Source organism: Salvelinus fontinalis, chromosome 41 (genome assembly GCF_029448725.1).
Source record: "Salvelinus fontinalis isolate EN_2023a chromosome 41, ASM2944872v1, whole genome shotgun sequence".
NCBI classification, from domain to species: Eukaryota; Metazoa; Chordata; class Actinopteri; order Salmoniformes; family Salmonidae; genus Salvelinus; species Salvelinus fontinalis.
This window is the reverse complement of record NC_074705.1, coordinates 14,540,337-14,684,515: the sequence shown is the minus strand read 5'-3', so window position 1 is coordinate 14,684,515 and position 144,179 is coordinate 14,540,337. Positions and strand designations below refer to the sequence as shown.

General features: G+C 42.3%; 5 protein-coding genes and 1 long non-coding RNA gene across 12 annotated transcripts; 2 read left to right on the top strand and 4 right to left on the bottom strand.

Moving 5' to 3' along the window:
• Window positions 1-7,148: 7,148 nt before the first annotated feature.
• Window positions 7,149-28,495, bottom strand: LOC129840524 (anosmin-1-like). The gene is made up of 14 exons (XM_055908447.1): window positions 28,220-28,495; window positions 23,080-23,127; window positions 17,697-17,756; window positions 17,163-17,385; window positions 16,649-16,833; window positions 16,347-16,476; window positions 15,505-15,716; window positions 14,795-14,927; window positions 11,489-11,620; window positions 10,327-10,415; window positions 10,011-10,182; window positions 9,539-9,759; window positions 8,957-9,098; window positions 7,149-8,076 (listed from the first exon to the last, which is right to left on the bottom strand). Exons 1-14 carry the CDS (start codon window positions 28,415-28,417, stop codon window positions 7,985-7,987), a joined length of 2,037 nt encoding a protein of 678 aa, XP_055764422.1. The 5' UTR covers window positions 28,418-28,495; the 3' UTR covers window positions 7,149-7,984.
• A 9,059-nt stretch (window positions 28,496-37,554) lies between these two features.
• On the bottom strand, window positions 37,555-39,856 carry LOC129840284 (uncharacterized). The gene is made up of 3 exons (XR_008757186.1): window positions 39,783-39,856; window positions 39,456-39,540; window positions 37,555-37,815 (listed from the first exon to the last, which is right to left on the bottom strand). It is a non-coding gene; the product is annotated as an uncharacterized LOC129840284 (long non-coding RNA).
• A 12,914-nt stretch (window positions 39,857-52,770) lies between these two features.
• Window positions 52,771-59,928, bottom strand: LOC129840281 (ras-related protein M-Ras-like). Of its 3 annotated transcripts, XM_055908048.1 has the most exons (6): window positions 58,702-58,860; window positions 56,897-57,108; window positions 56,446-56,599; window positions 56,190-56,289; window positions 54,181-54,260; window positions 52,771-54,080 (listed from the first exon to the last, which is right to left on the bottom strand). In XM_055908048.1, exons 2-6 carry the CDS (start codon window positions 57,087-57,089, stop codon window positions 53,981-53,983), a joined length of 627 nt encoding a protein of 208 aa, XP_055764023.1. In that variant the 5' UTR covers window positions 57,090-57,108; window positions 58,702-58,860; the 3' UTR covers window positions 52,771-53,980. The 3 variants fall into 3 exon arrangements, with proteins under 3 accessions (XP_055764023.1, XP_055764022.1, XP_055764021.1); XM_055908047.1 differs by lacking the exon at window positions 58,702-58,860 and adding an exon at window positions 59,842-59,928 and having other exon boundaries at window positions 56,190-56,599; XM_055908046.1 differs by having other exon boundaries at window positions 56,190-56,599.
• Window positions 59,929-60,002: 74 nt separating this feature from the next.
• On the top strand, window positions 60,003-95,536 carry LOC129840279 (tyrosine-protein phosphatase non-receptor type 4-like). Of its 4 annotated transcripts, none has more exons than XM_055908042.1 (27): window positions 60,003-60,086; window positions 64,526-64,680; window positions 75,770-75,877; window positions 75,965-75,982; window positions 76,543-76,585; window positions 76,682-76,760; window positions 76,898-76,942; window positions 77,053-77,105; window positions 78,390-78,510; window positions 78,811-78,898; window positions 79,103-79,191; window positions 80,081-80,144; window positions 81,182-81,354; window positions 82,475-82,543; window positions 82,784-82,930; window positions 83,155-83,313; window positions 85,028-85,184; window positions 85,289-85,429; window positions 85,551-85,710; window positions 86,571-86,761; window positions 88,234-88,324; window positions 88,472-88,536; window positions 88,811-88,957; window positions 89,142-89,270; window positions 89,447-89,595; window positions 89,947-90,082; window positions 90,721-95,536. In XM_055908042.1, the coding sequence occupies exons 2-27, from the start codon at window positions 64,543-64,545 to the stop codon at window positions 92,611-92,613; spliced, it is 4,653 nt and encodes a 1,550-aa protein (XP_055764017.1). In that variant the 5' UTR covers window positions 60,003-60,086; window positions 64,526-64,542; the 3' UTR covers window positions 92,614-95,536. The 4 variants fall into 4 exon arrangements, with proteins under 4 accessions (XP_055764017.1, XP_055764016.1, XP_055764019.1 ...); XM_055908041.1 differs by having other exon boundaries at window positions 83,152-83,313; XM_055908044.1 differs by lacking the exon at window positions 75,965-75,982.
• A 1,277-nt stretch (window positions 95,537-96,813) lies between these two features.
• On the bottom strand, window positions 96,814-104,432 carry LOC129840283 (ras-related protein ralB-B-like). Of its 2 annotated transcripts, none has more exons than XM_055908049.1 (5): window positions 104,299-104,432; window positions 102,839-103,020; window positions 102,454-102,662; window positions 99,390-99,567; window positions 96,814-99,140 (listed from the first exon to the last, which is right to left on the bottom strand). In XM_055908049.1, exons 2-5 carry the CDS (start codon window positions 102,950-102,952, stop codon window positions 99,030-99,032), a joined length of 612 nt encoding a protein of 203 aa, XP_055764024.1. In that variant the 5' UTR covers window positions 102,953-103,020; window positions 104,299-104,432; the 3' UTR covers window positions 96,814-99,029. The 2 variants fall into 2 exon arrangements, with proteins under 2 accessions (XP_055764024.1, XP_055764025.1); XM_055908050.1 differs by having other exon boundaries at window positions 104,382-104,404.
• Window positions 104,433-111,030: 6,598 nt separating this feature from the next.
• LOC129840280 (inhibin beta B chain-like) lies at window positions 111,031-123,162 on the top strand. The gene is made up of 2 exons (XM_055908045.1): window positions 111,031-112,330; window positions 120,780-123,162. The coding sequence occupies exons 1-2, from the start codon at window positions 111,916-111,918 to the stop codon at window positions 121,553-121,555; spliced, it is 1,191 nt and encodes a 396-aa protein (XP_055764020.1). The 5' UTR covers window positions 111,031-111,915; the 3' UTR covers window positions 121,556-123,162.
• The last annotated feature ends 21,017 nt before the right edge of the window (window positions 123,163-144,179 follow it).

The window sequence follows — 144,179 nt, the reverse complement described above, 5'->3', positions numbered from 1 at the left end:
CTAACTTTTCTCTGGCTACACAATGGTGCTACCCTACAGAGTGCTGTTTAGGCTACTGTAGACCTTAATTGCAAAACAGTATGTTTTAATCAATTATTTGGCGACCTTAATATATTTAGTATAGTTTTATCGAAAAATTATAATTTTTTTCAATGTTTTTGTAGTTTTATATTTATGAAATTCACTGAGGATGGTCCTCCCCTTCCTCCTCTGAGGAGCCGCCACTGCCTGCCATAAACTAGGTTTCCATTCAATTGGAGACAGGTTTTCATGGGAATATTCTCACATCTGCATGAAGAAAATATAGTATTTTCCAACCAGTTGTTTCCATCAAACTGACTTGTTGCAGATAGAAAAAGCAGTGCGTGATGACATAGTGCACACAAAATGTACTCTAGTTTTAGTTTTCATGTACCAAATAGAAATATTGTGTTCAATGTGTTTCCATAGCAGTTAAACTCTACCGATTGTTTTGTCACTGACATTGTTGCGTTAAATAGCAAATGTGCCTACTCTGATCTTGGCACGTGCGATGTAGCCAACAGCTCGCAGATACAGTGCGGGTAGGCGCTGCAGGTAGGCTAGTCTACACGAAGAGATTATGGATAAGAGCGAGAATGTTTTTATTTGACAAAACGGTTATCAAGCGTCGATCGTCATGTCACCAGAATAAGACCCTCGACATTTATTGGAAAGGAACATCAAGCTTATACAATGCACTTTCACCACCCTGTGAAGTTCATTATTATTGTAACGACCTTGGTTTTATAAGCGCGGAAATCGACTCTGCCGCTAGAACATGCTTTTGCGGCACAGTCGATAACGCGCTGGTCCTCGGGCTAGAAGGTCGAGGGTGCTTCCTGCTTGTTTCATTATATTATTTATACCGAGGTAAAGACAGTATCAACTTGGATATTCGACGGATATTCGCTTTTTCAAACTTACTGTTATTTTTTAATTAACAATTGCGCTTTCAAACTACTTGAGCCAGATAATCCAAATAAGTGTCATGATGTTGGAAAAATTGCGCACAACATTGCACAGGTCTTATTTTCACGATTTGGACATTAATTCGCTTTCCAAAGCTAATAAACATGTGGAAATGTGAGCTGCATTTTGTATTCCTAGTTTAATTAGTTAGGGAGCGTAAACAAAGTACAAACTTTAGCTCTTTGGTCATGTGACCTACTTGACTCAAACAAGATTCAGAATGTCCACTGACTACCCTTCTATACTGCGCACTCTTTGGTTTGTCCATTTTCATCTCACACGTTTTTACATACATTTTTCAAAATGTAAAATTTCAAAAGCTCCTTGGTCATGTGATCTACTGACTTCAAACAAGGTTCAGAATGTCCACTCAGCGCACCTACACATTGTACACCCTTTAGTTTGTCCATTTTCATCTCACAAGATTTTACATACATTTTTCTAACTTAGCTCCTTGGTCATGTGACCTACTGGACTCAAACAAACTTTAGAATGTCCACGGACTAACCTAATATATTGCACACTCATGTTTGTGTACTGTAAAATCACGCAGTGTAACGTACATTTTTCATAGTTTTACATTTCAATAGCTCCTTGGTCATGTCAATTACACACCTAAGAAGCATGCAGTGGATATACACATATTGCATAACCTCTAGTCATGTGTCTTCTATATTGTTGCACATTAATATTAGTTTGACAATTAGGGGGTTCAGTCCAGTGTTGTGTTTGTGTAGGCCTCCCGGGTGGCGCAGTGGTCTAGGGCACTCCATCGCAGTGCTAGCTGCGCCACCAGAGTCTCTGGGTTCGCGCCCAGGCTCTGTCGCAGCCGGCCGCAACCGGGAGGTCCGTGGGGCGACGCACAATTGGCATAGCGTCGTCCGGGTTAGGGAGGGTTTGGCCGGTAGGGATATCCTTGTCTCAGTATGTAAAAATGTAATAAACTGTAAGTCGCTCTGGATAAGAGCGTCTGCTAAATGACTAAAATGTAAATGTAAAAATGTGTTTACCCTTTTCTTTAATATTTATCTATAATAATTGGTAGTTCTAAGTACTTATTTTCCCAATTTTTTATATTTCCACAGTATTTAACAGCGGTACACAATATGAGAGAGACAGATAATATTTCCTTTTGTCGTTAATATCAACCATAAAGGAAAAGGGCAAAGTACGAGAATCATGCTATTAATTGTCCAAAGCAGGGATGGAGAGTGAGCTGGTGAGGTAGGCTGCAGTGGGTTTGCTGGTCAATACATATACTGAACATGTAACCACAGTAATGGTGGCCAGTAAATCAATGAATAAAAATGGAATATTGACAAATTGTAGACCTTTAATCTTTTCCAACATGTCAACAGACATTTAACTTCAAATAAGTACAAAACATTCCACAGTGTTAACTTCCTCTTTATCCCTGGCTGATATACATTTCAGAGCCTCTTCAGTGTGGATGGGGTATAGCATACATTTTCAACAACAAAGAATACACTTCCAGTTTGTGTTCTTCACTCTGTTGAACTCGTTTGTCTTCGTTCCTAGGCACAGCACATGAAACCACCGTTGGCATGCAAAACATTCAATCTAAAACAAAACAAAGCATAACACGTTGTAAATAATATCAAATATTAATGCGGTATGATGAATTAGCCATCCATTGTGTTATATCATAAATTGTCTTACATGTCGTCACTGTTGTCAAAAGATTATAAACATGTTAAATAAAGTTACTAACCCAGTCAGTCTTTGGGCCACATCCAGGTTCTTTATCAGAGGCACACATGAAGCAGTTGTTGGTTTGTTGAACTCTGAAATCATAGGCATGAACTGAACATATGGCGGTTCCACACAACTAAATAAAAATAAAGAATTTACATTTACTTTGAATTAAATGTCATTACATACCAGACATTTTTTATATATCCTCAGCCATTTCTTTTCGCAGTTGTGTTTTTGAAGGTTCCATATCGATTTGAGATGGGATGTTGGGGAAGTTCTGTTCAACTTCCTTGACCATCTACACCAACAAATAAAATAGAGTTTTGACCTAATTGTCACATAACAGCTAACCATTCATTATTGAAAATATAACTATCAAACCTGCATTACAAAGACCCCGCAGCTGAAGGTGTCCTGCTGCATGGTGTGAGTTATTTCCCCTCATGTCCACTTTATTTCCACCCAGTCGTCTTTTCCATGGCAGGATCTTCTCATTTTGAAGTATTCTCTTTTTTTTGTAAACATAATGGGATTTTGATTAGTTATAGGCAAATGATTACACAGGCCAAAACCGGATGCTGATTTCCTTTTCACTATAATCTAGTAGAGGTCATTTCCTTTATGCCCCATTGTACACACAGCCTAAATTATAGGCACCATTATAGGCACCATTTACAGGAGAATAATACAAGTAGCATATAGGATCCAACCCTATCACAGAGTGAATAAATGTAGAGCGTTTCTAGACTTTAAGAAAAAAATATTAAGTGACAGTTTCATCAGTACGTGCTTAAAGAAAGTCATATCACAAAGATCACAGATGACAGTGCCCACCAAGTCTATGACAATAGAGAATTAATTGTAAGCACCAGTGTATTAAAGTGTGTCAAGAAAAGAGCCCCAATTAGGGGTTAGTGAACTCCGGTAAAAAAGGTCTGGTTTAGATTAGAAACTATTGCCCTGTGTTCCCGTTCATAGGGGCATGAGAGAATCGTCACTGGTAGAATTGAGTTGACACTTTATTGGCCCAAACACCCACAGACCCACAGGGTTTAGGTTACTCATGGACAGTAATTAGTATTTTTAATTTTTTTGCATTGACGCATTGTGTCTCGTAACTGTCCAAGAATATGATCCAAAGTGTTAGGAAATATTTGTTCCCATAAATACAAAGGAGGATGTCTCTCCTCATACCTCTGGCACTTTAGTCAGACTGCCAGACTGTGTAAAAACTTTATGATGGGGCCGGCAACGGAGTTCCCATTGACTAAGCACCACAGAGACCAATCAGGAGAGAATACATACAAGTCAAGGGTGCCAATTGAAAGTCAAGGGGTGTGTCTGTGCCTTTTGGATTACTCTCTCTTTACAGAGAACCCCTGTTGTTCAAGTCAAGAGCTACCCTTCCCCTTTCAGTCTGCTCTGCACATGTCTGAAAGTGACTGAGCCAAGAGAGTTTTTCACAGTATGTCATAAAAAATTATTACACTTATGAATGCATGTAAAATGCTAATATGTATTATATCCAGTACAATGGAATAACTATAGTCCACTGACTATTTAAGGGTAGTCAGTGGACATTCTGAACCTTGTTTGCGGTCAGTAGGTCACATGACCAAGGAGCTGTTGAAATTAGAAACATTGAACATTCATGTAAAATTGTGTGAGATTAAAATGCGCAAACTAAAGGGTGTGCAATATATAAGGGTAGTCAGTGGATATTCTGAAGTTTGTTTGAGTCCAGTAGGTCACATGACCAAGGAGCTATTGAAATTGTAAAGTTTGAAAAATTCATGTAAAATCATGTGAAATGAAAATGGACAAACTAAAGGGTGTGCAATGTGTAAGCCCGCTGAGTGTACATCCTGAACCTTGTTTGAAGTCGGTAGGTCACATGACCAAGGAACTATTGAAATTTGAACGTTTGAATTTTTTTTGTAAAAACGTGTGAGATGAAAATTGACAAACTAAAGGGTGTGCACTGTGTAGGGCCACTGAGTGTACATTCTGAACCTTGTTTGAAGTCAGGTTATATGACCAAAGAGCTATTGCAATTCAAAAATGTAAATAAATAATTTAAAATAGTGCGAGATGTAATTCAACAAAAAAGCGTGTGCAATGTGTGTCTATGCCATCGGGTTAACTACAACCAGTTTTGAAAGTTTTAGGAGTACTGGTTAAAGTGCTATTGAAATTTGATGTGGCACTATGTTGACGGTCCCTACCTGCTGTTTGGTGGACGTAAGGAAAACTACAGGTGAATATCCATCGAATATCCAACCTGAATCTGTCTTTACCTCGGTATTATTCATTTAATCTTTAGCCTAATTCAAGTTTACTTTCATATGATGGCTATTGTATCATTAATTGCGCATTAAAGGCGTTTCCACCACCATTTGTCGTATAATACATTTTACCCGAAACAAAAACATCTACCGAGTACCTAACCCGGATTCGGGAGCACCCCCCACCCCCCCCACACTGATTAGCATCGCTAGCATAGCGTCACAATTAAATAGTAGCATCTAAATATCATTAAATCACAAGTCCAAGACACCCAATGAAAGACACAGATCTTGTGAATTAAGCCACCATTTCAGATTTTTAAAATGTTTTACAGGGAAGACACAATATGTAAATCTATTAGCTAAACACGTTAGCAAAAGACACCATTTTTTTACTCCAACAGTTTTTTCCTGCGTCAGTAGCTATCACTAATTCGACTAAATGAAAATATATATAGCCACTAACCAAGAAACAAATTCATAAGATGACAGTCTGATAACATATTTATGGTATAGCATAGTTTTTTTTTTTTAAATGTGCATTTTTCAGGTATAAATCACAGTTCTACATTGCAGCTGCAATCTGATATAGTGCTGATGCAGCCAGAACAATTACAGAGACCAACGTCATATAACTAATTACTTGTCTTAAAACATTTCAGAAAAAATACACAGCGTACAGATATTGAAAGCCCAACATCTGGTGAATCCAAACAATATTTCAGATTTATTAAATGTTTTATAGCGAAAACAAAATGTAGCGCTAAATTAGCATAGCCACGCCAGCCAGAACCAGCTGGGCGCGCCCGACCAGTTCACATGCACGACAGATATATGAAATAACATCGTAAATTGGGTCTTACTATTGCTGATCTTTCATCAGAATGTTGATAAAGGTGTCCTTAGTCCTGATGAGTCGTTCAATCCATTCACAATGGCAACTTTCCCTCTTCATTTAGCATAGGTACTGGTCGACTAGCACGGTTCTGTCCAAAGTTAAAAAACTCACAGAACGGAACACGGCAAAACTCCCGAAAAAATTCAAATAATCTGATTAAACTATATTGAAAAAACATACATTAAGATGATATGGTCACATGTATCAAACAAACTTCGAGACGGAGATAGTTTTCATCCGTAACGGCAGCATAACAAAAGATAATTGCACCTCTAAAACGCGCGTTTCAGAGAACCGTAAGTTGTCGGTCACGCTAAAGAAATAGGTCTTATTTCACGTCAGTACAAGATAAACAAAAAATTTCTCCTCTGACGTCTTCTTGACACCCAGAGGAAGACGAATGAAGTGTGTTTCGGGTCATAGGTGGCGTGACCATATATAGGCAGAGCGTTGAAGCGAGCATACACATCTTGCAATCTTCTTCTTGCTCAGGGAAAGTGCTGTCAAATGACTTATGTTTCACTCAGAGACAAAATTGAAACGGTTTTAGAAACCATAGCTTGTAAATAAATAATTTAAAATAGTGCGAGATGTAATTCAACAAAAAAGTGTGTGCAATGTGTGTCTATGCCATCGGGTTAACTACAACCAGTTTTGAAAGTTTTAGGAGTACTGGTTAAAGTGCTATTGAAATTTGATGTGGCACTATGTTGACGGTCCCTACCTGCTGTTTGGTGGACGTAAGGAAAACTACAGGTGAATATCCATCGAATATCCAACCTGAATCTGTCTTTACCTCGGTATTATTCATTTAATCTTTAGCCTAATTCAAGTTTACTTTCATATGATGGCTATTGTATCATTAATTGCGCATTAAAGGCGTTTCCACCACCATTTGTCGTATAATACATTTTACCCGAAACAAAAACATCCCACCATGTCGAACGAACAAATTATCTGTCGGCATTTATACAATTTTACCGAAAATACCTGCATCCATCACAGCTGTCATAATTTTCTTTAAAAAGTTAGACTTTACTCGCATTAAATCTGTGGATGGAAAAGTGTTTCAGACAGCAAAATAAATCAGCATTAACATATCAGTAAGGATGGCTTCGACGCTTGAACCAACAACTCCCTCATAAGATAAAAATAAAAAGGTAAAGGACCCCAAAGATGTAAAATAGAGAGGGATAGAGAGAGAGAGACCACAGCAGAGTCATATTCAGATGCATGTGCACACATAGTTAGACAGGCAGAAACACTGAGACCCAGTTGGAAGGGTTGATTGGGAACAAGTGTGAAGCCATGCACCATGGGTATAGAACACTGACAGACTGTGTTGCCTGGTGGTGTGTGTGTTTGTGTTTCCACACGTCCCCAGCTAACCTTTTGTTTGCACACCAACAAATATATAATGTCAATAGAAACACAATGATCGTCCATTTTCTCTGGTTTATAACTATGGAGTTTTGAACCATACAATATAAAATATGCACAGACACAATGCTTTTTGACATGGAATGTACTTTTACTTAAAACATCTCTATACAGGGTATGTCAGTTTACAAAAGGGTGAACTAGAAAGAACATAAACAGTCAAAAGTAACACAAAGACAACTGTGTACAGTAATACATACAAATAAACCATTGTAGACATAAATAAATTATAGACAAACTGTATGTACACCATTTACAGTACAAGAGTTGGGGCACAAAAGGACATCTTCAGCCTATTCAAATGTCAAATAAAAAATGTATTAATTAACAGTGACAAGTCGTTGTCTATTTGTTGGAGAGAGGGAGGTTGTAATACAAACCATTTCATGCCAGAAACACTAGGATTTTACATGCAAAGCCAAGGTCTCTAAGGAATCTTAATCTACTGTATAACGACTCATATCCACATGCAACATTCAGAAGCATTTCCTTATTGAAGGGTTGGGTGAACTGTTTATTGGTGGGCTACTTGTTAGCAATTTCTTTCATTGGTAGGGTGTACATACAACAGTAGAGGCATGACTAAGTAGTGTCTGAAAGAGGACCCTTCTCCCTTCTGTTGGTGGCTGTTCTCCAGTGTCCTGAGTCTGGGAGGTTAGTTCTGTGCAGTCTGGTCAGCTCTGGTCAGCTGATCTCTCAGTGCCTCTATGTTGGGCTGGTGCTGGTGATGATTCCTGAGTCTAGGTCCTGAGATAGGCCAAACAAGTCAACGATATGGTCAGAGTTAGGGTTGCAAAGCTACCGGTCATTTACGAAAGTTACTAGATTCTTCAGTAATAATGGCAATTAACAGATAATCTATGGAAACTATAGTGATTTATACTTGAATAACCAAAACATATATTTATTCATATATAAAGTATACATTTATTATATCTGTGTCCATATTGTCCATGAGTTTCTAGTGGATAGACCATATGGTTCAAGAGAAAATAGCGTAATTAAGGAAAAAAGCATCTAATCAACAATGGCATTATTTTCAATGAATTCTGCAACTCCTCCAACTGTTGTATTTTTTCACAACTACAACCATTTTGTACCCAAAACATTTACAGCAAAAACATATTGATCTAGTCAAATAAATACCTGAGTAAAAAACATAAAGGATAGTTCATGCGGAAATCCTCATATTAAACACATTTACTAAGTTGGTTTATATTTAGAATAAAGTTTATAGCTTTGACATTCATTTATTTATTTTTAAATCATCTTATTGGATTTTTTGTAATATATTTTACATGAGACCACACAGAGGGGCCAGAGATAGTCGGCAGTACCCCAAAAGGCCACTAGATGTCATCTGGTAAAATTCCATACATTCCTTGAAAGTTACAAAATTATGGCAGTTTACTGGTAGACTTCGAAAGTTTCCAGTAATATACTCTCCCTTTGCAACCCTAGTCAGACTGCAACATCACCCATTTTTTACATTACATTTTCTAACACCTCTCAAACTGGCCATGTTTAACAGAACATCAGTTATCATTGGTTATGCATGTGCGTATTCTCATTGTAAATCTCTTTTAGCATTTGGAAAAGAGCAAGATAATACAATCAATGATCTTACTGTGCTGCAGGACTGGTGAGGTGGTGGGAGTGCAAAAAGTCTTGGTGGTGGCAGGACCCTCTCCTCCTGCTCCAATCACCTGGATCTCCAGCCTGTAGAGGGTGGCTAGCTGCAGACCTGACACTACCAGGACAGTACGCTCCTGAGAGAAGAGGGAAGACAGCAATACAGGGGCTCATTAACTGTGAAAAGGGGGAGCTGGTTGGCTTTTTCCTATATGGATGTTTTGGTCAGCAGTACAGGGGCTTTGGTCACCTTACTCTATTACACATCCCCCCCCTTTGCCGTGAAACTACTTATTTAAACCTCAACAAATCATGGGAACTTGTGAAAATGGATTACTTGGACATTTGTTGGTTATTTATGGGAATTTTGATTTCCTGAGACAAATGGTCAGATTTGTTGCATAAAGGTGGGCTAATTCATTTAGTTGATATGGGATTCCAGTTATAGTGGCACCCCACTGGGGAGACGCTGGTTGAATGGACGTTGTTTCCACGTCATTTCAACGTGGAAAAGAGGCTGAAATGACGTCTGTGCCCAGTGGGACAGCACTATTTGGGTTTATACTGATGGACTTACTGGTGGTAGTATCTGGGACTGTGAGATTAGGCTGTTGGGAAGGTTGTTATGGCGACTGGCTGAGGTCACTTCCGCCCATGTGACCTGGAACCCGTGGAGCTCTCGGGGTGGGAGTGGCGCAGACACCTCCCATGTAAACACAGCTGTGACGTTACCCTTGTGGGCCATGAAGGAGGCGGTCAGGTTCTCTGCCTTGTACAGCACCGTCGGAGGAGAAGTTCCTATGGGACAAACATACAGAGTGTTTGAGGGGACCAGTTTGAGCAAAGTAATGCTCAGAATTGCAAATCTTCATCACATAATGACTAGTTATTTAGGATGCAAGGTGATATGTAGATCAGTGATTCAGTCCGACTTCAATGTAGTTGATCTCAAACATAAAGGGGTACACCAATGGACATGTGAATTGAAGGGTCACTAGGTCAATGACAAAGTGACCAAAGTGGTCTTTGTGTGGTCAGTGGTGTCTCACCTTCCTGGCCGGGACAGGCTATGTGTTTGGGGCTCTTGGCCCTGATGCTGGCACAGGAGGGGGTAAAGAAGAAGGTGGTTTCTGCCTGGGCACGTCCCTTAGTACCCAGTGGCTGGAGGTTCACTCTGTACTTACAGGAGAAGAGCAGGCCGGGGAGGCTGGCAAAGCCCTCCTGTAAGAGGTTAAAGACAGCGGACACAAATATGATGAGAGCAGCCTATACTGTAACTCCAATAGAGATATATACCCTTTGTCGTAGTTTCACCATAACTTGTTTCACCATAAACCGGTTGTATGGCTGAATGAAACTGGTTACCTGTGTGATGATCTTGTCCGCTCCTTTGGTCTGGTTGTGTCCACAGTACTCTGGTACCCACTGGACACGATACCGAACTACAGTGGGATCTGAGAGAAATTGAAAGTAGTATCAATCAATAATCATTCATTATCAATCAACTGCCGATTTGTCGCATAACACAGGTGACAAAGCACACATTGTCCTTTCAAAATAAGAGTCAATAGTTCACTTATAAAGCTCAACTTGTTCAAACAGAACAGATTATTTGATGCAAAATGTAAGAGAAGCCATTCCTCAGTTGGCTCTTTGTGTAGCCCAGTGTGTGTGCTCTGGGTAGCCCAGTATGTGTGTTCTGGGTAGCCCAGTGTGTGTGTTCTGGGTAGCCCAGTGTGTGTGTTCTGGGTAGCCCAGTGTGTGTGCTCTGGGTAGCCCAGTGTGTGTGTTCTGGGTAGCCCAGTGTGTGTGTGTTCTGGGTAGCCCGGTGAGTGTGCTCTGGGTAGCCCGGTGAGTGTGCTCTGGGTAGCCCGGTGAGTGTGCTCTGGGTAGCCCAGTGAGTGTGCTCTGGGTAGCCCAGTGAGTGTGCTCTGGGTAGCCCAGTGTGTGTGCTCTGGGTAGCCCAGTGTGTGTGCTCTGGGTAGCCCAGTGTGTGTGCTCTGGTTAGCCCGGTGTGTGTGTTCTGGGTTGCCCGGTGTGTGTGCTCTGGGTAGCCCAGTGTGTGTGCGTTCTGGGTAGCCCAGTGAGTGTGTTCTGGGTAGCCCAGTGAGTGTGTTCTGGGTAGCCCAGTGAGTCAGCGATGCTAGCTTACTGTGCTCATGTTCCTGCATGAACAGGATTCAGGATGTACTTCTGTGCATCTTATCAGCTTGTAAGAAAGCAGCCTTTTGTTTCATCCTTTTGATTGTTTAATTACCCACAAGCAGCCTGTACATTTACGATAAACTCTCTGTTTACATCACGATAGGAAAGGTGGTGGTTAGAGGATTATTTGCTCAGCAGCACTGCTGTTCTTATCAAAGGCCAAATCATATGTGTGTGTGTGTGTGTGTGTGTGTGTGTGTGTGTGTGTGTGTGTGTGTGTGTGTGTGTGTGTGTGTGTGTGCGTGTGCGTGTGTGTGTGTGCGTGCCTATGCGTGCGTTCATTCATGCGTGTGTGGCTGTGTCTAGGTTTCTCCTTGCATACCTGTGCTCTTCTGCCAGTAGACCCGGACCTGCAGCTGGCCATCCTGGTAGAAGGGGGTGCCCACATCCAACACATCAGGGATAGGGCCCTCGGAGACGGGGACCAGGCGGGCGCCAGACCTCTGTTCCTCCCCTGATCGTGGAACAATGAAAATGGGAACAAAGTGATGTTAGATCAGATGCAAACATACACTACATGCCAAAACACTATAGCTTTCCCTTTTTACCCTCATTTTGACAGGGAGTCATGCTGAGACCAAGGTCTCTGTCAACGATCAGCCCTGTATACACATCAATATTCACATTCACATAGACACAAAATGCAAAACACATTCATAGGAAACACACACACTCTTCAGTAAAAAGATCCTCAATTAGCCTTTTCCGTCAATCCAGAAACCCAGAAAATTTTAAGCGGGGACATGATCAATGAGGGCACCATCCAATGTACATACACAATACAGTATATACAAAAGTATGTGGACACCCCATTCAAATGAGTGGATTCGGCTATTTCAGCCCCACCCGTTGCTGACAGATGTATAAAATCGAGCACACAGCCATGCAATTTCCATAGACAAACATTGGCAGTAGAATGGCATTACTGAAGAGCTCAGTGACTTTCAACGTGGCACCATCATAAGATGCCACCTTTTCAATAAGTCAGTTTGTCAAATTTCTGCCCAAACTGTAAGTGCTGTTATTGTGAAGTGGAAACGTCTAGGAGCAACAACGGCTCAGCCGCGAAGTGGTAGGTTCACACAAGCTGATAGAACGGAACCACCGAGTGCTGAAGCGTGTAAAAACCGCCTGTCCTTGGTTGCAACACTGACTACCGAGTTCCAAACTGCTTCTGGAAGCAACGTCAGCACAAGAACTGTTAGGCTGGAGCTCCATGAAATGGGTTTCCATGGCCGAGCAGCCACACACAAGACATTTTCTCAGGCAGAGGACCTGAAATCACATGACAGAATAGACAGGCTGTGTTCTGACTGATGTTTGACTGTTGTTTTATGTCACATTAAATCATATTGCTTATATGAAATCTTAATAAAAAATAGGCTTATTTTTGTTTGTTTTTTCCTCTGAAGACATGATCATGTCTAAAATCAGATTACAATTCAATTATTATATTTTTTTAAGATCAACATGCACAATGCCAAGCGTCGGCTGGAGTGGTGTAAAGTTCACCGCCATTGGACCCAGGAGCATTGGAAATGCGTTCTCTGGAGTGATAAATCACGCTTCACCATCTGGCAGACGAACTTGGGGTTTGGTGAATGCCAGGAGAATGCTACCTGCCCCAATGCATAGTGCCAACTGTAAAGTTTGGTGGACGAGGAATAATGGTCTGTGACTGTTTATCATGGTTCGGGCTAGGCCCCTCAGTTCCAGTGAATGGAAATCTTAATGCTACAGCATACAATGACATTCTAGATGATTATGTGTGTCCAACTTTATGGCAACGGTTTGGGGAAGACCCTTTCCTGTTTCAGCATGATAATGCCCCCGTGCACAAAGCGAGGTCCATACAGAAATGGTTTGTCAAGATTGGTGTGAAAGAACTTGACTGGCCTGCACAGAGCCTTGACCTCAACTCCATCGAACACCTTTGGGATGAATTGGAACGCCGACTGCGACATCCGTGCCCGACCTCACTAATGCTCTTGCGGTTGAATGGAAGCAAGTCCCTCCAGCAATGTTCCAACATCTAGTGGAAAGCCTTCCCAAAAGAGTGTTATATCAGCAAAAGTTGGACCAACAATTTATTTCTCAACTGTGGCAGTCATGAAGTTCTGTCAGCCGGTGATTGTCAAGCAAATAACTGCTGGTCTCACAGTAATTGACCGTTAATTAACATAAACACATTTAGCAAATTCTGGTTTCCACGCATAGTCTACAAGCCACTGATTCAGACCTTTGGAACATCTACATTTTAAAATGTCTAATAAATCTATTTAATATAGCCTACACCATCACAATAAATCCATTATTTATTTTAGACAGGTCTAAAGAAACATGATATTAAGGACAAGTAGTCTATTTCAGAAGAACAGAATAGCATACTCTGAGTTGTCCTGATGTTAGGCCCTGATCTGGCTATGTTATATGGCTGTGGGCTATACTAGTTCATTTAGCAGACAGGATTTGTTTAGAATTCAGTGGCATTATTTAATAGTATAAAGAATAATAGTATGAAGAATTCCCTGGCGGCATCCCCTTTGTGTGGCCGTAATGCCCCCTAAATAAATCCAGGCCTTTTGCTGCCATGACCCCAAATGTGATTATGCATGTAATGCTTTTACTATAAAGGTGCCATTTTATGGTGAAAATGATCTTCCCCAAACCTGAAACTCACGCCCTGCTTATGGATGCCAGTTAGGCTCGACACCCCTTGTAAAGCAGATTAAGGTGCTTCATTTTAAGAAGTTATTTGGCCACTTTAGTTGTAATACAAACCTTATCAAAACAGGCCTATGGGTTATGTGTGCGACTATGATTAGAAAAAGTCGCAAAAAAAGGCATTGTTTCTTATGCTGGGCATCATTCACAAGTGATAATATAGAATTCACAAGTGATAGGCTAATATTGTCACCCATCAGACTATTCTTAATTTAATCTTGTCTTTGCATATTCTAAATAATATATGTGTGAAATTTGTTTTTATTTAAAATGGACCATTATCATGCACCTGTCTCGAAACATGGGCAGTGGAACAAATACATGCCATCTATGCACTTAAACAGCAAATGGAGGACGCTTTTCCCGTGGTTCATTTTCACGCCAGCCAGGAAGGCTATACCCCTGTTGTAAAGATAAACAATGTGCTTAATATTAGGAAAGTTGAAAAATAAATATAGTAGGCCTAGCTTTAGAAAGCTGATGGGATCCTCCTCTTTTTAATAGAGGCCATCACTCTGTTTTCTCACGCAATTGCATAGCCTATAGAAATGTTGCGCAATATGAGCACATTGGCTCTCATGACGTATTTGATTAGATTCTCGATTACAATTGCATTGATGCTGAGTACCAGGCAGTTTGCAATTTTGGTAGGCTAATAATGACCATCAGCAGCATCAGAGCTTGGAGAAGCCTAATTACCGTAATAAACGGTATTTGACTGCAGTCATGACTCGTGACTGGTCATGTAGTATATCACTCTTCCAACCTCAATATACTGGGTAAATATTTAATAGAGTTGCAAAATTCTGTAAACCCTCCAACTGGGATTTCTGGAAAAACCAGGTAACTTTGAGAATGTTCCCAGAATTTGGGAGCTGATAAGCATCGACTGTTGTTGACGTACTGTGTCGTGTGTTGAAGTGCAGGGTGGCTTTGGGACTTTTCAGTGGGGTCTGTCCCCAGTAAGACACGGCCTGTAGCTCCACACTGTAACTCCTGTTAGCTCGCAGACTCTCCAGCTCCACATAGCTCTGCCCCTGGATACACACACACAGGACAGAAGGGTTATAGGGTCAGGAAGACCGTGCTGTGTCCTCTGCATCCACACAACAAAAAGGTACAAAGTAGGTCCAATAACCACAGCAATAAATTGCCGGGAAATTTTCATTTTCCAAAACAGACACGAGCTAATGCAGATTTAATAGCATCAATTTGCGATTCATTTGCCAAACGTGACAACTATACAATTGCTTGGTTTGGTGTGTAAGCACTAAGCACCATGCGATTGGAGGATTTATGCCATCACAGCCACACACACTGCCATTGTTTATCCTTCCATTACATTTGTTGTGGCTTGAGGAAAGAAAGAACAGGCTTCCACTCTACATTGTCCCAGGGAATGTCCCATGTTAATGAGTGTCTACATGTCAGGGTAGAAAAAGGGTTCCAAAATGGTTCTTCTATGGGGACAGCCGAAGAACCATTTAAGTTTCTAGAAATAGTATGACTAGACCGCCAAAGCCCCTCGGGCCACGTCATTCCATTTCTATTGGTATGACTGACCTACCACATGGGCCCAACATGTCAAGGTAGGGGCCTTACTCTACGACTTACCCCATTGACCATCTTCCTCCTCTTGGTCTTAGGTGGTGCTGTGGCCCCAGTGCTGCCTGTGGCCCAGCTCCAGGACACCTTGTAGTGGTGTACAGGGACATCCAGGTCTGAGGGGATGGACCAGCGCAGCCGGACCGACACCGCCCTGCCGCTGGGGCCAAAGGTCACGTTGGACACCCTCAGCTCAGATGGGGCAGGGGGGCCGGAGGGGTCTGGGGACGACATCAGGAGTCATTGGTCTGAAGTAGACATCAGTAGTGTTTCTGGTGTTTCTAGGTCAAACCGTTTTGTTATAGTTCAGTCTTCTGTGATGTATATAAAGTGTAATATTGGGATGCAAACTCAAAATGTAACACATTTCAACTCTATATCTGACATGGTACAGTTGTCTTCTTTTTTTAAAGCCCATAACCATGTGTGTGAGGTGTATACTTCTGTTTCAAAGTAGATTTGTACCAAAAATCAGTCTGTGTGACCCTGATTTAACCCACTGCAGTAAAAAGGTCAATCAATCATGGAGGCATTCTCGCTGACAAATGCAGCACAGCTAACCCACACCGCACATTACAGCTGCCAAATACATTACGCTTTAGTAACTGTCTATGAAAGCTATTTTGACTGGAAGGTATTACAGCTCTAGGGGGCTTAAGCACAATACAGCACTTCAGAAATGGCCAAAAGCCAATGTAATTAGTCTGTATTCATCTTCATTACAGTCAGTGCAATATCACCCCAGGTTGTTTAAGCCAGCCTCACACACACACACACACACACACACACACACACACACACACACACACACACATATACAAGCAGACACACAAACAAACACACACGCACACCTTTCTTGGTGTGGATGTGGCGACTGGGAGTGGTGAACCCTCTGGTCCCATGGACGTTCACTGCTGCCACTCTGAACTGGTACCACCGTCCTGCCCGGATATCAGCCAGCCGCGCTTTCTCCTCCGTGGTCTAGAGAGAGCGAGAGAGGGAGAGAGAGAGAGAGAGAGAGAGTTGTTTAACTTCATGAACAATCAATACATTGCCACACATTGAACTCTAAGTAGATTACATTCATTTGTCCCCTTATAATCAACTAAATCCAGTATTAATAACTAAGCATCCCCAAAAAAGGCTGACTAACCTGTGCTACCACCTCCCACTGTGTAGCAGCGTCCTCACTGGGTTGTATCCCGTAGTTCCACCTCCTCTGGACCACGTAGATGACCGGCTCGGCCGACACGTTGAATCGGGAGGACCAGCTCACCTCAATCTGGCCAGACCTCAGCTCCTCAAAACTCAGCTCCTTCCTGGGCTTCAGAGGGGCTCCTGGAAGGGTGAAGTGGGTCGGTTCAAGATCATGTGATCATTTGATTTTAGTCATTTAGCAGACGTTCTTATCCAGAGCAATTAGGGTTAAGTGCCTTGCTCAAGGGCACATCGGCAGATTTTTTACATAGTTAGCTCAGGGAATCGAACCTTCTACTGACATCAGTGAATTATCTAAGCGAAAGTTAGTTTTTTTATTTCATCTTTGAATTGACCCACAAATTGGTTGCAGATAATATATTGGTTGTAACCAACCAACAAAAAATGTACATACTGAAGTTTCCTGTCTATTTTACTGAACATACTGTGTGTACTGGAGGTTGCTGTACCTTTGTTAAGGTTCTTGGGAGGTTGGCAGGTGTGCCCACAGCCGTTGGAACAGCACTTCGTCTGGGCATTGCACTCTCTGTCCTCCTTGCATCCCTCCACACACGCCGCCGCAAATCCGCTGGCCTTCTCAGGGGCAGGGCAGTCACCCTGCTTCACTGCCACCACCGAGCGCAGGAACTCACAACTCGTCACACACTCCCAGTGCTTCTTGGGAATTGAGCGCTGGGGTGGAGGATTGGGGGACAGACAGACAGACAGAGAAAGCACAGATGCTTTACTACTAAAATATCATGCAGAAAAACTGTGCAGACACTGTAAGAAGAAGATCAGTTTCTGATTACTTACCGAGTAAGGAAATTGAAGAAGCACTGAGGTAACATTTGCCTGTGTCGGATTACTTTTGCCAAGAAAATGTCTATGGAGGAGAATCTGAACTGAACTCTACTAATTTAGCCTCTCAACATGAAGCCTCTCCTCAGGGTGTTCCTCCCCCCTAACTTAACGAAGTGGTAGGCTATCAAAAGTCATCATACCTCACAAAACTCCCGACACTGGCTCTTCAGGTCCCAGGAGGCCTTGCAGGGTTCCAGGCACTTTGAAGGTGAGAGAAACAGAGATGGAGGTGAGGGTTTGTTACACCTTCCATGCCACCACAGGAGATATCTGAAGCAGCTTAATAAATTAAAAACGTGCCACCACGGTATAAAAAAAATACTTGAATACTTCTTCTGCCCTCAAGCTCCCGCAATATAACAGCAAAAAGTGTTACCACAAACTTTAGCAGCTTGAGGTTTATTGGGAGGAATCTTTGTATGCATCTGACATCTGTGGCCTTGTCGGTGTTCCTGACTCTCTTGAGGAAAGAATAGCTAAAGAACTTGACAGTCGGTTGCTGGACCCACATTTAATTTGGGGAACATCAGTTTAAGGGAAATAAATAGGATGTTTGAAAATCAAAGAACACCACTCTTCCACAGTGTGTTTGTTATTAACTATGTGCTTCCTGTAGCAGCTTGTAGATCTGTACTGCTGTCCTTGTCCCCTGAGAGACACTCTTCCTGCATGAGTAACTCAGGCTAGACTGCCCAGGGGAATATTCCCATTTCCAATTTCATGCTGCAATGAAACACCGTGGTTGGTAGCCATGGAGGAAGGCAGTGGGGAATGTTGCATCACAATGTATAGTAAGGCTGGTGGCTCTAGGGGTAATTTGAAAGTTACCATATTACAGTAACAACATCCATTTGATATCCAGGTTTAACTATGCTGAACAAAAATATAAACGCAACATGCAACAATTTCAATAATTTTACTGAGTTACATTTCATATAAGGCAATCAGTCAATTTAAATAAATAAATTAGGCCCTAATCTATAGATTTCACATGACTGAGCAGGGGCGCAGCCATGGGTGGGCCTGGTAGGGCATAGGCCCACCCACTTGGGAGCCAAGCCTAGCCAATCAGAACAAGTTTTTTCCCACAAAAAGGGCTTTAGTACAGACAGAAATACTCCTCAGTTTCATCAGCTGTCCGAGGGGTGAAGAAGCCGGATGTGGAGGTCCTGGGCTGGCGTTGTTACACGTGGTCTGTGGTTGTGAGGCCGCTTGGACGTACCGGCAAATTTTCTAAAAAGACGTTGGGGGCGGCTTATGGTAGAGAAATGAACATTCAATTATCTGGAAACAGCTCTGGTGGACATTCCTGCAGCCAGCATGCCAATTGCACACCCCCTAAAAACTTGAGACATCTGTGGCAATGTATTGTGTGACAAAACTGCACATTTTAGAGTGGCCTTTCATTGTCCACAGCACAAGGTGTACCTTTGTAATTATCATGCTGTTTAATCAGCTTCTTGATATACCACACCTGTCAGGTGGATGGACTGTCTTGGCAATCTCTGGGATCTTTTTCAGCTCATGAAACATGGAACCAACACTTTACATGTTGCGTTTATATTTGTGTTCAGTGTATAAACTCGGTATGCTTATGGTTATTATTTCTTACTTACTTATGCCTTGACACAAGTATAACAGCATGTCCAATACACTCCTACAACCTTCTAGAGAAAACCTCAACCATGTAATGCGTTGTTGAAGGTTTTCAAGGCGTGAAGATTGGAGTTATCCTGGGGCAACGTTTTGGTCGGAATGAGAGTGGGAAACACATTTATCTTCAGTTGCTGTGAAAACATGAGAAAGTGTGTGTGTGTGTGTGTGTGTGTGTGTGTGTGTGTGTGTGTGTGTGTGTGTGTGTGTGTGTGTGTGTGTGTGTGTGTGTGTGTGTGTGTGTGTGTGTGTGTGTGTGTGAGCGTGTGTGTGTGTGTGTGAGCGTGTGTGTGTGTGTGTGAGCGTGTGTGTGTGTGAGTAAGTGTGTGAGGGGTGGAATGGGGTGGAGAGTGTTGGTAGTTGTCGGAAACTCTGAATAATGTGAAGGAAGGAGGCACACGTTGAAATGCAGCTGAGGTGCCCACTTTATGGAGGGGGAAATGCGGAGACCCTGCCGAGCTCGCCCCAGGCTCCACTGCTACTTGTATGGAAGGAACATCCTGAAACTGCTAAAGCCTGACGCTGTACCCTTTCCCATTCAGTAACACATGCTCATACATTGCTCATACATTCAACTAGCTCTCTCTTACCCCTCTACTCTCCTGTAGTGCCCTGTCCTCGCTTTATCTCTCCTACAGTCCCTTTATACTACAGTGTACTGCACGTCTAAAGCTCTCCCATTGTGTCTAGATCCTCGGCTCCCCGCCATCGCCTAGTGCCATGCCGTACTATGAGTGTCCCTGTCCTGTCATTTCTTATCTCCCTTCTCTGGTCTCCAACTTGAGATTCTTCCTCTAATCCCAACTGACGCTCAGGCTCTCTCGTCTCCTCGTTCCTTTTGTGCCTCTCGGCTACGCTTCGTTTTCCGCCCCATTTCAAACTCAAACCAAGCATTCCTTTCCACCAGCGACCGACCGCAAATAAAGCAGAGTTCTCGGACTCTGATAGAATGTCTAGGAATTTACACAACACCGAAGGACTCTCTTCCACTGATGGCAAAAGACAAAGGAGTATTGCCCCTTGACGGCAGAAGTTTGATAGACATTCGGAAGTCAATAATGCTTACTCTTAATTTTGAACACAGGAAAACCTGCTCTGTTTTACAAAGGAACCAGGGAAAACAGGAAAAGCACCAGCAGGGTGCACATGGCTATTTCACTATGCAGTAGGACAAGAGTGAACCGTTTCCTCTCTGAACGACAGTAGATAATGGCCTCAGTGACTTCTGACCGTGCATAACGCTGCTGTTCTGTTTGGGTGGTGTAGACTGAGCCTGCTTCCCAAATGGTACCCTGTTCTCTATATAGTGCACTCCCTTTGACCAGCGCCATATGGGCCCTGGTCAAAATAAATGCACTAAATAGGGAAAAGGGTGCCATTTGGGATGCGCCCTGGCTGTACTGTAGCACACAACAGTGTTTGATACCGTGCCCAGATGACACCCTCCCTGGAGAAAAAAGACCCTGCCTTTTGTCTCTCCCTTCCTGTTTCTACAAATTGAACAGGCTTTGGGGGGGTTCCAGAGTCTTTCACAAGAGGACGAGCCTGTGCCAGCTCTCTGTAGTGCTAACACTGTTCATTATTTCACATGGTCATGTCTGTGGTGTAGGGAAGAAGATGTGGTGTGTTAGAAATGGCACCCTATTGCATGCATAGGGCTCTGGTCAAAAGTAGTGCACTATATATGGAATAGGGTGCCATTTCAGCCTTGTTTTTAGTCCTTAGGGCCACATCATCCCAACTGCTAGACCAGTAAGTGTTAGTTGGTACACTAATGACTCCCAAGTGCTGCCTAAACGCCAATCTGAAGGAGCCTTGGCTTGTCGCGAGGTGATAAAAAAATAATGACTTCAACTAAGCATTCATATCTGCAGAGCTGAGAGGCTGACAGACTGCCCGGTGTAATGGCATGGCAATTATGACCGTCCACGGCTCTCCTAAATGAGGCACTGAAGCGATCCTGTCGCCCCCCGCTAAGCCTTTAAATGAAGATGTGACCGGACTCTATTGTGCCAGGCTATGGTAATCATCTATAGTAGCCTTAATTGACTGCCTGCCTCGACGAGATAGTGACAGACAGATGAACAGTCACTCATCGTTACCAGGGAGGTCCATAGAGACAACGTGATGCTGAGTGTGCATGGGCAAAGTACAGGATGATCTGACTATTGTGACCAAACATGATCATAGCTCTACTGGATGTAATCACTGAGGGCTTTAAAAAAAGAAATGGCAGCACTGTTGTTGTCTCCGATAAGTTGTGGGTGGACTTTCAGTGTAGCCGTAAGCACTGCTGCAAGCAATCACCAAATGCAGACATGCGATGGCTCACGCAGCGAAACAAATCATCGCCTGTAATCAAACACTGCGAAACATGAGGGTCTGACTTCCAATTTTGTGGTCGAGCTGGAACTACAGATTACATAGGAGGCAGTGGCATTTCAGGAAGACCTTAAAATCAGACTGAAATCCTTGAGCAGCCAATCAAATCTAATGTTGAGTTCGAGTGATATACTGAACCATTGGTGATACATAACTGAACTGAAAGCAAAGCAAGATTACTTCTAAAGTGAGACCGCGGAGACATTAAGATCTCCTTAGTGAGAATAAATTGATTCTTCATCTCCACTTCAGAGCCTCTAATTTGGCAATTAGCTGCCGTGTAATGAACATTCCACGAGGAAGAGGATTCTAATTGGCTGTGTTCTTTCTTAACGAGAATAGAATATCATTATTACTTTCTTAACGAGAATAAAATAGCATCGCTCTTCAAGAAAACAAGGAGAGCGCTGAAATGTATAATTTTATTATATGCTCAGTTTCACCATTAAAAAACAGAGCAAAAAAACAGCACATTGGTTTGGACCTGGTGTGGAGGATGCCATCACGCTACAGGGATTGACCTGGTTTAAAGTTTGAGTGAAAACTCTCTCTGGAGTTCTGGAGAAATCTGCTGAGCACTTGGTTAAATGTTTTCATGGACCCACCAAGAGAGGTCAGCGGCGGGCGAACTGCGTTTCTGCAGTGAGCCTACCCTGGGTTGAGTCTGTCTGTCACAGACAGAGACGTGTGTTGTTGTGCTTCTCTACCATACGGTGACACAAACACACAACTAACCAGAGTATTAGACTGTAGTAAACCAAGCAACAAAACAATCACAAAGACAACTCGAAACTAATAAGGAATGTGGCTTCAGAGTAAATAGCTGCGAGTGTGAACGTGTTATCGAAAAAAACATTATTCAATTTAACAAAAACATGTGAGATAATATTGTTCATAATGGCATTTGCCTGCTATTTGCGTTATGAGATATGACAACTGTGCAACCATTCTATTGTCGTATACTACAGTATACTGAAGCCTGTGGAATAAGCACAAAGGCAACATGTCAGCTTCACTTCTGTACACTGTGGGGCTAGTATACTGAAGGGCTGTTAGAGAACGTTACTGTCCTCATTACCAAAAATGAGTGGACCTCTTTACCCAAAGACAATTATGACTTCCAGAGAGGGATATGCAGACATGTGTTTGATGAAAATACAAAGTGGAGAGACTTAACAGCCAAGCATTACAGCCAAGCATCCATCTAAAGCACCTGTCGCTATACTTTAAAATCATATATTTTGTAGGCTCTATGATCTACAGGGGAACAGTACATAGCTAGCTGCAGTATATTGGCTGACAGTGATGTATGGTATTGCATGGTACATAGAGTAGTGTGTAAGAACCACTATGACAATGATTTATCATGCTATTTGTTCAGCTGCTGATTTTCCCTGAGAGCTTTTCCTCTCTGAAAATAGATCATTCAAGTTTTGTGCGATTTCCGTCATGTTAGGTATAGTATGCATGTAAACATCAGTACGTTACCTTGGCACACTGTCTATGATTTTGACACCAGCCCAGGGCTCCATTGTTCTGAAAGGAGAGACGAAAGTAGAGGACAGTCAGTAGTATATTTACCAGGGAGAGCAGAGAGTAGAGGACAGTCAGAAGTATAATTACTAGGGAGAGAAGTAGGTAGAGGACAGTCAGAAGTATAATTACTAGGGAGAGCAGAGTAGAGGACAGTCAGTAGTGTAATTACTAGGGAGAATAGAGAGTAGAGGACAGTCAGTAGTGTAATTACTAGGGAGAGTAGAGAACAGTCAGTAGTATAATTACTAGAGAGAGCAGAGAGTAGAGGACAGTCAGTAGTGTAATTACTAGAGAGAGCAGAGAGTAGACGACAGTCAGAAGTATAATTACTAGGGAGAGAAGAGAGTAGAGGACAGTCAGTAGTATATTTACTAGGGAGAGCAGAGAGTAGACGACAGTCAGAAGTATAATTACTAGGGAGAGAAGAGAGTAGACGACAGTCAGAAGTGTAATTACTATGGAGAGTAGAGAACAGTCAGTAGTGTAATTACTAGGGAGAGAAGAGAGTAGAGAACAGTCAGTAGTATAATTACTAGAGAGAGCAGAGAGTAGACGACAGTCAGAAGTATAATTACTAGGGAGAGAAGAGAGTAGAGGACAGTCAGTAGTATAATTACTAGAGAGAGCAGAGAGTAGAGGACAGTCAGTAGTATAATTACTAGAGAGAGCAGAGAGTAGAGGACAGTCAGTAGTGTAATTACTAGGGAGAGAAGAGAGTAGAGAACAGTCAGTAGTATAATTACTAGAGAGAGCAGAGAGTAGACAACAGTCAGAAGTGTAATTACTAGGGAGAGTAGAGGACAGTCAGTAGTATAATTACTTGGGAGAGAAGAGAGTAGAAGACAGTCAGTAGTATAATTACTAGGGAGAGAAGAGGACAGTCAGTATTATATTTACTAGGGAGAGAAGAGAGTAGAGAACAGTCAGTAGTATATTTACTAGGGAGAGCAGAGAGTAGAGAACAGTCAGTAGTATAATTACTAGGGAGAGCAGAGAGTAGAGGACAGTCAGAAGTATAATTACTAGAGAGAGCAGAGTAGAGAACAGTCAGTAGTATATTTACTAGGGAGAGCAGAGAGTAGAGGACAGTCAGTAGTATAATTACTAGGGAGAGCAGAGTAGAGAACAGTCAGTAGTATATTTACTAGGGAGAGCAGAGGACAGTCAGTAGTATAATTACTAGGGAGAGAAGAGAGTAGAGAACAGTCAGTAGTATAATTACTAGGGAGAGCAGAGTAGAGAACAGTCAGTAGTATATTTACTAGGGAGAGCAGAGTAGAGAACAGTCAGTAGTATATTTACTAGGGAGAGCAGAGAGTAGAGGACAGTCAGTAGTGTAATTACTAGGGAGAACAGAGATTAGAGGACAGTCAGTAGTGTAATTACTAGGGAGAATAGAGAGTAGAGGACAGTCAGTAGTATAATTACTAGGAAGAAAAGAGAGTAGAAGACAATCAGTAGTATAATTACTAGGGAGAGAAGAGAGTAGAGAACAGTCAGTAGTATAATTACTAGGGAGAGCAGAGAGTAGAGAACAGTCAGTAGTATAATTACTAGGGAGAGAAGAGAGTAGAGGACAGTCAGAAGTGTAATTACTAGGGAGAGAAGAGAGTAGAGGACAGTCAGTAGTAAACTTGGCAAAAAAAGAAATGTCCTCAGTGTCAACTGCGTTTATTTTCATCAAACTTCGCATGTGTAAATATTTGTATGAACATAAGATTCAACAACTGAGACATAAACTGAACATTTTCCACAGACATGTGACTAACAGAAATGGAATAATATGTCCCTGAACAAAGGGGGGGGGTCAGAATTAAAAGTAACAGTCAGTATCTGGTGTGGCCACCAGCTGCATTAAGTACTGCAGTGCATCTCCTCCTCTTGGACTGCACCAGATTTGCCAGTTCTTGCTGTGAGATGTTACCCCACTCTTCCACCAAGGCACCTGCAAGTTCCCGGACATTTCTGGGAGAAATGGCCCTAGCCCTCACCCTCCGATCCAACAGGTCCCAGACGTGCTCAATGGGATTGAGATCCGGGCTCTTCACTGGCCATGGCAGAACACTGACATTCCTGTCTTACAGGAAATCACGCACATAACGAGCAGTATGACTGGTGGCATTGTCATGCTGGAGAGTCATGTCAGGATGAGCCTACAGGAAGGGTACCACATGAGGGAGGAGGATGTCTTCCCTGTAAAGCACAGTGTTGACATTGCCTGCAATGACAACAAGCTCAGTACGATGATGCTGTGACACACCACCCCAGACCATGACGGACCCTCCACCTTCAAATCGATCCTGCTCCAGAGTATAGGCCTTGGTGTAACGCTCATTCCTTCGACGATAAACGCGAATCCGACCATCACTCCTGGTGAGACAAAACTGCGACTCGTCAGTGAAGAACACTTTTTGCCAGTCCTGTCTGGTCCAGCGACTGTGGGTTTGTGCCCATAGGCGACGTTGTTGCTGGTGATGTCTGGTGAGGACCTGCCTTACAACAGGCCTACAAGCCCTCAGTCCAGCCTCTCTCAGCCTATTGCGGACAGTCTGAGCACTGATGGAGGGATTGTGCGTTCCTTGTGCCATCCTGTACCTGTTCCGCAGGTGTGATGTTCGGATGTACCGATCCTGTGCAAGTGTTGTTACACGTTGTCTGCCTCTGCGAGTACGATCAGCTGTCCGTCTTGTCTCCCTGTAGCGCTGTCTTAGGCGTCTCACAGTACGGACATTGCAATTTATTGCCCTGGCCACATCTGCAGTCCTTATGCCTCCTTGCAGCATGCCTAAGGCACGTTCACGCAGATGTGTACAGTACAGGCAAGGCTAAAGACAGATAGTCATCTAACCTCTCTGTCATTATCAGGTCAATGAATGTCTGCATCCCAAATGGCACCATATTTCCATTATAGTGCACTACTTTTGAACAGGGCCTATAGGGCTGTGGTCAAAAGTAGTGCACTATGAAGGGAATAGGGTACCATTTGGGACCCATCCAATTCATCATACCCATGTTATGAAGGCTACTATGGCAGCCCAAGGGACATGAAAGTCAGAACAGATAAAGGTGAAATAAAACACATTTTAAAAAGATGAGGGCATTTTGTTATGTCACTGACTAAATGAGTGGAGCACAATATGACCTCTGACGCAAATCAGAACTAGTCTCACAAGTCAGACAATTGTTTCCGAAATATTACACATGAAAGACTGGAAATCAAGGGTAAGGCTACACCCTAAATAGCACCCTATTCCTTATATAGTGCACTACTTTTCACCAGAGCCCTGTGGGCCCTGGTAAAAAGTAGTGCACTACATAGGGAATGTGTGTCATTTGGGATGCAAACCTAAGTTTGAACCACCTCAAAGCAGACTCTAATGGTCCTGTCCAACAACTATAATCCAGATTGATGGTGGCATTAACATGATTTGGATTCACTGACTGACGTAAATTATGTCATGTTACAAAGTCTCAGAAAGGGACTTTTCAATATGGAAAGCTTACGATAGATTCAACAATCTGTACCAAGATGTATTTCCATGGCTGCTTCCAGCACATTGCCAACAGAGACCTTTCAACCAATATGCTTCATTTTAGTCACGTTCACCTGTCCATTACTTTGTGTCGAATTGATGAAAAAGTATAGCTGAAGCGTACTGTAGCTAAACCCAAGTCTGGCAATAAGAATTAGCCATTTTATAGGCTGACATGACATAGTATCCTATCCACTCCTACAATGGGTAGACTTGATCTACGATCTATGACAGAAATTCCATCAGAGGGAATAGATGGGCTGCCCTTGCAATCTAACATTGACCCTGCTACATGATCCGTGGGAAGTAGTGATGAAACAGGTCAAAGGTCATATCCTGACCCTTAGAGAGGTCCCACGTGCTTAACAGTGTGGCTAATGATGTGATGTCAGTGCAGTTCCCGTCCTATGATAATAAACCATAGCTAATAGCCATGTGTCTCACTAGTTCCCCATTCCATATTCCCTATGGAGCAATTCATTCAGTAAACTATATAGGCCTACTATATGGGAGTATACTAGTGGGTATTCTCACAGGACCATCCTTCTGAATCCTCAGGCTGAATAGTGAGTAACTGGGCATGTTCACTGCTAAGGCTTAGTTATCTCCATGCACTGTATGTTTTATGTGATTTATTTCACCTTGATTTAACCAGGTAGGCCAGTTGAGAACAAGTTCTCATTTACAACTGCCACCTGGCCAAGATAAAGCAAAGCAGTGCGACACAAACAACAACACAGAGTTACACATGGGATAAACAAACATACAGTCAATAACACAGTAGGAAAAAAATCTATATACAGTGTGTGCACTTGAGGTAAGATTAGGGAGGTAAGGCAATGAATAGGCCGTAGTGGCGAAGTAATTACAATTGAGCAATTAAACACTGGAGTGATAGATGTGCAGAAGATGAACGAGCAAGTAGAGATACTGGGGTGCAAAGGAGCAAAACAAGAAATAACAATATGGGGATGAGGTAGTTGGATGGGCTATTTACAGATGTCATCTGTAAATCAAAGGAGAACATGAACTTGATCATGTGACCTGGGTGGCTCAGTCACAGTGTCATAGGCTTGGGAATGGAGGGGTAGTGAAGGGCTTGATATGGACGTCATTTGGATAACATGCTTCTCTCTCTCGCTCTCCATCAGCCAGTAGGTTGCTCCACTTCTCAATGCAGAATCAGATTTAAAAATGGGACATGGTAAAGAGAACTTTCTAATGAGGAGTACAGTGTATAGACAGTTTCCTCTGTCAGAACATGATACTGAACTGTCTCCATATATTGTGTCTAGTTTGCTTGCAAACTTACCAACTCTAAAGCAGTTATTGTGAGGCCAAAATCAAAACTTCAGTTACCGGTTAATAATCAACTAAATAAATAAATAAAAATAAAATCTATTTCAAGCACATTCTTGTTCATTAATTAATTTGCGCATAAAAAGCAAAGGGATTATTATATGATGCAGTAGAGCCAAATCGGATTGCCTGCGTTTGATCCAACTTTGACTTTATTCCATGAAGACAGCAGCATGCTCGCCCGCTTGTTTTGGCCTTACCTCCACCTGAGATTGTTTGGAAAGCGTCGCTATGCGAGTGCTGTGCAAGCTGAGGCACCTAGACGCACATCTCCCTCGGTAGACGTCGTTCATCGACTGGGTCTCGTCTTTCCTCTTCGTCTTCGCGTTGACACTCAAGAACAAGATACTCCACCAACAAAGACTCGCAAATACACCTCGGCCTTTAAATAATGACATTGTCTAGGCCTTTTCTCCTGCGTGTTTCCCCTCGTAGCGACGGGACGAGTTTGTGACAGTTTGTGGATGCAGCCCGGGAAACTGATGAAACTTCTATGTCGAAGGGAGGAGCCAGGATCTGAGCTCAGCCTGCCATTGGAAGACATCAATGATCTCAGGCATGATGTGTGTGATGAGTTTGGACTGTTGCCATCTAATTGTTTAATTGCTGACATATTTTAAGTTATGAGTGGCAAATAGCCTCCAAAATTACAATCTAAGTGTAAGGGCTAATATACCTCACGTGATAAAACCAGGTCGAGTAATATCTTTAATGATAATGTCCTGCTCCAAATGAGGAAGGCATTTTGATAAAGGGTAATAACACATGAACAAAAAATCGACAGAATCCACCCCTCAGCGCTCCTGTTCACCTGCCACTCACTACACCTGTTTATGGTCTTTCCCAATTTTCTGGGGACAAAAAATCCCATAGAACTGCAACAATCACTTCATAATCTCTTAAATGTTATCCTTGACTGTACTGAAAAACAAATTTTCTACATATTCATTGTGTCTTATTTGGGATTCATCCCTTCGTTTTCATTCATTCATTCATTAAGTAATTCATCCATTCGTCCATTCATTCATTCATTCATTGAAACTTCCCTGACTAACAATAGTTAGTATAGTGTAGTAGTTCTCTAGTATAATCAGTTTGTTGCCTCATGGAAACCTATCTGGGGGGCGGGAAGTTACACAGCTTCCAGGGAACCCCATCATTTTCACCGGTAGCAGAAAACAACATTTTAATGGGCAAAACTATAAAAACTAACCACTACCATATCTCACAAAGTATCTCTCCACGTTTTGGCACCGTTTTCTTGCCCACGGAAAGGAGAGAATATGACGTGTTGGAAATATTGAGGAAATCCTCCCGTAGTTGGTATTTTTTGGTCATGCTCATTGAAAAATAGTCTCTGCTTGGAGCATTAGCCTCCTGTGGTGATAATGACTGGCCCATACCTCTTCTATGTTAGGTTTTATAGAGTGGTGCTGTGCTGAGCTGTGTGGAATCACAGCAGCTGTGCTGTTTACTAACTACAGTGTCATAATTAGTCTACAGGTGAGGAGCGTTTCCGACACTGGCTGCAGTTCAGAACCAGAGGCAGGTTCAATCTGTCCATTTACAGTAGCTTTAGTTTACACAGAGTGAGATTGCGGAGAGTGAATGATGAAGGGTTTGGTAACTCAGTCTCTGTCTTTTGTCATTTGGACCACAATTGCATGTTTAAATGCAATCACGTATTTAATAGAAATGGCATGGGGCCCCTCTCAAGTCAAATCAAATCAAACTTTATTTACCACGTACGCCGAAAACGGCAAGTGTAGACTTTACCGTGAAATGCTTACTTACAAGCCCTTAACCAACAGTGCAGTTCAAGAAGAAGAAAATATTCACCAAGTAGGCTAAAATAAAAACTTATAATAAAAAGTAACACAATAAGAATAACATTAACAAGGCTAAATACAGTGGGCACCGGTACCGAGTCAGTGTGCAGGGGGTACAGGCTAGTTGAGGTAATCTGTACATGTAGGTGGGTGCGAAGTGACTATGCATAGGTAACAAACAAACAGCGAGTAGCAGCAGTGTACAAGAGGGGGGGGGTGTCAATGTAAATTGTCTGTTGAGGAGCCTTTTGGTCCTGGACTTGGCGCTCCAGTACCGCTTGCCGTGCGGTAGCAGAGAAAACAGTCTATAACTTGGGTGACTGGAGTCTCTGACAATTTTGGGTTTTCCTCTGACACCGCCTATTATATAGGTCCTGGATGGCAAGAAGCTTGGCCCCAGTGATGTACTGGGCCGTTCGCACTACCCTCTGTAGCGTCTTACAGTCAGATGCAGAGCAGTTGCCATACCAGGTGTTGATGCAACCGGCCAGGATGCTCTCGATGGTGCAGCTGTAGAAACTTTTGGGGATCTGGGGGCCCATGCCAAATCTTTTCAGTCTCTTGAGGGGGAAAAGGTTTTGTTGTGCCCTCTTCACGACTGTCTTGGTATGTTTGGACCATGATAGTTTGTTGGTGATGTGGACACCAAGGAACTTGAAACTCTCGACCCGCTCCACTACAGCCCCGTCGATGTTAATGGGGGCCCGTTCAGCCCGCCTTTTCCTGTAGTCCACGATCAGCCAATTTATCATGCTCACATTGAGGGAGAGGTTGTTGTCCTGGCACCACACTGCCAGATCTCTGACCTCCTCCCTATAGGCTGTCTCATTGTTGTCGGTGATCAGGCCTATCACTGTCGTGTCATCAGCAAATGTAATGATGGTGTTGGAGTCGTGTTTGGCCACGCAGTCGTGGGTGAACAGGGAATACAGGAGGGGACTAAGTACACACCCGTGAAGGGCCCCAGTGTTAAGGATCAGCGTGGCAGACGTGTTGTTACCTTCTCTTACCACCTGGAGGCGGCCCGTCAGGAAGTCCAGGATCCAGTTGCAGAGGGAGGTGTTAAGTCCCAGAGTCCTTAGCTTAGTGATGAGCTTCGTGGGCACTATGGTGTTGAACGCTGAGCTGTAGTCGATGAACAGCATTCTCACATAGGTGTTCCTTTTGTCCAGGTGAGAAAGGGCGGTGTGGAGTGCGATTGAGATCGTGTCATCTGTGGATCTGTTGGGGCGATATGCGAATTGGAGTGGGTCTAGAGTGTCCGGGAGGATGCTGTTGTTGGGAGCCATGACCAGCCTTTCAAGCACTTCATGGCTACCGATGTGTCCTTGGTCATGCAACGCTGAGTCACAGTGTGTGACCATATCTTAAAGGGGCAATCCACAGATGCTACATCCATTTTTGGGCTTATAAAATAAGAAGACTGTAACTTATAAATGCCTCATTTATAATGCCTCAGAACCAAAGCTTGTTTTACTTCAATGTGTGCAAACATTGTAAATATAAACAAACACTATATAGCCTCCAAATTAACTTCAAACTATATTTTTTCATTCCTTGCATCAAGCGCTCTGCATTTTTACCAACACAGAGGCAGGGTAGCCACTTTGTTATTGTTTCAACTACGGATTACACCTTTAAGCTCTAAGGCTATATCTCAGGAAATGCCAGAGTTACTCAATAAATTACACATGTACATTTTATTCACCTGGTGGTCCAACCACACTGCAACTTTCAAGAGGAGGAATACCCCCTGCTCCTTTTAAAAAATGGTAAAAGAATATGTACTTATATGCATGCGTGTGTGCAGAGGGGGATCCTTGGAAGCATGTGGTGGAGGAAGTAGGTAGTTGGTGTGGGGTCTTGTAGTCTCCTGCAGGCTGCTGAATGGTATTTTCCACAACCCTGGTGGTTTCCTTCCCCCCTGACTGGGGGAAGCCTCTGCCAATGGGGTGTCCCCTACAGTATGGGTCATAAAACCAGAGTCAGGGAAGCCCTGTGTCTACGTGGGAAGGGAGGATTGGACGTGATACGAGTTGCCTACTTCAGCCATCAACGTTTGCATGTGTGTGTGTTTGTGTGTGTGTGATTGTGTGTGTGTTTACTCGACTGTGTTAGCCTTTAGAAAACAGCAATCACATGTGGAGCGTGAGCATACAATTCCCTAGGAGGTGTAACGATCGGTTATCGGAGTGTAATGAATTAAATAATTAACTATTGACACAGACGGAGCTTGTCTCTCAGCATGGGTGTGTCAGTCAATACACTACTACACAGAGTCTCTTGACACTAGGGTTGAATCCCAAATGGAACCCTATTCCCTACAGAGTGCAGTACGTTTCACCTTATGGGCCCTGGTCAGAGTAGTGCACGAGCCCTATGGGCCCTGGTCAAATTGAACGCACTATATTAGGGAATAGGGTGCCATTTGGGACACAGCAAAATAATCATTATCTGTATAGAGTTTGAATTATTAATAATTTTTGGTTTTATTCGTGTCAAATGCATGATCATGATGTATTGTAGGGAACTGATAAATGTAGTTTCATTCAGCGTATTAATAATGCATGTCTGTCACTATGGAGTGTCATGCTGTGCCCAGCTAAACCATAAACTATTTGTATTTCGACTATGCTGTAAGTAGGAGCTCTGTTGACATCTAGTGGAAGAATTATGTATCAGTTTCTATTCATTGTTGACAAATCAGCCCTGAAATCATGTTGTAATTATGTTGTAATATTTTCTGAGTTGAAGTGTGAAACTGCAACCTAAAGAATATCTGTAACCTAATACTATAACCTAAAAAGATCTGTAACCTAATACTATAACCTAAAAAAGATCTGTAACCTAAGACTATAACCTAAAAAGATCTGTAACCTAAGACTATAACCTAAAAAAGAACTGTAACCTAAGACTATAACCTAAAAAAGATCTGTAACCTAAAAAGATCTGTAACCTAAGACTATAACCTAAAAAAGATCTGTAACCTAAGACTATAACCTAAAAAAGATCTGTAACCTAAGACTATAACCTAAAAAGATCTGTAACCTAAAAAGATCTGTAACCTAAGACTATAACCTAAAAAGATCTGTAACCTAAGACTATAACCTAAAAAGATCTGTAACCTAAGACTATAACCTAAAAAGATCTGTAACCTAAAAAGATCTGTAACCTAAGACTATAACCTAAAAAGATCTGTAACCTAAAAAGATCTGTAACCTAAGACTATAACCTAAAAAAGATCTGTAACCTAAGACTATAACCTAAAAAGATCTGTAACCTAAGACAATAACCTAAAAAAGATCTGTAACCTAAGACTATAACCTAAAAAGATCTGTAACCTAAGACTATAACCTAAAAAGATCTGTAACCTAAGACTATAACCTAAAAAAGATCTGTAACCTAAAAAGATCTGTAACCTAATACTATAACCTAAAAAGATCTGTAACCTAACACTATAACCTAAAAAGATCTGTAACCTAAGACTATAACCTAAAAAAGATCTGTAACCTAATACTATAACCTAAAAAAGATCTGTAATCTAATACTATAACCTAAAAAAGATCTGTAACCTAAGACTATAACCTAAAAAAGATCTGTAACCTAAGACTATAACCTAAAAAAGATCTGTAATCTAAGACTATAACCTAAAAAAGATCTGTAACCTAACACTATAACCTAAAAAAGATCTGTAACCTAAGACTATAACCTAAAAAAGATCTGTAACCTAAAAAGATCTGTAACCTAACACTATAACCTAAAAAAGATCTGTAACCTAATATAATAACCTAAAAAAGAACTGTAACCTAAGACTATAACCTAAAAAAGATCTGTAACCTAAGACTATAACCTAAAAAGATCTGTAACCTAAGACTATAACCTAAAAAATATCTGTAACCTAAGACTATAACCTAAAAAGATCTGTAACCTAAGACTATAACCTAAAAAAGATCTGTAACCTAAGACTATAACCTAAAAAAGATCTGTAACCTAACACTATAACCTAAAAAAGATCTGTAACCTAAGACTATAACCTAAAAAAGATCTGTAACCTAAGACTATAACCTAAAAAAGATCTGTAATCTAATACTATAACCTAAAAAAGACCTGTAACCTAACACTATAACCTAAAAAAGATCTGTAACCTAAGACTATAACCTAAAAAAGATCTGTAACCTAAGACTATAACCTAAAAAAGATCTGTAATCTAATACTATAACCTAAAAGATCTGTAACCTAACACTATAACCTAAAAAAGATCTGTAACCTAAGACTATAACCTAAAAATATCTGTAATCTAATAGTATAACCTAAAAGATCTGTAACCTAACACTATAACCTAAAAAAGATCTGTAACCTAAGACTATAACCTAAAAAAGATCTGTAACCTAAGACTATAACCTAAAAAGATCTGTAACCTAAGACTATAACCTAAAAAAGATCCACAAATTATGTAAACATGCAGATATTTATACATTTTATTTTTAGGCTATATAACAAATGGAAGACTAGAGAAGACATTTTAAATGCACTGTCCCTTTAGTGGTTACAGAGGTCATATTTGCAGCAGTAGCTGTGGAGGAGTCCTCCCTCGATGCCCTGGACATGTTCACACTCCTTGCTGCTGATGAATCCTCGGAAACATGACACTACAAGGAGAGAGAGGTGGACCGTGGGACACAAAAGGAATGCAATCACAACATCAACAAACATACACAAACAATGTAAAAACAAGATTTCACTGATCTTAATGTAGTAGATGATGAGATATTGGGGAAGAGGAGAAATCTGAAATAATTCATTCCAATAACCAAGTGATAAATGAGACGTCTCCACACACATCTTCATTAGGAGTGTCTGGGCGACACCGGTAACACTCTCCTACACCTTGACAATACAGTACAAACTCAGTTTTAAAATATGTTTTTGTAAAACTTTAATATTGTGTTCTTATATATCAGTATATTGTATATTCACTGAATCAATTAGGTTGTTAATACAGTTCATAAACACTATACAGCCTGTTATTGTCATGAAGACAGAGTGGAAGAGTTTCAATGTTGTTTTGAAGTTATTTCCAGAACATTCTATTCACTCACATACCACAAATAGAACGCATCAGAAGGAGGAAAGATATAACCACGACTCTCATCTTCACTGCTTAACCAAACACAGGATAGTCCGAGATATTTTCATTACAAGGTATTTTAGAATGGCTATGTAATTGTCACCTACAGAATGTAATAATCTCACCTGAGTTATTGTGCTTCACATGTGTATGTGGAACTCTAGTGTAAACTCAGTGCTGTCCTCATATAAACCGTATTTTCACTGTTACGTAAATACAACTTTATCACTGAAGTTCATGATAAATATGCTGTAGTGTTCTGGGAATTGTGACACGGCAGGCTGCCATGGGAAGTGTTCTAGGAATGCCACCTGGATCTTTCCCACTTGGTCACTATAGTAACAGCAGAGCAGCTCAAGCCTTGGGTGGTGGCATATAGTGCTGCTCAGTGCTCATGTTTTTGCCACCAACTTACCTGATCAATCACATGCTAAAGAGTCAGATGATATCTGTATAGGCCCATCTATTTGATCAAACTGAATCATGCTTTCAAGTTAAACCTGACATCAATAAACTAATGCAAACTGTTGGTGGAACGAAGCAACTTTTATTTTGGAACTACTTCACAACAGTAAACGGATGGTAAATGGACTACATATGTGGTACTCTTGCGGTGCCAGACATCACATCAAATTATAGAATCAACTATGGTAGTCAACGGTTCTCTCAGTTGCATCGGTCGGTCGGAGGGACAGCACCAGACATGAATGTTCTCACTCTCGTCTCCAATCATCCAGCATTCTGACATCTGCATGCATCTCTTGAATGTTGAGGGAGCTGTGGAGAGCAGATTGAAAATACCAGATACCTAAGAGACAACCTGGGACTGTATTTATAAAGCCTCTCAGAGTTCTGATCCAGGAATAGGTCCTGTGTTTGAATGTGATTCTCGAGCAGACGTTTTCTCTCTCGCTTCGGCAGTTCTCCAGTGTGTCTCAGCTATGGTCTCCACAGCCACTGTCAAGACGTTTGTTTCACCTTAGGCCCGCTCCTGGACATACAGTAGACCAGCATTATCTCTGGTGTAGTTTAGTAGCTTGGTTAAACCTGACTGAATGCTCCATGTTAAACAATGCTGAAAAAATGACTTCACAATGGTTCAGTCTGGTTAATAACCAGGCAAGTATTCAGTGAGACAGTTTATCATACCTAGTACGACACAGAGTACTCTTTTTGGGAAGACTCGCCACAGCTTAAGGCCAGCAGCAGGAGAAGGAGAGAAACACACACCACTTTCATCTTTCCTTCTCGTCAGGTGTCTTTTGAGCTGTCATTTTAATGATAGAACATATGTCATCAACGAGTTCTTAGTGTGACAGATGTATACAGTTGGTCCTATCCCGCTGCTTCACATGCAGGCTTGTGTATAATGATAGACATGGTGAAACCCAAGAAGCACAATTTAATTGAGACAAATATTTGTAACACGTTACAACTTTTTAAGCATTTTAGTGTTTGTGTTTGTTCTCGTAGCGATTTCTAAGCTTTGTTATAGTGTGTTGTTATGAGCAATAAATAGTGAAGTAGTTGCAGGTAGGCTACAACTCAAACAGAATCTCTGACCTGGTTAAAGTTCCTTTAGAGCCTTTCTTTCTGGTCCAATAAATTGTATTTTGTATTCTAGCTTTCCTTTCCCTTCTCCTCACCATATGTCATGAAGCAGCTAATTTACTTGAATCTATTCTGTGATATTGATTAGGCAATGTTTTATTTATTCAGGTTTAGCACAGAATTTCCCAGATGTCCTGTTGTCTGGATCTGACTATCAGAATGGGAATTCCTGGTTTTCAGAAGAGATTGCGCAAGACAAGAAAGTTTACAGCGATCAGTGTCACAAAACAGGGACTGTTCCAGACCTGGGCCGAAAATCGTTATATTTTGTACTTTGAAAATACAAATAGTTTTAAAAAGTAGTCATTTTTGGGATCTGTATTCAAATAGTTGTAGGTACCTCCAAAGTAACTATTTGTTCCACCGGATTAACTTTCCACAACGCAGTCAAGGTCTGCTCTGTTCTACATTGGGACATTCAACATTTCGACAGAGTGTGTAATGACAAATTTAAGCTGAACGGAGTCTAGTTTGTATCTGATAAATCATATACAAGTCATATACAGGACTAGTTTACAGCCTGTATGATGTATTACCCAGTACCACCACAGAAAATATAAACTTGCTCAGTGCAGTGCTCATGTTTCAGGCCATCACCTGGCTAATCACAGGTTGATTATGTCAAACATAAATAATAATTAAATGCAAACTGTTTGGAACAAACAGTACAACTTTATTTCTGTTACTTCTTGACAGTTCCAATCATGTGCATTGATTAGTACAATTAATGGACTGTATAGTATACAGTATGGTAGACAGAGGATGTGTCTCTCAGTTGCATTGGTTGGTGGTGCAGCAATAGGCATCAATGTCCTTGTTGCTTCCCAGCAGCATGCATTCTGACATCTTCATGCATCTCTTGAAGTATGAGATAGCTGTGGAGAGAGAGAAGCGAGACAGGATAAAACACCAGATACAGGAGACACAAACCAGCACATTTTCCTGATTGGATAAAGCAAATGTTTTCCTTAGATGTCAATCAAAAGGATCCAATATTTGGTGTTTTACCGATTGGTTACTGATCCTAGGGTTAAACACAGTAAAGTGCCTAGTGAAGGGATATATACAGCTGAAACTCAGGGTATACTGCCTAGTGAAGGGGATAATAGATACGTACGGAGTGGGTACTTGAATATGACCATGGCACAGGTATCATGGTCAATACGGCAGGTCTCCACTGTGTTACTGCAGCCATTGCCAATACATCGGTTGCATCTCAGGCCCTCTCCTGGAAAAATGAAAGATACAGCATAATCTCTGTTGTATTGGAGTGAATCTGGTTATTTATTGCGTAAAATTAGAGAATGGAGATGAGAATAAGCCATCTAGCTTTAATCTGGTGCATGTGTTTATTTGTCATTGTCCCTGTCAAATAAAGACATACAATTAGATGGTAATTGTACATGAAGTTTAATTGGTGGGAGTCCAGTGAATGTAACACAACAATCAACAGTGAAAAGAAGTAAGCCTGTACAGAATAAAAAATATTCCAAAACATGCATCCTGTTTGCAATAAGGCACTAAATTAAACATGAAAAAAATGTGGCAAAGAAGTTAACTTTATGTCCTGAATACAAAGGGTTATGTTTGGGGTAAATCTAACACAACACATCACTGAGTACCACTCTTCATATTTTCAAGCATGGTGGGGGCTGCATCATGTTATGGGTATTTTTGTCTTCGGCAAGGACTAGGGAGTTTTTAAGAGTAAAAATAAACGTAATAGGGCTAAGCACAGGCAAAATCCTAGAGGAAAACATGGTTCAGTTTGATTTCCAACAGACACTGGGAGACAAATGCACCTTTCAGCAGGACAATAAACTAAAACACAAGGCCAAATATAAACGGGAGTTGCTTACCAAGACGACATTGAATGTTCCTGAGTGGCCTAGTACATATTTTTACTGAAATTGGCTTGAACATGGCTGTCTAGCAATGATCAACAACCAACCTTACAGAGCTTGTAGATTTTTTTAAAGAATAATGTGCAAGTATGGTACAATCCAGGTTTGCAAAACTCTTACAGGCTTAACCAGAAAGACTTACAGTTGTAATCGCTGCCAAAGGTGATTCTAACATGTATTGACTCAAGGGGTTGAATACAAATGTAAATGAGATATTTCTGTATTTAACTTTCATTCAATTTGCTAACATGTCTGAAAACATGTTTTCACTTTGTCATTGTGGGGTATTGTGTGTAGATTCGTGAGATAAAATATATATTTCATCAATTTTGGCAGTAACACAACAAAAGTGGAATATGTCAAGGGATATGAATACATTCTGAAGGCACTGTTGTAAAATTATTGGTTTGATTACTTTGATAGACTACTATATCTGTCACGCCCTGACCATGGAGAGCCCTTGGTTCTCCATGACGTGACTAGGGGGGTGTAGTAGTCATTTTGATTTTATGTTTGGGATTGAGTATGGTTCCCAATTAGAGGCAGCTGATTATCGTTGTCTCTAATTGGGGATCATACTTAAGGTGTCCCTGTTGCCACCTGCTTTTGTGGGATATTGTTTTTGAGTGAGTGCATGTTGCACCGCAGTACTGCACGGTCGTTGTTTGTTTCAAGTTTCACTAAAAATAAAGATGTGGAACTCCAATCACGCTGCGCCTTGGTCCGTCTCTCCACACGATCGTGACAGAAAATCCCACCCACGCAGGACCAAGCAGCGTGAAACTGAGGTAAAGGAGTTTTGGACTTGGGAGTACATGAGAGGACACGAGACCCTTCCTCACGCTGAGCGTTAGGATAGCCTGAACATGTGAAAATTGGTTTGGTGCATCTAGCTTGAACGGTTCAAGAGTAACTGTTGGTGAGTTATTATATGCTAAAATAAGACCTTGTTGGGCAGACTCACCAAAGCTACATGCCAGCAGCAGGAGAAGGAGAGAAAAACATACAGCTTTCATTTTTCCTCTGTTGTTCTTCAGGAGTCTTTAGATCTGTCGTTCCAACCATAGAAAATAATGCATCATCAAAGACTCCCTTTATGTGGTAGGATTATGCTATGTCCAACAATTACAACATGTACTGGAAGTCTACGTAGGTCTACAAACTGTAGGTCTACCTCTTATTTACTTTAAACGTGCAGAAACGTTCTGAAACCAACCATTTCACAACCCTAGTAGCACAATATCATGAGACAAAGTTATGAAGAGCAGTAGATTTTGGAGTAGTTGCTCACCTGATTGTATTTCCTTTAGGTGTGTGTTGAGCTCTCTTTTACTTTACTTTCCTCTCCTTCTCCTTTAATGCAGCATAATATGCTAATAAAGCTGCTATCTATGAGTCACTTGTGTGAGATAATGGCAATATTTACTCAGGTTTAGCACAAGTAGTTCCCTTAGCCTAATCTATATACAGTGGCAAGAAAACGTATGTGAACCCTTTGGGATTACCTGGATTTCTGCATATATTAGTCATAAAATTTGATCTGATCTTCATCTTAGTCACAACAATAGACAAACACAGTCTGCTTGAACTAATAACGCACAAACAATTATACGTTTTCATGTCTTTATTGAGCATACCATGTTAACATTCACAGTGCAGGGTGGGGAAACTATGTGAACCCTTGGAACAATAGACAAACAGTGTGCTTAAAATAATAACACACAAGCTATTGTATTTTTCTTGTCTATATTGAATATATCATTTAAACATTCACAGTGTAGGTTGGAAAAGGTATGTGAACCCCTAGGCTAATGACTTCTCCAAAAGCTAATTGGAGTCAGGAGTCAGCTAACCTGGAGTCCAATCAATGAGACGAGATTGGAGATGTTGGTTAGAAATGCCCTGCCCTATAAAAAACAGTCACAAAATGTGCGTTTGCTATTCACAAGAAGCATTGCCAGACGTGAACCATGCCTCGAAACAAAAGAGATCTCAGAAGACCTAAGATGAAGAATTTTTGACTCTCATTAAGCTGGAATATTGCTGATATTCATCAGTCCACGGTAAGACAAATTGTCTATAAATGGAGAAAGTTCAGCACTGTTGCTACTCTCCCTAGGAGTGGCCGTCCTGCAGTCCAAAGACGACTGCAAGAGCACAGTGCAGAATGCTCACTGAGGTTAAGAAGAATCATAGAGTGTCAGCTAAAGACTTATAGAAATCTCTGGAACATGCTAACATCTCTGTTGACAAGTCTACAATATGTAAAACACTAAACAAGAATGGTGTTCATGGGAGGACACCACGGAAGAAGCCACTGCTGTCCAAAAAAAACATTGCTGCACATCTGAAGTTTGCAAAAGAGCACCTGGATGTTCCACAGCGCTTCTGGCAAAATATTCTGTGGACAGATTAAACTAAAGTTGAGTTGTTTGGAAGGAACACAGCACTATGTGTGGAGAAAAAAAGGCACAGCACACCAACATCAAAACCTCATCCCAACTGTAAAGTATGGTGGAGGGAGAATCGTGGTTTGGGGCTGCTTTGCTGCCTCGGGGCCTGGACAGCTTGCTGTCATCGATGGAAAAATGAATTCCCAAGTTTATCAAGACATTTAGCAGGAGAATGTAAGGCTAACTATCCTCGAATTGAAGCTCAACAGAAGTTGGGTGATGCAACAGGACAACGACCCAAAACACAGAAGTAAATCAACAACAGAATGGCTTCAACAGAAGCAAATACACCTTCTGGAGTGGCCCAGTCAGAGTCCTGACCTCATTTCGATTTTAAAATGCTGTGGCATGACCTCGAGAGCGGTTCACACCCGACATCCTAAGAATATTGCTGAACTGAAACAGTTTGGTAAAGATGAATGTTCCAAAATTCCTCCTAACCGTTGTGCAGGTCTGATCCGCAACTACAGAAAACAATTGGTTGAGTTTATTGCTGCCAAAGGAGGGTCAACCAGTTATTAAATCTTTAGCTTTTGGAAAAGTCATTAGCCTAGGGCTTCACATACTTTTTCCAACCTACACTGGGAATGTTTAAATGATGTATTCAATATAGACAAGAAAAATACAATAGTTTGTGTGTTATTAGTTTAAACACACTGCGTTTGTCTATTGTTCCAAGGGTTCACATAGTTTCCCCACCCTGCACTGTGAGTGTTTACACGGTGTGCTCAATAAAGACATGAAAACGTATAATTGTTTGGGTGTTATTAGTTTAAGCAGACTGTGTTTGTCTATTGTTGTGACTTAGATGAAGATCAGATCAAATTGCATGACCAATTTATGCAGTAATCCAGGTAGTTCCAAAGGGTTCACATACTTTTTCTTGCCACTGTACTTTTTGAAGCAGTTGTTTTCTCAGATCTGTATTCAAATAGTTAAACAAAAGTAGTTACTTTCTGAGATCTGTATTTAAATAGCTTAGAAAAGTTGTCAATTTCTGAGATCTGTTTTCAAATAGCTTAGAAAAGTAGTCAAATGTTTTACTTTCCGCAAACTATAGTTATCCATGGTCTGACATTCCACATCGGGACAGAGTGTGTAATGATAATTTTAAGATATCACACCCTCAACAGAACAACTAAATGTAGTCTATATTTTCTGTGGAGGTCTTGGGTAATACATAAAATAGGCTATAAACTAGTTCTGTATATGACTTATAATGTAAACTGAACATGCTCAGTGCAGTGCTCATGTTTCAGGCCATCACCTGAATAATCACATGTTAATTATGTCAAACATAACTAATAAATAAATGTAAACTGTTTGGAGCAAACAGTACAACTTTATGTCTGTTACTTCTTGACAGTTTCAATCATGTGCATTGATTAGTACAATTAATGGACTGTATGGTTGTAACGTTCGTCGTCGGAATGAGACCAAAGCGCAACGTGGAAAGTGTTCATGATTTAATGTTCACAAAAACACTCAAACAAAATGACAAAAGGAGAAAACGAAAGCGCACTGTTCTGTCAGGGGAAAAAACCTAAACAGAAAACAACACCCCACAAAACCCAAACGGAAAATGACTACTTATTCATGATCCCCAATCAGAGACAACAATAGACAGCTGCCTCTGATTGGGAACCACACTCGGCAAAACAACAAAGAAATAGAAAACATAGATTTTCCCACCCGAGTCACACTCTGACCTAACCAAACATAGAGAACAAATAACAATCTCTAAGGTCCGGGCGTGACAATGGTAGACAGAGGATGTGTCTCTCAGTTGCATTGGTTGGTGGTGCAGCAATAGGCATCAATGTCCTTGTTGCTTCCCAGCAGCATGCATTCTGACATCTTCATGCATCTCTTGAAGTATGAGATAGCTGGGGAGAGAGAGAGAAGCGAGACAGGATAAAACACCAGATACAGAAGACAAACCAGCATATTTTTCTTGATTGGATAAAGCAAACGTTTTCCTTAGATGTCAATCAAAAGGATCCAATATTTGGTGTTTTACCGATTGGTTACTGATCCTAGGGTTAAACACAGTAAAGTGCCTAGTGAAGGGATATATACAGCTGAAACTCAGGGTATACTGCCTAGTGAAGGGGATAATAGATACGTACGGAGTGGGGGCTTGAATAAGACCGTGCCACAGGTGTCATGGTCAATACGGCAGGTCTCCACTGTGTTTCTGCAGCCTTTGCCAATACATCGGTTGCATCTCAGGCCCTCTCCTGGAGAAAATAGAAGAACAGCATCATCTCTGTTGTATTGGAGTGTGTCTGGTTATCCAGTGTGTAGACTGGGAGACTGGAGATTAAAGAATGGAGATGAGAATAAGCAAGCGAGCTTTAATCTGGTACATGTGTTTATTTGGCATTGTCCCTGTCAAATAAAGAGATGAAATAAGATGAAGACCTTGTTGGGCAGACTCACCAAAGCCACATGCCAGCAGCAGGAGAAGGAGAGCACAACATATAGCTTTCATCTTTCCTTTATCTTTCTTCAGGAGTCTGTTGATCTGTCGTTCCAACAATAGAAAAAAGGCATCACCAAAGACTCGGTCTATGTGGTGGGATTATGCGATGTTCAACAATTGCAACATGTAGGTCCATGTAAGTCTGATTTATTTGAAATGTGCAGAAACATTCTGAAACCAACCATTTCACAACCCCAGTAGCACAATATCACGAGACAAAGCTGTAGATAGTAGAGTAGTTGCTCACCTGATTGTATTTCCTTTAGGTGTGTTGAGCTTCCTTTACTCTCCTCTCCTTCTCCTTCTCCTTTTATACAGCATAGTATGCTAATTAACCTGCTATCTATGAGTCACTTGTGTGAGATATTGGGCAATGTGTTTACTCAGATTTAGCACAAGCAGTGCCCTATATCTCTCTGTAAAAGAATGGAAGTTCCCGGATTTCACGAGACAAAGGTTTGCAGTGTCGTGTTCCATACTGGGACATTCCACATTGGGACAGGGGGTCAAGAGAATTTCGAAATATTAAAGCTCAACCAAACAACTGACTGGTGTGCAAAGTTTATGTAAGAGGTGGTGTTGGATGATTAATCATTCATATCATATTGTAAACAAGTTATTCTTATGACATTTAGACATATGTTGAAATCAGGAACAAAAGATTAAAATATAATTGTGCAATACTAAATGTATTTCCTTGTCATTTGAACAGGGCTCCAGCCACATGCTTACCAATGATACAGAAGGTGAGTAGAGGCATGGGTCTTATATGTTGCATTTGTCCCAGTTGCAGCAGGTGACTCTCAGACCCTCGGTTGCACCAAGCTTCAGGCACTCCATCATCTTGAAGCAGGACTTGTGGAAGGTGTGCTCTGGAGAAATAGAGAGAGACAGATAGAGAGGGGGGAGAGAGATGATGATGATGATGATGATACCCAAGGGGCACAGACGCCAGTTCAACATCTAGGTTTGATTTATATTTGGTTGAGTTGTCAACTAACGCAAATTCAACATGAAATCAACAGGAAATGTCACCATGTCATTGGATTTAGGTTCAAAGCTTGGTGATAAAAAGAGTTGATGACCTTTTTCAAACCCAATCAGTTTTCTATGTTGATTCAACGTCATCACAGATTTTTGTGGGGGTTAAAATGACATGAAAACAACATTGACTCAACCAGTTTTTGTCCAGTGGGTAAAATGACTTACGACTGAGTGATAATCTTGTAGGCCTACCTAGTAAATATATTTCTGTTGTGTGTGTGTGTGTGTATGTCTTTGATGGATTTTTGGCCGGATTAACAAGGCACTGTGGCAGTGATTGTGGCTATATGCCATGCTGACTGAATGGTGCTGGGACTCACCATAAGGGGAAGGGTAGGTCACTTTGGCACAGGCGTCCAGCTCAGGAGGACAGGTCTCCACAGTCCCCACACAATCAGCACTGCCTGGCGTGGCCAGGACACAGTTATGGCCCTGCAGGGCCTCACCTGAGAGAGAGGGGAGAGAAAGAGAGAGAGAGAAATAGAGAAACATTAACGAAAACACGACTAAACCTTGAAAGTCACTGGCCATAGTCATGGTGTGTAGTCTAGTGCGCACTACTGACCTATCGGGGTTTAATTTATCTGAACTTTTGAAAAGAAAAACAGTAGGATGGTACAACATGAAGAGATGATATTTACCATAGATGACGGCCACCAGGAGAAGAAGACCAAAAGCAAAGACTTTCATGTTTGGATGTGGTTCTAAGAGAAAGAAAAACACATTTCAACAGTGTAACCTATATAAACACGACAGTTAACATATTGTTCAATAACTTAAAGTCTTTGTGTCCTAGGCTCAGACAGACATTTCAAACAGGGTCAAAAAGTGTGAAGTCAGTGCCCTTTTGCCCATCTTACCTTCTGGACCTCTGCAGGTTTCAGTGTAACTCTCCTTCCTCCGGCCCCTCCTTTATTCAGAAATATGAGACTGATAAAGACAGTGCTGTGGGAAAATAACCAGCTTAAAAAAAAGTGTCAGTGTCAGACATGAATACGCACAGTACTGGAATGGGTAGCATACAACTGTCACACCCTGACCTTAGTTATCTTTGTTTTCTTTATTATTTTGGTTAGGTCAGGGTGTGACGAGGGTGGTATGGGTGTTCCTGTCTTGTCTAGGGGTTTTGTATATCTATGGGATTCAAATCAAATTTTATTTGTCACATACACATGGTTAGCAGATGTTAATGCGAGTGTAGCGAAATGCTTGTGCTTCTAGTTCCGACAATGCAGTAATAACCAACGAGCAATCTAACCTAACAATTCCACAACTACTACCTTATACACACAAGTGTAAAGGGATAAAGAATATGTACATAAAGATATATGAATGAGTGATGGTACAGAACGGCATAGGCAAGATGCAGTAGATGGTATCGAGTACAGTATATACATATGAGATGAGTAATGTAGGGTATGTAAACATAAAAGTGCATAGTTTAAAGTGGCTAGTGATACATGTATTACATAAAGATGGCAAGATGCAGTAGATGATATAGAGTACATTATATACATATACATTATATTAAGTGGCATTGTTTAAAGTGGCTAGTGATACATTTTGGATCAATTTCCATCAATTCCATTATTAAAGTGAGCTGGAGTTGAGTCAGTATGTTGGCAGCAGCCACTCGATGTTAGTGGTGGCTGTTTAACAGTCTGATGGCCTTGAGATAGAAGCTGTTTTTCAGTCTCTCGATCCCTGCTTTGATGCACCTGTACTGACCTCGCCTTCTGGATGATAGCGGGGTGAACAGGCAGTGGCTCGGGTGGTTGTTGGCCTTGATGATCTTTATGGCCTTCCTGTGACATCGGGTGGTGTAGGTGTCCTGGAGGGCAGGTAGTTTGCCCCCAGTGATGCGTTGTGCAGACCTCACTACCCTCTGGGGAGCCTTACGGTTGTGGGCGGAGCAGTTGCCGTACCAGGCGGTTTTGGTATTGTCTAGGTAAATGTAGGTCTATGGTGGCCTGAATTGGTTCCCAATCAGAGACAGCTGTTTATCGTTGTCTCTGATTGGGGATCCTATTAGGTTGCCATTTTCCATTTTGGTTTTGGTGGGTTATTGTCTATGTGTAGTTGCATGTCAGCACTCGTGTTTATAGTGTCACGTTTGTTTTGTTATTTTTGTTAGTTTGTTTAGTGTTCTTTGTTTTAAATAAAGAAGAATGTATTCATCTCACGCTGTGCCTTGGTCTCCTCGTTATGACGAACGTGACAGAATAACCCACCATAAAAGGACCAAGCAGCGTGATAAAGAGGAGTGGACATCCTGGACCCGGGAGGAGGTAATGGCAGGGGACAAGACCTTGCCATGGAAGCAGGTGGAAACAGAGCAGGAGGAACGGCGATACTACGAGGAGAAATACCGGAGAATAGAGAAACTGCGACGATATGAGGGTACACAGCTAGCACGGAAGCACGAGAGGCAGCCCCAATACATTTTTTGGGGGGGGGCACACGAGGAGATTGGCTGAGTCAGGTAGGAGACCTGAGCCAACTCCTCGTGCTTACCGTGGGGAGAGTGTTACTGGTCAGGCACCGTGTTATGCGGTGGAGCGCACAGTGTCTCCAATGCGCTATTCTAGCCCGGTGCGCTCTATTCCAGCTCCTCGCATTGGCCGGGCTAGAATGGGCATCCAGCCAGGAAGGAGGGTGCCGGCTCAGCGCTCCTGGTCTCCAGTGTACCTCCTTGGACCAGGATATTCTGCGCCGGCTTTGCATACTTTGTCTCCGGTGAGTCTGCACAGCCCAGTGCGTCCTGTGCCAGCTCCCTGCATTTGCAGGGCGAAAATAAACATCCAGCCAGGACGGGTTGTGTAGGCTCTACACTCCAGACCTCCAGTGCGCCTCCACAGTCCAGTACGTCCTGTGCCTGCTTCCCGCACTCGCCCTGAGGTGCGTGTCCTCAGCCCGGTACCACCAATTCCGGCACCACGCACTAGGCCTCCAGTGCGTCTCCACAGTCCAGTACGCCCTGTTCCTCCTCCCCGCATTCGCCCTGAGGTGTGTGTCCTCAGCCCGGTACCACCAGTTCCGGCACCACGCACCAGGCCTCCAGTGCGCCTCCAGGGTCCAGTACGCCCTGTTCCTCCTCCCTGCACTCGCCCTGAAGTGCGTGTCCTCAGCCCGGTACCACAAGTTCCGGCACCACGCACCAGGTCTCCAGTGCGCCTCCAGGGTCCAGTACGCCCTGTTCCTCCTCCCCGCACTCGCTCTGAAGTACGTGTCCTCAGCCCGGTACCACCAGTTCCGGCACCACGCACCAGGTTTCCAGTGCGCCTCCAGGGTCCAGTACGCCCTGTTCCTCCTCCCCGCACTCGCTCTGAAGTACGTGTCCTCAGCCCGGTACCACCAGTTCCGGCACCACGCACCAGGTTTCCAGTGCGCCTCCAGGGTCCAGTACGCCCTGTTCCTCCTCCCCGCACTCGCTCTGAAGTACGTGTCCTCAGCCCGGTACCACCAGTTCCGGCACCATGCACCAGGTTTCCAGTGCGCCTCCAGGGTCCAGTACGCCCTGTTCCTCCTCCCCGCACTCGCTCTGAAGTACGTGTCCTCAGCCCGGTACCACCAGTTCCGGCACCACGCACCAGGTTTCCAGTGCGCCTCCAGGGTCCAGTACACCCTGTTCCTTCTCCCCGCACTCACCATGTCTTTGTTAAGTTTCACTTTATCATTAAATTATGTAGAACTCAACATCCGCTGCGCCTTGGTCTGATATTTATTCCAGCGAACGTGACAACTAGATTTGGTTATTTCAGTGCTTAGCTTTCTGTGGGATACAGTGCCTTCAGAAGGTATTCATAGCCCTTGAAAATTTTAAATGGTTTAAATCTTCATATTTTTTCTTACCCATCTACACACAATTCCCTATAATGAAAAAGTGAAAACATGTTTTCAGACATTTCTGCACATTTATTGAAAATGAAATACAGAAATATAAAATTTACAGAAATATTCACAGCCCTGATTCAACATAAGTTAGAATCACTGTTGGCAGCGATTACAGTTGTGAGTCTTTCTGGGTAAGTCTCTAGGAGCTGAGCACACCTGGATTGTACAATATTTGTCCATTATTCTTTAAAAAATTATTCAAGCTCTGTCAAATTGGTTGTTGATCATTGCTAGACAGCCATTTTCAAGTCTGGCCAGAGATCAAGCTGATTTAAGATAAATCTGTAACTAGGCCACTCAGGAACATTCAATGTCGTCTTGGTAAGCAACTCCAGTGTATACTTGGCCTTGTGTTTTCGGTTATTGTCCTACTGAAAGGTGAACTTGTATCCCCAGGGTCTGTTGGAAAGCAAACTGAACCAGGTTTTCCTCTAGGATTTTGCCTGTACTTAGCTCTATTCCATTTATTTTTACACTTAAAATCTCACTAATCCTTGCCGAAGGAAAATATGCTTGAAAATATGAGGAGTGGTATTCAGTGATGTGTTGTGTTGGATTTGCCCCAAACATACAGTAAGGCTTTGTATTCAGGACATAAAGTTAACTTCTTTGCCACATTTTTTGCATGTTTAATTTAGTGCCTTAGTGCAAACAGGATGCATGTTTTGCAATATTTTTTTATTCTGTACAGGCTTTCTTCTTTTCACTCTGTCATTTAGGTTAATTTGAGTTAGGAAGGACATGTCTTTGTAGTGACCAGGGCTGGATCTAGGCTTATGGGGCCCTAAGCGAGATTTGATTGTGGCACCCCATCTCCACAAGGGCAAATTGTTTTAGTAGACCCCCTCTTGATGGCAGAGAGAAAAATGTACGTTTTAAAGTTAATTTGCAATTCTACCCATTTTGCCATGAAGCGTACAGAAAATGTTGCAGTTTTAAAACAAGTTTTCTGTAGTTCTACACATTTTGCCATGGGGTGGAAAGAAAATGTAGCAATTTTATAACATATTTCATGCAATTCTGCTTATTTTGCCATTTGGCAGAGAGAAGTTTTGCAGTTATAAAGCACATTTCCTTCAATTCTACCCATTTTACCATGGGGTGAAGTGCTTTAAAGAGAAATTCTGCCACTTCGTATTCATCATCTTCATCGCAAATACAGTGCCTTTGGAAAGTATTTAGACCCCTTGACTTTTTCCACATTTTGTTACGTTACAGCCTTATTCTAATATAGATTTTTTTTAAATCCTTAGCACTCTATACACAATACCCCGTAATGGCAAAGCAATGAATGTATTAAAAATAAAAATCAGAAATACCTTATTTACATAAGTATTCAGACCCTTTGCTATGAGACTCATAATTGAGCTTAGGTGCATCCTGTTTCCATTGTTCACCCTTGAGATGTTTCTACAACTTGATTGGAGTCCACCTGTGATAAATTCAATTGATTGGACATGATTTGGAAAGGCTGTCTATTTAAGGTCCCACAGTTGACAGTGCATGTCAGAGCAAAAACCAAGCCATGAGGTCAGAGGAATTGTCCGTAGAGCTCCGAGACAGGATTTTGTCGAGACAGATCTGGGGAAGGGTACCAAAAAATGTCTACAGCATTGAAGATCCCCAAGAACACAGTGGCCTCCATCATTCTTAAATGGAAGAAGTTTGAAACCACCACGACTCTTCCTAGAGCTGGCCGCTCGACCAAACTGAGCAATTGGGGGAGAAGGGTCTTGGTAAGGGAGGTGACCAAGAAGCCGATGGTCACTCTGACAGAGCTCTAGAGTTCCTCTGTGGAGATAGGATAACCTTCCAGAAGGACAACCATCTCTGCAGCACTGCACCAATCAGGCTTTTATGGTGACCAGATGGAAGCCACTCCTCAGTAAAAGGAGTTTGTGGGCACGTGACAGCCCACTTGGAGTTTGCCAAAAGGCAAAAAAGACTCTCAGACCATGAGAAACAAGATTCTCTGGTCTGATGAAACCAAGATTGAACTCTTTGTCCTGAATGCCATTTGTCACGTCTGGAGGAAACCTGGCACCATCCCTATGGTGAAGCATAGTGGTGGCAGCATCATGCTGTGGGGATGTTTTTCAGGGGCAGGGACTGGGAGACTAGTCAGGGTCGAGGCAAAGATGAACGGAGCAAAGTACAAAGAGATCCTTGTTGAAAACCTGCTCCGGAGCACTCAGGACCTCAGACTGGGGCGAAGGTTCACCTTCCAACAGGACAATGACCCTACGCTCACAGCCAAGACAACGCAGGAGTGGCTTCGGGTCAGGTGTTCTTGAGTGGCCCAGCCAGAGCCCGGACATGAACCAGATCGAACATCTCTGGAGAGACGTGAAAATAGCTGTGCAGCAACGCTCGTAATCCAACCTGACAGAGCTTGAGAGGATCTGCAGAGAAGAATGGGAGATACTCCACAAATACAGGTGTGCCAAGCTTGTAGCTGTCACGCCCTGACCTTAGTTATCTATGTTTTCTTTATTATTTTGGTCAGGTCAGGGTGTGACGAGGGTGGGTATGCTTGTTTTTGTATTGTCTAGGGTTTTTGTAGATCTAGAGTTTTTTGTAAGTCTAGGTAATTAGGTTTATGTTGACCTGAATTGGTTCCCAATCAGAGGCAGCTGTTTATCGTTGTCTCTGATTGGAGATCCTATTTAGGTTGCCATTTTCCCTTTTGGTTTCGAGGGTTCCTGTCTATGTGTAGTTACCTGTTTCAGCACTCGTTGTATATAGCGTCACGTTCGTTTTGTTATTTTGTTTAGTGTTCTTTCTTTATTAAAAGAAGAATGTATTCATATCACGCTGCGACTTGGTCTCATCAATACGACGAACGTGACAGTAGCGTCATACCCAAGAAGACTAAAAGCTGTAATCACTGCCAAAGGTGCTTCAACAAAGTACTGAGTAAAGGGTCTGAATACTTATGTAAATATAATATTTAAGTTTTTTATGTTGAAGAAATTAGCAAAAAATTCTGAAAACCTGTTTTGTCATTGTATGGTATTGTGTGTAGATTGATGTGGGAAAAAACTATTTAATACATTTTAGAATAAGGCTGTAACCTAACAAAATGTGGAAAAAGTCAAGGGGTCTGAATACTTTCCTAAGGCACTGTATGTGAAAACATAGCTTCTAGGATCTGTGGTTAAAAAGATAAGGTCCTAAAAAATGCTTAGAAGTTAAAAAAAAAATTAAAAAAAAAGATTTTCAAAACCTGGAACGAGTTTCTAGCACAAGGTAGGGTATTTTCTTGCTCGCCACATCCCCTTGAATCTCATATTGTTTGAAAATCACTGTTTACATTTTTTTTTTTTTTTTTTTTTTTTACTTTTGATGATGTCATCGGGTAGAACATTTCAACTTTATATTTCATTCTATGAAACTTAGAAATGAGCCATTTTTACAAATGTTGACATTGGTATTGTGCTGGAGATAATGCAAATGAGGTTGAAAAGTTGCCCTTTAAAGCAAATTACCTGCAATTCTAGCCATTTTGCCATGGGGCAGAGATAAAGAAAATCTCACATTTTATAACAAATTTCATGCAATTGTACACATTTGCCATGGGGCATAGAGATAGTTTTGCAGTTTTAAAGGACGTTTTCTGCAGTTCTACACTTTTGCCATGCAGCGGAAAGAAAATGTTGCAATTTTATAACAAATTCTATGCAATTCTACTCATTTTGCCATGTGGCAGACATCATTTTTTTTTTCATTTTGAAGCAAATTCTCTGCATTTCTACAGATTTTGCCATGACTTACAGTATGCCTTGATAATATTATCTGAGTGAGAGTGCCTAACAAAATAAATAGGGCCCCCCCCCCCCCCCCCCCCCCGACGATCAGGGCCCCTGGGCACATGCCGCAAGCTTAGATAATTGGCCAGACAAACTTAGCAATCTAAAAATTGTTAACTGACATGGCTAATTGAGTGACTGTCAGTGACTGACAAAACAAGAGAAAAACTGCTGATGCACAACCAAATTTTTTACTTGCGCCTTGTGTATTCTACTATTCTAACTCGCGACAGTAAGTTCAGACCCCGACTGAGTTCCAAAAAAAACACACATAAGCGACTGCTTATGTCGCTTATGCCTAGAGCCGGCCTTGGTAGTGACTTGGTACTGATACACCATCCAAAGTGTAATAACTTCACCATGCTCAAAGGGATATTCAACGTCTGCTTTTTTCAAGTCAGACTGTAACACAACAAAATGTGGAAAAAGTCAAGGGTTGTGAATATTTTCTGAATGCACTGTATATCCCCCAGAACAAAGGGCCAAATGTACAACCATGCTAAATGTTGTTCCATTCTTGCAATTACATTTATATCCACTGGAGGGCACCACCAACACACTAATATTCACTGAGATTGACAGAGACAGACAGTCTTCTGTGTCATTATAATTATGGTTTTATCCAGACAAACCAGTTAACCCAAGATGTGTACACATATATAATATAACACAAAATGTATTAACACACATTTAAATTGCTTACACATCTTTTGTTCCTTCAATTTCTTAGTTAAGCTCTGTGCCTTGTGCCTCTCTGGAGTAGCCTTGTACTAATGATAACACGGCAATAAATTACTTCTATAAAATAAATAGTGAAATAGTAGCAAAGAAAACTAATGTTCACATGTGAAAATTAGATTTCATCGTCTAGGCCACAACATATCCGGGGCACGCACACACACACACAATAGTGTGTTTAAAGTGTTTTGAGAAGTACACAACTACATCCAGTGAGCACTGATAAGTCAAAATGGTCATGGTTCATAAGTGTACATTCAAATAAGACATTTGGTGTGTTCAAAGAGCTACAATACAGTTATATAACAGTCTTGTTCAGAGATTAGAAAGACATTCTCCATGTATAAATTATGGGGCTACACATTGGCTGCCTCCCAGGCTTTGACACAATGTCTGGAGTCCCATTGCCAGATGCTATGCATTTGGAATCTCTCTGTATCTCTTTCCTCACTTTCCCTTCTTCTCTCTGTTGTCTGACAGGCCCACTGATTCCAACAGAAACAGACACATCCTCTCCCCTCCTCTCACTCCCCTCTCTACTATACTCCCCCTCGCTGGGGAAAGCTGTTTCCTCCCTCCTTCCAGTGCTTTACTCAATGGCCTCCATCTTAATGATAGGGACTATCACAAGAAAATGATTTTAAAAAACATGGACCAAGTTTTAAAGGCCTACCTCTTAGTAAAACGATGTTTGTGTGACCCTGCTACAGTATGTCCTAATTATTTACAGATTATCTTTGTGAGCCCATATGTCCAGTTTCTCTGTCAAAGAGCTTCATTGGTAGATAAAGGCAGTATTGATGACACTTTATCGCCATGTAGTTGAGTAAGTTAGTGCACATTCTCAGAAGAGCTGTAAATTATTCCACTGGTCCTTTTAGGGCGAGTCAGTCACATCCCATGTCCGGGCAACTCCTGTGCTGTTGGACCTGACCCTACTACCTAACTCATGTGTCAGGGTAGAGGGTACAAACTGCCTCCTGGAAGTCTGTGTAGAGAGTTAACACTCCTACATGTAATCATCTTCCCCCTGTCCTGTAGGGAGCAGCTGTACAAGTAAAAACCATCATAGGACAACACAGTGCAGTCTGTGGGAGACAGTGGACCTGTCGGCCCGCCACTTGGTTTTCCTCTTCTTCTTCTGGCTCCTCTCTGGAATCTGTTGCCTGGGTGTGTGAGAGAGAGAGAGCGAGAGAGAGAGAGGCTCTCATAGCTTTTGTATCAAACAGACAAACCTTCTCTAAATAATCTGTGGTGGCAACATACCTGATTACTCTAACTAACTCGTGGAACGCCTTGTCAACATTCATGGCTGGGTCCTTAGCACTTGTTTCAATGTAAGCTATCTGTAAATTAAAAAGCTCAGAATTTAGTATGGAGATCAAACAATATCTGTAGATTATATACAGTGGCAATAAAACATATGTGAACCTTTTGGAATTACCTGTATTTCTACATAAATTGGTCATACAATTTGATTTGTCACAACAATAGGCAAACACAGTGTGCTTAAACTAATAACACACAAATTATTGTATTTTTCTTGTCTATATTGAATACATAATTTAAACATTCACAGTGTAGGTTGGAAAAGGTATGTGAACCCCTAGGCTAATGACTTTCCAAAAGCTAATTTTTACATTTACATTTAAGTCATTTAGAAGACGCTCTGATCCAGAGCGGCTTACAAATTGGTGCATTCACCTTATGATATCCAGTGGAACAACCACTTTACAATAGTGCATCTAACTCTTTTAAGGAGGGGGGGGGGGGGGTTAGAAGGATTACTTTATCCTATCCTAGGTATTCCTTAAAGAGGTGGGGTTTCAGGTGTCTCCGGAAGGTGGTGATTGACTCCGCTGACCTGGCGTCGTGAGGGAGTTTGTTCCACCATTGGGGTGCCAGAGTCTAATTGGAGTCAGGAGTCAGCTAACCTGGAGTCCAATCAATGAGACGAGATTGGAGATGTTGGTTAGAGCTGCCCTGCCCTATAAAAAACAGTCACAACATTTGCGTTTGCTATTCAAAAGAAGCATTGCCTGATGTGAACCATTCCTCAAACAAAAGAGATCTCAGAAGACCTAAGATTAAGAATTGTTGACTTGCATAAAGCTGGAAAGGGTTACAAAAGTATCTCTAAAAGCCTTGATGTTCATCAGTCCACGGTAAGACAAAATGTCTATAAATGGAGAAAGCTATGCACTGTTGCTACTCTCCCTAGGTGTGGCCGTAAGGGAAAGATGACTGCAAGAGCACAGCGAAGAATGCCCAATGAGATTAAGAAGAATCCTTGAGTGTCAGCTAAAGACTTATAGAAATCTCTGGAACATGCTAACATCTCTGTTGACAAGTCTACGATACGTAAAACACTAAACAAGAATGGTGTTCATGGGAGGACACCACAGAAGAAGCCACTGCTGTCCAAAACAAACATTGCTGCACATCTGAAGTTTGCAAAAATGCACCTGGATTTTCAACAGCGCCACTGGCAAAATATTCTGTGGACAGATGAAACTACAGTGGAAAAAAAGCACAGCACAGCAACATCAAAACCTCATCCCAACTGTAAAGTATGGTGGAGGGAGCATCGTGGTTTGGGGCTGCTTTGCTGCCTCGGGACCTAGACAGCTTGCTATCATCGACAGAAAAGCGAATTCCCAAGTTTATCAAGACATTTTGCAGGAGAATGTAAGGCTATCTGTCTGCCAATTGAAGCTCAACAGAAGTTGGGTGATGCAACAGGACAACGACCCAAAACACAGAAGTAAATCAACAACAGAATGGCTTCAACAGAAGAAAATACGCCTTCTGGAGTGGCCCATTCAGAGTCCTGACCTCAACTCAACTGAGATGCTGTGCCATGACCTCAAGAGAGCGGTTCACACCAGACATCCCAAGAATATTGCTGAACTGAAACAGTTTTGTAGAGGATTGGTTCAAAAGTCTTCCTGACCGTTGTGCAGGTCTGATCCGCAACTACAGAAAACGTTTGGTTGAGGTTATTGCTGCCAAAGGAGGGTCAACCAGTTATTAAATCCAAGGGTTCACATACTTTTCCCACCCTACACAGCAAATGTTTACACAGTGTGTTCAATAAAGACATGAAAATTGTTTGTGTGTTATCAGTTTAAACAGACTGTGTTTGTCTATTGTTGTGACTTAGATGAAGATCAGATCACATTTTATGACCAATTTATGCAGAAATCCAGGTAATTCTAAAGGGTTCACATACTTTTTCTTGCCACTGTACATGTAAAGTTCACACATTCACTCACACTGTGTTTACTAGCCATCTCCCTCCCCTGATCACTGGGTATTTTACGTAAGTGCAGCAGATCCACTTTGTTGGCCACAAGAACCATAGGAAAGGATTCCCTAAAAAATAAGGAAAATAACAATGAATAAATGAACGAATGAACAAATGAACGAATGGATGGATGGACGGAGTAATAACTGCATGAATAACTGAATGCATGAATGACTGTCGTCCTGGCCACGGCCACCGGTGGGAAGTTAAGTAGTAAATCCCACCGGTCCTTCACCCTGAGGATGAGTTGATGGAAGCGGTCCACATGTTCAAAGCTGGCCTTGTCTGTGACAGAGAACACGATGAGGAACCCATCCCCAGTCCTCATGTACTGTTCCCTCATAGCACTGAACTCCTCTTGGCCTGCTGTATCCAGAACTGCAGAGACAGACACATGCACGATCAGACAGGTCACACATATAACATCTACACTGAGAACAGTATTATGAATGATCCTGGTTATTCATAAATATGTGTAACTGTGTGCTGATCCCTCACATCTAACAATGGCAGCACAATAATGTTATCCTTTTTTCTCCTTATAACAGAACATTCAATCTTGTTCTTCAGTACATTACAAAGGTTATTTCTGGGGAAACGATTTAGTACTTTTGGCCAGGTTAACAGGTTGGGCTTTTTATTTGTAATGTATGTGCTATCTATAAATCCATTTACCGTCCAATATTGCCCACTGGGCATCAATCTCAGTGTGTTTGAGGTAGGAGTCCTCGATGGTGGGGTCGTAATCAGGGACAAATATCTTCTGAAAGAACTGAATGGTGAGAGCGCTCTTCCCCACTCCCCCATCCCCCACCACTACCAGCTTATACGTGGGGAGATTGTCACTGAGAACAGCGCTCGTTGCCATAGTGACAGCTATGCTGTACCTGGAACACAGAGAGAAGATGGAAGATGGTATATGTCTGACTGATGCCATTTAGAATGGGCTTTTTGCCCCTCTCTTGCTCTGGACAAAAATACCCGACAAAAATCACAAATGAAATGGCACAGGTAATAGTGGGGTAATAGATCAATATACATCTTAAATGAATATTATAAAAGCAGAGATCCTTCTTTTTCACTGCAATGCATAGAAAACACGGTCATCGTAATGTTTATCTTCCATCCCTTACATAGTTGCTTCCTCACTGGGCCAAAACACTATCCTTCTTATGTTGGAATACCCACACTTTTTTCACTGAAAACATCAAACACTCAAACAAAGCTGAGGTCTGTACTGTCGCTGTCTATTCCTTGTCTGCTGGATCTTTACTGACGTACTTAAGTCAGGGAATTACCCACCCACACACACGCCATGAGTAAGCAAACCCAGCCTGAAGCTCCATACAATTTCACTGGTCTAACAGGATGAGGTCACACAGAGAGTTCTTCCTTCCTGCAGTCAACAATGGCGGGAAGTGGATGGTTTCCTTTCTCAGTGGATACTGTAGCCTGCATCCCTGGCCAGAGCAGGAATGGAACCCAGATGCCTGTGGAACTTACAGGTCCTCCAGAACAATATTGTAGCCAGAGAATGGGACTAGGGCCGACCGACCAATAATAATTCTCAGTCGAACCTGGGGCCTGGGAAGACCTTATTCTGGGGGGGTACTTCTTAGGGTTCCAAGAGGTATCACTTTGGGGGGGGGTTGTCCCCCAAAGTGTTAAGAGCAACAACAAAAAAATTTTTTTTTACATAATAGGTTGTAAAAACACCAGGAAATCAGCTCCAAGTGATTTTTATTTAAGAAATCTGTTCTCAAGTATTCCCACGCATAATAGAGAGACACGTGATCTTATACAAACGTTAGCGAGTTATTAAATTACTATTTTAGGCAAACATTATATCTATTTGTGGTCCTTGTGGACAATTTGTAGTCTACAAATGATTTGTAATTATGTTCCAGCCTCCCGACCACCAGCTCAAGTACACATCGTCCCGCGGCTGAATTTAGTTGATGATCCTTGCTCTAGAGTCATTATGAATATATATATATTTTTCAAAGTATGCAAGATAGGCCTTTAAGTTATTTTTCAGTTATATGTCATCAAAGGCTGTTCTAATCGCATATTACGTAGACCTATCTGCCCAGCACAACCTGTTGATCGAGGACTATGTAGTCTAGGTGATTCCTTATTTCTCAGACACACCTCGCGCACACATACACCTCATTTGTGATCAGTCAGCTCTGTGATTCATAAATCCCCATTCATCTGTGATTCACAAAATCCCATATACCCACTGAACAGTTTTGTTTTTATAGTGCCAAATTCGATCCCATAATTCTTTGCTTAGGCATAACCAGATAAAGTGGGATTCGGTATTGTAAAATTCCTCGCCATTCCATATTATTCCAAAGTATAATTGGACTTTCACACACATTTCAGTTGGGTACTACTAGCCGTGACTTTACATCTGAAAACACCAGACATCCCAAAACATTGCAATATGTCGTTGCCGATTAAATAAAATAGCTTACCCCAATAAATTCACTGTAAAGTCGCTTGCATGAAGTCACATTTCCTGCCTTCTCATGTTATAAAGCTGACTTCATTCAGATCTGTACATTTATATCCAATCAATTTCATATCACAGCTGCTGGAAAGTCCAGCATCTGCCACAAAAATGTAACAGTTACTTTGCGTTGCAACAGCTGATACGATAGGTTTGCTTCACGCGGGAGAAGGGGGGTCAACATTTATTATTTTAGCACAAATAAGCCATTATTTTAATGATTATAGGTCCCATTTATAGTTTGTCGCGCTTAATTTAAGTGCTTAAATTATTGACTTTCAATTTGCAATGTTTTTAACCTGCCATTTTTGGAGGTAAAGCATAACAATATTTGAACAGCATCCCCCTGTTGTAGAAATGGAGCATTCCATAGTGACTCAAATCCAGATGTGACCATATAAAAATAAGTATATTTTCAACCAATGTATAGCCTATTGCTTATTTACAAAGTATCTATAAACTCTTTACAAAAAACGAATAAAGAACTATTTATTAACAATTTACAAACTCCCCATGAATAATTTTAAGTAGGCCATACCTTAATGTTACTTACATGTTACCTAAAAGTGGGCAGTTCTAAATGGGAGTGTACAATAATGGGGATCACTATCAGAGTTTCTGCGTTTCATTTTCAAACTATACACAATAATCCAGTTAATACCGTTCATCTCAAATAGAAGTGGCATGAACATAGAATTGGCCACAAGATGGGAGTATAGGATATTTATTTGCAAAGGTAGCTACATATTTACTACGCTTTGAATATATCACACACAAACTACGTTTATGGACAAATATTTGAAGTTACCTACAATCTAATAATAATAAGAATAGTATTAATATTTCTCCCATTTCTCACAATGTAGGCTGCGCGCGTGCGTGTTGTGAAATCTGCGCCTCAAATGCCACGCCTACTAGTTTGACAGACATCAACCCCGTTCAAAAAAATGTGTTGTGGAGTTTACGCCATGTTTCGTTGATGCCCCATGGTTTATGCTTCAGCGATATAAATGATAAACGTTTTCAAACGGGGTTGTCTTTGAATTGAACTACAATTTGGGGACCGCGGAAAGGAAGTTCTGTTTTTTTGTGTGATCATACCTACCTGCTGGTGCTTGCCTTGCCCGCATTACAATGGTTGCGTCCTGTATTGACGTTTGCCTGGGTCCATCATCGCTGTGGTGCTGAAAAGAAACGAACCTGTGCGGCCGTAGCGAGTGCATGTTGCTGCGAACGATGAGGAGGTTTCTGTGGACCTGCAGCGGTTGAATTGCACCACCTCGCCCACTTATTGCTGTGTTCTTGATTGTATCCCTCAAAACCTGGACTCTACCGGCGCAGTTTATGAAGGTAACGTTAAGCAGCCTGCATAATAATAACGTCATGCCATGGTTAGCTTGCTAGCTTGCATAGCACAGCTGTTGTAGCAAGTTAGCTAACTAGCTGCTCGTCTATCCAGAGACAGTATAGCTACATCCTCTACGTTAGCTGATGCTTGTCTTAGTGACAGTGACAAGTATTTGATGGCCTGGTGGCTAGCTTTCTAGCTAGCTAACATCAATCTGTTGTTATTTTTCTGTCCCTGTCATATGCCAGTTGACAGCCTTATAGGCTACAATTAACTAGAATAGAACCGAACAGAATAGAGTGTGCACTTCTAACCTATGTCTCGTTCTGGGAGGGAGTGTAGGCCAGGGGAGAAGGTAGAGGCTAAATATATGTCTGGGTCAATAGATGGATAAACCTCTTTCTTGAATCAGTACACAGAGAGACCCCACTGATTCTGATTACAGGTAGGCTGAACACTGGTTTAGCTGGTTGACATAATAAACTCCACTCAGAATTACATACAAGTATTGTTTGTCTGTAATAATGCTGTTATGACACATATTCATGCTGTATTCATGCTGCTGGATGCAAGACCCCGTGCTCGTAATAATGCAGTTATGACACATATTCATGTTGTATTCATGCTGCTGGATGCAAGACCCCGTGCTCGGGTCCTATCACAAGAATTATGGACGCTCTAGTTTAGTGCACTGACTGACTTCATAGAAACACTAGGCTTCTAATCTACCTGCTGCTGCAAAGAAAGGCTGAGCGAATAGAGCTTCACAGAAATGGCATTGTCCCTGGAATCTATAGAATCCCCACTGATGTCATCATAATATTCCCTTCTCTGCCTCCTTGCTGACCATAGTGGAATATATAAAGGAGCAGCCATTTGCTATCACACAATCTCAACTGTCTCTCTCTCTGATAAAGAGCTGCAGGGCTATAGTGGAGAATGACGGGAAAGAGTGGAAAGAAGAGGAGGATTGTATCCTACCCACACGGCTCCATCTCTCCATCTCTCTCCATCTGTCCAAAGCAGCCTCACATTTTTAGAGACTGGGTCAGTTATTGTCAAGTGCAAGGCTTTTTTTGACAGTGCAGTGAATGACAGTGATGGAGTACATGGGGTTTGATTGGGGAGAAGGGGGAGTGTGCTGAAACAGACGAAACCAAGCAACAGAGTGTTTTCTGCAGACAACTGAAAAGTGTGTGGTAAATGACATAAAATACATATGTGCTCATGAAGCTCTAAAACAGGATGAGTCACTTAGGGGTCTACACTGTAGTGTCCCCACCTCCACAGTCCGGGGTGGTAAGTTACTAGCTACACTGCTGCTGGTGCTAAATATCTGATTGAACGAGATCGGTATCAACAAACGCCTCTGGAGCTTTAAGAATGGGAGAGGAGGAAGGAAGGAATCAGGGAGAATGAGAATGGCCTCCAAGGGGGTTCTATCAATGGCAACGCTCTCTAACCTCTAGCTCACACCCATCGACAACATAATTGTGTTTGTTCGGCTATTCATCATGAGGCTCAATTCTGTGTGGACAAATGTTGCAAAGGAATGCAGCAGATTTCATTTGCGACCCAGAATCCTTTTCAGAGTGAATATTTTCTGTCGTGAACAATTTTGTTTAGATTTGTGCCCAGGGTTAAATGGCTTGTTAGCTACTGTTGGCTTTAGCCTCACAAAGCTAAGAAGGCTTGCTAGACCACGCACGGGAAAAAAACTGAGAATAGTGGAAAGAGAGAAAAAAAGAGGGCATACGCTCTCTAGTGTCACGCATGAGTGTGTGATCTGTGATGCATGTGTGGCACTCCACAGTTGATCTAATGATGCTAGCCCTCCAAATGGCATCCTATTCCCTACATAGTGCACTACTTTTGACCAGAGCCCTGTGGTGAACAGGAGGCCATTTGGGACTCAGTTGTGGTGACTGAGGTCTGCAGAGTGGAAGATCTGAGAGGAAGGGGAACTCCCTTTGTGTGTGGAACATAACCTACCTGGGTTGTGTTCAGTAGGCCACACTGTAGCAAAATGTGTTGAAACGAAAATGAGTGTTTGTTATTGGACAAGTCCAAGCAGTCCCTCCTTGTTTTAGTCAATTTTCTTCAGTTTCATGCCTAATGAACATGACCCTTGTTGTTTGTACTGTATTCTCTTGGGGGGAGATGTGTCTGAGCTGTACACACAGCATGCTAATCCAGTGCTGGAGTGGGTGGGAGTGTTTCAGGAGCCAAGGTTTAATAAAACGATTATGTCCCTTAGCTGTCATAACAGTTTATTGTACACAGATGCTTTGAAAAATGAATGTAGCCTAAGTACATAAGATATTTCTGTTTTATAACCCATAGTTATATTGTGTCAGATAGGTAATGCTGTCCTGTTGTACTTGGTGTGAAAATACTAAGACAACGGTAGGCCATTATATCACCTGATTGATCTGTAAAGCAATGTGTAGCCTACTTTATTCAGGAGCTAGGTTACTAACTTCGGTCTAGGGCCTAGGAGTTTCATTGGGATTCAAGGTAGGCTAGCTCCTCTGCATTTGACATGGTGTCTGTCTGGTCTCTCCACCCAGCTCCAGTAATCCAGAGCTGTGGCTCTATTACTGAAAGGTCACTCAGCCCCAGAGACTCAGCCTATGATTTGAACTCTGTTATGGTGGGTGGTGGTGTTGGCAGGCGAGCCAGGTTGGAAGCGGGCTACACTGACACTGTCACACAGTCTATCTGTTCCCATCCCTCAAGTTCATGGTTATTGGATGGACCCACCCCACACTCAAGGCTAGCTGCCATGGCCATTCACTGCCAACTTTGTGTGGTTGTCCTGGATGCTATGGTGACAGAAAGTGCAGCAAACAAACACAGTGATAGACAGTAAAGGTCAACGTAGGTATTTATGGATCAGTATGTTTATTAGGATTCTACTGTGACTGTTCCATGTGTTGACATCTGCACACTGGAGGTGATGTTTTTGGACTGCAACTTTGTTTCAAAGGAGGGCCTGCGTTGTAAATAACCTTAGTCGAAACCTGAGACTCATTGGGACGTTTGGCTTTTTTCTATTGGTAGGCGTAAACAAAAACGGTCATGTCCTGAATAGACTTGAATAGATAATAAGGTAGGTTTCAGGCCAGGACAGCTCCGCTCCCTAGATATTGTTTAGGCCTAGTTTGACCATTTCATTCAAGAATTCAGAACATGGAAAACATAGACAAAGTGCATGTGAACAGTTAAAAACACGTTTAAATAATGGATAAACATGATAGAATAATAGCTAGTAGGTTTTGAAGCGTCTGATCCCTGATCCCCCTGCTCTAACCTCTCTCTCTAACTGTGAGAAGTTGAGACCCGTGACAGGGTATTGACCCATGTGGGAGTTCTGGAGACGGGTCCAGTGTGACAACACCGTACAGCGACTCGGCGTGTCTTTGTGTGTTGCACTGTTACCTTCACAGGAACATCATTGTCACTGACAAAAGCTCTGCTGCTGGCGTGGCCATTGTTTATTTCGGGACCTTTCTGTGTGTAGTCAATGGATGATGTCATGCAGGAAAAAGGTCAAAGGTGATATAGCCTATCCTAGTTGTTTTAAAACAATTTCTATGTTTCTGCAGTCACTTTTCTCCCTAAAATTTGATATGATTGTGAAATCTGATTTTAATAAGTATTTATCACCCTTCCCCCTGTTATTACAACTTTATAACTCAGAATTAGGCCTAACAGCATCCGTCAGAGAGAGAGAGAGTGCGTGGTGTGTCTCTGTGGGAACTCTGGTGGGGACGTGAAGACTGCTAACCCTCCTGGGGAAGTCCTCTTTAGTGTGTGCAGCTCTCTTCCTCCCAGCGGTAGTGAACTGGGTCATGCCTCACTGAATCCTTTCATTGTACTGCAGCCTGACTGTAAGAGCATGGACCATAAAGGACCAAGGGCCTTGCATCTGACGGGGATCTCTTTCTAGATAATACTAGAATGAAGTATGACATCATCAGCGTCAGTCACAGATTTAAAGACGAGTGCGTTGTCTTTAATCTTTTTACTTGACTCAAATATGCTGTTGCCGACTGTTTAAAAAAAAAAATGAAAATGAACAACATTTTGAAAAATGTTATACTGGTGTTGAAAAGGAGGCTAACCATTCTCCATTGCAGAATTTTTATTTTTATTTAACCTTTATTTAACTAAACAAGTCAATTAAGAACAAATTCCTATCCCGGCCAAACCCTCCTCTAAACCGGACGACGCAAGGCCAATTTTGCGCCGCCCTATGGGATTCCCGATCACGGCCGGTTGTGATATAGCCCGGTATCGAACCAGGGTCTGTAGTGACGCCTCTAGCACTGAGATGCTGTGCCTTAGACCGCTGTGCCACTCTGGAGCAATGTAATGTATTTAAATGCAGTATAATATAAGGTCCCTCACCCTGCTGTTTTGTTTCTCTGTGTTGCAGACCCAGTGTGGACAGTAATGACCTCACGCTCCCGGTTGCCAGCTGGCAGTAACGACAATGTCCGAGCATCAGAGCTGGCACAAGACAGGCAGCACACAGAGGTGGTCTGTAATGTTCTTCTGCTGGATAACACAGTTCAAGCCTTCAAAGTTAATGTAAGTACTATACTACTCCCGGCATCTGACTCTACAGCCATACACTGACTCTACAGCCATACATCTCACCATAGAGAATGGCTGGGTTAGGGTCTTCTCTCTCTTCTCTAGACCAGTTGTCTATCAATAGGCTACGCAATAACCAAGTAGGCCTATAAAGATAAATTGGACTCTGTTTAAAGGGCAATTCTGCCACTTTTCAATCTCATATTCATTACCTCCAGAACCGTATACCAGTGTCTGAATATGTGAAAATGGCGTGATTCTTTGATCTGTAGTTAAAAAGATAAGGAATGTCCTAAAAAAATGCTAATCTTTGACATCACAGAGTAAGATTAAAACTAAGAAAAATTGTGATTTTCAAAACCTGCAGTGAATTTCTCGCCAGAGGGAAGGTGTTTCCTTTTCCCCACAAATCTTAGTGTTTAAAAATGTCATCGGGTAGAAGTTTTTAACTTAAATATTTTTCTACAAAATGTTTTTCACATACAGTGCATTCGGAAAGTATTCAGACTAGTGATGCACCGATATGACATTTTTGGCCGATATCCGATATTTTACTTGCCCAAAAAACAATACAGATATTTAACATTTTAGCACCCTTTTAAGCATTCTAGTACAGTTAAATAGTTAACACACACACATGGACACAGCCGTCTAAGGCACTGCATTTCAGTGCAAGAGGCGTCACTACAGTCCTTGTTCGAATCCAGGCTGTATCACATCCGGCCGTGATTGGCAGTCCCATAGAGCGGTGCACAATTGGCCCAGCGTCGTCCGGGTTTGGCAGGGGGTAGGCCGTCATTGTAAATACGAATTTGTTCTTAACTGACTTGCCTAGTTAAATAAAGGTTACACACACACACCACACTGACCAAAAAGTTACTTTATTGGCATTTACATATGTCCCCATTACCAGTAAAACATCAAGACATATTTCTTTCACTTACTTGCTGTGCTGTTTTGTGGTTTATTTGTTAAGTCGTTTCATTCTCAACCTGGATTTCTATGGAACGCCATTTGGGTCTTTGCGTGTCAAAAAATATACGATTTAACACTATTAGACGTGTCAAATAAGCTTGTTGACCAATCAGGATATGACTGCACGTCACCTAATAATTTAACGCGTTCATACATTTTTTACGTAGTAATTACACATTGATTACACTATCACTCGTATTTCATATGTCACGACGATTCATTGATACGTCTGCTATGATGCTGGTAAAGTTGTCTCGCACACCTACAGTGCTGGTCATAAAAAAAGCTAGATAGCTCATGGATGCAAACAATGTTCTTCCCCAAAAACATAGCAAAACGACATAATCTATTTCAGTAGCTATAGTTAGCTAGTTAACTATATAGCTAGGTGTCATCATCTAAAATAACCCTAATATATGAGACAGTTCTTATTTGATTAATGGTGATCGGACCCATCTATGTGAAGTTAGCCACAATAAGGATTAGCCACAATAGTAGACTTTGCTGTTAGCCTTCGAAATAAGAGTATTGCAATTCGACTATTTGTATTCATTTGCATCACTGTCAATGACATACTTTTATTTTGAAGGCAACCCGCAAATGACACTATTGTGCCTAATCCGTATTGTGGCTAGCTTCACAACACATAACCCGGTGCGGTCGAGCCTCATTAGCCAGATAAAGCTAGCTGGCCGCTTATAACATTTGCTTTGGGCAACAGGGTTAAGTAGCTGGCTAACTATTTATTTTCATGAACTTAAATTTCAATAGGCGAACAACAAGTGGCAACCTAGCTAATACTTACAAGGATTCCTAAATCATTGCTAAGAATAATGAAAATGACTGCAGTTTCTACTGGTCATTGTTTTCAGGCAGGTTGTATTGGTGCTAGCTAGGTACCAAGCTAAAGCTAGCTACCCCAGAAGTTGCGGTCGAACAAATGATGCTTTATTACCAACGCGGTATTGTAAACACATTGTTCATGGCCGGTATTTGCAGACTTTTTTTGTACAGCTTTGACAGTGCTACTGTATCTTTTTTGACACGCAAAGACCCAACCGGCGTTCTATAGTATGTATGTCGTGAAGCTAATAGCAGTGACGTTATTACTGTGTAACTCTGGTAGGGAAACATCTGAAAAATAGCGGTGCTCGACCAGTCTTCAAAATCCAACATCACCCACGACAGAGAACGGTTGATTGTCAAGGGCAATGAATTCCATTATCTGGTCTTTAATGGATTTCGCCTTTGAGTTATCTCTCTGAAATCTTGTTACTCTTTCAAATGACTGCTCGACTTGTTGACTGCTCAATCCACACAGCAGTCATTACTCCATGTACGTTATATAGGTATGCACGTCAGCTTTGACATCGGTTTTGCACTTCCTCGTTAAACTAGACAAATGTTCACCGATATATCGTGCATCCCTAATTCATACCCCTTAACTTTTTCCATATTTTGTTAAGTTACAGCCTTATTCTAAAATTGATTAAATCATTTTTTTTAATCATCAATCTATACACAATACCCAATAATGACAAAGTGAACAGGTTTTTTGTATTTTTTGCATATTAAAACATTTACAAATAATGAAATATAACATTTACAAAAGTATTCAGACCCTTTATTCAGTATTTTGTTGAAGCACCTTTGGCAGCGATTACAGCCTCAATTATTTTTCGGTATGACGCTATAAGCTTGGCACACCTGTATTTGGGGAGTTTCTCCCATTCTTCTCTGCAGAACTTATCAAGCTCTGTCAAGTTGGATGGGGAGCATTGCTGCACAGCTATTTTCAGGTCTCTCCAGAGATGTTTGATCGGGTTCAAGTCAGGGTTCTGGCTGGGCCACTCAAGAACATTCAGAGACTTGTCCCAAAGCCACTCCTACGTTGTCTTGGCTGTGTACTTAGGGTTGTTGTCCTGTTGGAAGGTGAACCTTCGCCTCAGTCTGAGAAACTGAGCACTCTGGAGCAGGTTTTCATCAAGGATCTCTCTGTACCTTGGTGGTTCCAAACTTCTTCCATTTAAGAATGATGGAGGTCACTGTGTTCTTTGGGATCTTCAATCCTGCAGACATTTTTAGTACCATTTCCCAGATCTGTGCCTTGACACAATCTTGTCTCGGAGCTCTAGGTACAATTCCTTCGACCTCATGGCTTGGTTTTTGCTCTGACATTCACTGTCAACTGTGGGACCTTATATAGACCGGTGTGTGCCTTTCCAAATCATGTCAAATCAATTGAATTGACCACATGCTGACTCCAATCAAGTTGTAGAAACTTCTGAAGGATGATCAATGGAAGCAGGATGCATCTGAGCTCAATTTCGAGTCTCATAGCAAAGTGTCTGAATACTTATGTAAATAAGGTATTTATGTTCTCTTTTTTTTTAAATAAATGTGCAAACATTTCCAAAAACCTGTTTTCACTTTGTCATTATGGGCTATTGTGTGTAGATTGATGAGGAAAAAGATTTAATATAATCCATTTCAAAATAAGGCTGTAACGTAACAAAATGTGGAAAACGTCAAGGGGTCTGAATACTTTCCGAATTCACTATAGTATATAGACACTGGTATTGTGCTGGAGATAATGAAAATGTGGCTGAAATGTGGTGGAATTGCACATTAAAGTACAGATGCATTGTAGTAGTATGGACCAAAGGAGCCTGGGTAATTTTAGATATCTGTCATTAATAGCAGCATAGCAGAGACATAGCAGAATGTCTGGCATTCTGGTTTTAAAGGTGACTCCAGGGGTCACTAGCCAATGGAGTAAACACTTACCAGGACTAAACTGCAAACATCACAATGGCTTTTCCAAGCCAAGCGTGGGGGATATCTGGCCCGTGAGGTGTACTGTGGGTAACGGGGGCAGAGAGGCACGATGTTAGTGCATTCCCCCTAATTATAACACACACCCACAGCACCTCAGTCTAACTCCCGACCATCTCTGTTGCCCCGATACTCTTTGTTCTGTTCTGGGTCAAATCTACTCTGCTGCTGCCCACTAATCCCCTGGTCATGAATTAAGATGAGTCCATTTCAGGGACTACAGAGCTGCCATTATGGAGTCCTTTGTCTTTACTAGTGCCATGTAGGGCTAAACTAGGTCAACGCTTCACTGCCAGTCAGGATTAGGTGAATACAGGCCCTCATGTTTGTGTGCATATGTGTTTCATATGGTTTGTTGGCGGTGATGTCGGTTCTATCCTCTGGGAACCATCCAGTGTGCACAGACACGCATCATGTATACACAGGTGAAGTCAGTACTGAATGACAACTGACAGCTCCTTCATCATGCCCACTGGCATTCTACTGCCATGCATGCACCACCTCCAATACTTGCACTGCACAGGGAATCTACAAGAAGGCTTCTAACATCTGTTTAACTTCTGGAGCTGGAGAGCTTCAAGCGTTTCAGTAAAGCCCGTCGTTAGCTGGTAGTTTGGTTCCCCAACGTGGCTGCTGTGCATTAGCCTAGTGGCCATCAGGTCCTCATGGCCTGGTACTCAGGGCTCTGTTGTCCATCCATCAGGTCCTAATGGTCTGGTACTCAGGGCTCTGTTGTCCCTCCATCAGGTCCTAATGGCCTGGTACTCAGCGCTCTATTGTTCCTCCATCAGGTCCTAATGGCCTGGTACTCGGGGCTCTATTGTCCATCCATCAGGTCCTAATGGCCTGGAACTCAGGGCTCTATTGTCCATCCATCATGTCCTAATGGCCTGGTACTCGGGGCCCTATTGTCCATCCATCAGGTCCTAATGGCCTGGAACTCAGGGCTCTATTGTCCATCCATCAGGTCCTAATGGCCTGGAACTCAGGGCTCTATTGTCCATCCATCAGGTCCTAATGGCCTGGTACTCGGGGCTCTATTGTCCATCCATCAGGTCCTAATGGCCTGGAACTCAGGGCTCTATTGTCCATCCATCAGGTCCTAATGGCCTGGTACTCAGGGCTCTATTGTCCATCCATCAGGTCCTAATGGCCTGGAACTCAGGGCTCTATTGTCCATCCATCAGGTCCTAATGGCCTGGTACTCGGGGCTCTATTGTCCATCCATCATGTCCTAATGGCCTGGTACTCGGGGCTCTATTGTCCATCCATCAGGTCCTAATGGCCTGGAACTCAGGGCTCTATTGTCCATCCATCAGGTCCTAATGGCCTGGAACTCAGGGCTCTATTGTCCATCCATCAGGTCCTAATGGCCTGGAACTCAGGGCTCTATTGTCCATCCATCAGGTCCTAATGGCCTGGAACTCAGGGCTCTATTGTCCATCCATCAGGTCCTAATGGCCTGGTACTCGGGGCTCTATTGTCCATCCATCAGGTCCTAATGGCCTGGAACTCAGGGCTCTATTGTCCATCCATCAGGTCCTAATGACCTGGTACTCGGGGCTCTATTGTCCATCCATCAGGTCCTAATGGCCTGGTACTCGGGGCTCTATTGTCCATCCATCAGGTCCTAATGGCCTGGAACTCAGGGCTCTATTGTCCATCCATCAGGTCCTAATGGCCTGGAACTCAGGGCTCTATTGTCCATCCATCAGGTCCTAATGGCCTGGAACTCAGGGCTCTATTGTCCATCCATCAGGTCCTAATGGCCTGGAACTCAGGGCTTTATTGGTCCTCTAACCACTCTGACATCAATGCAAATGCAATCTAAAATCACATCCAACACTTATCATCAAAACAGTATCATGCTTTTAAAACTCACCTCACTGTGATGATCCATTTGAAGAAAGGAGTTCAACAGCAGGTTGAAACTGAGTGTGAAACATGGTCGTTGTGGATGTTGTTTCCAAGCCTAACACAATGTAATGGACAGCGCTTTCTAAGGTGATGATTCATTCAAAATACCCATACGCATATTAAGAGCTTATGAATCAAAATTATATTTGTGCCGTTATACAACTTAGCCTACCGCATATTACGCATGGCAAAAAAACTAAACAGATTTAAGATGTCTTTGGTCCATAATAGGTCTAGCCGATTAAAACTTCTTATGGCTGCAATCCCGTTAACGGGATCAATATGACAACAGCCAGTGAAAGTGCAGGTGTAACAGTTTAACTTTACGTCCGTCCCCTCACCCAGGCCCGGGCGCAAACCAGGGACCCTCTGCACACATCAACAACAGTCACCCACGAAGCATCGTTACCCATCGCTCCACAAAAGCCGCGGTTCTTGCAGAGCAAGGGGAACCACTACTTCAAGGTCTCAGAGCAAGTGACGTAACCGATTGAAAGGCTATTAGCGTGCACCACCGCTAACTAGCTAGCCATTTCACATCCGTTACACTCACCCCCCTTCAACCTCCTCCTTTTCCGCAGCAACCAGTGATCCGGGTCAACAGCATCAATGTAACAGTACAACTTTACGTCCGTCCCCTCGCCCATACCCGGGCTCGAACCAGGGACCCTCTGCACACATCAACAACAGTCACCCACGAAGCATCGTTACCCATCGCTCCACAAAAGCTGCGGCTCTTGCAGAGCAAGGGGAACCCCTGCTTCAAGGTCTCTGAGCAAGTGACGTAACCGATTGAAAGGCTATTAGCACGCACCACCGCTAACTAGCTAGCCATTTCACATCCGTTACACAGGGCGCCAAATTCAAACAACAGAAATCTCATAATTACAATTCCTCAAACATACATGTATCTTATACCATTTTAAAGGTAATCTTGTTGTTAATCCCACCAAAGTGTCCGATTTCAAATAGGCTTTACAGCGAAAGCACCACAAACGATTATGTTAGGTCACCGCAAAATCACAGAAAAACACAGCCATTTATCCAGCCAAAGACAGGAGTCACAAAAAGCAGAAATAGAGATAAAATTAATCACTAGCCTTTGATGATCTTCATCAGATGACACTCATAGGACTTCATGTTACACAATTCATATATGTTTTGTTCAATAAAGTTAATATTTATATCCAAAAACCTCAGTTTACATTGGCGCCATGTTCAGAAATGCCTCCAAAATATCAGGAGAAATTGCAGAGAGCCAAATAACATAAATGCTCATCATAACCTTTGAGGAAAGATACATGTTTTACATAGAATTAAAGATACACTTGTTCTTAATGCAATCGCTGTGTCAGATTTCAAAAAGCTTTACGGCAAAAGCACAATATTAAATAATCTGAGAACAGCGTTCAACCACAAAAGGAAGCCATACAGTTACCCGCCAAATTGTGCAGTCAACAAAACTCATAAAAAGCATTATAAATCTTCAGTTACCTTTGCTGATCTTCGTCGGAATGCACTCCCAGGACTCCCACTTCCACAAGAAATGTTTGTTTTGTTCGGTAATGCCCATCATTTATGTCCAAATATCTATTTTTGTTAGCGTGTTTGGTAAACAAATCCAAAGTCAGGAAGCGAGTTCACTAAAAGCATACGAAATGTCAAAAAGTTCCGTAACAGTCAGTAGAAACATGTCAAACGATGTATTGAATCAATCTTTAGAATGTTTTTAACATTAATCTTAAAAAATGTTCGAACCGGAGAATTACATTGACTTCAGATGAGCAATGGAACAGAGCTCCCTCATGTGAACGCGCATGGTCAGAGCAGGTAGACCTGACTAATTCCTGTCTCCTTCGGCCCCACTTCACAGTAGAGGCATCAGACAAGGTTCTACAGACTGTTGACATCTAGTGGAAGCCGTAGGAAGTGCAAACTCATCCATATCCCGCTGTGTATTCAATAGGGGCTGGGTTGAAAATCGAACAACCTCAGATTTCCCACTTCCTGTTTGGATTTTTTCTCAGATTTTTGCCTGCCATATGAGTTCTGTTATACTCAAAGACATCATTCAAACAGTTTTAGAAACTTCAGGGTGTTTTCTATCCAATACTAATATGCATATATTAGCAACTGGGACTGAGGAGCAGGCAGTTTACTATGGGCACCTCTGGGCACCTTTCATCCAAGCTACTCAATACTCCCCCTGCTGCCATAAGAAGTTTTAAACACAAAATTAAAAACATTTGAAAAATTGGCTTTGAGTGTATCATCATCCATACTGGATAGACTGGTTACCTTATGCTACGCTCCAACATTTCTATCCACAAGTCTGGGAGGGAACTTATAGCTCTAGGCGATGCTGTTGGTTGTGCAGGGTAGCTATTAGTTAGCCTACAATTATAGTGCATTTTTATTTTGAATGCCCTAGTAATAGTTTTTTTTATTTTTTATGTATTATTGTTAATTGTGTGACATGACCTTTTAGCTACATAATATCTCACCACCGTGCGTTTCCATCTCCTCCTCTCTCTCCTTCATTCCTTTAGCTACATAATATCTCACCACCGTGCGTTTCCATCTCCTCCTCTCTCTCCTTCATTCCTTTAGCTACATAATATCTCACCACTGTGGGTTTCCATCTCCTCCTCTCTCTCCTTCATTCCTTTAGCTACATAATATCTCAACACCGTGCGTTTCCATCTCCTCCTCTCTCTCCTTCATTCCTTTAGCTACATAATATCTCACCACCGTGCTTTTCCATCTCCTCCTACGTTTCGGGTAGCCTTCCACAAGTTTCCCACAATAAATTGGGTGAATTTTGGCCCATTCCTCCTGACAGAACTGGTGTAACTGAGTTAGGTTTGTAGGCCTCCTTGATCGCACACTCTTTTTCAGTTCTGCCCACACATTTTCTATAGGATTGAGGTCAGGGCTTTGTGATGGCCACTCCAATACCTTGACGTTGTTGTCCTTAAGCCATTTTGCCACAACTTTGGAAGTATGCTTGGGGTCATTGTCCATTTGGAAGACCCATTTGCGACCAAGCTTTAACTTCTAGACTGATGTCTTGAGATGTTGCTTCAATATATCCACATCATTTTCCTTCCTCACGATGCCATCTATTTTGTGAAGTGCACCAGTCCCTCCTGCAGCAAAACACCCCAACAACATGATGCTGCCTCCCTCTTTTTCCTCCAAACATAACGATGGTCATTATGGCCAAACAGTTCTATTCTTGTTTCATCAGACCAGATGACATTTCTCCAAAAAGTACGATCTTTGTCCCCATGTGCAGTGGCAAACTGTAGTCTGGCTATTTTATGGCGGTTTTGGAGCAGTGGCTTCTTCCTTGCTGAGCGGCCTTTCAGGTTATGTTGATATAGGACTCGTTTTACTGTGGATATAGATACTTTTGTACCCGATACTTTTTGCCCTTTGCTGTTGTTCTGGGATTGATTTGCACTTTTCTCACCAAAGTATGTTCATCTCTAGGAGACAGAACGCGTCTCCTTCCTGAGCGGTATGATGGCTACGTGGTCCCATGGTGTTTAGACTTGCGTACTATTGTTTGTACACATGAACGTGGTACCTTCAGCCGTTTGGAAATTGCTCCCAAGGATGAACCAGACTTGTGGAGGTCTACAATTTTTTTTCTGAGGTCTTGGCTGATTTCTTTTGATTTTCCCATGATGTCAAGCAAAGAGGCACTGAGTTTGAAGGTAGGCCTTGAAATACATCCACAGGTACACCTCGAATTGACTCAAATGATGTCAATTAGCCTATCAGAAGCTTCTGTTTAAAGGCACAGACAACTTAGTGTATGTAAACTTCTGACCCACTGGAATTGTGATACAGTGAATTATGAGTGAAATAATCTGTCTGTTAACAATAGTTGGAAAAATGACTTGTGTCATGCACAAAGTTGATGTCCTAACCGACTTGCCAAAACTATAGTTTGTTAACAAGATTTTTGTGGAGTGGTTGAAAAACAAGTTTTAATGACTAAAACCTAAGTGTATGTAAACTTCCGACTTCAACTGTATTTAGCACAGCTCCGCTATAAACCGAAGAAGTCTAATCGCGTGCATACGGATTGCATTTTTTTCCCCCTCGCCCCTGTTCCCGCCCTTTTGATAATGGGCCAATCTAAATCAAAACTAATTTTACACATTAAACAAGATTAAATTTAGAATAGTCTGACGGGTGAAAATATGATCACTTGATGAGAGAACAGCTGTGCAGCCTGAGGCAAGCTTCTTTCTTTTTAGCGAGTCTCTCAAATCATCAATATCCTATAGTCGCATCATGCATCCCATATATGTTTTGATTTCTGAGACATTAAGGTTTGTATCATTCACAACTAAGGTTGCCAAATAACTCAAAATCTAGTGTATAGGACCTGTTTCAAATGATCACTTTTACCCTCAACATATCCACTTAATGGGAAAAATATCCTTCTATTTCATTCAGCTAAATTCAATTACATCCTTCTTACTATTGCACGACAATAACCGTCTGACAAAATGTCATGACTGCCACAGCCCCTGTGGTGTTTACTTATTTATGCAGATACTGAAGGTTTTCAGTTATTATTAACTTCCTCGACATTATTGATCACTTAACGCCAGTGACACAGTCAAACACAGTCAGGGAAGTACTTCCGTTTCAGTGCATGGGGGTCATAGTGAAGCTCCATGGAAATCACTGTTTCACTGAAACATGCCAGTCAACTGGTTGGTCCAGTTTCTTTACATTACTGAGAGATTGGCGTATGTAGTTAGGTGATTGAAACGTGCTTTCCTGCCTGGTTGGCATTACAAGGTAGACTGTGATTGTGGAGCCTCAGTTGAGATTGAGAAGTATGGTGTTCCTCAAGGCTCCATGTGTGGACCAATGGTCTTCCTACTACTAGTAGCCTAGTGGGTAGCCTATATGACATGGGCCAATCAAATCAGGCAAAGAGAAGTCACTGTGTGTAGTATAGTTTGTGTTCCTTCCTTCTCCCAGCTCTCTGTAAATAATAGATGGTCTGGTTCTGTGTTCCGGATGCCTGTGGTTGCACATTGCCCTGACACTTCTAGAAAGCAGCTGTGAGGCCTTGTTGTGAAACGCTTACAATGCCCAACCTCCAGTTAGAAACCCAGTAGGGTAAGCATTACACATACTTGTGTGATAGTTTTGCAATAGCCCTCTATCAATTAAGTATTTTTAGGCTACTCTGTATTGGAGGTGTCAATCACTTTATGGCCAACACATTTCTCAGTCCTACATTGCTTCAGTCATCTGTATTATGAGATAGTCATATATCTGTACTGCATGATTGGGACGGTCTGTCTGGTTTCTCTCCCTGCAGAAGCACGATCAAGGACAGGTCCTGCTGGATGTAGTGTTCAAACACCTGGAGCTGACGGAGAGAGACTACTTCGGCCTACAGTTGGCCGACGACTCCTCAGACAGTCAGGTGAGGCCTCTTATCAGAACCCAGAACCAAATCTTGCGTATGCTCGGTAATTAGCGAGCTGCTTGATTGTCTCGTTTATTTCAACAGGCTGTCGCAACAGATCAGGTGAGGCCACCTGAGATTGTGCACGTTAGACTACATTGCAGTCGGACGGCGCAGAATCACTGATCTCCATATCAACTGGCTTCCGAAATGACTAATTATTATGTGATCAGGATTAGCGGATCTACGCCGAGCCCTGCTCTGGCTGATCCCCTCAAACACTCTGATTGGCAGCATAGTAGCATCTCATGAATAGGCTCCCTCCAGCCCTGTCAGCAAACTGTGGCGTTTCTGCAGCAAACAGTTTGAGATACTAAGAAGGTTATGGGCCATGATCTGCAAACAATAGAGTTGAAACAGCGGCTAGAATACAGTGTTTAGAGGCTACAGATTGTGTTTCTGAATGTTCACAAAATAACAATGCAAATATTCATTTGTGACTGCTGAAATTCAGACTTTGATACGTATGTATATTTTTGACGATGCTATCTCGCAGGACAGTTTGATTTCTATTCTGAACTTACTCTAATGTTTTGAGTAAAAATGTATCTTAATTTTTTTATGGCCTATTTTCCCTCTTGTCCCGTACTGTGTCTGCGGTTGTCTCTATCCATATTTTACAGAGGTGGCTGGATCCAATCAAACCGATTAGAAAGCAATTAAAAAGTATGTTTGACACATTTGGAATATTCTTTAGTATATTCAATATTATATTCATCACTAGGTTTAGTTCCATTAATCTGGTTGTTTGTTTTTCTTCAGGTCGGTCTCCACACAACTTGAATTTTAGGGTTAAATTCTTTGTAACCGACCCCAATAAACTTCAGGAGGAGTATACAAGGTAAGTGCTTAATGGGTGGCATTGTGACAGAAATAAGCAGTACACTATAGGCCTTCCTCTATGCTATTCTCCATACAGTTTGATTGAAGTGGACTTAAAAGCTCTGTATTCATCTTGCTGTTTTGGGTCCCCTTTAGGTACCAGTACTTTTTGCAGATTAAACAGGACATACTTAGTGGAAGGTGAGTGTGGATTTGATAAACACACAGCTCTGTATTTGGTTGATTTATTCAAACATTTGAATCATCTTCAGGTAGTGAATTTGAGTAATAACTGAATCCTCGGCTCGCAGGCTGCCGTGTCCATACATCACAGCCACTCTTCTTGCTTCATACGCTGTTCAGTGTAAGTACTTCAATTATTTTTCTCAGCTATTCAACGAGAACTGTACTACTGACTTATGGTCGCATAAATTCTGCCTGAAACCTTGTCCCTAACTGTACTGTTGATAGAACATGTTCCGTAGTGTATTTTCCCCATCTCTCTCCTAATATCCACCATGGGATTTCAAGCATTGAGAGTATGGGGGGGGGGGATCAGGCTATTACAGTAGCTTGGAAACCCCAGACCGTAATACTACTTCATACTGTACTTGTCTTGTAATGATGCTGCTTTCATGTGGCCTGGCTGCTGCGGGTCTTTGTTTACACATTGACCCCAATACGCTGCTGAGGGGGGAGGAGTAACAGAACAATCGCCACAACCAGGCTGGCAGCAGGGCAGAAGAACACTGCTCATTGGTTGTTAGCTTAATAGGCTGGCTGACTGACTGGCTGGCTGGCTGACTGACTGGGGCTGGCTGGCTGGCTTGCTGGCTGGCTGACTGGCTGGCTGACTCTCTCATGGGGTTGTAGTAAACGTATCATGCTATATGGGAGGTATAGAGGTCACAGGAGGAAATGGAAAGTGGCCAAGGTGGTCTCACCGCAATTACTGTTATAACAACAATAGAATGGAGGACATTTCACATGTGCCAGTCTGTCTGTCAGTCACAGGTCTGACCAGGATAGTTAGTGTATACTGGGCTATTACTGTTCATTTTTCCCACTGTTTTCACATACTGATGTCGTTTCTGTTAAAATGAAAGAGCAAGCCTCTTTATTAATTGATTCACATTATTGTGCTACATACTTTTCTTAAAGTGCTTCGGAAATAGAGGCACTTAACCCCCAACTTCCTCATGTCTGCTCCCTTTTCATTATGGAAGACGTGTCGTATCCCAAATGGCACCCTGTTCCATATAAAGTGCACTATTTTTGACCAGAACCCTATGAGCCCTGGTCAAAAGTAGTGCACTATATAGGGAATAGGGTGCGGTTTGGCAAGAAGGCTGACTGTTTATACAGTATGGAAACACTGAGACACTCAGCAGGAGGACTCGTCTCTCTGTCTCTCTTTTCTAAACATTGACAGAAAAAGGCAAGTGTTTGGCTCCTCAAGCTGCAAACGTCCTGCTTCTTTCCGTTTGCACACAAAGGAGAAGTTTGACCAGAAAATGTGTGAATGAATGGGAGCTGTGCAGGAGGGAGAGAAGGAGAGGAGTAAAGGCTTCATTGTGCTTTGTGTCACACACACACACACACGCACACTTACACACTCACACACTGTGTGCTTTGTGTTGTGTTGCAGCTGAGCTAGGGGACTACAGTCAGGACGAGAACTTGCCCGGCTACCTCTCCGGATACTCTTTCATCCCCAACGCACCACATGACTTTGAGAAAGAGATTGCCAAACAGCATCAGCAACACAAGTAAGAAGCAATCTCTCAACTGATATTGTGTGAGTGTGTGGATACATTGGTGTAAAACGGGAAATGCACAGAAAATATCAAATAACTTGTAGATTAAACAGGGATGGACTCTGCTCGTTCACAGCAGCTGAGGTTGAGGCGGCTCAGACTTTGTGCCCAGGTCAGAACAAGGGCTGTCATTGTTTAGCCTCTCGCGTAGATGGTGGGGTGGCCTACTCTCGGCTCTCTGAATGGCCTGTGTGGAGCCAACTAAAGTCGCTCTCTCTCCCTATCTCGCACTCTCACTCTTTTTCCTTTCAGGGGACTGCCTCCTGCCCAGTCAGAGTTCAATTATCTAAACACAGCACGGACGCTAGAGCTCTATGGAGTCGAATTGCACTATGCGAGGGTAAGTGTTCAGGTGTGAAATGGAGTGATGCATGCATACTATGCTCCCCAATCAAGCTTCTTCAACGTGGTTTCATTAGACAGTGTGCTGGTTAGCGCCCTCCTCCATTGCCCAACTATAGGGTTTCTGTTAAGTAGAACCCATCCACAGGAAGTCTGGGCACCTTACAATCCTCCCTGTCCTTTTTTCCCTCCTCCGTTACAGGATCAAAGCAACACTGAGATTTTAATCGGAGTGATGTCAACTGGGATTGTCGTCTATAAGAACAGGGTACGAATCAACTGCTTTCCATGGTGAGTCAAATCAATTGAGTGTGTTTCCACGTTCAGCCACATTCTCCATAAAGGGGAGCCATTGGATGGGACACACAGAACCTAAAGAGTATTATAAACTGGGTGGTTCGAGCCCTGAATGCTGATTGGCTGACAACTGCGGTATATCAGACCGTATACCACGGGTATGACAAAACATTTATTTTTACTGTTCTAATTACTTTGGTAACCAGTTTATAATAGCTATAAGGCACCTCGGGTGTTTGTGATATATGGCCAACATATCACGGCCAAGGACTGTTTTCAGGCACTCCACGTTGCATCGTGTCTAAGAATATTGTATATTGGCCATATACCACACCTCTTCAGGCCTTACTGCTTAAGTAACAAACAGTAGTAGCAAACATCGCATGAATGTGGTTATGAATCAATAGCATTTACGATGCTCTACTTCTTTCCATGGCCCAGATTCAACCATAACTTACTCTAGCTCTACTGTAAAGTGACAACATGAGCCCCCTCCCCGCTGTTTGATCTTGCCCTACTCCCTTTGATGGTACAGCACAGTGAGAGTTTATCTTCATGAAAAGAGACTTCTGTAGAAATGAGTAATAGCGTAACTGTGTCAGGTTGGGAAACAGTGCGGTCTATATTTAGATTCTCTCTCTGAGTCATGCTTTAAGGAACCAGGGAAATAGGCCAGCAGGCACAATGGAACTATAGAACACCTGAAAATGATTTGTTTCTGATTGAAGAATGGAGGGGATTCTTATGGATGATAACATGGGGAGTATGCATTCTCTAAGCTTATTCAGTGGCTTCAGAACGTTATAGAAGTTCGCTGTTATGTAGGAAATAAAGGAGAGATTCCATCCTATGGGTGACAAAAGCTTCTATTTCTTTCTTTCAGGCTACAGATTGTAAAGATCTCGTTTAAATGTCGACAGTTTTTTATTCAACTCAGAAGAGAATTGGTAAGTATGTCCTGGTTTCAACTGGGATTTACATCCCTACTCTTGTGCGAGCTCAAATTCTCTCGTCATTATGAATAACACATCATACACATAATATACATAATGCACTTTGTGTGTGTGCTAGGCTGGTCATATGAAACTAAATCTAAAAGGATTTGATCCCAACTAGGACGTCTAGTAGTGGGAGACACACAAAAACACCTGGTTGAATAATGCAAGCCAAGGAGACCTTTGAAAGCAGTTGTACAGTACTTGATATCGAGATGAAGTGATGTCATGCGCGATAATTCATGTATCCGAGTAGAGCAGTCCTACAGAGCACACCATAGTGTCTGGCCCAGAAGAAGCTATCTCATGGCCAGCTATGCAAGTCGAAGGGGGATTTCTTCCTCTGTATCCGTGTTCTTTTAGCTAGATCTGTGTGACATCAGTTGATCATGTGTGATAATCCAATCACATGTTATTGGTCACATACGCATGGTTAGCAGATGTTAATGCGAGTGTAGCGAAATGCTTGTGCTTCTAGTGCAGCCGGATCTAACAGGTAATATCTAACAATGCTACAACAAAACCTAATATCTAACAAATTCCACAACAAAACCTAATACACACAATCTAGTAACGGAATGGGATGAGAATATATAAGTATAAAATATATTGATGAGCCGTGACAGAGCGGCTAAGATGCAATAGATAGTAAAGAATAGATAGTGAAGGATACAGTATACAGTATATACATATGAGATGAGCAATGCAATATATGTAAGCATTCTTAGTGGCATTATTAAAGTGCCTAGTGATCATGCTGATCATGTGTGATAATCATACACACCTACTGTACCATGCTTCATGCTGTACTGTACGCCCAAGTGTGCTGAGCCCACCACTAACCTCTCTCTCTCTCTCTCTCTCTCTCACGCTCTCTCTCTTGCCCTCTCTCCCTCGCCCTCTCTCTCTTGCCCTCTCTCCGTCTCTCTCTCTCTCCCTCTCTCTCTTGCCCTCACCCTCTCTCGTCCTCTCTCTCCCTCCCTCTCCAGAATGAGAGCCGTGAGGCGCTCTTAGCCTTTAACATGGTGAACTACCGAGCCTGTAAGAACCTATGGAAGGCCTGTGTAGAGCACCACACCTTCTTCAGACTGGACCGACCCTTACCACCACAGAAGAACTTCTTTGCACATGTCTTCCAACTGGGCTCCAAGTACCGCTACTGGTGAGTGGGCCTGGGGAATGTGTGACTGTGTCCCAAATGGCACCCTATTCCTTATATAGTGCGCTACTTTAGACTAGGCCCTGGTCAATTGGAGTGTACTATGTAGGGAATATGGTGCCATTTGGAAGTGCATAGTCTCTGGTGACGTTAGCCTTTAGCCGATTTGGTCCTTGGTGCTGAGGTTGCATATTAAAATGTGTTTTGAAAGAGAGTCAGTGATCAAGTTGGGATCCCAGCAGGCAGAACCAGCTTTTCCCACTAAGATTATGTTTGTTTGTCAATGTTTACATGAGTCTTGTCAATGATAGTGTGTGTAACTGTATAGCTGCTGTCTAAAGGTGTCTAAACCTCACCAGAGAAAACATTACTCTCTTAGAAAAAAGGGTTCTGCGGTTGTCCCCATGGGAGAACCCTGTTTGGTTCCAGGTAGAACACTTTTTGGTTCCACGTAGAACCCTCTGGGGAAAGGGTTCTACATGAAACCCCAAAAGGTTCTACCTGGAACCAAAAGGGGTTCTTCAAAGGGTTATCCTATGGGGACAGCCGAAGAACCCATTTTGCTTCTAGATAGCACCTTTTTTTCTAAGAGTGCAGGCTACACATTACCTAATCCTTTCAATTTCTCCTGACTCACTCTGTTCAGATCCAGTCCTTCCTAATTCGTGTTGCCCTCAGGATAACACCATCATCGTTTTGCTGAAGCATATTTACATTTTTGTACCAATCACGACGGTGCCATTTGACCCATTGTGCCGCGTATCACAGAAATCGCGTGGGCTGGTTTGCATAACACAGGAATATGTTTACTGTGCCTCCTACAACTGCCAGTAGAGACCCAAAGCACCAGTATTCTCAGCTTTACCAATGCCTTGTCACGCCGTATGAGTGACTGACAAATAGTGTGACAGAGTACAGAGAGCTGTGGTTTCACACACTGGGGCGTGTCCCTATTAATACTTCCTGCTGGCTCACTACACCCATTAAAATGTCTAAATGGTAGGAGGTGCAACACTGGTTTGGTCCCCTCTTACTCCAGGATATGAAAGTGTGAGGGCAGAGGTTGGTGTACGAATGTGTTCCGTTAAATGTTAAAAAGATTGTGTTTCTGTGTTATATGCAGTGGTAGGACAGAGGTGCAGTCTGTCCAGTACGGCAAGGAGAAGGGCATCAAGGACAGGGTGTTCGCCAGGTAAGACACATTCTGAAGCCCAAATGAAGTGACACTATTGCTTACTGATACTAAGAGGATGACGTCAGAAATGTGAGAACAGGAAGAGATGGGGACGGAGGAATCTTACACTGAATAAGGAGCAAAAGTCTAATGAGTTGTAAACTGTTTTCATCCTGCTAAATTGAAATCTGATGAACTTTTTACCTGCTGCAATCCAATCTAACAATAACAATGACCTCCATATCATCAACCCATCAGGTCTCCCAGTAAGCCATTGGTGCGGCGGCTGATGGATGGAGGGATGGACTGGGAGTCAGTCAGCCGGAACTCCAGGGCCTCTCTGTCTGACGACCGCCTGGAGACCCAGAGCCTGCCCACACGCTCCCCACCAGGCACCCCCAACCAGTGAGTAGCCCTAACCCGTAAAGTAAGCAAACAGTACATTCCTTAGTTTCGAATCAATGAGCGGGACTGAACAAGTGCACACTTCGGGGAGACGGATGGCGAAGGAAATTGGGCTAATCTACAGTTAAGGAGGAGGAGCGTTGTCAAGTAACTCTAAATAACCTTGGGTGACAGTGCACTCGGGTACCTTACATCTCCCTCCTCCTCTTCTCTTGTCTCAGCAGGAACTCCAAGTTTGCACAAGAGCGCCTGCGGCCGTCCTCCGTGGGACACCTGCTGGACCATGTGAACTACCACGACCATGCCTCGCCCTGCCAAACGTTTACCAATCACAAGTCAGCCTCCTCAACCCAGGCCAACTCCATCAGCCTAGATTCTACCCCGTAAGTCTGTCTGCCACACACGGCCACGGACACACAGCCCTGAGTCATTTCAAACCAAAAGAACAGAAAAAAAGAAGAAACCTGCACACTGCTCTTGATAGTATCACTGCTCTTGATAGTATCACTGCTCTTGATAGTATCACTGCTCTTGATAGTATCACTGCTCTTGATAGTATCACTGCTCTTGATAGTATCACTGCTCTTGATAGTATCACTGCTCTTGATAGTATCACTGCTCTTGATAGTATCACTGCTCTTGATGGTATCACTGCTCTTTAATAATCTCTACATATCGATCCTCAAGGCCGTTGTCATGCACCTGCAACAAAGATCAGCTCAGATGTGCGAGTGCCTTTTGAATTTTCAAACCAAAAGACCGGGCCATGAGCATCTCTTTCATCGAGACTTGATTGGGTTGAATGTCGTCATACCGCAAACACACACACACACACACACACACACACACACACACACACACACACACACACACACACACACACACACACACACACACACACACACACACACACACACACACACACACACACCGCCCTCTAATTTCTATGTCTTTACAAACCGTTTGTTTTTATTATGTAAATACCCCGGGGCTGTAGCACCAAGCTCTGCTTGCCTGAAGACTACAAAATAGGCCTCTTTTATGGCTGTCATTTAAGCGTCCATAATGAGGTTGGAGCTTGGCAGGCTGGTCGAAGCCAAAGAACTGCAGAGGTAGGTTGGGGCTGCAGGCACATCACAATGGTGAATGCTTGTTATGTTAATAACACAGATAGAGTGGGCTGAGCCATTGCAAATCTTCTCATAACATCAAGGAAATATGCCATTACCCCGTTTCTCTTTCACTCATGTACAGTGAAGGATGGTGACACACAGACACTATTCTCTGCATGTGAATTTGAGAAAGAGCGGAATTCTTTGAAGTGGTTTGGTGTGTTTGTTTCGGGCTTGGATCGTTTTTTTCTTCTCTCTCTCTCTCTCTCCGTTTCCCTCTTTCTTTGGATAGGCACTTCTTCAGTGTAACTGTGCATGTCGTTTTTTTCCTTGGTCCTCTGTGTATCTCTGTGTAAACTCCTTTTGAGCAGTCCATAGGGCTAGACGCTGTTTGTTTTGGTGAGTGCTGTCGCAACCAGTTAACCTCCACCAGGGTCTGCTCAGGGCTGCTCCGAGGCAAACAGCAGGCTAAACAACATGGATGTTCTCTGACTGGGGGAAGTACATGAACAGTACATGAACACATCAAGCTGAGGGTAATATGCTGGTAGGACACACAGCGCCTCTCCCAGGGGGCTCGTAAGCTGCTCTAGTCCACAGGTTGAGGCTATAGCACTGAGCAATGATAGGACATAGGGGGGAGAGTTCCTATGAACTGAGAAAACCCTCTGCTCTGACTGAGCCCTGTAATGATTCAGTGGACACAGAAGATGATCATTGCCTTCTGAGAAATGGGTCACGTGAAAGGAACATATTCCATTTAGAGGTTAAGCTCTGGAACATCACAGTTTCCACTGTGTAGTTCATGTTGAGTCAGAGTGTGTTTCCAGGTTCATGTATAACCCTCAAAAAGGGGAAAGCACACGCAATAACACGCTTAATTTATGTATTTATTGACTTGTTCTCAAAAAAGCCAGTTGATGTTTGGATAAATACTGTATTTGTATTTTGCCGCAAGGACTCATTTGGATTTGGCTGTGTCCAGGTCGCCAGACTCGACCATCGACGGCCAGCCGCCCGCTCTGCCCCCTAAGCAGACTAGGAGGCCTCTGTCCAGCCAGTCCCAGTCCCACTCTCAGCAGGAGTTGGACAACCACATCAATGAGCTGTATGACACGCCTCTGTCAGAAGACAAGACTATGGTAGGAGAGAGATCTACGCACACACACTCACGCACACACACTGTGATTTCGTTTTACTTAAACGTTGTTTTGTCCTCTGTGTTTCTTCTTCTTCACTCTCACAGCCCAATGGAGTGCTTCCTCATGACAATCTGGTGTTCATTAAAATGTGCCCCGACGAACAAGGACGATTTGGATTCAATGTGAAGGGTGGGCTGGACCAGAAGATGCCTGTGATCGTGTCCCGAGTGGCCCCGGGAACAGCGGTACGTGTCCTACTACCTGGGCCACCGTCACTGCCAAACCCCTGAACTTCTCAAATGACCTTCACAGGTAATGAATAATGAAAAACCACACTGTTCTATTCTGATTTAATGCCCTCCCCAGGCTGACCTGTGTGTTCCCCGGCTGAACGAGGGAGACCAGGTGGTTCTGATTAACGGTCAGGACATCTCAGAGCACACCCACGACCAGGTGGTCATGTTCATCAAGGCCAGCTGTGAGGAGAGCGACTCAGGAGAGCTGAACCTGCTGGTCAGACCCAACGGTGAGGAGAGAACAGAACAGCCCTCTAACAGGCCTTGTGGTCCTTTACCGTCATTTATGATCCTTTGCGGTCCTCTGTAGCTCAGTTGGTAGAGCATGGCAACGGCAGGAGAGTGGGTTTGATTCCCAGGACCATCCATACATAAAAAGTCACTTTGGATAAAATCTTCTGCTAAATGGCATGTGTTATTATTCCATTTTTTTACAGCAGTGTTTGTAAAACCATAGCTTGCCTGTCCCTGTAACAAGAGGGAGTGAGGGACCATAGTGGACCCCAGGAAGAGTAGCTGCTGTTTTTGCAAAAGCTAATGGGGATCCTAATAAAATACAAAATACCAAATAGCTTGCCTGTCCCTGAAACAAGAGGGAGTGAGGGACCATAGCTTGCCTGTCCTATATTGGGTCAAAACAGATCCACTATACTATGGGCATTGGTTTGATTAAAGTTGGAGTCCTTTGCGGTGAAATGGCCACGTCCGTCTGATATTACAACAACAAAGACATTACTTCTAATAGCAAACACTGTTTTATTCCCTCGGACATCGTTTCACGCGCGATACAACAGAAGAGTATGTACTACGATATATATATTTTTTTATTACGTTTCCGGATGCTCTTCTCCTTTTCAAAACCAAAACAATAACAAATGCGCCTGGGGCGGCCTGTGGCGCTGTCTCGCCTAATGCGGATCTCAGCTTTAAGGCAAAGCATCAGTCTGACAGTGTATTCACTTGGGAGGGACGTTTTTCATTTGGCTGCTGCCTTTCTGCCGTTCCCTTTTCTTTGTTTTCTGAGTTCCTGTCACCTGCAATGGATGTGCAATGTGCAATCACGCTGTCATCCTTCCTGTTGTTCCTCCAGCCATGTATGACCTGGTGGAGGAGGAGAAGCTGGAGGATGGGGATACGGAGTCTAACTACCAGTACTCCCCAGAGAGGGCTCCCCAGGACCAGCCCCAGGACCAGCCAGACCACCACCCATCCTGCTGGAGAGACTCCATACTACAGCTGAAAGAAGGCTTGAGCACTGGGGCCGTACAGCAACAGTTTGATGTTAGTCCACATATACTAGAAAATATAGTTTATGTTAAGCTGAAAGAGGGCCTGATAACTTGGAAGGTTGACCTTTATTGGGATGAATCTTGTCCTGGAGGCAGAGCTGAGTGATTTCTGGTGGATGTGCCAGTTGCAGTCAAAATTGGCTATATTGTAAAAATGTATGAAAACAAAAATGTGTTTTTTGGTCTGAATGTAAGGTTAGGGTTAGGCATAATGTTAGCAGTGTGGTATTATTATTAGATTTTTTTTGTCGTTAATGTTTATTTTGTTATGTGGGGTTAACATTAGGGTTAGGTTTCAAATCAGATTTTATGACTTTGTCCCTGTGCCAGCTGGTTCCCTGAAGAGCTGCCTCCAGTACATGAGTCATCCCAATAAGAGATTTCATTAATGAGGGTTGCAGGTAGCCTAGTGGTTAGAGTGACAAAGTGAAAAATCTGTGGATGTGCCAATAAGCAAGGCACTGAACCCTAATTTCTCCAGGGTCGTCGTTGACAATGGCTGACCCTGGTCGTGACCTCACTCTCCGAGAGGTGTCTCAGAGGGAGTTGGGATATGCAAGAAAACACATGACATAGGACTAATATAAGAACCCACCTAATTATATTATAATTAAATGTCAACCTGTGAGTACTGGGTCCATACAGGCACAGTTTGTTCAAAGATTTTTATAACTATTTGCATAATTCCATTGGGGAACGCCTACTCTGTGAAGTGCTCGTGTGCAATAACTACATTTGCCCTTGCATTCCTTCTCAACAAAGCCATTTTTGGAAACGTTGGCAAAGGGTAAAGTTCACAAACTTAGTCCACTCTGTCCGTAAACAGATTCTTGTTTTGGGAACAGAAAACTGTATGGAGATGCTTCTTCGATGAGAAAATCTACAGAATGTAGGCCCAGATCCATCTCACTCCATACTCCCCCACTGCCGGCCACCAGGATGCTTCAGATTTATACATCCAGTGTAACATCTGGTTCCTTGCTCTATCTGTGTTGTGATGTTAGTCCACTTATCCTAACTATAGTATTATGCTTGTTGTTCACATGGGCCAAATAACTAGCGCTACCTCTGTGGCCCCATGGCCCCTGTGTCTCTGAACTGCTCCCAGTCCACTTTGATGTTATTAAATGCAGTTGGTTATTCAACGTTTCCACTGGTTCTAGAATGTATTTCACATTGCACACGGCTAAGACTGATCAGATAGCATATAAGTCATTTACCAGAAAGAGAGATGGACGAGAGTGAAATAGAGAGATGAAAGAAAATATTGAAAGTCTATTGCTTCCTGTTATTGCTCCACACTGCCTCAAACGTTTCCTGTTTGTGTTCCACTGATGGCTTATCAGTGAGAATTGTGGTTTAGTGTAACCTAGAAACCAAGCTCATGTCATGGCCCGGTCTGAACTTCAGTTAACTTAGGACAAATGTTAACCATTGTTTTTTTGTTGTTGTGATGTTTCTCAGCAACTCTACCGGAAAAGGCCCGGATTGACAATGTCATGTGCCAAATTACCTCAGAACATTTCCAAAAATCGATATCGAGACATTTCACCGTGTGAGTATACTGAACCATCAGAAGTGACATCTTCTGTCACATATGCTGTACTTCCTCATACAATGACGTAAGTAAATGCCCCCTGTCTCAACTGCCACCCCTTTCTTCTCTCATCCTCTCTCTCTTCCTGTATCTGCCGTCTCACAGATGATGCAACCAGGGTTATTCTGAAGGGCAAGGATGGGGACTATATCAATGCAAATTACATCAATGTGAGGGCCTTCTCCCTTCTTCTTTTCTTGATACTCAACACTCTTTGATATATACGCCACAATCTTTGATTTTATTACCAAGACCGGACACCTTCCTTCGGCTAGGTAATGAATATCACACAGACAAAAACACCCCCGGAAAGAGATTGACTTTTCTTGATAGATACTCAACACTTCTTAAAGTGTGTGTACATAGACTGAAATATGAATTTGCCAATATGCAGCTATACATATGTGTATATTTGCCAACCCATGCCATTCTCCTGGCCCATAGATGGTGATCCCAGCGCCCAGTGCTGTAAACCGTTACATCGCGTGCCAGGGCCCGCTGCCCGCCACCTGCTCTGACTTCTGGAGGATGACTTGGGAACAGGGCTCCGGCATGGTGGTCATGCTCACCACGCAGGTGGAGAGAGGACGGGTATGTCACGTCCCCAAGGGTTCGCTCTCTCCATTTCAGCCCCTTCCCAATGCTTTTGGTCTCGTTTTGGAATTTCTTGTGGTAACGTATGAGGTGAAAATTGAAGACGTTTCCATTCCCCACAAAGAAAATAGACAAACTATTCCTCCTCTTATCTCCAATGATCCTTTTGTTTCATTCCCAGGTGAAGTGTCATCAGTATTGGCCCAACCCTGGTGCCATCGCTACCCATGGGGACTTCCAGGTGTCCTGTGTGACAGAAGAAGAGCAATCAGCATTCCTGGTCAGAGAGATAACTCTCACACACCTGGAGGTAAGGACCATGTCTTGTATCATCTCTCCAGGACAGACTACGTAAACATCGAGCATCTGACCAAAAGGACTTGATATTTTATTTCTGTGTTAACCGAGATTACTTCTTGCACTTAGTGAAAACCGTATGAAAAAAAGTATAAAAACGTAAAAATACATTTGATTGATTATATCCAGAGTGAGGAGAGCAGGTCGCTGACTCAGATCCAGTACATGGCCTGGCCTGACCACGGTGTTCCAGACGACTACACTGACTTCCTGGACTTTGTCAGTCTGGTCCGCAGAAAGAGGGGGGGCAAGGAGGAGCCAGTGATCGTACACTGCAGGTAAGGTCTAGTTCTTACACAAATACTGCATACACTAACGAGTAACCTCTTATCCCCTCAACTAACATCTGTAAGCCATCTCGCTGTTGATACAGCTTTAAAGTAGGTCTAAGGAATTTTACACAACATCTTTGAAAAATATAAGCCTTTGTACATCTGCCTCATAACCTGGCTTAAAGAAAAACATGTTCCCTTTTTCTTCGAATCAGACTTAAGACACTTTGCATGTTGTTGTAGCAACAGTGGTTGATTGCAGTGTAAGAAGCGGGAATGAGGATTTGAATCCTCTTCTGTCATAGCTGCCATCTTCAGCCTCATCTCACTCACCTCGTCCTCTGTGTCTCTGTGCAGCGCTGGGATTGGTCGGACGGGGGTGCTCATCACCATGGAAACAGCCATGTGTTTGATTGAGTGCAATCAGCCCGTGTATCCGCTGGATATCGTGAGGGCAATGAGAGACCAGAGGGCCATGATGATCCAGACTCCGGTAATCTGATCTGTCATGCAATAGAAATGAGACTAAGAGAAGAGCAGAGGCTCTTTCCTCAATAGACAGGTTGGTTGTTTAGCAACAAAGCCGACACGTGCGCGACTATGGGGCAAAACAGACGGGGTTGGCTTAGACCAGGGGTCTCCAAACTTTTCTAGCATAAGAGCTACTTAAAAAGAAATGATCATGTCGCAAGCTGCTAATTTTTTATTTTATAGCTTTCAAATCGGCACATTCTTCTCTACACAGCAACTCTACCCCGGGTCCTTGGTGTACAAGATATGTATTTTCTGTCAATATACCTGGTAAAATAATGGTTAATAAACAATTCTAAGGGGGCCCAAATAAATAAAAAAATCTTCAGTTTTTAACTTTCACTATTACAATTATTCATAGACAAACAACGGAAATCGATGTTCTAAGTCCATGTCAGTGCCTAAATCACATCCGAAGACAAAAAAATGCTAACAAATTTGGATTTGTGTGTAATTCTAGCGCATCTAGCAAGAGAGGAATGTGTTGGCCTGAGCTATGTTTCTGCTGTTCTAGTTGAATCTAGTTCCTCTATGACCTTGCTATCATCGGTACTGTTCACTCCCATTTAACCTCGGTCTCTTTGCTCTGTTTGCTTCCAGAGCCAGTACAGGTTTGTCTGTGAGGCGATACTCAAGGTGTACGAGGAGGAGCTGGTCCAACCGCTGACGCCCACAAAGCCCCTGACACCCGTAGAGTCTCTGCCGCCCACAAAGCCCCTGACACCCATAGAGTCTCTGATGCCTACAAAGCCCCTGACACCTGTAGAGTCTCTGACGCCCACAAAACCCCTGACAACCACAAAGCCCCTGACACCCATAGAGTCTCTGACACCCACAAAGCCCCTGACACCCATAGAGTCTCTGATGCCTACAAAGCCCCTGACACCCATAGAGTCTCTGACGCCCACAAAGCCCCTCACACCCGTAGAGTCTCTGACACCCACAAAGCCCCTGGCACCCGTAGAGTCTCTGATGCCTACAAAGCCCCTGACAACCACAAAGCCCCTGACACCCGTAGAGTCTCTGACGGCGACAATGCCCCTGACACTCGTAGAGTCTCTGACGCCTACAAAGCCCCTGACACCTGTAGAGTCTCTGATGCCCACAAAGCCCCTGACACCCGTAGAGTCTCTGACGCCCACAAAGCCTCTGACACCTGTAGAGTCTCTGATGCCCACAATGCCCCTGACACCTGTAGAGTCTCTGACACCCACAAAGCCTCTGACACCTGTAGAGTCTCTGATGCCCACAAAGCCCCTGACACCCGTAGAGTCTCTGACGCCCACAAAGCTTCTGACACCTGTAGAGTCTCTGATGCCCACAAAGCCCCTGACACCTGTAGAGTCTCTGATGCCTACAAAGCCCCTGACACCTGTAGAGTCTCTGATGCCTACAAAGCCCCTGACACCTGTAGAGTCTCTGATGCCCATAAAGCATCTGACACCCGTAGAGTCTCTGACACCCACAAAGCCTCTGACACCCGTAGAGTCTCTGATGCCCACAAAGCCTCTGACACCCGTAGAGTCTCTGATGCCCACAAAGCCTCTGACACCCGTAGAGTTTCTGACACCCACAAAGCCCCTGACACCCGTAGAGTATCTGACGCCCACAAAGCCTCTGACACCCGTAGAGTCGCTGACACCCACAAAGCTCCTGACACCCGTAGAGTCTCTGAGACCTACAAAGACCCTGACACCCGTAGAGTCTCTGACGCCCACAAAGCCCCTGATACCCGTAGAGTCTCTGACGCCCACAAAGCCCCTGACAACCACAAAGCCCCTGACACCCGTAGAGTCTCTGACACCTACAAAGCCCCTGACACCCATAGAGTCTCTGACGCCTACAAAGCCCCTGACAACCACAAAGCCCCTGACACCCGTAGAGTCTCTGACACCTACAAAGCCCCTGACACCCGTACAGTCTCTGACGCCTACAAAGCCCCTGACACCCGTAGAGTCTCTGACGCCTACAAAGCCCCTGACACCCGTAGAGTCTCTGACGCCTACAAAGCCCCTGACACCCGTAGAGTCTCTGATGCCCACAAAGCCTCTGACACCCATAGAGTCTCTGACACCTACAAAGCCCCTGACAACCGTAGAGTCTCTGATGCCCACAAAGCCTCTGACACCCGTAGAGTCTCTGACACCCACAAAGCCCCTGACACCCGTAGAGTCTCTGACGCCTACAAAGCCCCTGACACCTGTAGAGTCTCTGACGCCTACAAAGCCCCTGACACCCGTAGAGTCTCTGACACCTACAAAGCCCCTGACACCCGTAGAGTCTCTGACGCCTACAAAGCCCCTGACACCTGTAGAGTATCTGACGCCTACAAAGCCCCTGACACCCGTAGAGTCTCTGACACCCACAAAGCCCCTGACACCTGTAGAGTCTCTGACGCCTACAAAGCCCTTGACAACCTTAGAGCCCCTGACACCCACAGAGCCAGAGGTAGAGACAGAGAGAGTCGGCTTTATCCCTCCTGGGACTGACTGACTGACACAGGGCTGCATGGGCCTAAGCACCACCCTCTTCTTCCACAGCCTGTCTATCTGTCTGTTTAGAGCCTGTCTGTCTGTTTAGAGCCTGTCTATCTGACTCCCTCAGTCACAATAGTTTCTTCCCACATCCACCATCTTGAGTCTGGCAAGAGAAACTACAGTCACAACCATGGAGACGACTACCGACAGTCACTCGAACTGGCCTGGGAGCGCAAACAGAGCACTGTTGCACTTTATGACGACAAAACCCGCTACTTTGGAGAATTAACGGAAGAAGAAATTAAAAGAAACAAAGTTACGATGATCAACTGGAATTCGGGGTGTTAGCAAGTGTCCAGGATCAAGAGAGAAGGGAGAAACAGAACAGTAGCTGGGTTGGATCAGATTGCTGTAGTGTCATTACTTTCAGACAGACCTTCCTAATGAACCGGACAACTCACTGGAAAGTGGACTTGCGTTTGTTTTCAACCCATCAGTGCATCATCACCAGGTGTCATATCAGTGGTTTCTTCAGACTAGTCTTTCTGTCTTTGATCACTCCGTAGACTTAAGAGTCCATGTTCTTTTTTTAAATCAAAACTATTCAACATCAACTAAAGATCCACTCAGAAGTGGGTTAACCCTCTATGTGAGGTCCTGGTAAAGCACTCTGACTTCTACTCTATTGTACTACTCATCATCTCATTATTTCTCTCATTGAGACTATAGGTTGTCAGATGGTTACTTTTGGGCTTTTATGTTTATTAGTCTACAGATTAGAATCATCTCCAGGGTAAGGTCTTACGACTCCAAGTCCTTTGTGAAGGTGTTTCCCAAACCAAGGTAAAAGGCGGTGTAGGTTAGGAGCAGTGGAGGCTGCTGAGGGGAGGACGGCTCATAATAATGGCTGGAGTGCAGTCATTGGCATGACATCGACCACATGGAAACCACGTGTTTGATACCATTCCATTGACTCCATTCCAGCCATTGTTATGAGCCATCCTCCCCTCAGCAGCCTCCACTGGTTAGGAGAGGCCTCCCTCCTCCTTTACCATAACCTCATTAGCTGATTACCTGTCATTGAGCTCTGCACTATGTGGTGTTGTTGTTGTTTTTGAGGCAGCTATTCAACTTTGATTCAGATGGCTCAACATGTGACGGTACATCGGTCTCTCGAAGATGCTATACCACTAGCCCAAAACGGGTAGTATTTTAATGCAGGTTTTGTTATTGCTAGTAACATAGAATGACCTTGCCATGCAGGATTGGGTTGGTTCAGTACATAGGTGGTTTATCAAGTGTCATTGCATCAGATTTTGAAATTGAATATGAGGTATTCAGAGCTCTCTGATTAAGAGCATTGGGGTATTTGTTACCATGGTACTGTACATCAGGATTGTAGGCAGTTGGTGTACAGTACATACAGACGGTACATACATTATATAAAAAGACTGAGCTTTCGGGACCAATAGGTTTTTAGCCTTGTGAGTAAAACAAAAAGTTTTCAAATTGTGTTGAAAAGCTCTAAGGCTCAAGCTATAGATTTGCTTCTGATATTTTTTTATAAGAGACACTTTTTGCTTCTTGGGAATGGACAGCACTTTTCAGCTGAAATTGTAGCATATTTGCTGCTATGTATGATTAGACCCCCAAAAATTATTTTGGAATTGTATTTAGCATTTTCTTAATATTTGTTGGATATAGACACCTCTATGGAGATGTAAGCTATATGGTGTCATCTAGATTTGTGTAATGTAACTAGTGTACATTTACTATGTTAATTTATAAGGTTTAATGAAATTAAAAAATTGTGAGACAAAGTTATTTTTATAAGAGAAGAAAAGTTCCACACTTTTCCACTCGTGTAAAGTCCTGCTGGAATTAGAAATGATTGTTAGGGGAAAGCATTGCAATAGATGTATGCTGTGTAAAAGTGCTCTCCATAAATCCAGTGGCAGTGGAAAGAATTGGGACGGGCAACATGAAGCTCTGTACACTGACTAATAGATTAATCACCATTAATAGTGTTCTTTTTTATGACAATTGAAACTCACAAAGTGATTTTATTCCCATGATTTCTGGTTGAATCGATAGATGCGATTGTGCTTTTGAAATCAGAAAGCTGGCTTGGTTGGCTTGGTCAAACTTCATTTTGCTGATACTTCTGCAGTGGATTTATGCAGTACTATTGCTGACAATGTTTACAGTGGTTCGTGAGTTGGTTTTGTGATTTAAAAAGGACGTGTATCTACTGAAAGTCGGCGTGTTTACAAATAGCTGTTGTGCGACGGGGAACTTCGGCCCAATCAGATCACACCCCGCCGCGTCCCAAATGGCACCCTATTCCTTATACATTGCGCCACTTTTGACCGGGCTCTAGCCAAAAGTTGTGCACTAGATAGGGAGCCATTTGAGACTCAGACGGTGTCAACCACTTCACCATGAAATAGACTGAGGCACTGGAATGTTCATTTGACCGGGTTGTCCCATTCAAGGTCCAACACCTCTTTTTCAAGGGGGGCCTGGGTGGTATGTTTTTTTGTTTCGTTTTTGCACGATGCTTTTCTACCTTATCATCACTTAGTAATAGTACAACATTCTGCACAACTGTGATGTACATATAAGCTTAAATCTGTGAGCTAGTGAAATATATTTAAAGATCCAAATCAGGAGGATGTACAAATGTAATGTTTGTGGTGAAGCTGTACAGAAATTGAATGTATCCATCTCAAGCTTTTAGTTGTTCGAAAACTTAAGGGATGTACAATTTGACTTTTGAGGGGAAATATTTTTCATACTACTGTACTTGTAAAAGCAGGTAAATATCAGGCTGGGCTCTGCCTGGTCTGTGACCTGCTCTGTGTTTTTGTTGTAAATAGGAGCCATATCATGTCAGTGAAGTGCCAATGTTCTGTAAGTAAAGTCACATTTCTGCTGTGTTTTTTTGTTGGCATGGTCCTTTCTTTCTATGCCTTGACTGAATATGTACACAGCAACAACAACACACTCATTTGCCTTTCCACATTCACCATTCTAGATTCAACACTGCAGCAACAACCACCATAGAATCAACATCCATTGAAATCAGAATTCTAGCCATTCTATTTCTACTGTATACACGGTCTTTTCTATCACAGTATGTTTACAGTAACACTAATAACCAGGTCAGGATAGGGCAGTCAGCTGGAAGGAGGCAGACAGGCCTAGTTGTCCATGTTCAGCAGAAGGAAGCAAAAATAATTCTTACCTTTCTATCAAGATTCTCTGCCTCCACCTAGTGTTCAATTTCAGACTGCTGTGGCTGATGATCGAGGCAATCGACTCAACTAGGCTATACCAAAGATGTTGTATTATATTCCAAAATGATATGATATTGCAAAATCCTTAGAGGATCTACAGAGATCCTGAGGATCTGAGGATCTCTGTAGATCCTGAGAGGATCTACAGAGAGGCTATAGGTCTGATGAAGCTGTGGCTTGTCTCTTATTCTGTGTTTAGTGACTGAATGACTTGAGCCAGTAGAGGGCTCTCTTGCCAAGCCTGAAGGGTCTTCAGAACTAGTTGAGGTTTATCAGGTCATAGGTGTTGTAGAGTGTAAGTGAGATAGGATGTACTTGGGGTGTGGGAAGAGGTTTGCCAGCTGTCAATGGGACATGCCATCTGGGTGCTACTGGATCTAAGGCTGACCTGGATCGTATTCATTAAGCACCAAACAGAAGAAAACAGGCTAAAATAGGGAGGAACTACCTGGACTTGTCCAATAAGAGAGACTTTAGTTTGGTTTAGTTTTATGCAGCAAAAATGGTTTGCTACAATGTGCACATGTCCCTGACCTGCCGCTTTGCAACAGAGTGTTAACAGACTGAAGGCCACATAAGGCCTCTGTCGTCCATTCGTTCAAAGTCAAGTTGTACAGCACCGGAATGGTGTTTTATGACACTCAAACAAAAACCTTTTGGTGCTCTGCTGCCCTCAAACACATCAAAGGCACTAGTCAAACCACACCAACAACAAAAAGTCCAGCACATCCGACAAGGACGCAATTCTTTACTGCACTCTTTTCGTGCAAATTTTGAACAGCACCTTTGACCTTGAATAACTGGAAACTGATACTCAGGAGGTGACAGACCCAGAAGTTGGACAGCAGCGTTGGGGTCAATTCCATTTCAATTTAGGATGTACAGGTGCTTCTTTAAAAACTGAGCCACACTACAAATTCATTACAAAAGAGAACTTTATTTGGTAACACAAAAACAGTTTGTATATAACCCATAATAAGTGTGCATACAAACAGTAATTTAGTTTAACGCTTCAGTTTCAAGTGTAGAATTAAAAAGGCAACACTGAAACGTTGACATTTTTGTGGAGAAAAAGTGCAGTCGACAAAAGATTTATTAAAAAAACAAAGTACCAGTCAAAAGTTTGGACACACCTACTCATTTCAGGGCTTTTCTTCATTTTTACTACATTGTAGAATAATAGTGAAGACAAACTATGAAATAACAGATTTGGAATCATGTAGTAACCAAAGTGTTAAATCAAAATATTTAATGAGATTCTTCAAAGTGGCCACCCTATGCCTTGATGACAGCTTTGCACACACTTGGCATTCTCTCAACCAGCTGCATGAGATAGTCACCTGGAATGCATTTCAATTAACAGGTGTGCCTTGTTAAAAGTTAATTTGTGGAATTTCTTTCCTCAATTATTTTGAGCCAATCAGAAGGTAGGGGTGGTATGCAGAATATACCAACTAGGGCTAAAAGACCAAGTCCATATTATGGCAAGAACAGCTCAAATAAGCAAAGAGAAACAACAGTCTATCATTACTTTAAGAAATGAAGGTCAGTCAAGCCGGAAAATTTCTTCAAGAGCAGTCGAAAAGACCTAGCGCTTTGATGAAACTGGCTCTCATGAAGACCCAGAGTTACCTCTGCTGCAGAGGATAAGTTCATTAGAGTTACTAGACTCAGATTGCAGCCCAAATAAATGCTTCACGGAGTTCAAGTAACAGACACATCTCAACATCAACTGTTCAGAGGAGACTGCATGAATCAGGCCTTCATGGCCGAATTGCTGCAAAGAAACCACTACTAAAGGACACCAATAAGAAGAGACTTGCTTGGGCCAAGAAACACGAGCAATGGACATTAGACCGGTGGAAATCTGTCCTTTGGTCTGATGAGTCCAAATGTGAGATTTTAGGTTCCAACCGCCGTGTCTTTGAGACGCAGAGTAGGTGAACAGATGATCTCCACATATGTGGTTCCCACTGTGAAGCATGGAGGAGGTGGTGTGATGGTGACACTGATTTATTTAGAATTCAAGACACTTAACCAGCATGGCTAACACAGCATTCTGCAGCGATACGCCATCCCATCTGGTTTCCGCTTAGTGGGACTATCATTTATTTTTCAACGAGACAATGACACAAAACACACCTCCAGGCTGCGTAGAGGACTATTAGACCAAGAAGGAGAGTGATGGAGTACTACATCAGATGACCTGGCCTCCACAATACCCGAACCTCAACCCAATTGAGATGGTTTGGAAAAAGTTGGACCGCAGAGTGAAGGAAAAGCAGCCAACAAGTGCTCAGCACTAGATGATTCCATATGTGTAATTTCATAGTTTTGAAGTCTTCAGTATTATTCTACAATGTAGAAAATAGTAAAATAAAGAAAAACCCTTGAATGAGTAGGTGTGTCCAAGCTTTTGACTGGTATTATATATGATGTGGATATAGTACATGTTGGATTGTACATGTGGACAATATGTTGGATTATGAATAAGGTGACTTAATTATCTGACTGATTTTCATGCGGTGGACCATAAATAAATAAAAAGGTTTTTAAAAATGGTGTAGTAGTGGTAGTAGGAATATAAAATTGATTGCAGTGCCAACAGTAAGACATCAAACAGCATAGCCAATTTCTCTTGGTGATGAGGCTACCTATTCCTACAAGTGAGCATCAAACCAAGGCCATATTTAAGTAGTGTGCAAGTGAGTGATTGTCCGCGACCATAACCTATATATTCACGATCAATGTCGAGGCACTTCATCTAAACAGTCCCCTCTGGACCTGTCCCCAACAGTGGCACAAAGGATGGTTTGCATAACTAACATAGGTTAGGCCACCCCTCTGACTGCCACAATGTGAGAGGTACTGTATATGGATTTGATATGCGTGTGTTAAAATGGCAGAAGGCTCAGTTCAGTGGGAAGGATCTGTAGATCTGGTTTGTGTTCAGTAGGCAAGGAACTGAAGAAAATGCTCCAAAGGGAGACGTAATATATTGTCCAATAAGAAAGGTTTCGAAACATTTTGCTACAGTATGTCCTAATGAACATGTCCCTGTCTAATGCCACTGTGCTGCGGAGGCTCTGGTCTGGTTTGGCTCTGTGTGTCTCACTGAAAGGTCTGGTCTAGATCAAAGCAGACAACATTTGAAAGCCTTCTTGATCTTGCCTTCTTTTCCACCCTTGTCTTTGCTCTCTGACATTTTCTTTTTTCTCACCTCCCTCATAAGATCAAAGAACACCTGAAAAGAATGGCCAGTTGTTAATTCAACACTATAGTTACATTGACAATGGAAGTTGATTTACTGTAAAGGTTGTTTTTAATCATGCTTGCTTGTAGTTTCTGATATCTCTTGTCCGGAAACATATTTTGATAACATAATCCCCCATCTAAAAAAAGTATAAATCCTACGTAAGAAATGACATGAAGGTATATTGTTCCTAGTCCTACTGTAGCAAAGTGGACAGTATGTTTAAGTTTGGTTACATACCTTGTCGACGTTGGCTCGTGTCTTGGCTGAGGTCTCCACGTACTGCACCCCCCACTCCTCTGCCTTGGCCCTGACCTCATCCAACGACACCTGCCTGCGGTCCTCCAGATCCGACTTGTTCCCCACCACCAACAGAGGGATGGTATCGTTCTCTGCTTTCACCCGCATAATCTGCTCCCTAGGAAGACACAATACATTAGTCCTGATGAAGACCCAGTTGGATCTAAAACACTGTCCTTAAAAAATATATATACTTTTTTTTTCTTTTTTTAAACTAAGCAGTGTGCAGATGTATTTTTTGTTCTGGGCATTTCCATATAAAAAAGGGACCATGAGCAGCAACATGAAGTACATAAGAGCATATCAAATTAGGTGTTCAAATGAAAGATAAGAGTATATTTTTGGGAAATGAAGGCATGTCTTTTATATGGTATAAGTAAAAGGCTTTGATTTTTGGATAAACAGCTGGGAAACGTATTTTAAAAAGTATCAGAAATACATCAAAACACAATGTTGACGTAAAAGACCCCTGCCAATTAATATCAACATATTTATTGCCTTGTGATTACGTTACCAAAAACACATCTTTAAGGTATTTTCTAATTTTGCTCCCTTATCAGGAGAGAGGTGAATGACAGTTCACAGAAGTAACAAGTAAACACTTAGTTATAGTGATTTTACTGATTTTGTTTGAATGAAGTGATTAAAACTCGTAATTTCGTTACCAAATTGGTAACGGAATTACCACAATTTAAAAACATTTATCAGTAACTGAATTACTGCAAATTAATTGGCTACAATGGGAAATCATAAGTCAAACTACAGTTGGGTTACCTTCTACTGTCCTCCCTGCCACTGGCATACTATTACTGTATGTTCAGCGCATAACTTTCCTTTGTTGTCTGGTGATCAAACCAAGAGTCTAAAACAGTAATTCTGGACAGACAGAGGCTCAATCACTCTCACCCAGAAAGACTCACAGCTGTAATCACTGCCAAAGGTGGTTCTATAAAGTATTGACTCAGGGGTGTGAATACATTTTAGTATGTAAAATTTTCAATCAATGTGGCAAAAAAATTATAAAAACACATTTACAATTTGTCATTATGTGTATTGTGTGTAGATTGGTGACAAAAAAATATTGAAACCATTTTCAATTCAGGCAGTAACAACAAAATATGGAATAAGTCAAGGGGTATGAATACTTCCTGAAGGTACTTTATGTTCCCGTACAGACGGACCAAATCTGAACCTATCATAGATGTATGTTTCACAAGTTTGGATAGCACAGTACAATATAGTACAGTGAGTAGAGCGTACAGTAGTAGTACAATAACATTGGTTACATTAGCTTTAGTTAAATAAAAGGTTAAATAAATAACATAAAAAAACAAGTACAGTAAAGTACAGTATATTGTACTTTACTGTAACTGAATTCTACCTTACTGTATTCTACTGCACTCTACTGTACTGTGATGTCCAAACTTGTAAAGCATGAAGAGAATGACATATCCATAATTATGCATTTCTGTGTAGTACAGATCAAGGACCCATGATGTAATTCCTTTACCGGGTGTAAATCCACTTCACTTACTGTAGTTCTATTACCAAAAGAGATTATTTTCCAACGCAAGATGCCATGTCATAGCTGACACCACATTCTTTCTGTAAACATCTTTGAATCTTAATTAGGAGCAGATATTTAACTGTTTTTGCCAAACGTGGTTGCATAAAAACCGGAGGGAGATTAATTTTTGTACATTTTTCAGTGGAAATTGTTCAAAATAGTCCTTGTGCATAAAGTTGTATGGTTTCTTAAACTCTTAAATGGTTTTTGTTTGGCATACATTAAGTGAAAAAACTGAGCCAAAGCCTAATTCCTTTACCATGGAATTGCCCTTCTACATACGAGATCCACGAGCAGATCCATGGAATGTGGATCACTCAATGCTAACATATATAAAGCACATAATGTTCTAACTAAATACATGTACAGTGGCTTGCGAAAGTATTCCCCCCTTAGCATTTTTCCTATTTTGTTGCCTTACAATCTGGAATTAAAATGGCTTTTTGGGGTGTTTGTATCATTTGATTTACACAACTTTGAAGATGCAAAATATTTTTTATTGTGAAACAAACCAGACGGGAAAAAAACTGACAACTTCAGCGTGCATAACTAGTCACCCCCCCCCAAAGTCAATACTTTGTAGAGCCACGTTTTGCAGCAATTACAGCTGCAAGTCTCTTGGGGTATGTCTCTATAAGCTTGGCACATCTAGCCACTGGGATTTTTGCCCATTCTTCAAGGCAAAACTGCTCCAGCACCTTCAAGTTGGATGGGTTCCGCTGGTGTACAGCAATATTTAAGTCATACCACAGATTCTCAATTGGATTGAGGTCTGGGCTTTGACTACGCTATTCCAAGACATTTAAATGTCTCCCCTTAAACCACTCGAGTGTTGCTTTAGCAGTATGCTTAGGGTCATTGTCCTGCTGGAAGGTGAACCTCCATCCCAGTCTCAAATCTCTGGAAGACTGAAACAGGTTTCCTTCAAGAATTTCCCTGTATTTAGCACCATAGCACCATTCCTTCAATTCTGACCAGTTTCCCAGTCCCTGCAAATGAAAAACATCCCCACAGCATTATGCTGCCACCACCATGCTTCAATGTGGGGATGGTGTTCTCGGGGTGATGAGAGGTGTTAGGTATGCGCCAGACTTAACGTTTTCCTTGATGGCCAAAAAGCTCAATTTTAGTCTCATCTGACCAGAGTACCTTCTCCACATGTTTGGGGAGTCTCCCACATGCCTTTCGACAAACACCAAACGTGTTTGCTTATTTTTTTCTTTAAGCAATGGCTTTTTTTCTGGCCACTCTTCCGTAAAGCCCAGCTCTGTGGAGTGTACAGCTTAAAGTGGTCCTATGGACAGATACTCCAATCTCCGCTGTGGAGCTTTGCAGCTCCTTCAGGGTTATCTTTGGTCTCTTTATTGCCTCTCTGATTAATGCCCTCCTTGCCTGGTCCGTGAGATTTGGTGGGCGAACCTATCTGCGTAGACGTACCTGAACTCTGAGGTGGCAGTGAACGACTCGTGTTCGGTGATGGAGAAGACTAGCAGGAATCCCTCTCCGCTCCTGAAGTAGTTGTCTCTGATGGCAGCATAGTCCTCCTGTCCAGCTGTGTCCAGGATGTCGATCTGGACCTCCTCTCCATCCAGCACCACCTTCTTCCTGTAGCTGTCTGCCTTGGTGGGCTCGTAATCCTCTACAAACTAGAAGGTGGGAAGGAATTATTTTATTTACAGAATCGTAAACTCTTTAATGGAAAAGCAGTATTGGAGGTTTGAGTGGCAGCTTGCCCAAGTCTCTCTTTAGCCTCAGCGTCCACCACATGCTACAAAGGGAGCAATGTACAGAGTCTGGTAAGGACCAGACTTATCGCTCTTACCTCGTCATACATGAACTGCAGAGTGAGGGCTGACTTCCCAACACCTCCACTTCCCACCATGATCACCTTGTGCAGCACCAGAGAGCTCTGGTTCTTACTCTTTCCAGTAGCCATCTTTGGATTTGGACAATGTCCACAGCTACTACACTAATGGAAACTGCCTCCACCAACACCAGAACTTCCTACAGTTGGACACAAACATGTAAATTAGCCTACAAAACTAAACATTCAAGCATTAAAAAAAGTTGCAGAAAAGTGTTCAGATAAAGAAGGCAGGGTTTTGTATACGTATGTACATCTAATGTCAAAACATATCCACATGGACCTAAAAGGTTGACAAAACAGCCAATCTCAAAATGGCAGCTGACTGAAGCATAGGCTGTGGAAAAATCCTATTTCACTGACCCCTATAATTGAATTCATGAGGGCAGCAGTGGTGTGGCAGCCTTCAAGGGCAAAATTATGTAGGTTACAATGATAACACAGGCATGTTGTAGCCTACTACTACCTAGCCTACTGTACACACCTTCACAGCAGTTTTTTTTTATGAACCTCCGACTCGCTATGCAGTCGATACGTAAAAAAGTGTATATTCTTAAACCCTTACCGTGTACCTATGTTTGTCATCTGTTGAAGCGTGTCTTTGTTTGCTGAAACCCCCCCATTTAACATTTTTATGGAGTAGAGACGTCCCAAGGACCCCAGATTGCAAGGACCATAGTTTTCTTTTTTTTATGGATTTATAAAATCAGGCAAACAACAAGAGGAGAAAGCAGAAGAAGAAAGTGAGAGAGAACCTCTTGTAAGTGTCATCAACTGAATGTTGGCATCATGTCAAGTGTAGCTGCTGCTTCTGCAAAAGCTAATGAGGATCCAAATATGATTTTTTTATTTTATTAAATTAACAATGTATTGCAACAAGACCCGAAGAAACATTCCCACAACGTAATAGGCCTTATCGTCAGTTCCAAAACAGAAACTAAAATCATAATAAAACACCATTCACAGGAACTATAAGACCATAACTTCCCCATAACGTTTGGCTATTTTAAAAACAATGCAGCTAAACATATGTCCATTTTAAGTGCCCGAACTGCTGCCCCAAAATCCAGGGGGGGGGGGGCATTTTTTATTTATTTATTATCCAGTCAGATAAACACTCCCAACAGCCTACCCGACTGCACGCCTGCCAAAATCAAAATAGATCCAAATAAATTGATTTGAGACTTCTGCTACTTTCTACCTTCCACTTTCTCTCAAAGAGCAGCTCTCGATTGGATAGATACAAATGACAAAGATGTGGTCAACCGAATATTGGATGAGAATCTGTCAATCAACAGACATTGCGCAAACAGTGGTATGTTTGACCAAGATAAAATATAAATAAATATCCGCTTCTGATATCGATTTCCACTTGTACATACGTCTACAAAAGTGCATAGAGATAGCAAACGTCTCACCTCGTAATGGGTTTGGTGTCGTTCTTTGCTGTTATCCGGTATACACCATGGGAACGCTAAAGTAGAGGGCAAGTTCCACTTACCAGACGCAAATGCGGATATTTTGACCACTCCCGGACGTCGTGTGATAAGGACTATATGAACCGGATGTGACGTCATATAGAAATTGTGCCACCAAAAACAGTACAATATGAACAAGATGGGCTAGGACTGCTTCTCTCCGATCACACTTGTAGGCGATGTCATGGCGACGTTGATGCCGCGTTATTAAAAACAAACCATGGTGTCAGTGATCTTCACGTCGGAATGTCGAAACTCTAGAAAGAGGCCCAAGTTCCCGAGTTGTAATTCTAAGTTGGATGACCGTTCGAAAGGCATGCGCCATTTATTAAAAGACTGTGCATGTAGAAAATATTAATGTTTAGAAAGTTGGCGCACACCATACATATGCATTTTTGCCTTTATAAATCAAACTAGCATTAAAACTCCGCCTGAAAAACGCCCATCATTCACCGTTTATGTTGACAATAATGCCCTCGTTTGCTGCATGCTTTGGATGTATAGAGTAGGGGAGATAGGGTGGTTGTAACACTTTTCACCTTTTCGTCAGTTTCTCAGATTGTTTATGGTGGTGGATTCGAAACTTAATACAAACAACCTACAGCTGTCCACACAAATTGGTGTGGTTATTATATATGTAAATCAGATTGCAAATGCATGGTGTTGTGTTAAATATAAGGAGTGAAGTGTTACAATTTACCCCATGGTCTGGGTTAGTAACAGTGCTTGGGATTAATTGTAACAGAATGAAAAAGTGCATAAATCATGACATGCAACTAATTATTAAGTGCCTTTATTGAGACCATGAGAGCAACATTGCCATGTTTAACATTTTGTTGGGCAGAAATAATAATAACCTTAAATAATAAAATGTGTATTATTTTACCCACCACTAAATGGTATTTCTCAACCAAACAACAACTAGGCTAAACGAAACACCTACACCTGAACGTTTGTGGTGTGTGTCTGTGAGTCTGTGTGTGTGACTGTTGGACATGCTCACTTAATCAGAGTCCCAGTTGTGACAGTTGTATATCTGTCCTGGGGTACAGACTTGGTGGGCCCATCATTTGCATTCCCAGCACTACATCCAGACCTCCTTGAAATTGTTCAAGTGCTCCATGCACACATGTTTTCCTCGTTGGACGAATCTGAATCTTCTGGTTCAATCTGCTTTGTTTTGCCTTTTTCCTTAGGCAGGATAGTTTTTTTGTTGTTGTTCAGTGTGGTTTGTCTTGGCTTGCTTCTTTCCAGCTATTGTTTTCGTCAAAATCACAGTTTTCTCCTCTTCCTACCCCTTGTTGTAATTTTCCTGAACCCTGCTTTTGGGAAGGGGCGTACATCAACTGGGTTGAAATCAGAAGAGTAATCATGTGTTTCCCAGCCACAGCCTGATACATGTGGGGAGGTGCCCTGTGAAGTGACTGGAGAGGTGGCCTGGAAGGCAGTTGGAGAGGTGGCCTGGAAGGCAGCTGGAGAGGTGGCCTGGGAGGCAGCTGGAGAGGTGGCCTGGATGGAAGTTGGAGAGGTGGCCTGGAAAGCAGTTGGAGAGATGAACTGGAAGGCAGTTGGAGAGTTGGCCTGGAAAGCAGCTGGGGAGGTGGCCTTCAAGGCAGCTGGAAAGGTGGCCTCGAAGGAAGTTGGAGAGGTGGCCTGGAAGGAAGTTGGAGAGGTGGCCTGGATAGCTGTGGGCACAGTGTCCTGAGCGGTGTCTGAAGAGGTGACCTGGGAGGCAGCTGGCAAGACCAGTGTGTCAGCTGGAGCAGGGGTCATGGTCTTTCCGGGCTTCATCCTTAAAACAGGCATCACTGGCTGAGTTCACCATTTTCTTCAATGGCCCGTACACGCTCCTGTCCAGTAGCTTCTTTCTCTCTTTACAGAATCTGTACAGAGTGACGTGACATGTGCCATACAACTTTAATCTGATAGACTTCCCCTGCTCTGCTACATGATCTGCTACATCTCTTTCCAAAGTATGGAGAGGTACTCCACTGTCTGTCTTTTCCATGATCTAGGCATGCTGGAAGTATAAGAAAACATGTACCAAAAACATTCAGTTTTACTCAGGGTTAGGTGTAAGATCTTCTCACAAGTTGTTACAACTAGGGCCTCCCAAGTGGTGTCACCTTGTCCGAGAGAGATTTACATGGTTATCAAAACGTCACGCCAGGTTAAGCCTACACGAAACACAGCCCTTATTTGAAAGTGCAGGGCGCCAAATTCAAACAACAGAAATCTCATAATTAAAATTCCTCAAACATACATGTATCTCATACCATTTTAAAGGTGATCTTGTTGTTAATCCCACCAAAGTGTCCGATTTCAAATAGGCTTTTCAGCGAAAGCACCACAAACGATTATGTTAGGTCACCACCAACTCACAGAAAAATTCTGCCATTTTTCCAGCCAAAGAGAGGAGTCACAAAAAGCACAAATAGAGATAAAATGAATCACTAACCTTTGATGATCTTCATCAAATGACACTCATAGGACTTCATGTTACACAATACATATATGTCTTGTTTGATTAAGTTCATATTTATATCCAAAAACCTCAGTTTACATTGGCGTCATGTTCAGAAATGCCTCCAAAATATCCGGAGAAATTGCAGAGAGCCACGTCAAATAACATAAATACTCATCATAACCTTTGATGAAAGATACATGTTTTACATAGAATTAAAGATACACTTGTTCTTAATGCAACCGCTGTGTCAGATTTCAAAAAGCTTAACGGCAAAACACAATATTCAATCATCTGAAAACAGCTTCAGCCACAAAAGGAAGCCATACAGTTACCCGCCAAATTGTGCAGTCAACAAAACTCATAAAAAGCATTATAAATCTTCAGTTACCTTTGCTGATCTTCGTCGGAATGCACTCCCAGGATTCCCACTTCCACAAGAAATGTTCGTATTTTTCGGTAATGTCCATCATTTATGTCCAAATAGCTATTTTTGTAGTGTGTTTGGTAAACAAATCCAACATCAGGGAAGCGCGTTCACTAAAACCTGACGAAATGTCAAAAAGTTCCGTAACAGTCCGTAGAAACATGTCAAACGATGTATTGAATCAATCTTAGGAATGTTTTTAACATAAATCTTGAATAACGTTCCAACCGGAGAATTACATTGACTTCAGATGAGCGATGGAACAGAGCTCCCTCTCATGTGAACGCGCATGGTCAAAGAATGGTCAGGTCATGGCAGACCTGACTAATTCCCCTCTCATTCGGCCCCCCTTTACAGTAGAGGCATCAGACAAGGTTCTACAGACTGTTGACATCTAGTGGAAGCCGTAGGAAGTACAAACTTATCCATATCTCGCTGTGATTTCAATAGGATCTTGGTTGAAAATCGACCAGCCTCAGAATTTCCACTTCCTGTTTGGATTTTTTCTCAGGTTTTTGCCTGCCATATGAGTTCTGTTATACTCACAGACATAAATCAAACAGTTTTAGAAACTTCAGAGTGTTTTCTATCCAATACTAATAATACTATGCATATATTAGCAACTATGACTGAGGAGCAGGCCGTTTACTCTGGGCACCTCTGTGCACCTTTCATCCAAGCTACTCAATACTGCCCCTGCAGCCATAATAAGTTAACACAGGCTTAGGAGATCTTATTCGTTTTGTTCTATTAGATAGCAGTTTTGAGCAGTTAACATAACCTTTATGTTATAGCAGTTAACATAACCTTTATGAATTATGAAGCCTTTACGTTCTTTATGTGCTTTTTTTATAACATCAATTCTTTTAAACTCACAAAAAGTGAAGATTATTTCAAAGAGCGAAACGTATAAGATCTCATAAGCTTGTGTCCTTGTTTTTGGGGTTTATCCAAAAACACTCCAAAAACACCATTCATTTTCCTCATAGGAAAACCATGGCGGAGTTAGTGCCTACAAAAAGACTCCATTAGGCTACTATTTCTCTTTATTGCAATCAGGCCAGGGCAGTTTCTAAAGGAAATGGCAATGGTGTATGTGATCAAATGTCTCTGGAGGTGTTGGCAGAATGTTTAAAACTTTTACAGTGACATTTGCTGTATCTGACAATTTCTGAAAGAAAAAAAACAATTGCAAATTGTTGTGGACCTGTAAACAGATCGTTTGAATTCAATAATGTTTTGCATTTACTTTTCCCCAAACCTAAATATGCTGCACTGCCCACAAATTCTGAAACGTTGTCTAGTATGCTCGACGAAATGTAAAACCTAGTAGGCCTATTTACGGTGGTATCCTACACTCTTCAAAGCAAAAGATCAACTGTCTGTTCATCTCTTAAATTCTACTGTAGGCTATATTATAAACCACGCTCCCTTTTGGATGCATAGAGCAAAACACTTGAAATAATAGCCTAACTAATAGGCCCAGTTAAATGAGAGATGCGCATGGTAATTTATTCTGTAATATGAACCTAACATGGCCAGGAAAGGTGGGGAGGAATTTATTCTACATGAAAATATGTATTATGTATTATGTTTATAAATGAAATGTTGTTTACTTGAGGCATTTGAAACTACAGTAGGGTATTTAGATATACAGTAGCCTAGCCTAAAAAAACGTCAATGGAAAAGGTGAACCGCCTGTTCTATCCTTAAACTGCACTCCGAATCGGATTGCATGGAGCAAAATTGGCCACTTGAAATCTAATTACTACTATAAAGTGGATCCAATTAAATTAGAGATGGGGGGTTGTAGGCCTAATAGGCCTATGGGCAGGGCTGCAACTTTCACTGGCGACAGGGGGGACGTCCCTCCCACATTCTGAAATTGCATTTTTGTCCCAGTTTTTATCATTGGAATGTAATACAAAATGAGGCAACAGTGTGCTTTAGGACCATGCAGATGCCTCCGAGAGGTTGGCTAGGTTGTTTTGACTGTTTATCCGACTGGATAAAAAAAAATATTATAAAAATAAATGATGTCCCCGACTTCTAAAACCAAAGTTGCGCCCCTGCCTAGCGAGTACTTCGTGACTATGAAACCATCACAGTCAGAAAAGGTGAATCATTTATTCTGCAATGCTCATATGAAATAGCTCTTTTAGAATGCAAAGTTTCAAAGAAATTGATCTTCACTCTTCTCACTAACAGCAAGTAACTGAATCATATATATTATATTATAGGGTTTTTTATTATGAAGAAGCACTTCATCATATCCCCCATTTGCACGAAATACTCGGCTGCTTGTCTGCTGGCAACGCAATACTTCAACCACTAGAAACTGTGCGTACGCATGGTCTAACTTTGCGGGAAGCTAAGAATATTCGCAGGTCAAGTTCAGTTTTTTTAAATGGCGCACGCATGTTTATGGGTAGCCTATGTATTTTACATTCCATGTATTTTGTATGTACATTGTTCCATGTATTTTGTATGTAGGCCTACGCAACGTTTATAAATGAGGCACTATGGGTAATTGCAATTAACTACAGGTAGAAACAGAATCCAAAAATGTTTCTGCTCTCCAGGACCGGAATTGCACAGAGCTGCATTTGACAAATATATCGGCTATAGGTCTGTAGGCCTGTAGACCTATGACAATTAGAAACAGTGCAAACGTTTTAATTTATCACACCTAATTATCTATAGTAGCCTACACAGTCATTGTATGTGCATTGTTTTCCCTCAATATTATCCAGCATATTTCATGATTTATGCTGTAAATTCATGTTTTTTTTAACTGTTAGATATGCCTATATAAACTATATGGCTCAGGCCTATCGGTGTATTGCCTGGATGCAGATTGCAAAAAAATGTGTGCGGTTCATGCAATGTGTAGTTGCAATATTTAGAAGAAGGGTGGCAGCATTTAACAACTTTCAACTTGATCTGTTTGTTATAGTATTGGGAGAGCGCACCTAAAAAAAAAATTGCGTTAAAATATGTTGGGCATTCACAAATTGCGGTGTTGCCAATGTTAGGTCAAATATATTATGTGATATATGTATTAGGCATATAATTCACTTGAGTGACGGCAAAACAGAGCTCTGACTTGAATTGCTCAATGTTTTTGTGTCACTTCAAATAATAAAAGTGGTGCCTTTGGTAGTGTCATCTTTGGAGCTTAAATCTGTATTACCTTGGTGTTGTTTCCAATACAACCAGTATTGTTTAGGAGATGCTTATGGTCGCCATGCTGTCATGCTTGAGCCACAACAAGAAAGGTCTGTCAAAAATCTGTCGGTACCAGTCATTTTAAAAATGTTTAATTAGAAGCATCTACAGGGGAAACGTTTTCTGTTTTTTTAATTCATGAAAAAGCCCCCCCCCATAAAAAGTGAATTTGGATACCATGTGTTGATGGAAATGTTTTATATTAAAACATGGCCTTGTCTTGACTATTAGACCTACAGGCTTTATAAGGAACATATTAAATGTTAATTGATTATATAATGGAAGTTTATTGATGTAATCCTCGTTCTTATTTCTAAAGTAGATCGTTTCCACTGTAAAGATAGCCTATGCTAATGATTCTATATATTGTGCGCAAATCAATGCATTATGCACAAGTCATCAGTCAGTCTGGTAAACAATTGGTTACTCGAATTCTTAAGTCATTTTTTATCTCTCCTAATTCGTTTTCCATAGGCCATAAGCATTTTCTCTGGACAGGAGAGCTAATGAGGATAGTTTACCTTAAGCCTATGCATAATCTCCTACCATATACTAGGAGTCTGTCTAGTTGGTGGGACGTCCCACGTGGTTTCAACTCCTTGTATAAAAACTTTCAGTCTATGGAGGGCTCCTACATCGACCTAGCAAGAGAAAGGTTCGTCCGATCATCAGACCTCTTTGCGCACAAGTATATCAGGGCAATTTCATATCGGGAATTGAAAACCAATTAAGATGCATTTTAATAAGGATACACAGGAACAAAAACTGAAGGAATAAGTCCAAAGCAAATGACAAACTGGATGCTACAATATGCGATAAGTGATTATTTGACCGACCCTTCAGCTTTTTCCATCTATGGGATATCCTGACTTGAGTTTATCAACCAATGGGTGATTTTCTATTCGTTTAGTTTGTCCTCTTCTATTCGTTTCTAAATGATGGTTATTGCGGATTGCAGTTCAATTAAACCATGGCATGATACGTCAGGCATTGAACTGAAACTCAATTGACGGATAATGGTAGCCTACTGGTTTTTAAATTGTGTTACCTTGAAAGGGTGAAGAAAAGTCATTGAGACAAGCAGAACGGACTTGACTCCCAATGTGCCCCTGAAGTGAAGTCAACTGAGTGACAGACATCGGGAATGAACACAGACACGAAATAAAGGGAATATTTCAAGTTACGGTGAAAGGAATATTTAATCCCATCAAAATGCGCCTGAATTGAGTGAAGTATTTATTATTGCTTGGACTCCTTGCAAATGTATACGGACTAACGGGATTCTACAACTTTATATTTATTTTCATTCGTAATCGTATTTTCTTAAAAACGCCAAGCCTACATTTGACATCAATATTTTGCATACCTTTTTATTGTAGAAAACGAATTATAGGCACTTGCACTTGAAATATCACGACTTTTTTTCTTCATAAAGAAAATGATTAACTGTATAATCAAAGTGGCATTATTTGTGGCTTGTGTGCTGACTGTCCGCTGCAAAGAAGCGGCGCCGGGATCCTTGAACCCTTTGCCGGGAACGGAGACGCAAACCGTAGCTCAGGAAACTTGCACTTCGTGTGGCATCGGTCAGCCCGAGGAATCGGGACGGGTGGACATTGACTTTCTGGAGGCGGTGAAAAGGCATATCTTGAGCAGGTTACAGATGAGGGTAAGACCCAACATCACCCATCCTATCCCGAAGGCGGCGATGGTGACTGCGCTTCGGAAACTCCACGCCGGTAAAGTCCGCGACGATGGGAGAGTAGAAATCCCGAATCTGGATGGACACGCGACCAGAAATGCCAATGACGTGCTGGAGGAAAGCTCGGAGATAATCAGTTTCGCAGAGACAGGTGTGTAAATATTGTATATTATAGGCAAGCTACCGTTTACTCTATTGTATTACGGGGAAAAACAACAAATAAAACCACTTTTACGCAAAGACCAAGCTGGGTCTGGTGCGTAAAGTTTGGACCACACAGTTGATCAAGGTGATGTCGCGCATCATCCCCGGACCCGCTAAGAGCAGAAAGCCGTGTGTGTTTTGAAAAAAATACATTCACAAATTCCTTACAGTAGGCACAGTAGTCGCCTACTTTCTAAATATTGTGTATTTGTATTTAAAGGGTAGGGAGCATGAAACCAGAAATAATCTGATGCGGGTTCCATGCACACAGGAAAATTCAGTCAAATAGCTTGAATTATAAAGCGAAACAAAACCAAATGTTGCTTGTGTTTATCATTTATAGATGTTTTAAATGATTATTTTCGCCAAGCTGTTCTGCAAACACATGTTGGGTTATTTGGTAACCCAGCGCTGGTTAACTAGTGGACAGAACACATGTTGGGTTATTTGGTAACCCAGCGCTGGTTAACTAGTGGACAGAACACATGTTGGGTTATTTGGTAACCCAGCGCTGGTTAACTAGTGGACAGAACACATGTTGGGTTATTTGGTAACCCAGCGCGGGTTATCTAGTGGACAGAACACATGTTTGGTTATTTTGACCCAGCCAGATGGGTTGGGTGAATAATCCAACGTGTTGGTTTGTTGGGATTACCCAAACATGGGTTAATTTAACCATCAGTTGGGTATTTGTTACTCTCATGCTGGGTGTACCTAGCAGCTGGGCCTTTTTGAATGTACCCCTTAGGTTATTTTCAGGAGGCGTGTCTTATTAGGGGCATGGCTTTCAGCTAAATCTTATTGGCCACCCATGAGTTTAGTTTATTAGGAGCCCCATTAGCTATGGTCATGGCTAAAAGGGATCCAGGTTTTGTCAAATTTACAGTTGTCATTTTTTGGAAACCACGTGTTTGTTATATTTGATACCATCCCACCTATGCTGCTCCAGCCATTACCACGAGCCCATCCTCCCCAATTATGGTGCCACCAACCTCCTGTGGTCCACATAGAAACCTACAAATACATGACAATGTACAGAACAGTAATAGACAAGAACATAAAATATGACATTAAATTCAAAACAAAAATAGTTTTATATATAGGAAAGACACCAAGATTCAACTAAAACACAATTTACACACTATTCGCATATACAGTTGAAGTCGAAAGTTTACATACACCTTAGCCAAAAACATTTAAACTCCGTTTTTCACAATGCCCTGTCTTCAGTCAGTTAGGATCACCACTTTATTTTAAGAATGTGAAATGCCAGAATAATAGTAGAGATAAGGATTTATTTCAGCTTTTATTTCTTTCATCACATTCCCAGTGAGTCAGAAGTTTACATACACTCAATTAGTATTTGGTAGCATTGCCTTTAAATTGTTTAACTTGGGTCACACGTTTCATGTAGCATTCCACAAGCTTCCCACAATAAGTTGGGTGAATTTTGGCCCATTCCTGCTGACAGAGCTGGTGTAACTGAGTCAGGTTTGTAGGTCTCCTTGCTCGCACACGCTTTTTCAGTTCTGCCCACACATTTTATATAGGATTGAGGTCAGGGCTTTGTGATGGCCACTCCAAAACCTTGACTTTGTTGTCCTTAAGCCATTTTACCACAACTTTGGAAGTATGGTTGGGGTCATTGTCCATTTGGAAGACCCATTCGCGACCAAGCTTTAACTTCCTGACTGATGTCTTGAGATGTTGCTTCAATATATCCACATCATATTCCTTCCTCACGATGCCATCTATTTTGTGAAATGCACCAGTCTCTCCTGCAGCAAAGCACCCCCACAACATGATGCTGCCACCCCCGTGCTTCACGGTTGGGATGGTGTTCTTCAGCTTGCAAGCGTCCCCCTTTTTCCTCTAAACATAACGATGGCTATTATGGCCAAACAGTTCTATTTTTTTCCCATCACATCAGAGGACATTTCCCCAAAAAGTACTTTGTCCCCATGTACAGTTGCAAACCGTAGTCTGGCTCTTTTACGGCGGTTTTGGAGCAGTGGCTTCTTCCTTGCTGAGTGGCCTTTCAGGTTATGTCGATATAGCACTCGTTTTACTGTGAATAAAAATACCTTTGTACCTGTTTCCTCCAGCATCTTCACAAGGTCCTTTGCTGTTGTTCTGGGATTGATTTTCACTTTTCGCACGAAAGTATGTTCATCTCCAGGAGACAGAACGCGTCTCCTTCCTGAGCGGTATGACGGCTGCATGGTCCCATGGTGCTTATACTTGCATACTATTGTTTGTACAGATGCACGTGGTACCTTCAGGCGTTTGGAAACCAGGCTTGTGGAGGTCTACACATTTTTTCTGAGGTCTTGGCTGATTTCTTTTGATTTTCCCATGATGTCAATCAAAGAGGCACTGAGTTTGAAGATAGCCCTTGAAATACATCCACACGTACACCTCCAATTGACTCAAAAGATGTCAATTAGCCTATCAGAAGCTTCTAAAGCCATGACATCATTTTCTGGAATTTTCCAAGCTGTTTAAAGGCACAGTCAACTTAGTGTATGTAAACTTCTGACCCACTAGAATTGTGATACAGTGAATGATAAGTAAAATAATCTGTCTGTAAACAATTGTTGGAAAAATTACTTGTGTCATGCACAAAGTAGATGTCCTAACCAACTTGGCAAAACTATAGTTTGTTACCAAGAAATTTGTGGAGTGGTTGAAAAATTCGTTTTAATGACTCCAACCGAAGTGTATGTAAACTTCCGACTTCAACTGTACATATCAATATTCTTATATGGAGTACAGTTAAATTAGATATTTAGAAATAGGAGAGGCGTTGTGACACGATATGTCTTTTAAATATGTCTTTTAAAGCTAGACTTTCTTTTGCCTGAGTAACCTCTGGTAGCAGAGCATTCCATGATGACACGGCTCTATACATACCTGAGCTATGCATTCAATCTGTGTTTGGTTTGGGTACAGTGAAGAGGCCCATAGTTGTGTGTCTGGTGCGGTATGTCTGTTTGAAGTGTATGCAAATAGATTATACAAGTGGTTAGGCATTTTCAACACACGAATGTTTCTTATAAAGACTACAAGAGAAGTAATCAATTTCTCCTCAACCCTCAACCATGAAAGACTATCATGCATGTTGTTGATGTTAGTTCTGTGTATGCAGTTTAAGGGTATGGCGTTCTGCTTTGTTTTGAGCAAGCTGCAGCTTTTCTAGGTCTTTCTTTGCTGCAACTGACCATATTACCAGACAGTAATCAAGATGGGACAAAACCACAGCCTGAACAACTAGTACACTTGATCTTTGTTTTCGAAAATGAGGAACATATTTTTATAACAGACATACCTCACTCCATCTTCACAACAACTTTGTCAATATGACTTGACCATGATAACTGACCATCCAATGTTACTTCTAGGAGTTCAGCTTCTTCAACTCGTTCAATGGTCACACCCTTTATGCACAACTCCAGTTGAGGTTTAGGTCTAAGAGAATGCTTTCAACCAAATAAAATGCTTTTGGTTTTTAGATGTATTTAAGACCAGTCTGTTGTTTATTACCCATTCTAGCACTGACTGTAACTCCTTGCCAAGAGTCTCAGTGAGCTCACTGGCTGTAGGTGCTGATGCGTAGAGTGTGCAATCGTCAGCATACATAGTGATTTTAGCTTCTTGTAAGACAATTAGCAAATCATTTGTAAAAATAGAGAAGATTAACAGCCCAAGGCAACTGCCCTGAGGGATACCACACTTTACATATCGGATGTTAGAGAAGCTTCCATTGAAAAATACTCTCTGAGTTCTATTGAATTAGTAACTCTCCAACCACGTAATGGCAGGTTATGTAAAACCATAACAAGTGAGTTTTTTCATAACCAATTATGATCAATAACGTCAACGGCTGCACTGAAATCTAATAATACATCTCCAACTATCATATTATTATCCATTTATTTTATTCAATCATCAGTCACCTGAGTCAGTCCAGCACAAGTTGAGTGCCCTTCCCTATATGTATTTTAAAAGTCAGTAGTTAACTTGTTCTTGTACCTGGTGCCTTATCATTATTGATGGATAACCACCGCTTTTCAACCTCTTGTACTCAAACTTGACCAAATTTAACATTGCAATCCTTCTCTTTCAAAATTAGATCTTCAATACACAAATAGGATGGTTCACTGTTCAATGTTGTCATTTCACTTCTCAGTTTGTCTACTTTACAGGTTGAAATAGCCATTGAAATCATTGCCTATATCAAAAGGTTTCGTTATATATGACCCATCAACTTCAATGTTAAATTTGGTCACAAAATGTCTCAATGTACAGTATGTCAACCAATCAGATGAGCAGCCTGACTTGTTTGCCACTTTTTTTGCATAATTTCTTTGAACCATAAAATTCTTCAATTCATCATTGATCCAGGGGGCTCTAACAGTTGTCACACTTAGTTTCTTAACAGGTGCATGTTTGTCAACAATTGGCAAGAATCATTTTACAAATACTCCCAAGTGCTGCATCTGGATTCTCCTCCTTATACACATCAGACCAACATCAATGTTTTACTTCTTCAACAAAACATTTTGTATGACCTCTTATACATAACTCTGCCTCTGCTAATTTAGCTTTCCCTGTTATTGCCACAATGTTATGGTCACTACAGCCAACGGGAACTGATATTGCTTTAGAGCGAAGCTCTGTAGCGTTAGCGAAGAGATTATCAATACAAGCGGATGTCACAGATCCAACACTACTGGTATGCGCTCCAGTTGGTTGAGTGATAACCTGGGTCATGCTACAGGCATTGGTCACAGTAAGAAGCTTCCTCTTGAGAGGACAACTGTTAGTGTCAGAGACCTTATCGAACATCATAAATGTCAATCCTGTTCATCATGTTCATCATACTGCAAAGAATGTTTTTATTCATGACATATTATAATAAGGTATGCCACCTTGTTGTATCTCAACGATGGGATTTACAGAGGCTTTTAGGGAACTCAGGGAATGATGCTTATATACTGTACCCTTCTATACGCATCATTAAAGCTACAAAGAAGTCCACGTTTAACCATAGCATGTGATAGCTATTCAACAGAACAGATGAACAGGAACGACATTTACTCAGGTGGCTAAAAATAGCTATCTGAATGCCACGCCCCTTACTAAACGATGCCTCCAGTCTTCTGATCCTCTGGGTCATATCTCAATAACCCAGCGTCAATAACCCAGCGTCAATAACCCAGCGGTTTCTAAAGAAAAGAACGTGACCCAACACCTGCAACCCAGCAGTTAGGTCAACCAAACATCCAAGCATTTGTTAGAGTGTGAGCATAGAAAAAGTGTGTCCTCAGGCTTAGGTTCACACCCCAGAGACTCATAAATAATGTCACCATAACAGCCTCATAGCACTGTTCTTCAAAACAACACGTACAATCCATGGTTTGCATAGAATAGATTAAGGGGAGGTATAATATCACATTCACATTAGAAGGAATGATATGGACAATCCCAAAAAGATTTGAAAAGCCCCATTATATTTTCACATTATTCACAAAAGCTCTGTAACTTTGTACTGTATATTTGTGTAGATTCAGTTGGGTTGCCTTCCTTGTGCCTCTTTGCCCTCCTTGCCAGTTGGCAGTATTACCCAGGGTGGTAGCTGCTGCCAGCTGGTCGTGGCACTGAGAAGAGCTCACAGAACAATTTGCTTAGAGATGCTGAAGGGGGACTGGAAATGATCAATGATGCCACCTGCTTGGGCCCACGTGTATTCAAATCAATCCTCTTATTGCCTCTTATTCTTACAAGAGTTTAAGTCACCCCAGAGTTTCTCTAACCGACTGCGCGTCTCTCTTAGTGTCAGTGATTTGGTTAGCTGATCAAAACCAACCCTGTTTGGTGCTTCTCAAATACACTTAGAAATAATTGTGCTATCTAGAACCTAAAAGGGTTATTCGGCTGTCCTCATAGGAGAACCCTTTTTGGTTCCAGGTGGAACCCTTTTGGTTCCAGGTAGAACCCTTTTGGGTTCCTTGTCGAACTCTTTTCACAGAGGGTTCTATATGGAACCCAAAAGGGTTCTCCTACGGGGACAGCTGAATAACCCTGACAAGCTGACCTGAAATCAGGGCTGCTTTAGAATGGCTGTACATCTACATAAGGTCAGCGCTTTGTGTCAGGACCATGCATGCTGAATGTAGAGTGAACTGGAATGGTGAACTCACTGCCACTGACTGTTCCGTATTAGAATGCATGGTGTGAGGGACCATCTCCCTTATATAGTCCTAGAGTGGGACTTGGTTCCTGCCTGCACAGTACTCATTGACTTCATCATGCTTGTATGTTAGACCTTGTATTTGCCGTTGTTGTGTACGGTTACTACAGCAGTTGCCTGACAAAGATGCCACAATGTCAGCTATAGTGATAGCATCTAAAGACGCTTTCCCTGCAACTCTGTTTCTGTTCCTGAGAAGGATAAAGAAAGAATGCTGTATACGGCATTGGTGCTCTCATAAGATCACCTGACAAACCACTTTCTGATTGGATGTGTCTTTTTGGGGAGTATTCTGTTCTTGAGTATCCTGTTCCATCTGAGACAATGTCCCTCTTTACTCACAGAGTGAAAAATGGACCACAAAGCCCCCCTCTTCCCGCCTCCGCTGTTGAAAGAAGAAATAACCGATACAGTAATATATCACAGTCATCCATTGGTAAACAGAAGATAAATAGAACATCCATTTCAAATCAGGAGACACTAGGTCTTAGCTTTTTGCTTATTGTTGGTCACGTCTTGACAGCTGTGCTGCCACCCATGGCCTGGTGCTAGTACAGTCAGAGTGTGGTCTATAGCTGTCTGTTGACTAAGTCTTTGAGTTGAGTAATAACAAGGAGATTACCTGTCTTGTGATGTGTGAGGCAGTGCAGATGGAGACTGGCTGGGCAGGCCAGGGCAGCCTCCATTATAGCTGATGCCTGATGATGGGGCCCAGGCCCGCCCAGGTCGGGTCCCCTCACTTTGGCCGGCAAGCAAACAGGCAGGCAGGCAGATAGGCAGGCAGCACAGCTCAGTGTTCAGGCTGGAGAGGTGACCCTTGACATGTGTGCGTTTTTCCCACTTTCCTCCACCTGACAGCTGCATGTTGCTCAGTCAGTCACAGAGTACCCATGTAGAGTGCTGCTGATGGTCTCTCAGGTTAGACGTTTTCACTCTCACTGGAGGACTGGGGAGAAACCATCTGTTTCAGTTACTGCCTTAGCTACTGAAGAGTGTGGAAGAGTAGGAGTTGTTTTGGTCATGTCATGTGACAAGTGCAAGTTAGATTTGAATTTGACTTTGGACCCGAACCTGAACCGAACCTGAACCTACCCACACATGAAAACAATATGGCACAAGCAAAAAACGACTAAACATTGGCACACACTGTACAGACAGAAAAGGTTTCTGTGGTGATAGGTGGGTTGTTGGGAAGGCCAGTTAGTTTCATGTAAATTCCTTTTTTCCTTCGTCATAAATCCACAGTGAAGCTGAGCTCCTCTTCACTCAATGTGCCTGGCTTTACCATGCATTTGCTTCCTTTACATCACATTACTGTGCATTGTGTAAGCATTTAGGCTCAGTAAGCTCTCGTTTTTCTGCAGTATTCACAGCAAAGCCTTTGAGCCTTTGTACTTGGCTCTGATAAGCCCTCTTCCCCATACCCAGCCTGACTCAGGGCCAGGGGCAACTTCAAGTGGGCCTGATCCCAGATCTGTACTGTCATTGTCACTGTCAAGGCTCCCTATAGGCAAGGGCCAGCTGGAACTCATTCCAGACCTGCTGATGCTGCGCTGTCATTGCAGTCCTCATGTAGGCCTATGTGACAAGACCAGGGCCTGTATTCATAAAGCGTCTCAGAGTAGGAGTGCTGATCTAGGATTCATGATGGTCTAAAATACAAAACTGATCCTGGATCAGCACCCTGAGACGTTTTCTGAATACGGGTCCTGGACCAAGAAGAGGCTGAGTGTCTCTGTTAGAGCTGTCTCCCAGTGTACACCCATCCACCAAATCCCTTTAGTACCAGTACAAACTCTGTTTACATCCCAGGCCAGATAAAGATGACATTAAGACAGGCTATAACCAGGGAAGCCATAGTAACCGTCTATCTCAATTTAATCCCAAACTGTTGAACTGTTCCCAATGTGCCCAGTTCTTGTCCAGCTATTCATCCAACAATCCAAGCTTGGGACCACCCAGTGTGGTAGTATCTTCTTGACGCTTTGTCCAATAGCAGTAAGGTTTCTGAAAGATGTTTGTTTACACCATATAGCCAATGAATCTGTGTGTTTGTCTCCTCTTCTAGCATTGCCATACTAACCGTTATAGGTTTAAACTGACTTTTAACGGACTTTTCCTGTTCTGTTCCTGTCTTTCCCAGATGAGCTGGTATCATCTAAATCCAGCCTGTTCTTCCTGATCTCTAACGAGGGAAACCAGCACCTGTATGTGACCCAGGCCACCTTTTGGCTGTATTTAAGGCTGCTTCCTAACACCCTGGACAAGGGCCAGCGGAGGAAGGTCACAGTCAAGGTGTACTACCAGGAGCCTGGCCTGGGCAGCAAGTGGAACCTGGTGGAAAAGCGTGTCGAGCTGAAGAGGAGCGGTTGGCACACCTTCCCCCTGACCAACGCTATCCAGATGGTGTTCGAGAAGGGCGGTCGCCGGCAGAACCTGGACGTGCGCTGTGAGGGCTGCGAGGACCTGGCGGTCTTACCGATCCTTGTGAACCAGAACGACGAGTCCCACAGGCCGTTTCTAGTCGTACAGGCCCGGCAAGCAGACAACAAGCACCGCATCAGGAAGAGGGGGCTGGAGTGTGACGGGAGCAGTAGTCTGTGCTGCAGACAGCAGTTCTACATAGACTTCCGCCTGATCGGCTGGAACGACTGGATCATCGCACCGTCGGGGTACTTTGGGAATTACTGCGAGGGCAACTGTCCAGCGTACATGGCGGGAGTGCCAGGGTCGGCGTCGTCCTTCCACACTGCAGTAGTCAATCAGTATCGGATGAGAGGCATGAGTCCCGGCTCCATGAACTCCTGTTGCATCCCCACTAAGCTCAGCACCATGTCAATGCTCTACTTCGACGATGAATACAACATCGTCAAGAGAGACGTACCCAATATGATCGTGGAGGAGTGTGGATGTGCTTGAGTTGAGACTGCATGTGCTTCAAGTGGACGTTTATGAACATTTGTAAACAAGAAAAAGATATTCCAAAATTAATTATAGAAATCAAAGTGATATTTATGGACATAAGGCATACGCACATGCACACACAACTTCATTAATTTACGCATATCCTACACACTCATTCTCACATATGCCTGAACAAACACTTGTATATATATTTATGTTTGTTAATAATATTCTCTGGTCGAAGCCTTTTTTCTTTTGCCAACATGTGAACATATGATTCAATCCCAAATCATGTAGGTGTCATTATCAGAGGGATTGGAACTAACTGGTACTTCACGTTATATATATTTCCAAGATTGCCATTTCTATCCTGAAAATGGAGAGTTCTATTTCGATACTCTGACGAAGGTGGAAAAGATCCTGAGATTATGAAGGAGGTGCACTTGCTGATAGACAATTCCCAACCATGCCTCTTTCCAGAAAGTATAACTGCAAAACGTATAGTGAAAGCCCTGATAACTCACCTCTTGTACAACTTCAGCACTTATAACAAGAAATACATCTTGTTGATGTGTCACAAGATTCCATTTTTATATAAAACCGTTTTCATTTTACGGGCCAGCATCCGGAAATGAAAATGGCTTCCAAGTCAGAGTGAGCAGAACATAAAAATACATTCCAACACACCATGCGAATGCTGAAGCTGTCATCAAAACCTGGGAGTTTAGGCTGTGATATGAAACAGTGACAATAGGGGAAAAACACTTACCTTCTGTTACTTCCTTCTGAATCCTTCCTTCTTTCGTTCACACTTTTAACGGGAAGAGTTTAATTACTTCAACAGCTGTAGCCCAACCAGTTTCCCTCTCATTTCAGTCAGAAAATCAAAAGTGAAGAGTTACCATATTGCATGGTTAAAGTCCTGGTGCAGCATAGCACTTCCTAATGCACATTAAATAGCACTTGCAGATTGAAATGCCTTTAAAGAGTACAATGTGGTACACCGACCGTTGCTCACAATCCTTTTAAATATAAGTGCCGCATGAGCTATGCAATGTATAGTATTGACCCACAGACACCAGACAAACTGAACTTTTAGTTACAGTTATTAACTATTACCAGTACTTGAAATGTAATCTTTTGCTTCCTCTTCAAAGTGAATGATAGTTACAATATTTGCACTGAAAAGTTGCGTGATTAGTTAAAAAAAAAAGAAACTGCCATTGGAAAAAAAGTTATTTTTATAGAAAGCAAATTGAGTTCTGTTCAAATGTATTATACCTAATCATGGAACCAAAGAGGCCAAGATTTTTTTTTGCTATTATAAGAGGCCATGGTAATATTTTGTAAAATACTTTGTGACCAGTTAAGAGGCCTAAACACTGCATCAGGATACAATATTATGGATTCCATTTTCAGTTCAACGTCTTTTTTTCTACTTTGTATTGACAAATATTTTTTCATCGACTTAAATACTCTTCGGTTTTCTAGTTCAGTTCTTGTTCCGGAATCATTTAGAAAAAACACGTCATCTCTGTACAGCTGATGTAAGATATAAATATGATTTTAAAATATTTTGTTCTTTGTAATTGTTGAAAAATAAAAGGTCTTATTCTGAATTAGGTTGGAACTCTCTTGAGTCTTTCTGGGGGCTACTTCAATATGTAAGATATGGCAGGAGTGGCCAACTCTAATCTAGTCGTTAAATGTGTGACCACTCAAACACACACACACACACACACACACACACACACACACACACACACACACACACACACACACACACACACACACACACACACACACACACACACACACACACACACACACACACACACACACACACACACACACACACACATACATACACACACATACACAATAATTAGTGCAGAGTGAATCTGGGCAGAGCTCCAGGGCTCAAGTGGTTGGCCCTAGGTCACACTCTCAGTGATTGGTAAACAGAAGCAATCAACAACATTAGCTGATCGCATCAGATCTGGTTACCTATAGGCTCCCGTTTGTTTTGTAGTAGTGTTTTTAAAGAACGCCACTCAGTGTTAACCTGAGGGTGAACAAAATACCTCACACGTCAGAATCAGTGAGAGCGACAGACAGGGCAGGACTGCACATGCAGAAACACATGCGCTCGCGCACACACACACACACACACACACACCAATGCCAGGAGACCACACATGACAGCCCGGGCCTCTTGAAAACACTATGCTGTGTCTCTCACGTCCATCAGCAAGATAATCACTTTAAATGTATCTAGCACTGTCTGCCAAGGGAATTAAGTGTTTTTGTCAGCCGGGTGAATTAATATGTTTCAGATAAAAACAGACCGTCTATCAATCTGGCAGTGAAGGGATGAGTCAGTGTTATAATCTGGTGTTGTGAGAGAGGGGGTGGAGAGAGAGAGAGAGAGGGAGAGAGGGAAGGAAGGAAGGAAGGAAGGAAGGAAGGACAGAGAGAGAAGGAGAAAGAGAAAGAGAGAAGAGAAGGCGAGAGAGAGGAGTGAGAAATAACAATAAGAGAGATGTTTCCTAAATTACAGAGAGTGAGAGACAGAGAGATAAAGACAGAGAGAGGACGGAGGATGGACAGAGATAGAGACAGAGAGAGAAAGATAGACAGGCAGAGAGAAGGAGTGAGAAAGAGAGATGTTTTCTAAATTACTGGCAGCACAAACTAGTTGTTAGAGTTGGCTGTTGAGAGGTGTAGTTCCAGGAACAGTTCAACAAGGAGGGGACAAGGAGGGGGGTATGGAGTGTGCCGCTCAGGTCCCAGGTGACAGGCCGAGCTGTTTTATCATGTAGCAGAACATTCAAAACATTAAAGGAGCCACCTCTCCTCAGCTACAGGAATGTTAATGACACAACAGAGCTTCAGGCTACGCTAGTTTGCTGCACAAAACTGACTGACTGAACAGCCACATGCTTTTAGCTAATGTAACGGATGTGAAATGGCTAGCTAGTTAGCGGGTACGCGCTGGTAGCATTTCAATCAGTTACGTCACTTGCTCTGAGACTTAAGTAGTGTTGCCCCTTGCTTTGCAAGGGCCTCGGCCTTTGTGGAGCGATGGGTAACGACCGTGCTTCATGGGCAACCGTTGTTGATGTGTGCAGAGGGTCCCTGGTTCGCGCCCGTGTCGGGGCGAGGGGACGGTTTAAAGTTATACTGTTACATTGATGCTGTTGACCCGGATCACTGGTTGCTGCGGAAAAGGAGGAGGTTGAAAGGGGGGTGAGTGTAACGGATGTGAAATGGCTAGCTAGTTAGCGGGTACGCGCTAGTAGCATTTCAATCAGTTACGTCACTTGCTCTGAGACTTAAGTAGTGTTGCCCCTTGCTTTGCAAGGGCCGTGGCTTTTGTGGAGCGATGGGTAACGCTGCTTCGTGGGTGACTGTTGTCGATGTGTGCAGAGGGTCCCTGGTTCGCGCCCGTGTCGGGGCGAGGGGACGGTTTAAAGTTATACTGTTACACTAAATTGAACATCTTGTAGCGAAGTGAGGACAGGCAGGCTGAGCTAGGCAGGTTGAGATAGGCAGTCTGAGCTAGGCAGGCTGAGATAGGCAGGTTGAGATAGGCAGGCTGAGCTAGGCAGGCTGAGATAGGCAGGCTGAGCTAGGCAGGTTGAGATAGGCAGGCTGAGCTAGGCAGGCTGAGATAGGCAGGCTGAGCTAGGCAGGTTGAGATAGGCAGGCTGAGCTAGGCAGGCTGAGATAGGCAGGCTGAGGTAGGCAGGCTGAGCTAAGCATGCTGAGATAGGCAGGCTGAGGTAGGCGGGCTGAGCTAAGCATGCTGAGATAGGCAGGCTGAGGTAGGCGGGCTGAGGTATGCAGGCTGAGATAGGCAGGCTGAGATAGGCAGGCTGAGGTAGGCAGGCTGAGCTAAGCATGCTGAGATAGGCAGGCTGAGGTAGGCGGGCTGAGGTATGCAGGCTGAGCTAGGCAGGCTGAGATAGGCAGGCTGAGCTAGGCAGGCTGAGATAGGCAGGCTGAGCTAGGCAGGCTGAGATAGGCAGGCTGAGCTAGGCAGGCTGAGATAGGCAGGCTGAGCTAGGCAGGCTGAGATAGGCAGGCTGAGCTAGGCAGGCTGAGATAGGCAGGCTGAGCTAGGCAGGCTGAGATAGGCAGGCTGAGCTAGGCATGCTGAGATAGGCAGGCTGAGCTAGGCAGGCTGAGATAGGCAGGCTGAGATAGGCAGGCTGAGATAGGCATGCTGAGATAGGCAGGCTGAGCTAGGCAGGCTGAGCTAGGCAGGCTGAGATAGGCAGGCTGAGATAGGCCAGCGCTGTATTTTGACACTAACTGACAGCATGATCCGATTAGAATCACATGGCATGAATACAAATAAAGCCAAGCATATGCTGCTACAGGTATATTGATTTATGGTATGGGTGATTCGCTAATCTCCTTTCTAGATCATAAATTCATACCAGCATAACTTTCTATGACAGCGTACTCACCAGCTCATGCCAGTCAATTAAACCTTCTCTTGAGACATTTATTGTATAAAAAAACTTTTGAAGATGTATTAGTTAGAAGTTATTAGCCATAACTTATGCAATTGATCTGTGGGCTATATACAAGACTTATCACTCCGCGAGTTGGTTATAGGTTCAGCTGTGGCTGGACAAGTAGCTGCAGGCTTTCATTTAGCTGAACCCATCAAACCGTATACCAGTCACAACCTACAGATCGTCTTATTACATGTACGTGCCCATCAGCCCTGGAAAGGCTGTCCTGAATAAAGGTGTGATCACTGTTTGGTTTATTGGTTTTGACTGTCAAAATGCCAAATTGAAAAATGTACCTACTAGAGACAAATACTGTATGTGATTTTCACTCAGAAAAACCTTGCATGCCACAAGACCTTTCTGCCCTTCAGTACTATAAACTACCCCAATATCCACAAATATGTCACACATGGCCTCTTCTGTACAGTAGAAATGCTCTTCGGTTTCATGGAATTGACTCAGCTCCCCTCTCAAGGGGCTTTATAGCTAAAGCAAGAGACAACAAAGAAACATCTGAAGAGCCATAACACGTTGTCATCGACCCCTAGTGACCTGACCCAACTCCAACCTCATCCCTCCTCTACCCCTTCTCATTCCTCTTAACTCCAAACTCACCCTCGTCACTTCAACCTAACCCCTCCTCTCCCCCCTCCTCGCTCCAACCTCATTGAGATGGCTGGGTGTGGCCTTGACAGGGTGACAGGACAAGTCAATGTTGTTCTCGCCAGACAGTCAAAGTTCACAACAAGTTCTCAACAAAACACTTGATGGATCTATACACAACAACAGACACATTCTTGTGAACGTCAGTGAGATGCCTGCGGTGTTGAAAATCCCTGAGTGTATGTGTGAATGAACCATACACGCTCTATGAGTGCCCTTCAATGGAATGCGGTAACATAAAACATGTCTATAATTTCACAGAACACAGGAACAAAAGAGGATTCTATACTATTATTATGAGAGAGATAACGCTCTCTTAGACAACTTTAAAGTGAACACAGGTGCCCGTCGATTATGCACTATGATTATGGGCTCTGGCCTTCCTACTTCCCTTGTCGTTCTCTTCTTTTTTCTGTCTTTCTTCTTCATAGAAAATGGGACAGAATTACGAGGCTTCACCTGATAATCCCCTTCTTGGATAGGAATGTAAAAATGAAAAACGCCATTCCATGTGAATACCGACATACACTGCCTTCAGAGATAATTCACGCTGCTTGATTTTTTCCACATTTTGTTGTGTTACAGTCTGAGTTTAAAAATAATTAAATTGAGATGTTTGGCCACTGGCCTACACACAACACCCCATAATTCAGTTTTTCAAAATGTTTACAAATTAATACAAAATGAAAAGCTGAAATGTCTTGAGTCAATAAGTATTCAACCCCTTTGTTATGGCAAGCCTGAATAAGTTTAGGAGTAAAAATGTCCATAAAAAGTCACATACGTTGCTCACTCTGTGTGCAATAATAGAGTTGAGCCTCATCTCTGTACCGCACACATACAATTATCTGTAAGGTTCCTCAGTCGAGCAGTGAATTTCAAACACAGAATCAACCACAGAGACCAGGGATGTTTGTAATTCTCCGTAAAGAAGGGCACCTATTTGTAGATGGTTAAAAATAAAAAAGCAGACATTAAAAATCCCTTTGAGCAATAGTGAAGTTATTATTACATTTTAGATGGTGTATCAATACACCCAGTCACTACAAGGACACAGGCATCCTTCCTAACTCAGTTGCCTAAGAGGAAGGAAACCGCTCAGGGATTTCACCATGAGGCCCATAGTGACTTTAAAACAGTTACAGAGTTTAATGGTTGTGATAGGAGGATGGATCAACAACATTGTAGTTACTCCACAATACTAACCTAATTGACAGAGTGAAAATAAGGAAGCTTTTACGGAATGAAAATGTTCCAAAACATGTACTGTATCCTGTTTGCAACAAGGCACTAAAGTAATACTGCAAAACATGTGGCAAAGTAATTCGCTTTTTTGGCCTGAATACAAAGAGTTATGTTTGGGGCAAATACAATTCAACACATTACTGAGTACCACACTCCATATTTTCAAGCATAGTGTTGGCTGCATCATGTTATGGGTATGCTTGTAATCACCAAGAACTAGGGAGTTTTTCAGGATGAAAAAGAAACGGAATGTCGCTAAGCACAGGCAAAATCCTAGTGGAAAACCTGGTACAGTGTTTTCCACCTTTCAGCAGGACAATAACCTGAAACACAATGCCAAATCTACATTGGAGTTGCTTACCAAGAAGACAGTGAATGTTCCTGAGTGACCGAGTTACAGTTTTGACTTAAATCTACTTTAAAATCTATGGCTAGACCTAAAAATGGTTGTCTAGCAATGATCAACAACCAATTTGACAGAGCTTGAAGAATTTTGAAAAGAATAATGGGCAAATGTTGCCCAATCCAGGTGTGGAAAGCTCTTACAGACTTACCCAGAAAGACTCACAGCTGTAATCACTGCCAAATGTGCTTCTACAAAGTGTTGACTGAGGGGCGTGAATACTTATGTAAATTAGATATTTCTGTATTTCAATTTCTAATAATTCGTAAACATTTCTAAAAACATGTTTTCACTTTGTCATTATGGGGTATTGTGAGCAGATGGTTGAGAAAAAAATAGATTTTATCCAATTTGAATTCAGGCTGTAACACAACAAAAATGGTATAAGTCATCCGGGTATGAAAACATTCTGAAGGCTTAAACATAATTCCTAGTTAGGGAAAAGGATTAAAGAAGATGGGACATTCCATGTCAGCCCATTATCAGCCTCAAAACATAATTGATGCTTACGTCAATTGGCCATGCTCCCATCAGGTTTTGCGGTAGCAATGGGAAAAGATGAGCGTCAACCAAATGATGCTTATAGCAATACATTGCTGTTAATGGGAAATTGGTTGACAGTGTCTACCAATTGATGCTTATGTCAATACATTCCATTCAATTCCATTTTTAGTCAGGCCGGTAAATAAATATCAATTACGGTCCCATTCTCATTTGCTTCTAACAGTACCAAAAATTAGGTCATGGTAGAAATAGTTTAAGTTACTTAGCTCTGTGGTCCTGGAAATCTCTCCTGAACATTTTAAAATTTGATGATCTAGTTTGATTTGATGATCTAGTTTGATTTGATGATCTAGTTTGATTTGATGATCTAGTTTGATCTAACACTTGATCAATGTATATATCATAGAAGAGTGTAATTGTTAATAGGCCAGCTGTTTTTAGTCAAGACTTTCATTTTTTAATGTAAAATGTTTGTTTTTTACTGTATGTGTGTTTGTAGTTTTGTTTAATGTTGTGTTAGTGTATGTAAGTTGTTTTGTCTGAAACCCTGTTCTCCCTGCTGCTATTGGACCAGGTCTCTCTTGGAAAAGAGATGTTATCTCAATGAGAAAAACCTGTAAAAAAAAAAAGGTAAAAAATAAATGTAATTAAATTAAGTTAAAAAATTAAAAATGGGAGAAGATGAAAAGAGGAAAAGTTGAGACTCACAGACAGACAGTTCTTCTCTCTTTCCCCGTCTCTCTATTCTCTCTCTCTCTCTCTCTCCCTCCTCTCTATCCCCCCCTCACTCTCCCTTCTCTCTCCCTCTCTTTGCCTCCTGTTTCTATCTTTCTACCTCCTCTTTACCCCCTCCTCTTCTCTCTGTCCCCTTCTTTCACTCCCTCCACTTCTCCCCTCTCTCCCTTTCTCTCTTTCCCTCCCTCTCTCTCTCTTTCTCCCTCCTATCTCCCTCCTCTCGCTTTCTCTCCCATCCCTCCTCTCTCTTCCCCTCCCTCGTTTACCCCATCCCTCTCTCGTTCCCCTCCCTCCTCGTCCTCTCATCTCTTTCTATCTCTCCCTCTCTCCTCTCCTCTCAATCCCTCCTCTCTCCCACCTCTGTATGTCTGTTGACTCTCTCTCCCCTCCCTCCTCTCGCTGCAATGTACTGACGTAAACGTCAACCCTTTGACACTCATATTTTCCTGTTGAATGCATTGTATTGACATAAGCGTCAATTAGTTGGCACTCATCTTTTCCCATTGACTGTAAATGTATTGACATTTGCGTACACCCTATGACACTCATCAATGCAGAGACATAAGCATCAATTGGTTGACACTCATCTTTTCCCATTGATTGTGATGTATTGACATTCGCATCAAGCCTATGACACTCGTCAATATATTGACATAAGCATCAATTGGATGACTCTTATCTTTTCCCATTGACTGTGATGTATTGACATAAGCGGCAAGTGGTTGAAGCTCATCTTTTCCCATTGGCACCGCAAAGCCTGCTGGGAGCATGACCAATTCACAGAAGCTTGAATTGGTTGACGCATAACTTTTGGCAATAACATGACAAGATTATCTTTTCCTATGATATCATCTTGCACATGACCAGAAATACCAGCAAACTCCATTGACATACTGTATCTCAAAGAGACAGAGTGATACCAGCTATGGGCAGAGGTAAAGTGTCTTGTTTCAAACGGCGTCACCACTTTTCTGGCTCTCGTTCTCATGAGTTTATTACCGGGAATGACTGGAATGTTCCACTTCAGTTACCAAAATATGTACATCTCTAGATATTTCTACCCAAGGCATCAACACACAACGATTCATAGTTCATAAATCTAAACGGTTCCCTCTTCTTTGAGTTTCATTAGGCAGATCTGTCTTTGTCTGACCACCGTAGCCCAGTGATGTTTTCAGACAAAATGTTTAACTTGTGAACGGTCTGTTAAAGAGACACATAGACAGGCCAGTCAGGCCACACAAGACGAAGAGTCCTGTAATGACTGTGTTTTTACAGACTCATTAAAGCAACAAAAGAACTGCAATCCATTAAAACCTGAGACACACACACACACACACACACACACACACACACACACACACACACACACACACACACACACACACACACACACACACACACACACACACACACACACACACACACACACACACTGAATTCACACACAATGATCAAGTTGTTAGTCAAAGCTTCTTTCCTGCAGCCATCCATCCCCGCGCAGCATCAGTGCCCTGCACACTTATCCTCTCCAGTCAGGCTCCACACATTCAGCCCCCTTCAGCCCAGGTCTCAAGATGATGAGATGATAAGTCAGATGCTCAACCACCCCGTCCCAAACACTTGGCTGTACGTGGGATAACGTTGGGAGAAGGTTGCTAGCTGGTACGATAAGAAAAGAATGATCTCAAAGGCATAGCTAATGTCTCCACCTCTGAAAATAACCTTTAGGTCATTACCCCTTACAATCCCTGTGGCCTGTGGTCGGTAACGTGATGTGTGCACTAGTCTGTTCAGAGCACATGGGCTGTGCTGATGATGAACCAACAGATGACCTTCACATTGTTATTGAACCACAGCCTTGACAAAGAGGGCATCTAAGAAGAGAGAAAACGCCATTGCAGAGGAATGAATGACAACAGGCAAACATTTACCGCTATTCTGCAGCTTTGATCAATTATTCAATTAACATGGATGAAGAATAGAGAAAGAACACCAAGTGATTGACCTAGACAGTGCGGATCTAGACTGTATCCTAACAGGGGATATGGCGGTCAACGAGGACAGTCATGCAATGTGTTCTAGTAAAAGCATGGGCAGAGAAACGTGGTCCACTCTGGAGGCTTGTAGCATGTCCTTTTACTTTTGTGACCTAGCAGAGTAGCTACAACGTTATTCTGCTAAATTCTACAGATGGTGTGTTGCTTTTACTGTGGGACCACTGAGGATAATTGTCCCCTCCCCACAACAAACATGCGCACACACACGTGCATGCACGCACACACACACACACACGTACGCACACACAGCCTGGGTGCCGATGGAAACACGGAGCAGCGTCGCGGCATCTTTCCCTCATGAATATTGATGCAGGACGTTTGTTGCTTGTTGGGAGTGAAGACAGCCTCCCCCCTCCCTCCCTCCATTCCTTTCCTCCCCAGCCTCATTAGAATATTAATATTGCTCAGAGCTCATGAGAATGACGTCTGCCTGTCCTGCTCATAAATATTAATGCGAGCGGTCCTATGAAGATTTAGATAATGCAGTACGTTGCGCCGTGACACGTCTCTCACGGTAGATCAGTAACCTTAAATAGTGAGAGTAATTCATAAAAATACCGTGAAGTAGCGGATATTTTTCTCCCTGATGAAGGCTGATGCTGTTCCTCTTTTCTAGGTCACAGAGAAGCGAGACGAGGCATACCAATCATTTTTCTTTTTGCAAGGATTGTACTGATGACTTGCATTTCATTGGTTAGTAAAGATGAATACATATATTACAGTCACTTATAATTTAGTTTTACTAGAAGATCACCAACACATTGTTTTTGTAAGTTTCCATTGTTTTATACTGTATATAGGGAGATCTAGGTCAGCGCACACACGTTGAGTACATAACAGTGGGCCTATATTGCTCTTTCCAGTATCTTCTGGTCAGGTTTTGTAGGACTACCATTTTAGTAATCGACCAGAGAGGTGTCAAAAGCAGCCCGAAACCTATAATTCTCTCAAATTAGGTCACAGCAGACATGTCTTCACCCTGACATCCATGTTATTTAAGGACACATGCATACAGTATCAGTGTGGCACCTCTAGAAGCTTTAGAATCCCTCAGAACCATTTTCAGTGTTCCGTTGGCAGAATGAAGAACATTGACTGACTGAGAGGGCCCAGAGGAGATACAGATCCGCACTGTTCCATGTACTGTACACACTGGCTTCTGCCCAGGCGGGTTCCAGCATGCCCCTGGAGTCCCGGGTAGCTAGGTGGGGCGTGAGGGGTTCATATTTCCAACAAGTGTATTTCTGGGGGATTTTCTCTTTTTCTATAGGGTGTTGCCTGCCTGCCTCCAGGGGCCGGATTCACAAAACATTACTTACGAAAAAACATAAGAAGTTTCTTAAGGAAAAAAATAGGACAGTCAAAAAGATAGTTTGTAAAAGCAATTCCTCAAAATGTTCTTCGGAATTCGTAGTTTTCTTATGAACTTCGGAAATATATTTCTTAAGAACTTAGTAAATATCATCTTATGTGGCATTGACATTAGTGGCATTAGTGGCATGCTTAAAACCAATATGTTAAAACCATTAAGCCTATGTGACAGGGATGATCGGATTTCGTTATTTTTCACACATTATAGCCATCAGACTAGCTATATCAAAATCAAACATGGATAACCAAGAAAAGAGATTGAAGTGATGGTGGAGGAAATAGCAGCCAGGAAAAGGTTGCTGTTGGGGAGACTTGATAACTTCGGGGTCACTGCAGAGACCAAAACGAAAGGATGGGCGAGAGTGGCTAAGTCTCTGCCCTCGGGGGAATGGCAAGGGACAGTGACGCAGTGAAAAACAAATGGTCCGACATCAAGTCGGCTGCTAAGAAGAAGGTGAGCTGAAGGACAAACCGGTAAGTTAGTTAGCTACGTTAGCTAGCTAACGTGTAAAGACATTATAGCCAACATAGCTAACGACGTTAGCGTTAGCTAAGTCAGCCAAGTGCTTCTTTGCAAATTGACGAGATAGCGCTAGCTATTTAACACTTCTAGAATAGTGTAATATGTTGTTAATTACCAGCTAGCTAGATAATGCGTGTTTCATTTGTATTCTTGCTGTATTTAAAAATCCGGTAGCCAACTAGGTCTGTGGTGCAAGAAAACGTTCATGGTTCCAAAAGTATCCATTCGTCTCAAGACAAGGGTTTAGCTGTCCTGAAGCTAAGTAAATTTCCAAGAAGAAATCCTAAAGCATTATTTTCAAGAATCCCATTTCTTCTTAACTTTTTTCTTAGGAAGAAACTTAGGAAAAACCTTAAGAACATTTCCAATAAAGTAATTGAGGAATAGCAACTTTGCTTAACTTTCTTCTTAAGTCTATAGTTAAGGGAAAAATGGCAGTTAAGAAGAAATGTCTTCTTCAGAAGGTTTTGTGAATCCGACCCCAGGATTCCATATTTCTGCTTAGCTAGCTGCATCTCTTTAGGGCACATACTTCTGGGCCACATATTCACAGTCATTAGTTCCAGAGATTTGGGGGCCCCCAGAGTGCTCCTCCTGTGTTGAGTAGTGCAGTTCCCATTGTACTACGCAGTAACGCTGGGGCCTGATTGAGCTGCTGATTGCCTCAACGTTTAGGGGGAGCAATTACTGTGTCTTGCAGAGTCTGTCTGTCTGATGTATGTAAGGGCTATAGGGAATAGGAGCACACACAAACACACACACACACACACACACACACACACACACACACACACACACACACACACACACACACACACACACACACACACACACACACACACACACACACACACAAAACACACACACACACACAGGGTCGTTGTTGTGTACCAGTCCGGAGCCCAGGGATCTACGAAGACCTGTCAGTGTGAAAGAGTAATGGAATTTGACTCTACCACCTGATTATTAACTAACTCCACATTCCTAATTATTGGTAATCGTATGCTTCTGTGAAAGACATAAAGACGCGTTGTGTGCATCGAGGTTGCATGGCCTCTATAGAAATCCATACACACGCTGGATAGTAAAGCAGCTCAGCCAATAGGTCAATCTGATGCATGTTTATTGTGGGTCAGCTGCAGAGCAGCCATGCTATTTTAGGGTCACAGCCTCACAAGCAATCCACTAATCGGCTGGTATTAGTGACTTCACCAGTTAAGAACGCAGTCGCCAAAAAGATTGTACAACGCACATGATTAACGGGGCTTAAAGAAACTTGTGTGGGAATACCAAAATGCTATTATGGTCTTAGGTGGATTTCATGTTGGAATGTTTGCTTTGAAGCCACACTTTTTGTTCCTAAAGAAAGAGGACTTACTACGCCTTATTTCTTTAAGCTGAGTCACTAAGTTGTTTACTACGACGACTTAAAGCTGCATTTTAGGCAGACCCGCCCAAATTCATATAGAAATGTATGTTATAGATCTGTCATTCTCATTGAAAGCAAGTCTAAGATGCGGTAGATCTGTTCTCTGTGCGTTATTTCTATGCTTCCTGTTCTTAAATGTAATTTTTTTGTCTTTTATTTTCGGTTTTGTACACCAGTTTCAAACAGCTGAAAATACAATATTTAGGATTATGGTAAAGATATTTCACAGCGGTTTACATGGTACAATGTCATGGAATGAGCATGTTCTATACATTCAGTGTAAATCGGGTAGGAACCATATCAAGCATCAAAGATGTACAGGTATATTATTGACATTCAGTAGTTATTTGTACAGAAACTACACTTGACAGAAACAGACCATTTTGAAAATATTTAGAAAATTACTCAATGCTTGCCCTTAAAACAGTACCTTTCTTGTGATCAAATAAATAATGCACATACTGTAGGTGACTAGATTTAAAGACAATGTAGACAATGAATCACTGTGTTCTTAGCTTATATTGCTTTTGCAATAAATCTAACCCGATACTGGCACATAGCTGATTTATCCTATATCTATTTGCATAATTATCACTCACAATGGTGGTTTTGACTCCCAAAACAGTTCAGCCAACATCTCATGGACTCATTAACCTCCCTTGTTTCCAGCCTGACTGACTGCTGACTGACCTGGTAAGTGCACGTGCTAACAAGTGTAGAATAAAGAGCGCCCGGCTCCACACACCATTCCCCAGGAGAGATGGCAACCGTTCAAGAAGCCAGCTATGGAGCTAGGGAGCTAGGGAGTTGCTGCCTGCAACTAATCTGTTCCCATTCACAATTCATTACTGGGATTCAAACCCCGGGTCCCCGGCTCAATGAATGACATCACCCGCAGCTTGTGTTCATGCAAAATTCAGCCGGGCTGAGATCTCAGTTGAGGGAACATGAACAAATATTGGCAAGGGGCCTCGAGGAACTGAGGCTGGACACGTCTCTTCCGCTCGCAAGCAGGGCTTTGCTTTCCAGCACCTACTTCTCCTAATCACACTTCTCATATTAGATATAGGATGGATACCCCATTAAGATGTGATCACCATAGTCAAATATATAGGGAATGTATGGTGAGTGTATGGTGAGTGTATGGTGAGTGTATGGTGAGTGTATGGTGAGTGTATGGTGAGTGTATGGTGAATGTATGGTGGGTGTATGGTGGGTGTATGGTGGGTGTATGGTGAGTGTATGGTGGGTGTATGGTGAGTGTATGGTGAGTGTATGGTGGGTGTATGGTGAGTGTATGGTGAATGAAATAGATGGATGGTGATTTAAGGTGGGTGTGTGTTATTAGGGAGAGAGGCCTGATAACAATCATGTGGGGCCTGTGTATGCATATGTGTGTGTGAGTGCGTGTGTGTCTGTTGTTTGTGTGTTGAGGAGCACAATTGAGAGATTTGTAAGGGGCTTAGAGCTCTGTAACCCCCCATGGGGCCAGAACAGAGTGTCTGCAGTCTGTGTGCTCCGAGGGCAGAACCCAGCACACTGAGCCACTGTCCCCCACTATGACCCTGTCCATCATTTACTACGGTAGCACCACAAGTGGAGCCAAACACTGTCTATCAAACTAACGCTAGTGTAGCCAAATAATGTCCATCACACTACCACCAGCCCAGCCTGGAAGAGGCCCGGAGAGAAAGAACAACGTTGAATGGCACCGGCCATCCCTTCAACATTAAACAAACAAGAGGTATGGTGTATTTTGATTCAACATTAGAACTTTATTCCCCTTCAAACAGCGACAAAGCGCAACATATGAAGCACAACTGAGAGAGGTTGGTTCGTAAGGGTACAGAGGTGACTGACGAAAGACTTCAAGAAAAAACACTTTAGACAGATGTCATGTTAAGAAAATAAATCACCATCAGTCTGGGTCTCTCTCTCTCTCTCGCTCTCTTTCTCTCTCTCGCTCTCTCTCTCTCTCTCATGCCTTCTAATCAAGCCAGGAGAGTACAGAAACCAGCTGGACTGCTGATGTGAAAGGGATCGTTTCATGAGAAAACAGGTGAGAGGCCTCTCTCAAGTCCTTGATGATTTAGGGTGACTTCTAAACAAAATACAAATGGTTTTAGTATTTTCCTGTCCTATGACAGTGGATGAAATATTACACAGCGCGGCCCATAATTCAAGTGTTTTAGGAGAAGTCTGAATCAGTTCCTGTTGCAACACCCAAATGAGGGGACTTTCTAGTTTCGTGTTGCGGTGGAGTGGACTTGCAGTATACACAGGGACAACAGTTGAAATAATATAAGTAAATAAGTTACACGGCCATACCTCAAAAGAACTAAAACAAGCTCTACTCCTCTAGAGATGATGTACGTGATAGTCCAAAGGAATGGGCTGGGGAGGGGGAAGGAGGAGGAACAGCATACACCACAGACCGAGATTGGGTTGGAAAGCTCAGTGAGAGAACCAGTGGCACTAGGCTGGATTCCTAATGCATTGACTATCCTCCTCCAGGCCGAAGTTTGGAGCGGTCGGCCTGTGCTGGGAATACCAAGCGCCTGGCACTCTGCTCTGGGAACAATGGGAGAATGGGTGTGCTGCTGCTGCGCCAGTTCAACTTTTAAAGAGCGTGAAGCAGAGAGCAGGGAAATCACTGCTGCCTATCTCTACAGCCCTCTGACGGACATCTCTAAAGTGAACACAGAAAGAGATATTGCGATGGAAATGATTATGTTGGCTCAATATTAACAGTGATTGTTTTTATGGTTGAAGACTATACTGGGATTTGAAGGAAGTTAGTGTTTAATGTGAATTTGTTTAAGATAAGAGAGAGATAAAGTATGTCTCACCACCAAATGGTTCCAATGTGGTTATTTAGGCCATCAACATGACTGGAATTAGAAGCTACAGTGCCATCCATACATGTCAAGGTCTGGAGTAGCGTACGAGATCTATTTCAGTAAATCTCAGTCATTTCTCCAATCCTTTATGAACTTCATATGACACAATCCCTTTCCCAGGGAGTAGTTGTGCTTTACATACACGTTTAAATGATGTAGAAGCATACAGTCTGGAGCATCATATCATATACATCTACACGCTTCCATATAATTACATATAGAATCCAGAGGTATAATTTATAGGATCTCTGCATGCTTCTGTATTCTATCAAGTTGATGACTTGAAAACCAAACTAAAACATCTGAACATAGAAAGAGCACTGCAGCCCCCGGGGGTGGGAAGGGAAGGTAGGGCCCGTTTTCTTGAAGATAGCTCATATTGACAGTTCGGCCAGTCAGTTAGCTAGTAAGTCAGTCAGTGAACAAGTCAGCCAGCCAGTTGGTCAGTCAGTCAGTTACTCGGTCCGTCAACTAGCCAGCCAGTCAGACAGTTAGTCCGTCCATCAATCAGTCAGTCCACATGTCCTCTGTGATGATTCATCTGCCAGTAATTAGCCCTATACAGCCGCTGACACCTGATCTCCTCACAATCACAGCAGCACTGCTCATGGGCGTCATACACCATGAATATCTGAGGGGGCACAAAGTACATGAGGATGGCTGGGGGGTCGAAGTTGTAGAATTTTGCATTTTTCAAACACCTGAAACAGCTTTTTCCTGCAATCTAGAACCATAATCATTATGCTTGATTCTATGTAAAAAAAAAAAGATGTTTATTCTTTTGCATGTCTAAGCATACCTCTTGAGCTGTCTGTATCCTCCTGACTGGTGGTTATTTTTTTTTAAGAAACTAAATATGCTTCTCTGCTAAAATCTGGGTAAAAGATTGAAAGGAATGTGAGTCTTATTCAGTACATTTAGTAATTGGTTGCTTTTCTAAAGTCTACCAACCTTGCCAGCAGGGATGGCAAGATAGTTAGTTAGACAACCTAGCTACTCTAACTTGACTGATAGCCTGAAATGGCTTCTTGGTACCTAGTTATGAGTGTGGGAGATTGGGATCCTATCTGGGCTAGCTAAAGCCAACATCATAAAATTGCTAACCAGCTAGTAGTATTACACAGAAACAACAACAAACATTTTTACATTTTATTTTATATATATATATACAGTATATACTATATATATATATATAAAACAAATTTGAGGGGGCACGTGCTGCTTTTGCCCCCAATGGGCATGATGCCTATGGCACTGCTCACTTTTTTGTTTCTGCGCCCAAAGCTGAATTAGAGGGAGAATTAGCATACTAAACACAGGGCACAGGCCCTGTCTGGAATGTTGGAGATAATGTCAGTCCTTTCCATAGCCTACATCATTCAGGAATCACACAGCATTCTGGAATCCTCCCTCTATGAATACATGCTGTTAGCACTTCACATTACTTAAATATGTGCTCTATCCCACAACCCCAACCTTTTGAGGACCACAAGGACTCAACTAACCCCATTCCAGAAGTCTTCAGGCCAGAAAGTCATAACTTGTTTCTAGTTATCGCAACAAGGGAGTTCTTTTGGAGGATGTTATTCTGCAAAGGTTATGTTGGGATATTGCCAGCCTGCTGCGTAGACACCAGGAATCTTGTGGATCCTAAAATAATCATAAATGATTGAAACCTTTTCTTAAATAAAACAGTAGTTCTCTGTGTGACATTTCTGCACATTTGTCCCTAAATGACATTCACTTGACACAAGATGGAGAGAGATATAAAGAGAGTGAGTGCGAGAGAGAGAGAAAGAAAGAAAGAGGGAGAGAGAGAGAGAAAGAAATAAAGAGGGGGAGAGAGATAGAGAGAGAGACACAGAGACAAAGAGAGAGGACAATCTAGCCTATGCATCCCATTTGAATACAAATGAATACGGAACTAAATACACTAATACTTTATCAGATATATGAATGAATACACAATTAGCATAACCACATAGATATATCCCTTTGCCCCCAAAAGGGAGGCAATGGTTCATTTCCATGAGAAGTGCTGCTCACACCAAAAGCCATTTTATAGCCCTTTGTTTCAGCTAAGCAGCTGTCAATTGCCTAACATTATGCATTTTGCATTCTGCTATGCTAATTATTTTGAGGGACAATTTTTCTACAATAAGCATTCGGGCCACTAACAGAAAGACCTTTTATGGCACAAACCCCAGGGAGATATAAGCTGTTGCCAAGTCCAACAATGGCTTACTGCTCGCTCCGAGGCCGTCGGGCCCGGCTCTTAATAAGGCATGACGTTCACAGCACACTGTATCCCCGAGCTCCACACACTCGGCACCTGGTCCGACGCCGCCTGGCAATTAATGAAGATATCAATCAATATTGACAAAAATATATAGGGGCGAAATCACTTAGGGATGGAGCGTGGAATAGTTGTAACGTAGTATTCAAGTGGATCTTAGATTTTCTTCCAGTTTATGAATCAATTAACTGAATCACGTCATGTGTAAAAGGGAACCACTGACATTAGTCTTTTTTTTTCATGCAACTTCTATGAGTAATATCATTGTTCATGACGTTTGAGGGGAAATGACACAATATAATTACTATACACACATCAAGCGTCTGAACATTCTCACTCGTTTGAGAATGTTTCGTTCATTTCATAAATTCTAGTTGATCATTTGAAGAAATGTTTCGATCTGCTGTGAGCGAGGGATGAATATGTTTCTCACCACTCTGTTTTCACCAATTGCCTTGTTTAACGCCATCAACACACCATTTGGTCGGATGATCAGGAGTCAGCAGGGAGCTGGTTTAATTCATATCCATTTCATCCATATTCTCTGATTCATTGTCAACAAAGAGGTTTGTCCATAAGTGAAGAATGACTCATGCATTACCAAGGCTCAAGTTTGAATAATTCAACTGAACAGTAAAGTGTAGTTCAGATGCTCAACTACACTTTACTACTCAGTTGAATTATTCAAACTTCACAGAAAATATTCATTTAAGATAAAAGTTTTCATAAAAACGAATATTATAAAACAGTATTGAGATAATATACAATATTCAACGAGAGAATGTGAGGTCTAGTTAGAGCGAAGTGGAGTAGAGATATGTTCCATATTGATCATCAACTACTGTAGATGTTGTGATTGCAATGCAGCCCCTAAAATGAACCGAATTAGCTCACTCAAGCATTGCACATGAGTGTGTGCATTTGTGTGTGTGTGTGTGCGTGTGTACATGTACGTGTGTGTGTGTGTGTCTGTCTGTGTGTGTGTGTGTGCATGGATGTGCGCACGCTCGTGTGTGAGTGTGCGCTCTATCTTTGACTTCATTGTGTTCCTTGAATTATCCCATTCCATAACCCCAGGCCGCCTCTCTCCCTGGACAAGCAAAGTCAACTCAAATTGGGTTATTGGACACCTCAGGCTGAACAGGCAGGCAGGAGGGCCACCATGAGTCCAAAATAAAGCAGCAACACTACTCCCCAAAATAGTTTCCTATTATAGTCATCAGCTCAGAATCAGGTTAAACCATGAAAACTTCTCACTATGACTAAGTGGGTTAAATGTTAAATCTAGGCTTCTTTATTGAGCTATGCAGCTATTCTGTTCTGACCCCATAGATACGGGTACTTTCATAATAAAAGCCCAACTCAAACAAATAAGTCCGGACAATCATTTAGAGGTCATTGCTAAGACCCCCAGGGAGAAATCAATTCCAATTCATTGTGAATGGTGCAAGGAGATTACTGTCAACTATCTGAGCTCTATGAGGATGTGACAGGGAATGTACCAGAAACTAATTCAACCCTTTATTCCCGCGGCACAATCCGAACCATGCAGACAATGGGAGGGTCATCACATTAAGGACAAATCATAGTGTAACCTACACTCTTAGAAAAAAAGTGCAGTCTAGAACCTAAAAGGGTTCTTTGGCTGTCCCCACAGGAGAACCCTTTGAAGAACCTTTTTTGGTTCCAGGTAGAACCCTTTTGGGCTCAATGTAGAATCCTTTCCACAGAGGGTTCTACATGGAACCCAAAAGGATTCTACCTGGAACCCAAAAGAGTTCTACCTCGAACCAAAAAGGGTTCTCCTATGGGGACACCTGAAGAACCCTTTTGGAACACTTTCTTCTATGAGTGTACATTCATATCAGAACACTGTACACATTCACTGTGGTGTAAGACCACAGTGAATGCTGCAAGTATTATGTAAAGGGTATCCCTTTAAAAAAGTCCCCATTGACGCAGTGGTGACGCAAATTGCAAACTTAAACACTTATCAATCAGGCATTGATGTGCTATAGTGCATGTCCTGCATCAATCACGATACGTTTCCTAAAGATCCCACATTAACAAGGTGTTTTTATAAAAGCACAGCTCAGCTTAGCATGGGCTTGTCTCAGCCGGCATCTCTCTCTTTACGGCCTCTCTGACAGTAGGATAAGACGGACCTGCCATCAAGACAAAAGAAGGACTCTACTAAGATGAATGAGCAGATACCACCCAGCTACACCTCTCAAATTCTTCAAAGATAATTTGCAATTTGTTTCATTTTTGCAATTTGTTTCATTTATACACTATAGAATGAGAACCTTGCAGTGCTGTCCACCTCTTGTCCCATTCTAAGCTTGAATGGGACTATATAACGATTACAGTTTTTTACCATCACTTTGCCACTAATTTCAGAACCTTGATGTCATTTTTCAAAACTCTAGACACAAAACTCACAACCAATGATCAAAAAGCACATTTAAAAAAATAAAATAAAATAAAAAACACTTTTCCCAATTGCTTGGATACAATACACATAAAGCTAAGATCATTTGTTCATTGAACTAAAATCGCCTGTTCAAAATGACGCAACTTAACATCAAAGTATTACCATTTCAAAATCCAATTCACACATTACATCTGAGATGACTGTCTATTCATTTCATTACAATGATCTCGCTATCAAGTGATACAACTGCTCAAAATGATAAGTAACTGTTGCATTACTCTTAATGCATAGTTTTATGGAAACAGACAAACAATATTCCATGTTTCGATCATGACATTTTTAGGATAACGAGATCCATTGACACCAATTACCGTGGAACATGAGCCAATTGGACTACATTATCTATGGATGTAATATTTCATCATCATTCTTTATCAGACACCCATGCACCACTTTTCCAGACCATGTTTTCAGATTTGACATTACTGTACACTCACCTGCCACTTCATTAGGTACACCTATCTAGTACTGGGTAGGACCTCCTTTTGCCTCCACAACAGCCTGAATTATTCACAGTGTTGTACGTTAAGCGATGCCCTCCTGCACACCACTGTTTTAAACAGCTGTTATTTGAGCATTTGTGGCCTTTCTGTTAGCTTGAATGAGTCTGGACATTCTCCTCTGACCTCTCTTATTAACAAAGTGTTTTGCCCACAGAACTGCTCACTGGATGTGTTTTGTTTATCACGCCATTCTCTGTAAACTCTAGAGACTGTAGTGCGTAAAAATCCCAGGAAGGCAGCTGTTTCTGAGATGCTGGAATCACCATCTGTGGCATCAACAATCATACCACGGTCAAAGTTGCTTAGATTACTCATCTTGCCCGTTCTAATGTTTGGTCGAACAACATCTAAAGCTCTCTACTCTATATACTCTAAATATTGAGTTGCAGGCAGCCACATGATTAGCTGTTCGAATGTAACCTTCCTTGATGAGCTAAATTAGGTCTGTAGAGCAGATGGCATGACCTATGTCATTGTGTGGGATAATGTCAGGTTCCACCATGCTCAAATGGTGCAAGCATGGTTTCAGGCCCATCCACAATTTACCACCCTTTACTTACCCCCATACTCTCCTTTCCTTAACCCGATTGAGGAATTTTTCTCCACATGGAGGTGGAAGGTATATGATAGGCGCCCTCACGAACAATCCGCCCTTCTCCACAGACACACGGCAGACCAGTGTCAGGCCTGGATTCGCCATGCCCGAAGATTCTTCCCAAGATGTTTGGCTAATGAAACCATCCATTGTGATGTGGATGAGAACCTATGGTCAAATCCACAAATCAAATCAAATCAAATCAAGTTTATTTTATATAGCCCTTCGTACATCAGCTAATATCTCGAAGTGCTGTACACTGTAGTTTTTTTTCTTTTTTTGTAGCTAATTATTTTTGCTTTGATTCAAAGAAACCTATTAGTGATTTTATTGTATTTACAGTTTTTTCCAACTGCTTACACACAAAATATTTTCATGTCACACGATTTTTG

What these genes read in the sequence shown, in the direction of transcription:
- LOC129840524 (XM_055908447.1), bottom strand. Translation starts at nt 28,417, where the DNA reads ATGTCATTATTTAAAGGCCGAGGTGTATTTGCGAGTCTTTGTTGGTGG. An exon ending in CTACTGGCAGAAGAGCACAG is followed by an intron (nt 10,416 to 11,488) that starts GTATGCAAGGAG and finishes AATTTCTCTCAG; the next exon opens with ATCCCACTGTAGTTCGGTAT. An exon ending in AGTCCCAGATACTACCACCA is followed by an intron (nt 9,099 to 9,538) that starts GTAAGTCCATCA and finishes CTCTTCTCTCAG; the next exon opens with GAGCGTACTGTCCTGGTAGT.
- LOC129840281 (XM_055908047.1), bottom strand. Translation starts at nt 57,089, where the DNA reads ATGGCAACGAGCGCTGTTCTCAGTGACAATCTCCCCACGTATAAGCTG. An exon ending in CCAGTGGGCAATATTGGACG is followed by an intron (nt 56,600 to 56,896) that starts GTAAATGGATTT and finishes CTGTCTCTGCAG; the next exon opens with TTCTGGATACAGCAGGCCAA. An exon ending in AGATGGCTAGTAAACACAGT is followed by an intron (nt 54,261 to 56,189) that starts GTGAGTGAATGT and finishes TTTAATTTACAG; the next exon opens with ATAGCTTACATTGAAACAAG.
- LOC129840279 (XM_055908041.1), top strand. Translation starts at nt 64,543, where the DNA reads ATGACCTCACGCTCCCGGTTGCCAGCTGGCAGTAACGACAATGTCCGA. An exon ending in CCACCAGGCACCCCCAACCA is followed by an intron (nt 82,931 to 83,151) that starts GTGAGTAGCCCT and finishes CTCTTGTCTCAG; the next exon opens with CAGGAACTCCAAGTTTGCAC. An exon ending in ATCAGCCTAGATTCTACCCC is followed by an intron (nt 83,314 to 85,027) that starts GTAAGTCTGTCT and finishes GGCTGTGTCCAG; the next exon opens with GTCGCCAGACTCGACCATCG.
- LOC129840283 (XM_055908049.1), bottom strand. Translation starts at nt 102,952, where the DNA reads ATGGCTACTGGAAAGAGTAAGAACCAGAGCTCTCTGGTGCTGCACAAG. An exon ending in ACTGCCACCTCAGAGTTCAG is followed by an intron (nt 99,568 to 102,453) that starts GTACGTCTACGC and finishes GTGTCTTCCTAG; the next exon opens with GGAGCAGATTATGCGGGTGA. An exon ending in CACGAGCCAACGTCGACAAG is followed by an intron (nt 99,141 to 99,389) that starts GTATGTAACCAA and finishes CATTCTTTTCAG; the next exon opens with GTGTTCTTTGATCTTATGAG.
- LOC129840280 (XM_055908045.1), top strand. Translation starts at nt 111,916, where the DNA reads ATGATTAACTGTATAATCAAAGTGGCATTATTTGTGGCTTGTGTGCTG. An exon ending in AATCAGTTTCGCAGAGACAG is followed by an intron (nt 112,331 to 120,779) that starts GTGTGTAAATAT and finishes TGTCTTTCCCAG; the next exon opens with ATGAGCTGGTATCATCTAAA.